The 122,325-nt window shown below is 39.9% G+C and overlaps 4 protein-coding genes and 1 long non-coding RNA gene across 6 annotated transcripts; 2 read left to right on the top strand and 3 right to left on the bottom strand.

Moving 5' to 3' along the window:
* Nucleotides 1-30,650: 30,650 nt before the first annotated feature.
* Nucleotides 30,651-42,343, bottom strand: chst6 (carbohydrate sulfotransferase 6). The gene is made up of 2 exons (XM_052123452.1): nt 42,285-42,343; nt 30,651-36,608 (listed from the first exon to the last, which is right to left on the bottom strand). Exon 2 carries the CDS (start codon nt 36,588-36,590, stop codon nt 35,397-35,399), a length of 1,194 nt encoding a protein of 397 aa, XP_051979412.1. The 5' UTR covers nt 36,591-36,608; nt 42,285-42,343; the 3' UTR covers nt 30,651-35,396.
* A 695-nt stretch (nt 42,344-43,038) lies between these two features.
* Nucleotides 43,039-56,136, bottom strand: tmem231 (transmembrane protein 231). Its single transcript, XM_052123174.1, has 7 exons — nt 55,594-56,136; nt 55,355-55,521; nt 55,118-55,246; nt 46,126-46,269; nt 45,645-45,726; nt 44,727-44,832; nt 43,039-43,982 (listed from the first exon to the last, which is right to left on the bottom strand). Exons 1-7 carry the CDS (start codon nt 55,760-55,762, stop codon nt 43,820-43,822), a joined length of 960 nt encoding a protein of 319 aa, XP_051979134.1. The 5' UTR covers nt 55,763-56,136; the 3' UTR covers nt 43,039-43,819.
* Nucleotides 56,137-56,173: 37 nt separating this feature from the next.
* Nucleotides 56,174-82,708, top strand: gabarapl2 (GABA(A) receptor-associated protein like 2). Its single transcript, XM_052122793.1, has 4 exons — nt 56,174-56,342; nt 57,350-57,405; nt 65,798-65,970; nt 82,253-82,708. Exons 1-4 carry the CDS (start codon nt 56,309-56,311, stop codon nt 82,341-82,343), a joined length of 354 nt encoding a protein of 117 aa, XP_051978753.1. The 5' UTR covers nt 56,174-56,308; the 3' UTR covers nt 82,344-82,708.
* A 182-nt stretch (nt 82,709-82,890) lies between these two features.
* adat1 (adenosine deaminase tRNA specific 1) lies at nt 82,891-102,441 on the bottom strand. Of its 2 annotated transcripts, none has more exons than XM_052122791.1 (10): nt 102,330-102,441; nt 102,065-102,212; nt 101,503-101,571; nt 101,298-101,352; nt 97,525-97,655; nt 96,313-96,835; nt 91,383-91,528; nt 91,031-91,130; nt 90,757-90,843; nt 82,891-84,344 (listed from the first exon to the last, which is right to left on the bottom strand). In XM_052122791.1, the coding sequence occupies exons 1-10, from the start codon at nt 102,351-102,353 to the stop codon at nt 84,212-84,214; spliced, it is 1,416 nt and encodes a 471-aa protein (XP_051978751.1). In that variant the 5' UTR covers nt 102,354-102,441; the 3' UTR covers nt 82,891-84,211. The 2 variants fall into 2 exon arrangements, with proteins under 2 accessions (XP_051978751.1, XP_051978752.1); XM_052122792.1 differs by having other exon boundaries at nt 102,065-102,209; nt 102,330-102,428.
* Nucleotides 102,442-107,629: 5,188 nt separating this feature from the next.
* Nucleotides 107,630-108,543, top strand: LOC127640748 (uncharacterized). The gene is made up of 3 exons (XR_007970125.1): nt 107,630-107,817; nt 107,906-107,969; nt 108,080-108,543. It is a non-coding gene; the product is annotated as an uncharacterized LOC127640748 (long non-coding RNA).
* The last annotated feature ends 13,782 nt before the right edge of the window (nt 108,544-122,325 follow it).

Genomic DNA, 122,325 nt, shown 5'->3' with positions numbered 1-122,325 from the left:
ATTATAATTGTTATATAATTATTATAATTCAACTTACTGAAAATGCTGAAAATGTAATTACTCCCTTCAACAGCTTGCTTTTTACGAAGAGTATAAAGTTCTAGGGGGGCCTGGGTTGCTCAGCAAGTAAAGACGCTGACTACCACACCTGCAGTTGCAAGTTCGAATCCAGGGCATGCTGAGTGACTCCAGTCCGGCTTCCTAAGCAACCAGTTGACCCAGTTGCTACGGTGGGCAGAGTCACGTTGGGTTAACCTGCTCGTGGTTGCTTTAATGTGGTTCGTTCGGCACGTGGCAAGTTGTGTGTGGATGCTGCAGAGATGGTGTGAGCCTCCACACATGCTACGTCTCCAGAGTAACGTGCTCAACAACCCCCCAGATAGCAAAAAATATCCGCACGGCTTCTTTTTGCCGCCGTCCCTAAGCTGTCGGCTATAGGTGCGTCCCACTGGCGGGGATGAAACGTTTGCCGCCGAATTCGTCACTCCCATTTCTTGCGAGATGCCGCCCGCGAAAAGCTGGCGGGCCACCCGCTTCATTTTCTCTGGCGGTTGCCTCGGGCTGATCGACCGCGGGCGGCTGGCGGCAAGCCGCTTTGAAATACAAGGATTTCTACTCTCAAGATCGACCAGCCATGTTGGCTATTATTATTTTTTGCTCCAAAGAGTCTTGACTCTTGATTCCATGATAAGGTAAGGTTTAGGAAATGACATTTAAATTACTTTGAAACTCTGAAGCGATTATACAGTAATATATGTAAAATATATTGAATTATTTTATGCACTTGAAAATTGTTTACATTTCTTTGATTGATGCACATTTGAGACATGCACCAATAAACCAAAAAGAATTCCTTTTGTAAAACTTACTTGGCAATAAATATCTTTATGATTCTGATTAGGTTTTAAAATAGATATTTAATTCATGGTATGAACAATTTAGCAGAATAAATTGATGAAGTTAGACTTTTCACGAATGCCTGACTATCAGTGAACAGTGAAAGACTTCTGCAACATGGCCAAAATCTCGGGTATACTATAATTTTTTGTATTAATTTGCAACCATGGTGATATCTATCATAAACATGAAAATCCCTGTTTTGACGTGAAGGATAAACTCAATGAAAAAGCGAAATTATCCTCTGGTTTCACAGTTGCGCAGAAATTTCGTTTATGTCTACATTTTTTCCAACCTCGATTTTTTTTTGTTATTTTACCTTTTACAGGTTTTGCAATTATGCCCTGTACAAATGTTTAAGAAAGTGTTAAAGTCCCTGTAAAGGCAATAAAAAAAAATCTAAACGCATTATAAATGTTAAAAATGTATTGCTAAAACACATTACAAAAACTGAACTGTGAAGTTCCGCTGTCGCCATATCTGTTTCCGGTTTACTTGCGCGTCGCCCAAAATGTCTGTTTTTACTCGATGTCTCCAGAATCTTCCGAAAATACGTGTCAGCGATGTTCATCGCATTGTTGATGCCTGGTCCCCTGCTCCGACAAGCAAGAGGGACAAGGGCTTTAAACTCTACATATCGAGTTATTTGCACAACTACAAGGGTAAGTATTTTAATCTAATGTGGTGTGCCGGCAGATAGCGGCTAAGCTAGTTCGCCACGTGTTAATTTTTTATGTAAGGTTAGTATAGAAGCTTATTTTTTCTTAGTTTTAAAGCAGACTGTTTGTTAATTTTTGTGATAATTGTGATATAAATTATATTAACTTGCTCTCCTCTCAGTTTCTAATAAAGATCAGGGCACAGGTGAAGTCACTGTCAGGGCATTGTGCTACAGGTCCACGAGGAAAGCAGATAAACCTCACAGTTTGAGTGTATGGTGAAGCTAGAATTGATAAGACCGCAGTTACAGGCTTGTTACTTTAATAGCCCGATGTTCCTGGGGACTCGGCTAAGGTTATTCATGTTTAATGTAACTCAAATCAAATGAAAACAGTTATTGTAGGCAGGTAAGTTTCCCTAGCTGGTCCCCTCTGTGTAAAATGCGTTCTTATTCAAGATTTCAATTCGTTTAAGATGCAATCTTGTGTTATAAGTATTAGGCTATCATGATTATACAGTGAGCAAGCTATATAAATAAGTATTTAATATAATAAAAGTGTAGAGCAACAACCGAGGGTGTAAGGTAAAGTCTGAATATTGTAGATTTATTACAATATGTTGCATGTTTGAATTAAAATACCTGTGGATATGCAACTTCCCACTCATGAAAGTGTTATTCAAAGGAGCATACTCGCTACAAAGGCCTGACTGGAGATTTGCCTGATCTATCCGTCCTTCAGGTGAATAGGGATATAACAATAGCAAAATTCACTGTACAGTATGATATATCAACCAAAATCTGTATACCAATATTTCATTATTTTCTTTTTCCTCCCTTTTACAAACAAATATTCTGCTTCAAAGAAAAAAATGAAATTGATGTTATCATAAGGGTTCTTCATTATGAACTTGTATGCCATGCATAACATACTGTGGATAGAAATTACAGGGAAAGTTACTGGTATGATAATTGTGGTTATATTATATTACTATTATATTTAGTGTATTGCTAATCAATATATTGTTACTTCCCAGGTGACAGCGGCTCACTTCAAGAGCAGGTGAAGCAAGTTGGGACAATGTTGAAGGCGTTTGCTCGCACTGGGCAATCAGGTACAACTTGCAAACAACACCTGTGGTTGTTGGTTTAATTCCCACTGGGGCCACCTGTACATGTAGTAGACCTAGATATAAATGTCATAGTTTAGTAGTTGAAGGACCAGGACTGACTACTTTATTCTTTTATTCTGGGAACCCCTGTAGGTGCAGATCAAACCCTAATGCTGCGACGTCTTGGAGTTTGGCGATGTTGTGCGTAGCATGGACAACAAAATGCTATGCTGCTACATTTCAGTGCCAATGTGTCTGTTGGAGAGTTATCCCTGCCAGGGGATCTGTTACTCCCCCCTAGACACCCAGGAAGATTTGGCATTGCTTGACAACAGTTTGAGGCAGGATAAAGAGCTCCAGCAACGATTTGTAAGTGTTCCGATTTCGTTTATAACGCCATAGGGTAATCTAAAAAGTAAAATTAAGATCGTACACTGCATATTCTACAGTCTGAATCCACAGCCTGTCACATTTTAAATTTATGAGAAGCTTCAGAGAAATGTAATTTGTAACATGTTTTTTTTGTATTTTCAGCTTCAGTTTTTGGCAATCAAATGTGGGAGGGACCTAAAGACAACCGTGTGGTGAATGCTTCAGAGTATCTTCTCTAATCACCTTTCCATCAATACAACCTGGACTGGTGTAGGGGATAAAGCATGTTTTAGAGACATGTTCCTGAAGACCATTGTTCAAAGTAAGTTGGATATTTTTTTTATATTTAAGTAGATGTGTATGACCTTATTCCATTCAAATGGAATGACAGATCTTTATTTTCTCGTCAGTCCTCTTGCTTCAGACTGAGCAGCCGGACGTTAGCTTGCTGAACTGCTGGATCCATAGTGGGTCGATTGTTCTGTTATGATTTAGGGAAGTCAGGAGAAGGTAGACGGGAGGTGCGGATCCAGACGCGGCTTTATTCACAAGCAAATAATAAAAATATAACTCAGGAACAAAATAAAAGGTCCACAATGGGAAAAGGAAACTAAAACACGGGAGAACATAGAGGGGCAAACACAGGTTGGGAAAACATCCACAAGAACAAGGAATCCTTGAACGAACATGATGTCAAACATGAACAAAACATCAACATTCAACAATCGACAATGACTGAACAAAGAACCAGGGTTTAAATACAGAGAGGAACAAACAAGGGAATGAGGGACACCTGGGGGATACAATCAAGGGAACACCAATCATAAAAAGAAACTACAAAGGACTACAAAAACCAAACAGGAAACAGGAACTAAACTAAACTTCAACATAAAAGCACAAAAACAAAAGACAACAGTAAACAGGAACTAAACTAAACTTCAACATAAAAAGCACAAAAACAAAAGACAACAGTGAACATGACAAGATCCAACAGCAAACGCTCTGCAGAGGTGAGAAAGTGATCTCAGCTGGCTGATCGCACAACTACTCAGCTCCGAAGAAAAAATCTGAATGGACAGATGCAAGATTCCCTCCTTTTATACCCGTATGTCTGGGGGAGGGTCATGCAAATTCTGTCTGCCAATTTCTCATTGGCCTTTTCTCAAGTTCAGAGGTAACTAAGGCCTTCAAGGAAGACCCCTAGTGTTGCTTCATTCTACACAATGTCGAGTGTGCGACAGATGGGGAACAGGATAACCATTTGTGAACTCTGTAACCACATTGTGAAATATTGCAAAAGGTTACTGTGTACATAGTTTGGCTATTGAGGCATCTTTTGCTTTTTCATTAAAAATGTTATGCATTCAGGACTTAAACATTTAAAAGCCCTCTATTTAAACCATCAGCTTTGTACACAGCCAGGGTAGACTGCACCTTATCTCTGTGTTTTAAAGAGTTTAAACGCCAGTGGGCAATGACCCAATTGTCCCTGTGGTTAATCCGTGTGAAATATTTTAATGAGACTTTTGTATCCTTTTTAAACTTTAAAGTGAGTCAGTGTCAACAGCCATTGTATTATGTATGTATTTGTGTTCCACAAGAAAGGCATGTGATTGGACTGATTTGAGGCTAAGTAAATTATGACAGATTTTTCATTTTTGGGTGAACTATTCCTTTCCATTTAAATTATTATTTTTACAGTTTTTCAGTTAATAAAACTACAGGTCACATAAACTACAACACATAGAGACTGTATCACCTAGATATCACATAGTGTCTGTTCCCCGAACTACCAAGCACAAAACTCACTAAATAATTTAGAAAACAATTGATTAAGTTAAAACTTGAAAAAAAAAAGAAAGATAAACATCATATGAATGTAGGGCTACTAAACATTAAATCTCTTTCTACCAAAGCATTAATTGTAAATTAAATTATTACAGATCATAGTTTGGATGGAATTAATCTACTCCCCCAGGTCATTGTTATAAAAACAAGCCTTGTCTGAAGGTTCGAGGAGGAGGTGTTGCTACCATTTAGAGTGAAGTTTTTGGTGTTACTCAGAGGATGGGATATAAGTTTGAAGTCTTTTGAACTAATAATGTTTAATATGAAACCATCAGATATAAATAAAAACAAATTAAGAAAAAAGCCCTGCACCATGGTACAATGATCACACTTATGCTCTCAAGAGAGCAGCTCAGAAAATGGAGTGAAATTGGAAGAATACAAAATGAGAGGTATTTCATGGTGCATGGAAGGATAGTGTATGTAGATACAGACAGGCACTAAAGGCTGCCAGGTCAGCATATTTTAGCAAACTCATAGAAAATAACCACAACAATCATGGTGTTTATTCAGTACTTGGCTAAATTGGTTAGGAATAAAGCCTCAACTGAACCAGATATTCCATCGCAGCACAATAGAAATGACTTTACTGATAAAATTGAAATAAATAGAAAGTAAATTGGAATTATGCAATCATCTGTCACACTACCTCAGAAAACAGTGTCTCATAATCTTCCTCACGTGGAACTTCAATCCTTAGCTGTCATAGATCATGAAGAGCTAACAAAACTGATCAAAACATCAAAAGCCACAACATGTATATTAGATCCGATACCAACCACTTCATATACATAAATATATATATATATGTATATATATATATGTTTCATATACTCCTTACTTATTGTATTGTATATTGTGTATTCTATATTGCGTGTATTGTATATAATTATCGTGTTGTGTAAGTATGTGTACATTTGATATGTAAATTGTTTTGTGTAAGTATGTTGTTTACTGTAATTGGTATATGTCTCGTCACTGTCATGACTGCTATGTTGCTCGGAACTGCACACAAGAATTTCACCTACTGTTGCACTTGTGTACATGGTAGTGTGACAATAAAGTGATTTGATTTGATTTGATTTGAACCATGCTCTTAAAAGAGGTATTCCCTGTAATCTCAGGCTCTCTTCTTAATATTATTAACTCCTTACTATCCTTAGGGCATGTCCCAAGAAACTTTAAAATGGCAGTTTTCAAACCGCTTAAGAAGCCATACCTTGATCCTGGAGAACTGTTTAATTATAGACCGATTTCAAATCTCCCGTTTATGTTGAAAATACTAGAAAAGGTAGTATCTTCCCAACTATGTTCATTTCTACAGAGAAATAGTATATATGAACTATTTCAGTCAGTATTTAGGCCCCATCATAGTACAGAGAATGCACTTATCAGAGTTACAAATGACTTTCTCTTATCATCTGATCGCTGCTGCATTTCACTTTTTGGTGCTTTTAGATCTTAGTGCTGCCTTTGACACGATAGATTGCGACATTCTCTTGAATAAGCTACAGAATTATGTTGGCATTTGTCGAGTTGCATTAGTATGGTTTAGGTTCTATTTAGCAGTTACCACTTTGTCTATGTAAATGAGGAAATGTCAGACCAAACAAAAGTAAAGTATGGAGTGCTACAGGGATCAGTTTTAGGGCCTTTGATTTTCTCCTTGTATATGCTTCCCCTGGGATATATTATCAGGAAAGGAACTTTATATTTCTTAAAAGCCTGACGAAATTTCACAGTTCTCCAAGTGTATCTATGTATTCAAAGACTGGATTGACAGAAATTTACTTCTACACAATTTCGACAAAAAAGAGGTACTAATTATTGGACCAAATACCTCTAAAAACCAGCCGCTGTCCAGGCAATTACAGAATAACATTCAAAGATTCTGTGTCTCTCATCCAGATAAACACTAACAGAATACTCCACATTCTGCGTCTCCATCCAAGAGAGACACTAGAAGATCAACCAAATACCAAGTCTCAACGGCAAGTTCGTAGTCCCCATAAAGGGGAGATAACCACAGAAAAACCAGCGACAAGATTAATCTCTTGCAAGCAAACCTTCTCTTCAAGTGTCCTTCAGCTGCATGTTCCAGATTGCAAGGACTCTCTTCTTGGTCCAGGAGATCAACATTCCTCAGAACTTCGTGTTCAAGAATGTTGAAATGGAATTAAGCTCCTTCTCCAATGTAACATGGACCCAAACCAACAGTGGAAGATGTCACCATCACGGAACTCATCAATCGAACAAGCAGATTGTAAATATCACTATCCAAACCTCTTTTCAGAGACCTTGGCATTAGTGTATACACTATACACTTAATGATTTTCTAATGCTCTTTAGATTGTATAATCTGTGTACTAAACATTTTACAAATAATCTTTTATTATTATTATTATTATTACTGAGCTATTTGTTTGATTAGAAATAGGATCTTCACATTAGTTAACAGAGAAACAGCAAACTATCTTTTCATAAGATAATAACTGCCATTGCTACATCCAATTCAACCACTTGCATCTTACCATCCTTTGCACTTTTCCATTCATAGTATCTTTAGTATCTATTAGTACCATTTATTAGTTGTTAGTTTTTCATGTTTAACATTTTATTTATAAAAAGAATGTATTAAAACTTAGGCCAGATCTCACAGATGCTTCAGATTATTCAGATAATCCACTCCCTCCACTTCCTTTATCCGAGATAAAGGAAGTGAGGAGCTATCTGACATTAATAAACACACATACATCTTATGTAATCAAAAATTACTACATACTTTGGTGTCTTGTCTGAGGCCCACTACATTGTAATTGTGTCTGTGTGAAGATCACTACACATAGAAAAGACAAAAGATCATATTTTTTTTAGTTATATTACATAACATATATTTACATATATCCCACAAGACAAAATAATAATTTACACAAATCATCCATTTATATTCAGTGCTGATTCAATAAGACCAAAGTTTAACTTAGTTAAAAGGAACCTCATTAAATCAGTGATGGTGACAAAGTAAAACACCATAATTTAACATTGAAACAGCAAGGATAACCCTGTAAACTACAACCCTTTTTAATGAGAAACAATGACTATTTACATTCCACATAAGTCACGATTCCTTGCCAGGGCCTTCATAATTAAATATGAGTGCAAGAGCATATTGCATAGGAAAATTGCTGCGCTGTAATGTCTGTTACACTTATATACATGTCATTTTCAAGGTTGGGTCAAAAAATTCAAGCATGCATAACTACATATTATAATTACACTTTAAGTGAATAAACATACATTTTAGTGTGAATAAACATACATTTTAGTGTCATCATGACCAAGTGTGACCAGATGTTGTTGGGCACAAATGTAATAACTGGTCTTACCAATAAAGACCCTAAATCAAATATTAAAAATCAAATCAAAGATCAAATCCCTTTATTGTTACTTCATATAGCAGTATGACAAATACAATAAATCTGATTTGCACATAACACAGTTTACACATCTTGTAACACAACACAATATACAATATACACCTAAAATAATATACAGTATACCCCCCAAATAATCAGTGGAAATAAATATTAAGTGTTGTGTTGAAATTCAGCTGTCAGTTGATAGTCAGTTGCCAGTGTGTTATTAAGTGAAATATAAAATGTGGGTCCAGTCTGAAGCTGATAAAGTGCAGTGTTGATATATGTATCGTGAGCAATCAAGAGTCCAAAAGTCTGATTGCTTGGGAGAAGAAGCGGTCATGAATTCAGCTGGTGCGGTTCCTGATGCTGCGATGCCGCCTGCCTAATGATAGCCATGAGAGCACACCATGGCTCAGGTGGCTGGAGTCTCTGATGATCCTCTGAGCTTTTTTCACACACAGCTTAGTATAGATGTCCTGGAATGAGGGAAGCTCACCTCCGATGATGTGTTCGGTACCAGGCAGTGATGCAGCCAGTCAGGATGCTCTGTACAGTGCTGGTGTAGAACTGTGTGAGGATGTGGTGGTTCATTACAAATTTCCTCAGCCGTCTCAGGAAAAAGAGGCACTGGTGAGCCTTCTTCACAATGGCCTCAGTGTGAGAATGGACCATGTGAGTTCCTCAGTGATGTGGACACTGAGGAACTTGAAGCTGCTGACTCGCTCCACCGATTCTCCATTGATAGTGATGGGGCTGTGTCCTCTGTCTTTTCTCCTGAAGTCCACCACAAGCTCGTCTGTCTTACTGATGTTGAGGGAGAGGTTGTGCTCCGGACACCAGCGTTTCAGAGTGTGCACCTCTTCTCTCCTCATCAATGTCTATTCTGCCCTCGCAGTTCGACGTCTGCTTTGTACGGCTAGACAGATAGTCAACAGCAATGAAGAAGAGAAACTCCAGAATTCTTGTTGAGGATTGATGTTTTATCTTTTATACTCTTTTCTTTCTCAGTTTTATTTCTTACGTTTTTCTCCATTTAAGTCTGTAAGACTGAAAGAATAAACAGAAAATAAACATTACAAAATTGTAACGTCTGTGGTCTTTACACAATAAAATATAAAGTTACCCAGTAACTCAGTAAGGTTACACAGTATTCTCTTGTTGTGTAAAAGCTACAGATGTTTTTAATGTAGAGAAATTAAACAAACATCTGCAGTATCACCAACTCACTGCTACACTGTTAAACTGTTATTATCCATATGAATTAACAAATGTAAACAAACCCACTAATTAACCTGAGCCGAAGCGCCGAGGCTCCTTGCTAGGCAGATAAACAGTGTGTCAGCAAAAACAAAAGGCTTCAAACCCGAGCGTAACTCGAGAAAACTGGAACAGAACGTAATAAAATACACTACTGAAAGTAAACATGTACATCACACAGTATTTCACAATGCTGACATGTAATTACTTACAGATAAAGATCTGACCAAGCTCTGTAATGAAGCAAACTCATGAATTATTTCCACGCTGATGCACGAACAGCTCCGTCCCTCAAATGGGTCCGACTAGGAAATATGACTCAACGCCACAGGGCGGAACACTCCTCGCCTGGTATACTATTTTACCACAATTAACATCTTAATTACTCAAAGATTAATCAACCAAACTATTCGAGCCAACAAATTTACAACCAATCACCAGTTAATATTTATGAACACTTATTACTTGTCAGAATGTCCATCACTTTATGAGTCCTTAGACATAAGAAAAACAAGCTCTGAGATGGGTCTGATGTAGGTTTTTGTTGTTCCTTGCCTCACAACTTTAACTTCAACCTTGCAAACTTTGTTGTCTTTGCTAGGCAATGTCTTTAACACAAGTCCAATTGGCCAATCGTTCCGTTTAGCCTGACTGTCTTTCATCAGAACTACTTCATCCACTTGTATGATTGTCTTGTCATCAGTCCACTTGTGACGTTTCTGGAGAGTCACCAGATACTCCTGTCTCCATCGTTTCCAGAAGCTCTCTGCCAGACACTGCACTTGTTTCCACTGATTTTTGTGAAGATCCTTATGATCAAAGTCACCTGGAGGCGCTGTCACTGGAGTCATCTTTTGAGTGAGAATCATTGCAGGTGTCAATATAGAAGGATTGTCAGGATCAGTTGACACTGGAATCAATGGCCTGGCATTTAGAATGGCCATGACTTCTGCCATCATTGTCGTCAACACTTCATGTGTGAGGCGTTTCGTGTCAGACTGCAGCAACATCCCTTCCAGAATCTGACGTGCTACTCCTATCAGTCTTTCCCAACAACCTCCCATATGGGATGAATGAGGCGTTTTGAAAGTCCAAGTGCATCCCTGCTTGTCAAGGTAACTTGTCAGTTCTGGATCACTGGTGTTGAATTTTAACTCTTTGCACGCTCCAATAAAGTTTGTGCCTCTATCAGAGCGAAGCTGTTTGGATGACCCACGGATTGCAAAGAATCGGCGTAAAGCATTTATAAAACTTGAAGTGGACATGGATTCTAACACTTCAATGTGTGTCGCTCTCGTGCTCATGCATGTGAATAACACTGCCCATCGCTTACTTTCAGCACTACCTCCACGAGTGCGGCGAGTGACAATGCTCCATGGTCCGAAGACGTCCAGTCCGACATGGGTAAAAGGGGGTTCTGAGGTGAGTCTGTCAGCTGGTAGTGGTGCCATTTTCTGTTCCATTAACCGCCCTCTCAGTTTTTTGCAGGTCACAAAGTTATAGAGGTCTGTGACGGCCCTATCAACCGCGTCATCTGCCAAAGGAAGAGCTGGAGTTTGAAACTGCCTTTTATGCTCCACCACAGGAAGTGGAAGGAACCAACTCCTGGCAGTGGGCAGGGGGACTCTGAACTACAAAATCCTTAACAACACAGCAGCATGTGGATAATTTGTTTGGGTTAGATTAATATTGGGTTTTGGTAGTTTTGTTTGTCTAGTAATTTCTCATGGTTAGTAGTTGGGTTTATTTTGGGTCTTGGTAATTGTAGTAAATCAAGTTTTCTCCCCTTTGTGTTTGGTGTAGGCTAGCCTTTGTGTATATATACCCCTCCTTCTGTGTCATTCGGGAGGTCAGGTTTGTTATGTTAAGATGTATATTGTAGTTATGTTGACCTCAGTTTTGTTAAAAGACCCACTTTAAGTACTTTTTGTTTAAACTTTAACATAGCTGGCTAAATAAAGCCTAAATTTCTTAACAACCACCGTGTGTCCTTGCCTTTACTGCTTGGTCCCTGACAATTGGTGGCAGCGGTGGGATCTTTCAGTAGAGGACACAAGAGGTTTTGTTTTTTGTTTTTTCTTCTCTACACCACCCCTTCTTGGTTAGAATGCCACGAGGAAGAGGAGGGAATAGAACTGGAGGTGAACGAGGGCCGCAACCAGAAACTGAAGACCAAGCAGGCGAGGCAGATGAAGGTGGAGGCACTGGCATGGAGGACAAAGATATAGCAGAATCAACCATCGCTGACCTGGTAAACCTCTTTCGGACTCACATGGGGCAGCAGCAAGCCCGTGAGACCCGATGGGATCAGGAGGCAACCAGGCAAGAGAAGAGGTTCAAGGCACTTCAACACCAGTTCAGTCTTCTTCAATTGGAGGTTCAGGCAAGGACCTCACCTGAATTGGGATCCTCCTCTCTCCAGCAAAATCTCCAGGGTGACGAAGCCCAGGTCAGTTCACCATTTCAGGTGGCTTATCCACCAAGAGCCCTCCAGCAGGGTGAATCTCAGTTAGAGCCCTGCATTTCAGCCCGAGCCCGACGGGCCCCGACTTATTCACGCCCCTAGGGCCGAGCTTCGGGCCAATTTTCACGTCATAGTTCACATGCGGGCCGGGCCTCGGGCCTTTTTGGGTTATCCTTCTTTTTATATTTTTAGACATTAATTAAAAAATGTATAAGTAGTTGACGTCGACGATAGAAAAACAAACATAAAAAGCCATTTCATAACCTCATAACTTTCATAATCTTATAATTACACTGACAAATGACTGACATGACAGTCTCACGCATGCACGCACGCACGCACGTCGCACACAATAGGTTTCCCGTCAGCGGCGCGACCCACGATTCACCTCATGTGCAAATAATGGAGAATATTAAGAGAAAAATCGCAGATGACCAACTTAAAACGGTAAAAAACACCAGAGGAAAGGCGAACTTCTGGGCTGTTTTTCAAATCGTGACAACCTTAAATGACGAGCCAACTGGCTATGCACAATGTACAATTTGCAAGGCTGTGCTAAGCTACGATAGTAAGAAGACGGGATCATCTCATTTACAAAGACATTTTGAGCATGGTGGATGTAACGGTAGCGAACCAACCAGCACCAGCAGCAGCAAACAAATGAGTGTGAGTGATTTCCTTACCAAACCAACTCCTTCTAGGGTGAAATCACTGATCACAGATAAATGCGTGAATTTCTGTTGTATGGACATTCGGTCATTTGAAACGGTAGCAGGGAACGGTTTCATCCAGTTAGCGCAAGAGCTAATAAATGTAGGCGCAGCCCATGGACGTCTGTCAGCAACAAATTTACTCCCTGACCCCACCACAATCTCCCGAAAGTGCAAAGAACTGGCAACTGCTAAGAGAGGGGACGTGGTTGAAGAAATCAAGGGGGTCATGTCGTTGATAAATGTGGGCATGACAACTGACATGTGGATGGATGATCACCGTAAAATAAGCTACATGTCAATCACATGTCACTATGTCACACCACAATATGACATGAAGAGCAGGGTACTCACCACAACAAGCTTCCCAAACGAGGCCAAAACAGCAGACAATATTCGAAAAGAGTTGCAGCAGCAATTAGTCTCAGTCCTTGGATTCGATGCTTCAGTGATGAATTCTGTTGTCTGGGTAACCGATCGAGGCGCTAATTATGTTGCCGCTCTTCGCCCATACCGGTGCCTGGACTGTCAAGACCACCTGTACAACACTGTCCTCCGGCATGCCTTGAACCCCGACGAGCTTTCAGAAACAGTCTCAGAAGTAGCAGAGACCCTGCAGGCCGCCAAGGCTTTAGTCCGATATTTAAAGCAGTCAGGTCTGACAAGCCGGTTGTCAAAAACTGTCAAACAGATGGCAGAAACCAGATTTAGCAGCGTATTTCTCACCCTGGAGTCAATTGAGTCAGTCTACGCAGAGTTACAGGAGATACTTCAGAGCCGTGGTGAGAGCCAGAGACTACACGATGTGCCCCCTGATGTGCTGTCTTTCCTGATTCAATTTCTGCGCCCGTTCTATGATGCACAAAGGGAGTTGGAAGGGGATAAATACCCAACACTGAACCTCGTCGTGCCCTGGCTTCACAAGCTAAAACACCATTGCCAGCCAGATGTGTCGGACACTCCTTCCCAAGCAATTATCCGCCAACGACACCTTGAGTGGATAATAAAGAAAGTCCACATCCAGCCACTTCACAAACTGGCCATATTCTTATGGCCAAAGTTCAGTCAGTTAAGGATGTTTACCAATGCCGAGAGGGATGACATCTTTCAGCTGGCCAAACGTCAGATATCCCGGTTTAGAGAGGAGGGGACGGCGGATCAAGCAGCCGGTGAGATTTTATTTTAAGTGTGTGTGTGTATTACTATTATTATTTTTATCAGGCCTATTATTATTCTTATTATTTCACTTTATTTTCACCTGCAACCATACCAAGTCACTTATTATAGTAGTAGCTATTATAGGCCTCTAAATTAATTTATTAATCATAGCCTACTTGTCTTGGCCAACTAATACTTATAAAATAATGATGATTCATGCAGTGGCGCCGGCAAGCATTTCTGTGTCTGCACCTGTTGCTGTGGGCCACGCAGCAAAGAAGAGAGCGCTGGCCGAGTTTGAGGAAGAGTGGGAAAACATTCTGGAGCAGGACGAGGATGACGACGAAGTACAGCAATAAATGCGCCTCAATCACAACATGGAAGGTTATGGACGAGATGTGCTGCTCTGGTGGAAACAGCACGAGACCCTGCTACCGCAACTATCAAGACCGGCTCGCTCTGTGTTTAGTGTCCCCGCCAGCAGCAGCAGCAGCGAACGTGTCTTCAGCGCCGCGGGAAGAGTGATAGAAGAGAGGAGGACTGGGTTAAAACCTTCCACTGTGGATTCTATTCTTTTTCTCCACAATGCTCTGTAAGAGACTGTTCTAACTTTTCATTTGATTGGACTTTATTTTCGTTTAACTGTTGGAAGGAACTGATGTTTTTCGTTTGATTGGACTTTATTTTCTTTTAACTGTTAAACTATTGGAAAAAAGAATGGCCATATTCTGTGGTGAATATTTGAGGTAAGATAACCTGCGAGTTTGTTTTTAATTTATTTAATTTAATTTGTTTAAATTGTTGTAGGCTATGCTCATTTAGTTTGCGCGATGTTGCGAGCAGCCTGAGCCTGCCTCAAAGGTGTTTTACTAACTGTGGTTTAATAAATAAACATTTATTAAACTAACTGTCTGTGTGATATGCTTGAAGTGTTTTATATCTATGGTTTTTATTGTAGCCAAGTAAAGTATTAGCGTTGATTTGAGAGGCTAAATTAATCATGTTTTACTCGCTGTCGGTGCGGCTGTTGCTTGGTCAGTCATTTAAAAAAAAAAAATGCTCCAAACATTTGTCTTAACTTAATAAAGAAATGAAAAGAAACATAACTAACAAAACTGACCTATTTTAATGGCTGCAAATAGGGCAGGCTGCCGCTGTGTAAAAAAAATACAAAAATAAATAAATAAATATACGGGCTCGGGTCGGACTCGGGCTGATAATTCTGATGAGCTGTCGGACACGGGTCGGGCTAGGGCCTGAGCGTTTCGGGCCAGGGCCGGGCTCGGGCCTAGATTTGAGGCCCGTGCAGGGCTCTAATCTCAGTATGGTCAGTCTCAGTCACGTTTTTTTAAAGAGCCTAAGCTTCAAAAATTAACCGATACAGACGATATTGAACATTTTCTTGTTACCTTTGAAAGGATAGCCGTGGCCTGTCAGTGGTCAAAAGAAGATTTGGGCTTTCGGCTTATTCCATTGTTGACTGGTAAGGCTCGAAGTGCCTATGTACACATGGATTTTGATGACTCTCTTGATTATGATAAAGTTAAGTGTGCTATTCTCAAGAAATATGATATTAACTCTGAATCATATCGGCAGAGATTTAGGTCTCTTAATGTGGAGCCTGAGGAGACCCCAAAAGAGCTGTATGTAAGGCTTAAGGAGCTTTATGGGAAATGGGTTCAACCAAGGTCAAGTCAAGTCAAGTCAAGTCAAGTGGTTTTTATTGTCGTTTCAACCATATACAGTTAGTACAGTACACAGCAAAACGAGACAACGTTCCTCCAGGACCATGGTGCTACATAAAAACAACAAAGGACCAACATAGGACCACATGAGACTACACAACGAAATAAAATACCTATATAAACTACCTATATATACCTATATAAAGTGCACGTGCAAACATGTGCAAAAAGTACAAGACAGTACAACAAATTACTGACAATGAACAGGACAATAGACAGTGCAGCTCGACCAGTACTCAGTAGTGCAAAAAGATGACAGTTTCTAAAAATGTAAACATAACATACTATGAGATAATGTTCTATGCACATAGCAGTTATTGAGGTAGCAGACAGTTATAAAGTGACAGTTATTAAAGTGCAACTCAGGACACGTGTGTGTGTCAAACCAGTCTCTGAGTATTGAGAAGTCTGATGGCTTGGGGAAGAAGCTGTTACACAGTCTGGCCGTGAGGGCCCGAATGCTTCGGTACCTCTTGCCAGACGGGAGGAGGGTAAAGAGTTTGTGTGAGGGGTGTGTGGGGTCGTCCACAATGCTGGTTGCTTTGTGGATACAGTGTTTTTTGAAAATGTCTTTGATGGAGGGAAGAGAGACCCCAATGATCTTCTCAGCTGTCCTCACTATCCTCTGCAGGGCTTTGTGGTCCGAAACGGTGCAAGTCCCAAACCAGGCAGTGATGCAGCTGCTCAGGATGCTCTCAATAGTCCCTCTATAGAATGTAGTGAGGATGGGGGTTGGGAGATGTGCTTTCCTCAGCCTTCGAAGAAAGTAGAGACGCTGCTGGGCTTTCTTGGTGATAGAGCTGGTGTTGAGGGACCAGGTGAGGTTCTCCGGCAGGTGAACACCAAGAAATTTGGTGCTCTTGACGATCTCCACAGAGGAGCCGTCGATGTTCAGCGGAGTGTGTTCACCTTGTGCTCTCCTAAAGTCAACAACCATCTCTTTTGTTTTGTCGACATTCAGGGACAGGTTGTTGGCTCTACACCAGTTCGTCAGCCGCTGCACCTCCTCTCTGTATGCTGACTCGTTGTTCTTGCTGATGAGACCCACCACGGTCGGTGTCATCGGCGAACTTGATGATGTGATTCGAGCTGTGCATTGCTGCACAGTCGTGAGTCAGCAGAGTGAACAGCAGTGGACTGAGCACACAGCCCTGGGGGCCCCAGTGCTCAGTGTGGTGGTGGTGGAGATGCTGTTCCCGATCCGGACTGACTGAGGTCTCCCAGTCAGGAAGTCCAGGATCCAGTTGCAGAGGGAGGTGTCCAGGCCCAGCAGGTTCAGCTTTCCAATCAGGTGCTGGGGAATGATTGTGTTGAATGCTGAGCTGAAATCTATGAACAGCATTCGAACGTATGAGTCCTTATTGTCTAGGTGGGTGAGGGCCAGATGGTTGTGGTGATGGCATCGTCCGTTGAACGGTTTGAACGATACGCAAACTGCAGTGGGTCTAGTGAGGGGGGCAGCTGGGTCTTAATCTGCCTCATGACGAGCCTCTCGAAGCACTTCATGATGATGGTTGTAAGTGCGACGGGACGGTAGTCGTTGAGGCAGGACACTGAAGACTTCTTTGGCATGGGGATGATGGTGGTGGCCTTGAAGCATGTTGGAACGACGGCGCTGCTCAGAGAGATGTTGAAGATGTCGGTAAGAACATCTGCTAGCTGGTCTGCACATCCTCTGAGCACTCTGCCAGGAATGTTGTCTGGTCCAGCAGCCTTCCGTGGGTTGACTCTACGTAGAGTTTTCCTCACATCTGCCGTGGTAAGACAGAGCACCTGGTCGTTGGGAGGAGGGGTGGACTTCCTCGCCACCATGTCGTTCTGCACTTCAAACCGAGCGTAGAAGTCGTTCAGCGCATCTGGAAGGGAGGCATCTTTGTCACAGGCAACTGATGTTGTCCTGTAGTTGGTGATGGCCTGGATGCCCTGCCACATGCGCCGCGTGTCACCGCTGTCCTGGAAGTGACTGTGGATTCTCTGGGTGTGTGCGCGCTTTGCCTCTCTGATTGCCCGTGACAGTTTGGACCTAGCTGTTCTTAGGGCTGCCTTATCGCCTGCTCTAAAGGCGGAGTCTCGGGACCTCAGCAGCGTGCGCACCTCCGCAGTCATCCACGGCTTCTGATTGGAGCGTGTGGTGATGGTCTTGGAGAAAGTGACATCATCAATGCACTTGCTGATGTAGCTGGTCACTGATGCTGTGTATTCCTCCAAGTTGGTAGAATCGCCATATGTTGCAGCCTCCCTGAACATGTGCCAGTCAGTACACTCAAAACAGTCCTGAAGAGCAGAGATGGCTCCTGCTGGCCAGGTTTTCACCTGCTTCTGAAGCGGTTTTGTGCGCCTGACGAGCGGTCTGTATGCTGGAATTAACATAACAGAGATGTGGTCTGAGTAGCCGAGGTGGGGCGGGGCTCCGCCCGGCACGCCTGGGATGTTTGTGTAAACAAGATCAAGCTGCTCGCCTCTCGCTGCAAAGTCCACATACTGATGGAATTTAGGGAGCACTGTCTTGATATTTGCATGGTTGAAATCTCCGGTGACAATAAACAGTCCGTCGGGGTGAGCGCTCTGCAGTTCGCTCATAGCCCCATACAGTTCACAGAGCGCTTCCTTAGCGTTAGCTTGGGGAATGTAAACCCGGTTATGCAAACAGTGGTGAATTCCCGTGGTAGATAAAAAGGTCTGCATCTAACAGTCACAAGCTCCAACAGCGATGAACAGTAACTAGAGACTAGCATAGAGTTCTTGCACCATTCCGTGTTGATGTAAACACACAAGCCACCACCGCGAGTCTTACCGCAGAGAGCTGTATTTCTGTCGGCACTAAACGAGGCGAGCCCGTCTAGCTGAATGGCGGCATCCGGAACTCTGTCGCTGAGCCACGCCTCCGTGAAAACAAAGACGCAGCAGTCTCTAAACTCACGCTGCTTAGCCTGCTGGAGTCGGATATAGTCCAGTTTATTGTCCAGGGAGCAAACATTTGAGAGCAGGATAGACGGGAGATCCGGCCGGCTAGGGTTTGTTTTAGCCTAGCATGGACCCCCGCCCTCTTTCCGCTTCCGCTTTCGCGACACCGCTTACGACGTCCTCTCCCCGCCACCGGCATCAGGCGACGCCTAAGGGCTGGAGGCCTGGTCTCCGCAGCAAGCCGAGTACGCGTAGCGCCTCCTGCAGGTCATCATGCAGCTTGGTTTTTGCATGAGTCTTATATTTGAGTAGTGTCTGGCGATGGTAGACACGAACACTGGTTGCTCCGATGTCCATGTGTTGCAAAAGTCGGGCTTTTTTAACAAAAATAGCACCATTGTGGATCCGGAGTGGCCGCTGCGTGCTACCGCGCCGCCATCTTGGATCATTTGAGCAATTAAGCAATTGCCTCACCTGCCGCCCAGGCTCATATGTCCTCCGGGGTGCATAGCACATCTGTGCCAGTTTAAAAGGGATAAAACTGTTGATGATATTGGTGAAATCATAATTTGTGAGCAATACTTGCGTATGCTGTCCCCTGAGCTGCAGGTTTGGATCAAAGAGCATAACTCACAGACTGCAGCAGAGGCTGCTTCATTGGCAGATGTGTTCGTTGCTGCACGCAGTAAAAACCCCTCCTGGGTTTACAGGTCCTGGAAGGCTTTAAAAGACGGACAGAAACCTGTCTTTACTCCGCATGGTCCGCGATCGACAATGAGTAAGCCACCTGTGAAGGAGAATCATCCACCTGCTCATGGTTACGGTAAACGTTTTAACAAAGTGGTTTGTTATTTATGTGGGCAAGAGGGACACACCAAACCAGCTTGTCCGCAGAATCCCGTAAAACTGGCACAGATGTGCTATGCACCCCGGAGGACATATGAGCCTGGGCGGCAGGTGAGGCAATTGCTTAAAGAGACATCAGTCGAAATAAATGGTCAGAACCTGAAGGCACTTATTGACACTGGAAGTAATCAAACACTGGTACACAGACATCACGCCCTCAGGCTGTCTGTACCACTGAGACGGTCCCTATTTTTTGTGTCCATGGGGATGAAAAACGTTATCCAACTGCTGATGTGTATGTTAAAGTGCAAGGACAGACTTACCTGTTAAATGTTGGTGTCCCTGATAATTTGCCTTTCCCAGCAGTGTTGGGCCATGATTTGCCAGTGCTTCTTGATCTGATACAGCAGCGTGCGACCTGCAATATGGCCCTGACCAGGGCACAGGCATCAACACAGCAGTCAGGTGAGACAGATTACACACTGTGGTCCCTGCCTTTTTATGAGGCCGAGGTTGAGGCAGAGCCAGGAAAGTCTCGTAAGTCTCGTAGGCAGAGACGGCAGGAAAAGTTCCATCATGCAGTGATAAATTCCCCTGCAATGTCAACTCCTGAGCTGCCAGTGGGTTTCCAATTACCTGTGAACATGATGCAACTGCAGCAAGAAGATTCTAGTTTAGCTGACTACATCCAAAGAGCAAAGGCAAATGAAGGGAGAGTTGATTTGGAGCATGGGTTTGAAGGCTTTACCTTACAGAATGGTCTCCTTTACTATCAACATGGGTCAAGAAAACAGCTGATGGTTCCTAAGGTAGCCAGAGAGTCCGTGCTAGCTTTAGGTCACTCCATTCCCTGGGCTGGCCACCTAGGGAAGCATAAAACATCAGCTCGGATACACCGTTATTTTCATTGGCCTGGTTTACGTAAGGATGTAGCCCAATTCTGTCGGAGTTGCCCTCAGTGCCAGCAAACATCAGCAAAACGTCCAACCAGAGCTCCCCTTCAGCCTCTACCAGTGATCACTACCCCTTTTGAACGTCTTGGCATGGACGTTGTTGGTCCAGTGGAGCGAAGTAAGTCAGGAAACCGATTTATGCTTGTTGTTACGGATTACGCTACAAAGTACCCAGAAGTGTTTCCCCTAAAGTCCGTTAAAGCAAAGGCGGTAGCATCTTGCCTTGTTCAGTTTTTTGCAAGGGTTGGGTTTCCCCAGGAGATACTCACAGACCAAGGCACCAACTTTATGTCTAAGCTGTTGAAGGATGTGTATCAGTTGCTGGGCATCCAAGGTTTGAGAACTACACCATACCATCCACAAACTTATGGACTAACTGAACGGTTTAATCAGATGCTCCGTAAGTTTGTTGATGACACTGGCTCTGATTGGGACCAGTGGCTTCCTTACTTACTGTTTGCTTACAGAGAAGTGCCACAAGCTTCCACTGGGTTTTCACCATTCGAGTTGCTATTTGGTCATGAGGTGAGGGGGCCTTTAACCCTTCTGAAAGAAATGTGGGAGGGACCCCCAAGTGGTAAAGAACCTTTGAATATTGTTTCTTACGTTCTTCAAATGAGAGAAAAACTGGATAAAATGACTGTGCTTTCACAGGAGCACATGACAGCTGCCCAGCTCAAGCAGAAGGCTTGGTATGACCAGTTGGAGAGGGAAAGGAGTTTTGAGCCTGGCCAGAAGGTGCTGGTGATGTTGCCTACAGAGGAGAGCAAGCTTCTGGCTAAATGGCAAGGACCCTATGAGGTAATTCGAAAGATCGGCACGACCACATATGCAATCTCCACTCCAGGTCGGAGGTGTCCTAGGATTTTGCACATCAACCTGCTGAAAGAGTGGATGCCTAGGCAAGAGGAAAATGTTGTGGAGAGACCTAATGTGCTGCTCATCCAGAGAGTAGGAGACGAGGAGGTGGAAGAGCAGTATTTGCCAGTGCCTGCCCCTTCATTGCCGACTCTGGATCACCTCACGGAGGCCCAGCAGTCCCAGGTGAGGTCTCTTTGTATACCAGAAGTCTTTAAGGAAAACCCTGGCCATACAACACTGGTAGAGCATGACATTGTTTTGAAGAGTGATGCCCCTGTTAGACGTAGGAGTTACAGGATTCCTGAACGCTTGCTGGGCCCACTGGAAAAGGAAATTGATCTGATGCTGTCTCTTGGAATCATTGAGCCCTCAAAAAGTGAGTGGTGCCACCCTGTAGTCTTGGTGCCTAAGAAGGATGGCAAACTCCGGTTTTGTATTGATTTCAGATATCTGAATTCTATTTCCAAATTTGTCTCCTATCCAACACCTCGCATTGATGACCTTATTGAACGCTTGGGCAAGGCAAAGTACCTTACTACTATTGATCTGTGTAAAGGCTACTGGCAGGTCCCTTTGGCACAGTCATGCCGTGAGTTAACCACCTTCAAAACCCCCTGGGGACTATATCACTTTAAAGTTATGGCTTTTGGGTTGCATGGGGCCCCTGCTACATTCCAGAGACTTGTTGATCGAGTTTTGGGTGGCCTGTCAGATTTTGCCATGGCTTACCTGGATGACATTGTTGTTTATAGTAACACATGGGAAGAACATCTGAAACACCTTAAAGTCGTATTTGAGTGTCTCCATGCTGCAGGACTTACGGTGAATGCTGCCAAGTGTACCTTTGCTAAAGCAGAAACTGAGTACCTTGGCCATGTCATTGGAGGAGGGGTCATCAAACCACAGGTGCAAAAGGTACAGGCTCTCCAGTCATGCCCACTCCCACAAACAAGAACCCAGCTCAAGTCTTTCCTTGGCATGTCAGGTTGGTACCACAAATTTATACCTAACTATTCTGCCAGAGCAGCTGTGCTTACAGATATAACCAGTCCCAAAAAGCCCAAGTATCTCTGTTGGACAGAAGAGGGCGAAACTGCCTATAAGGACATCCAGCAAGCACTGAGCAGCTATCCTGTGTTGTACTGCCCTGACTTCAAACAATCATTCATCCTGCAGACTGACGCTTCAGACCGCGGGCTTGGTGCTGTGCTCCTTCAAGGCCCAGAAGGGTCCCGTCAGCCAGTGGCGTATGTGAGTAGAAAACTGTACCTAAGGGAGGTGCGTTATTCTACAGTAGAGAAGGAATGTTTAGCGATCAAATGGGCTTTGGACTCCCTCAAATACTACCTCTTGGGGAGGGAATTTAATCTTGAGGTGGACCATAAGGCGTTGACATGGCTGGGCAAGATGAAGGACACAAATAGCAGAATAACCCGTTGGTACCTGGCCATGCAACCTTATAAGTTTGAAGTGCGTCATATCCCTGGCAGACTGAATGCTACAGCTGACTACCTTTCCCGCTGTTCCAGCGAGTCGCCAGAGGAGGGGGAGTGTGTGACGGCCCTATCAACCGCCACCATCTAAAGTGGTGGTAATGGGTTTTGTTTCTACAAATAACCACAAACACATTTTCTTTGTATGTTTATTCTTTTCATGAATGATGCTAAAATTTCCAATCTGAGTGCACGCATTTTGGTTAATAATAGTATTCATTTGATCAGAATTGTTTAGTGAGTTATACCAGTCTTTTGTTTCTCCACATGCTCCTGCTGCTGAGTCATCTGCCAAAGGAAGAGCTGGAGTTTGAAACTGCCTTTTATGCTCCACCACAGGAAGTGGAAGGAACCAACTCCTGGCAGTGGGCAGGGGGACTCTGAACTACAAAATCCTTAACAACACAGCAGCATGAGGATAATTTGTTTGGGTTAGATTAATATTGGGTTTTGGTAGTTTTGTTTGTCTAGTAATTTCTCATGGTTAGTAGTTGGGTTTATTTTGGGTCTTGGTAATTGTAGTAAGTCAAGTTTTCTCCCCTTTGTGTTTGGTGTAGGCTAGCCTTTGTGTATATATACCCCTCCTTCTGTGTCATTCAGGAGGTCAGGTTTGTTATGTTAAGATGTATATTGTAGTCTTGTTATGTTGACCTCAGTTTTGTTAAAAGACCCACTTTAAGTACTTTTTGTTTAAACTTTAATTAACATAGTTGGCTAAATAAAGCCTAAATTTCTTAACAACCGCCGTGTGTCCTTGCCTTTACTGTTTGGTCCCTGACAAGGACACTAGACACTAGCCCTTTACCTCCCACTATACACACTCCTGCCGACCAGACGGCACCTTCAGTAAAATGACGACCTTGATGGAAAACGTCCTCATGGTAATGTCTCACTATGAGAGTTGCGATGTGATGAGTTTTTGGCAGTATGACAGGATGTCTCTCGTCTCTGGGTAAGTCAGCGTTGGTAAGGCATCCTCCAATCCGAAGGAGTCCATCCTCGTCGATGAAAGGATTTAACTTTCTCAGTAGACTCTCTTTTTGAGAGCTGAATCCCATCTCTCAAATATTTTAACTCTTCTCCATAGAACTCTTGCTGGACACAACGAATGACGACCGTTTTAGCTTGCCAACGTGCATCAACAGCATCCACTTTGAGAGTCTTGGAGAATGTTCTTGTTATTTGAATACGTTTTGCGATGGCTTGCAGTAGTCTCTTCTAGCTAGAAAATCGTTCAAAGCGTGCTGAGCTGAACTGACCTTCTGTAGCTTTGGTGTAGTTGACAGCAACTTGGGCCCGAACTTCAACATCACGTTCCGGGTCAATAAGATTAAAGCTGTTGCTTTGTGGAGGCTCACTGCTGCTTTTCAAGAATACAGGGCCTGAGAACAAGTTAGAGGTCCTGAGGATGTCTACAGACGTGGTTCTGGTGGCGTGATCCGCCAGATTCTGTTCGGTGGCTACATACTGCCACTGTTGTGGATGACTTGATTTCCTGATGCGATTGACTCAGTTGGCAACATACACATGAATTCTTCTGGAGGTGTTATGGATGTACCCGAGAACAATCCTGCTATCAGTGAAAAATCTCACGTCATACATCTCAATGTCTATCTCACTGCAGATTGTGTCCGCCATCTCAGCTGCCAGGACAGCGGCACACAACTCCAAACGTGGAACTGTATGGGCTGGATGCAGCGGCAACTTCGCTTTGCCCATAATGTATCCTACGTGACACTGATTTTCTTCACTGGTGACATGCAGGTAGGCTACAACAGCGATAGCCTGAGTGGAGGCGTCGGAGAATAAACAGAGTTCTCAACTTTGAGATGAGGCAAGAGGAATAGGCACATACCTTATTTTGATGTGTAGCTTCTCTAGTTCCAGGAGAGACTCTTTTCACGACTTCCAGGACACTTGCTTGTCTGATGGGAGAGGATCATCCCAGTCATATTCTTTGGACGACAGTTCTCTGATGAGAGCTTTTCCTTGAACTGTGATGGGAGCCACAAAGCCCAGTGGATCATAGAGACTCTGAACTGTTGATAAGCTTGTATGAAGAGTGACATTGTAATGCATATTTATCTGAAGTTTTTTGTAACAGAAACAGTTAAATTAATCAGTAATTTACATTTACATTTATTCATTTGGCAGATGCTTTTATCCAAAGCGACTTACAAAAGAGGAAAAACATCAGTGAATCATCTTAGGGAGACAGTGGTACAAAAAGTGCCATATTACAAAGTTTCACTATCATCAGAATAGTATACAAAACAGATTTAAGTGCAACAAGAAATGTAAATAATTTAATTTTTAATTTTTTTAGTGACCGGTTAAGTGCTTTTGGAAAAGATGTGTTTTTAACCGTTTTTTGAAGATAGAGAGTGAGTTAGCTTCCCGGATTGAGTTGGGAAGGTCATTCCACCACCGTGGTATGATGAAACTGAAAGTCCGGGAAAGTGTTTTGGTGCCTCTTTGTTTTGGTACGACAAGGCGACGTTCCTTAGCCGACCGCAGGCTTCTGGTGGGAACGTAGCTCTGCATAAATATTTTTAGGTATGCTGGAGCAGACCCAGTGACTGTTTTGTATGCCAGCATCAGGGCCTTGAATTTAATACGTGCATGAACCGGCAGCCAGTGGAGAGAGACAAAAAGTGGTGTAACATGTGCTCTCTTAGGTTCATTAAAGACCAGACATGCTGCTGCATTCTGGATCATTTGGAGAGGTCTAATAGCACATGCAGGAAGGCCTGCAATGAGAGCGTTACAGTAGTCCAGTCTAGTTATGACAAGGGACTGAACGAGCAGTTGTGTGGCATGTACAGAGAGGAAGGGTCTTATCTTCCTGATATTGTAGTGTAAATCTACATGATCTTGCAGTTTTTGAAATGTGGTCTGTGAAATTTAGCTCATCATCAATGGTTACCCCTAGATTTCTGACCGTTTTGGAAGGCGAAACTGTAGTTGGACCCAGCTGCACGGTAATGTTGTGTTCAACAGCAGGGTTGGCTGGAAAGACAAGGAGTTCGGTCTTGGCTGGGTTGAGTTGAAGGTGGTGTTCCTTCATCCAGGCTGAGATGTCTGCCAGACAGGCAGCGATTCGAGCGGTCACTGTGGTGTCGTTGGGCTGGAAAGACAAGTAGAGTTGCGTGTCATCAGCGTAGCAGTGGTAAGAGAAACCATGTGACTGGATGATGGGTCCCAGTGATGTTGTGTATATGGAGAAGAGAAGTGGCCCAAGCACTGATCCCTGAGGTACCCCAGTAACTAACTGGTGTGGCTTGGATACTTCCCCTCTCCAGGCTACCTCAAAGGACCTTTCTTAGAGATAAGAGTTGAACCAGTCAAGCACATTTCCAGTGATGCCCAGTTTAGAGAGGGTGAAGAGTAGGATCTGATGGTTGACTGTGTCAAAGGCAGCAGAAAGGTCCAGCAGAATCAGAACGGATGATCTGGATTCAGCTTTCGCCTGTCTCAGCGACTCGATGACAGACAGCAGGGCAGTCTCAGTGGAGTGTTCACTTTTGAAGCCTGACTGATTGTCATCCAGCAGCTTGTTCTGTGAGAGATAGGCGGAGATCTGATTGAAAACTGCCCTTTCAAGTGTTTTTGCCATGAATGGGATGAGAGAGACTGGTCTGGCTCCGTTTCGCCGGGTGAACCCTCTCGAAACCCCCCGCCTCCCGGCACGCTTGCTTGTTTCCGTCCGAGCTCGGGATGAGCATTCTCTCCAATGGGTTATGTTTTCAGAGTGAGAACCATGCCCTGTCTGCTCGCAGAGGGCGTCCTCCTGCGGCTTTCAAGAAAGAAAGAATATGGTGCTCCGCCTCAACTAACGAAGAGAGTGGGCCCAGCTCTCAGCCCCAGCGTCGAGCTCCCCGCAGAAGTTGGACGCCCATCGTCTCACGGACCCCCTCGAGGACCCGGAAGGCTCCCAGACGCTCCTGAGATGACCGACCCAGAGACTGAGATGGTAGCTCCGGAGCTGGTAAGACCGCTCCGTTCCCCGGTGGAGGGCCGGGAGGAGAATCTTTTGTTAAATTCATTACATTCTATAGAGCTATTTCCTTTTTGTCTCTGGGTCACCTGGCCCGCAAATGCCGTTCTCACGGCACTCTGCTTTCAGGCCTCAACAGACCCGGTTTCCTGGACGCGGTGTCCCCGCCTTCAGCCCCACGACTGTTCCCCGGCCGGCCGGTTCGGACGAGCCCAGAGGACGCCAACACCAGACCTCCTCTTCAGTCACGAACCCGCCCACTGCCGGGTGCGCAGAGCAAGGTAAGTGCTTTGAGTCTATTCTCAGCACCAGATCCTCGGGCCGCTTCACTGCCTCCCGATGCCGCATTACCTGTTCCGCACCACTGCGAAGCCCCGCCGGGTACATCCAAAATACTCGTCCCCTTGGTGCCCCTAGCACGGAGTTTAGAGGCATGGCTTTCACTGCCCAGCCCGTCACGCTGGCTGCACCGGACCATTCGACTCGGTTACGCAATTCAGTTTGCCAGGCCTCCGCCCCCCTTCGTGGGCATTCATTCTTGCCTCCCAAGAAACCTCCCACTGCCCGCTCTGGTATGCCCGGAGAGGCTCCCCTTGGGACAGATGCTTTGGCACACAGCTGGCCCGCGGGGCTGCGCAAGTACGCATTTTCCCCAGTAAGCCTTCTTGCACAGGTGCTATGCAAGGTCAAGGAGGACGAAGAGCAAGTCATTCTGGTGGCCCCCTACTGGCCCACCCGGACTTGGTTCTCGGACCTCACACTCCTCACGACAGCCCCTCCCTGGCGAATTCCCTTGAGGAAGGACCTTCTTTCTCAGGGACGGGGCACCCTCTGGCACCCGCACCCAGACCTCTGGAACCTCCACGTCTGGCCCCTGGACGGGATGCGGAAGATCTAGCTGGCCTACCACCGACCGTCATAGATACTATCAACCAAGTCTGAGCCCCCTCTACCAGGCATCTTTACGCCCTAAAGTGGCATCTGTTCGCAAACTGGTGTTCTTCCCGGGCTGAAGACCCACAGAAGTGTGCAGTTAGGTCAGTGCTCGTGTTTCTACAGGAGAGGCTGGAGAGGAGGCTGTCTCCCTCCACCCTCAAGGTGTATGTCGCCGCCATCGCGGCTCACCATGACACGATAGACGGCAAGTCTCTTCATAAGCACAACTTAATTGTCAGGTTCCTAAAAGGTGCCCGGAGGCTAACTCCCTCCCGGCCTAACCTGTTCTCGTCCTGGGATCTCTCGATCGTCCTCACGGGCCTCCAGAGACCCCTCTTCGAGCCGCTAGATTCAGCTGGACTCAGGGCCCTCTCTCTCAAGACTGCCCTGCTGATCGCGCTCGACCTCCATCAAGAGGGTCGGGGAACTGCAAGCGTTCTCTGTTAGCGACACTTGCCTGGAGTTCGGTCCAGCAGTCACATACGTGATCCTAAGACCGCGACCGGGCTATGTGCCCAAGGTTCCTACCACACCCTTCAGAGATCAGGTAGTGAACCTGCAAGCGCTGCCCCGGGAGGAGGCAGACCCAGCCCTTTCATTGCTGTGTCCGGTACGTGCTTTGCGTATCTATCTGGAACGCACGCAGAGCACTAGACGCTCTGAGCAGCTCTTTGTCTGCTTCGGGGGACAGCGGAAAGGGAACCCTGTCTTCAAACAGAGGCTTGCCCACTGGGTTGTCGACGCCATTTCATTGGCTTATCACACACAGGCCGTGCCCCCCCCTTGCGGGTCTGAGCTCACTCCACCAGGGGTGTTGCGGCACTGGCCAGTGGCACCTCCCTAGCAGACATCTGCAGAGCAGCAGGGTGGGCAACACCTAACACTTTTTCGAGATTTTACAATCTCCGAGTTGAGTCAGTATCGTCCCGTGTTTTCTCAGGTCCGAGTCCATAGAACTCGGTAACACGCTGACAATCTGGCCGGGTGAATTGCTTGCGCCTGGCGCCCTTTCCCTCAGCCGAGGTAAAATAGTGCGCCTCCGTTCCCAGGAGATCCCATCTTCGGGTCCCTGGTTGACTCCTCCCTAGCCCTTTTTGGGTCAGCAGTTCAGCGGAAGAACTCGCCAACCCAAGCCACTATGGGTACCCAATCTACCCTGTACTGGAATAGGTGCTCCACAGGTAAGGCCTCCTGTTCGGACTCCCCCTGTGTGTAATTCCGCGGTACTGTCCCCTCACAAGCGGACCCCCGTGTCTCCCTTAGGCAGTTACAGCTGCCTTGGTCGCCGTGCTGTAAGCTTCTCCCCTCTACGAGGCTGGATCTACCACCGCACCAACTTTCCCACATAGGTCCTAAACAGGCCATGTGATGTATTTGCCACGCTTTGCCTCCCCTGCAAGGTAGGTGTGGCCTCCGCAGGGTCTTCTCCCCCTGAAAGAAGGGCTAAGACCCCCTTCCCTCAATGCATGTAAGGGCCCTGGCCGTAGTTGCTCTATACGAGAAACATAGAGAGAAAAGAGGCCCAGCCAGGCTGGCCCGTTCCCAGGTTGGAGGCCATCACCTTGTTCCCCCCTCCAGGGTAACCAGAAGGACTCTGATGGCTTGAATGTGGCATTGGGGAAGGGTACGTGCAGTCTGATACAACTGGTCGCCGTTGCACGTAAGAATACCTGCCCGCTCCTGTATCAGCAGTTCACGTACACGGCTCAGCGCATGGCACGTTTAAAAGTGGACCCCTAGTGTCGCTTCTCTGACACAACGTGGAGAGAGCGACAGAAGGGGAACGTCTAGGTTACGTATGTAACCTCCGTTCCCCGATGGAGGGAACGAGACGTTGTGTCTTCCCCGCCACGTCGCTGAGCCGAGCCACTGTTGTGGCCGGACCATTTCTGGCTCCTCAGAAAAATCCTGAATTAACTTCCGTATTTGCCCCGCTTAAATACCCGTATATCCGGGGCGGGATTCTTCTCTTTGGCCTTTTTTCATAGATCAGAGGTGTATATCGGCGCTCAAGAGAGACCCCTAGTGTCGCTTCTCCGACACAACGTCTCGTTCCCTCCATCGGGGAATGTAGGTTACATACGTAACCTAGACGTTAACCTTGGGCATGTGTAGTGTTCTCACAAGCAGGATCAAAGATTTAGTCACTGAGTTCACTGAGTTTTTTTTAAATTAATTGCACGTTATTAATGTGTTAAATTGACAGCCCTAAATAAAACATATGCATCCCTGAGAGAGGAGACCTTGCTACTAAATTGGTTGTGACATGTAATATAAAGTATGTATATATTAGGCCTAATATATTAATTAAGAGTGTGGATATAAACATAAAACATTGGGAATTTCCTGCACTGTAAACATGGAATGTGTGGAGATCAATATAATGTTGTGCAAGATATGCAGTCCTAAATTTTGTTGGTTTTATACAATTCAGTTACCTAATTCTATACACAAAGTGTTTGTGTTAAGATTGCATAGTAATTTTAAGTTAAGAAAACTAATTCCGAACACGTGGAACTGTTGTCCAAGATTGAATCAGGTTCAAGAGTTACTTTTTTGAGACAGACAATTTTCAGCATCAGAATTGCCAAGTTTTTTGGAGGAGTTGAAATAGTTGAAACGTGTCTCGAGACCCCTGCATTGTGCTTTGTCCAGGTGTCAAGAGTGTGTTCTCTGTGACTGGTTCTCATTCATTGTTGAGGGGCGCTGACTGGCCCCTGCTGACACTGCTCGTAAAAACACACGCACATCAAGCTTAAATGTATCTTATGGTAGGAAATTTTTTTTTTTTTTCAGAATTTACATAAGGGTCTGTTTTTTTTATTTAATAATAACAAAATAATAAAAAAAAATAATGTCATTAATTGCACTAAAGTACCACATTAAATGGCAGCCCTGATTATTATATATCATTTAATGTACATTTAATGTTTAATATGAATCAGTCTCATTATATTGGTCAGATCAGGTATATATACACTACGTGCACAATTATTAGAAAAATTTATATTAGGCAAGAATTAATTTATTGTTGAACAAACAAAATGCTCTCGGCCAATTCAAAATGTCATTGAACCTCAAACGTGAATTATATTGATTCATATTCCATTTGGATATGTAGTTTCTGTGGTCAACTACATGATCCAACAATAATAAGGACACCATAAACATCACAGCTTTTTTGTGTGTATGTACCTATTACAGCAGAAATAGTTTTAATGATCAATATTTAAAGACTAGGGCACTTAAAGTGGGAAGATACATTCAAGATCGTATTTAATTTAAACTCTACATTGATCAAAGAAGCAGATTCTGGCATATTAATTCCTAATAAGTCATATTTTATCCTGAATATGTGCAAACAACCAAAAGAATGTGTAATTAGAATCACCATCATAAAATATAAAGAGACAACACACTGCATCAGAGCATAAATACTGACACTCTAAATGTGTACCGTGGATACGATTTTCTATGGGTTCAGACACTACTCAAAATCATATCGCAGTCCATTCTGCCCTTCATATACATTTAACATTCATTTACATTCTTACATTTTATATTATATATATCTATATATATATATCTCTATCTAACATTTCATAACAGAATGAATTGTCTGTTCTGAACACACATTACCCATATGTTTTCATGAGTTAAACACGTCTACATACACTCACCTAAAGGATTATTAGGAACACCTGTTCAATTTCTCATTAATGCAATTATCTAATCAACCAATCACATGGCAGTTGCTTCAATGCATTTAGGGGTGTGGTCCTGGTCAAGACAATCTCCTGAACTCCAAACTGAATGTCAGAATGGGAAAGAAAGGTGATTTAAGCAATTTTGAGCGTGGCATGGTTGTTGGTGCCAGACGGGCCGGTCTGAGTATTTCACAATCTGCTCAGTTACTGGGATTTTCACGCACAACCATTTCTAGGGTTTACAAAGAATGGTGTGAAAAGGGAAAAACATCCAGTATGCAGCAGTCCTGTGGGCGAAAATGCCTTGTTGATGCTAGAGGTCAGAGGAGAATGGGCCGACTGATTCAAGCTGATAGAAGAGCAACTTTACCTGAAATAACCACTCGTTACAACCGAGGTATAAAGCAAAGCATTTGTGAAGCCACAACACGCACAACCTTGAGGCAGATGGGCTACAACAGCAGAAGACCCCACCGGGTACCACTCATCTCCACTACAAATAGGAAAAAGAGGCTACAATTTGCAAGAGCTCACCAAAATTGGACAGTTGAAGACTGGAAAAATGTTGCCTGGTCTGATGAGTCTCAATTTCTGTTGAGACATTCAGATGGTAGAGTCAGAATTTGGCGTAAACAGAATGAGAACATGGATCCATCATGCCTTGTTACCACTGTGCAGGCTGGTGGTGGTGGTGTAATGGTGTGGGGGATGTTTTCTTGGCACACTTTAGGCCCCTTAGTGCCAATTGGGCATCGTTAAAATGCCACGGCCTACCTGAGCATTGTTTTTGACCATGTCCATCCCTTTATGGCCACCATGTACCCATCCTCTGATGGCTACTTCCAGCAGGATAATGCACCATGTCACAAAGCTTGAATCATTTCAAATTGGTTTCTTGAACATGACAATGAGTTCACTGTACTAAAATGGCCCCCACAGCCACCAGATCTCAACCCAATAGAGCATCATTGGGATGTGGTGGAACGGGAGCTTCGTGCCCTGGATGTGCATCCCACAAATCTCCATCAACTGCAAGATGCTATCCTATCAATATGGGCCAACATTTCTAAAGAATGCTTTCAGCACCTTGTTGAATCAATGCCACGTAGAATAAAGGCAGTTCTGAAGGCGAAAGGGGGTCAAACACAGTATTAGTATGGTGTTCCTAATAATCCTTTAGGTGAGTGTATTCCTAACATGCATTGAGTGTTTTAATGCACACTTGAACTCATCTATGACACTGTGTAGTGTTTTAAATAAAATAAAATCAATGTGATTCAAAATGTAATGAAATTCAATACCTGCTACCATTCAAGATTCAAATAAAACATAACCTCATAAAATAGAAATACCTCAGCAATCCTAAAAAATAAACACAAAACATACATACAAAACCGGCTTCTGCATACCCCCATCCCCGCACACATTACATAAACCTAAACTACATTTGATTTTATCATATTACAATGTGTCTCATGAAGTCAGTGGCTAAATGATCAATTATGCCCCTGTTAGCCATCACAATCATACATTGTTACTGTATTTTCTCTAACACTTTAGGGCATTCCTGTTGAAGTCGACTTTCGGTTAGTTTAATTAAATTATGGATAAAGAAAATGTGGCATTTGCACATTTTTGTGAAAATATTGATTGGCTGAAAGGAAAAAAAAAAAAACAAACAAAACAAATCTACAGTGAAAGAATCTTACACTCTGAATTCAAGTTCTCATCTATCTATTCAATAATGGAATATTACAGCCAGAAAGAAAACCTTATGCCTTATATTTCCTCTTATGATATATTTTTGTATTTATAGATATATAATGAGAAGACTAAACCATTAGAACTTTTCTATGTAACTAAAAGTTAACATATCACTGACTAGAGGACACTCTTGTTCATGCAGTTTGGGACCGAGTGTAAATTTATATTTTGCACTGTACAACCCTATTGGAAAAAGTCTCAATAAACATGTTTTTTCATCTCATAAATGTATCTGTCATCCAAAAAAAAAAAAAAAAGGGTTAGGTAGGCAAAACACCAAGCAATTTAACTGTTGCAAAAGGGCTGTAACGCAATGCCTCACACTGCATGTTCTAAAACAGAACCAACAATTGGTGGTGTAGTGGTCTAAAGCACATGACTGGTAATCTGGTAATCAGAAGGATGCTGGTTCGAGCCCCACAGCCAACACCATTGTGTCCTTGAGCAAGGCACTTAACTCCAGGTTGCTCCAGGGGGATTGTCCCTGTAATTAGGGCTCTGTAAATCGCTTTGCATAAAAGCGTCTGCAAAATACATAAATGTAAAACAATAAAAAAAATCTGCAATAAAAAATATAGTTCACTAGTCTCGATGTTTTGTTAACAGTTGCCAAATATAATGCTTTGTTACAACTTGGCACATTAATATAATGGTGTATTTATCGGCTATTCTATGGCTTTGAATGTGGCTTTTCCAATCAAATATTTGGGGGTGTTCAGGTCATGTCAGAATTACTGTAATTACAAGATTCTGACTTGTAAAAAGCATTCACATCTCCTTAAAGCTAGTTAAATATATTTTTTCTGTTTGACTTTATTATGCAATTATTACCTGGAGCACTTTCTTTGTTCTTAAACATTTAGCAAGAACATATAAAGGTGAAATAATGCAGTGATAAAATATGCTACAATCACAATAAAGCTGTTTATGGCAAATTAAATCTGCTGTTTGTCATTTTGTGTTTCCTTCATTGGTTTTAATAACAAGGCGCTCCCTTGTTTGACTAATCTCTGTTGTCTTCAGTGAGACTGACAAATCAGAAGCTACGGTTTATGGTTAGGGTTAAAGGACTAGTCTGGGTTTCTATTCAAGTTAAGCTCAATCAACAGCATTTGTGGCATAATGTTGATCACCACAAAATTCTACTTTCACTTGCCCCTGCATTTTAACTAACCTTATCTGTGCAAAGTTATATCCAATTTTGCAAAATTATGTTGAAAACATTATGGAGGATGCAATACTGTAATCCCCAAAACAACTTTACCTCTCAAATAATACACAAGTTTTAACAGAAGAATTAATATAAGCGCTTTTATAAAATTATAAGCTTCACATTTTTCAATAAGTTGTATAGTAGGTTGACCTTTCTAGAGCTAAACTTAGTGCTTACAGATATTCTAAGGACTTCCCCCAGTGGCTGAAGCAGGAAGTGTTTTTAAACGCATGGGCATGTGAGATCTCCGATTTCCAGAAACCCTCCAAAAAACAATTCCAAATTCACACTTCCATTTTAAAGCGCCAGACTGTAATCTTGATTTTTGCTTCTTTTTAAAAAATAAAAGGATGGATGAGTCATGATAATCAACATTAGGCCACACATGCTGTCGATTGAGCTAAACTTGTATTGAACCCGGAATATTCCTAATCAATATGTCAACCCTAGCTCACGGGTTTGCCTCATCTCATTAGTGTCCAGTGACAAATCTCAGCACCTATTTAAAAAGAAAATATCCTTCAAAAAAAATAACACTTAACAATTTCAACATACTTTCAAATAAACTGCTTTATATGTAAGGATAGCGACATTTATCATTATGCGGTCACAAGTTGTTGAGTTGCATGTATGTCCTGCAGTGGTAAATGCAATTCAAACATGTCTATCGTGAAACAAAAGAGAGAAACAAGCAGTCCCATAGCTCCCTTTACCAACACGTCACTTTTGAAATGCATTTTTCCTTGTTGTAAACAATAAAAAACTAAAACACCATAATAGTTTAATTGTCTATAAATACACGTTGAAGTTGATTATTGGACCATCATTTCTTCAAAAACAGCATCCAGTAGTTAAAGTTCTCCTTGTGAGAGAAACATCTCTTAACTCCTCATTCCTCTGGCATCCCATTGAACACAACAACAGCTGTTTCCTGTGCACTATAAATGTTGGATTGTCCATAAATATTTGATCGTTCCTCATTTCGTTTTTACACTAGCTTAAGCTGAAGGGGAACAAAACTGATGGACGCCACCGCACCTCCACTCTTTGGGTGGTCTCAGTTTTTGATCACTTAGGCGACTCTATAGTTTAGCAGAAGTGCTTTTCTGCGGTAGCCAACTGAATTGGTAGCGTTCCCGTGGAGTCAACAGTTGCAAATCCAACAGTTTCTGCTCTCTCTCACTATCCACAGTCTTATAGCCGAGCAGAGACATGGCTCCTTTGCACACATCTTGAATGCGCTGGACTTTCTCATATGGTAAGGTGGTTCGCCAAGCTAAGGAGACATCCTCTGCATTTCGCGATGTGATTTTGAAGGCGTCGTTCTTCGTACCCTTGCCCTTACCATGGGTGATCCGATAGATCCATTCCTGCAAGTTTTCAGTAATATCGAGACCCACAAACTGGTACATAGATTCGATCTCAGTCAACGCATTGCGCACTAGATCCTCATAACGGACCATTTTGTAGCGACCACGCAAGAAATCCGGCGGCTTAAGTATGGCGGTCTCATAAATACGTACATGACTGCGGCAAACCTCTTGCAAGATGTTGTACTGCCTGTCTTTCTCCGGGATGTCAGCTTGTTCCAGAACTATCGCCGCATCTCTGGCCAGGGCTTTGGCCGACTGCTCGCGGGAACGAAACACCGCTCGCGGGTCGCGAACTAGATGAATAATGCGCAGATCCAGACTCGGGTCTCTCAGCAGCGGGTACAAAGAGTCCAACTCAAAGAATCGCACCTCTTTCAACACCACGTGGCTGTGAGTCTGACAAGCTGCTTCTGCGAGCTTCAAACCACGCGTGTCACAGTACAACTTGCACTCTGGTTCTTTGCTAATCTCGCCATGGGGCGTTAGCATACACGCGGGTGGAGAGCAGAGCGCACGACTGTGGCTCCACATGAAGAGATGGGAGACGTTTCGTTGTTGGGGGATGTACGAATCCATCACAGACAAGTCGCACTGGAAGACGCTGCGTATCGTATCGCGCACTGCCATTCGTAAGCTGCGTGCACCGGCTTGTTTTATGGAGGTCCACACATGCCAGCCTGGCTCCATTAAATAAAACACATCCGGATGTTGATTAAACACCTGACCCAGGAAGGAGGACCCAGACCTCCAGGATGAGAGAAGCAGCACGTGAACTTTACCCTCAGATGAAGATGTGTTTTGAGAGGCTGGGCGGCTGTACCAGCTGAACAGAAGCACCACTGTGACAGCCTGAATCAGGATAAGGCTCAATATCGCCGGCTTTGGGACTCTGCAGCGAAGCATACTGGAAACTTTATTCACCTAATAAAAACAAAGAGAGGACATTAATGAGATTTCTGCTCAGTGCCCATTAAATATTTACAACTGCCCATGCAAGCTATGGACAATGGTTATTATTCAGAAATATCTATTTAAAGAATTAAATAATTTCATACAGCCGTGTAATGAAAGATGTTACTGGCCAGTAGTAGAAACTGTAACAAAGTGAATGCTTGAAGTTACAATACAAGAACGATAAACTGGTGCTCACTTACCAAATTAAATTAAAAAAAATTTTTTAAAAACGAGCCTACAAACGGTCCTCTAAAGTAAAATTCAGTCACTTGTTGGCAGCTGTCTGACATGTCTAAGAGCATTACCTCAGTGGAAAATTGACTAGAAGACATTTAGCTAAAATGCCAAAAGCTTTTTTTCCCCTCCAGAACTGGCAACACATCCTCAAGCCAACAAACCAAAACATGAACAAAATCATGTTGGGTCATCAAGTTTATTTTTCATAAGGGTGCACTTTTACCAATACACAATCCGACTCCTCTCGTGTATGTTTGTCACACATACGGTAAACAGGGGAACAACAGCTACATCATTTCTTTGTTAGAGGGACAAAACCTTTTAAAATGTACCTACTATTGGCAGGTGTTATTTCTGGAGTCTGGGTGAAAACTAATTTGTGAAAACTGTGCCTTGCCTCATGTAGTCCAATCCTGATAAATCCACACGATTATTCAAGCAGTTCTCAACTGATTCTGATGGTGTGGCTAATAGCACGTAAAAAAAAAAGCTACATGCAAATAATACAGAACTAAATCTTAAAATCATGCATAGTAAGGATGGCAAAGTAAATACATTAAACACATTCTACATCTGGTAATTGAAGCAAACTCATCTGTCACTTGGTCAAATCCAGTCAAATAAGGCAAGTTCCAGGTTGCGTGACATGCCCTCATCTTCAAATAAACATGAACAAAACTATGCAAGGTGTAAGAAAATTTGAAAAGAAATATTGTTCTTAAGTGTGGCTCTAGCACACATACTTTTGCTTCCACTGCATAGACACACTGCATACACATGTCTATTTCAAAGACACTTCATTAATCTGACAGTTTATTCAATATGGATTTACACATTGCTCCCAACATCTACTCAATTTATACATGACTTGTATTACAAATAACTAACTGATACTGGCATTATGTTTATGCTATAAAGTCAGACATTTTCAATCGTGTCATTCATTTAAACCCACACCGAAGACTTTAAGACATCACAGTATACTGTAAAGCTGCTTTGAAATGAGGCGTGTTGTGAAAAGTGTTAAAGAACTAAAAATTTCCCGACTTGAAACTTATAATATTGATGTAAGGAACGAGTTTTCAGGATATGCTGTGGCTCAAAAACATGACCAAAATACACCACAAAAGCACCATAAAACAACCATAAGTAATCCATTTTACAGTCTTCAGAAGTCTTAAGATAGCTCTGTGTGAGGAACAGATTCAATGATCTGGTGCGTCCATCCACCATAGTGGCCGAGACCAACAAAAGCCTGCATTTATTTTAACATTCAAACTTCTTTCAAGGCCTTCACAGAGTGGATCAGTAGACGATTTTCAGTGATAATCAAATTAAATTTCACTCTGTTGTTTGGAATACTTTAACCATTTTTCTGAATAAATTATTATGATTTAATTTACCTTCTGATTACAATTAGGGTTAGCTTCCCAAAAATCTCTATATAATGGTGTATGTTTAATTAATTTATTGGCCTGTTTTTTATATTGTTGAAAAGAGTCTAGAAGTAGGGTTAAGGAATCAAAGGTTCTATAACGAATTCATCAATAAAAGATTATATTGTAAAATGCATTTATACATTTACAAAGAATTTGTCATGGGGTCTTTCCATTGACTTCTTTACACTCCTTTATAATTTTTTCCAGACAGTCGGATTTCTATGATTTCATTAAAGCACACGAGATGCTCTATGGCACATGTTCATCAGGTTGTGTTCATGTGAGCACCAGTGCATGATGCCATTAAAGCAAAAGGGCAACATGCCAATTACTAAGAAATCCTCAAATTCATGGTATTTTTTCAATTAATCTTTTCACTGACAATATTATTAGTTTGTAAAGACAAAAAGTGGACTTTTGAAACCCTCTGTACATTATTAAATGTTGGATTATTAGGACATTTTTCAAACAATCAGTATTTCAGTATTGTGAAATCTGTGTCTTGAGGCAAAATGAATTGAGAACAACTCTTATTTACTAATTGTTACCAGCAGATGGCAGTGATTTTACCAAAGAGTGAACTTCGCTGAGCTACAAGCGCTTCATCATGAAGACATCTAAACAATCCTTCAACTACAACTCTGTGGGAGTTTTCATTTTCTATAGATTATAAAGCCACAAAATTACATTTACTGTCTGATAAAGCATTTTTTTTTTTTTTTTTTTCAAAACAAATATTTTAAACCTGCAATTAAGAGATATTAGGGTGATTAGGGGGGAAGAAAAGAAAAAGGAACTATGACAAATTTTAAAGAAATATTAAAGATTCTGTGTTCCGTTTAAATTGACTATTGATAGTTTTATAATTAAACAAAAATATAAAGATAGACAAAGTATTTAAAAGGAATATTCACCCAAAAATGTAAATGCTGTCATATTTACTCACCCTCGGGTCATTTCATACCCGTAAGAATTTCCTGTTAAGAATTTCTTCCAACACGAAAGGAAATGTATTTATGAAGATTGTAGTCTGTCTTTTCATTTCACTGACAGTTGACAGGCATACATTTATGGGTGAACTATTCTTTAAAAAAAAAAAAACACAACACGCACGCAGAGAATAAACAAACTCATCCGTGCTGAGCTACATTGACTGTCTCAACTGGTTCAAGCTTGTGCCCGCATGAAAATACTACAAAATATAGATCCATCTTCACATCAATACAGTTCTGTACACTTCCTGCATACTTCAATAATTATAGTGAAAAACACACCGTTTTTGTCTTAAAATACACACAAATACACTCCCTTATTAAACACACACCAGTCTGAAACATCAGAACAAACACCCTATTATTCTGTACTTATCTTAAAAGATATGTATCAAGTCCAGGATGCCAAAGGCTTGTATATTACATGAAATGCAAATGAAAAGCAAAGCAGCTTTTGGAAAGGCATTGTGCACTGTCGCAACAAAAATCCCTTTCAAAACAAGCGTGTCATCAACAAAACTAGTTCATATAACATGCCACGTCCATGAATACGCTCACAACATGCTGTTTTAAAGGAACATTTCAGCCAAAACTAAAATTCACTTGGCTCCAAACCCTCTTGACTTTCTTCCATGGAACACAAAACTATTTTAGCATGTTCAAGCTGCCACACAATGAAAGTGAATAGGGACCAGATCAAGATCCAAAAAGACTGAGCTTTGTTTGAGGAACAGGTCAAAATGAAAGACCAAAACATGGCGCCTCAAGACACTGTCCCAGGATTCTCATCAACAATGTCCATTTGAATGGGGAAAGTCCACCATCTCAAACACTTTTTGTCAACATTACAATTTATTTTAAATCAGCAATAAAATTCCAGACTGGTGCAGCCATCCCTCCCATAAATTTTTTTATATCTATAATTTTAGTTTGTCACACATCTCATGATTGATTGTGATGCAATATACACTGCCGCTTCCTATATGCATATACGCATATTACAGTCTGCGTAGAGCACAAACTCCCTAGGGGGGCACCAGAAACTCCACCCTTACTCATAAACGTAATACGTTATTCAAGGACCCTGTAGCAGTCGTGAAACACAGACGATCACGTTCCCACTTTCGCATGCGCCTCACACGCCTTCCGACAATCGTCGGGCATCAATTTGGCCAGTGGTGGTCCTGGCAATATGCATTTGAATGATTCAAGTTGAATGCGAGTGAAATGCTTTAGAGCTACGGTGAGGGTAATTTTTTTATTTTGTAAAACAAAAAGTTTTTGTTGATTTTGGAGTTTGCCATGTGTAAGTCACCATCCACTTTCATTTTAATAGAGCAGCTTGGACATTCCACTAAATGTCTCCTTTGTGTCCCACAGAAGTAAGGACACATCTTGACTAAAAGGGTATTTTTCATTTTAAACCCAATGGTTTTGCGACCCTTTGTCTCTTGTCCACACTAAAGACCTTTGAAAACGCTGAGTTTTCAGCGGTCTAAATCATAGTTGATGACAGAATTTTCATTTTGGCTGAACTATTCCTCTGAGTGTTGTACACCTGACAGAGGGAGACAGATGGGGAATGTGCTGCGATACACTAGTAACATGATCATTAGATTCCTCTGGTAGGAGGAAATCTATTGTTATTGACAGTTTTATTATTATTCTACTTGAGCCCCAATATCTCAAAAAGTCACTGGTCAAACATTTTCTAAATTGCCACATTGATACTTCATGCCAACGGGTACCCCCACACCAAGAATGGCCCACATCCGCCCATAGTTGGCGCTACAGGCCACACCCAAAGTTATGTCATTTCCACCCCATTTGTCCAATTCTTCTGAAACTTGGTGTACATGCCTAATTTTTCATGGGGAACAAAAAGCCTCAAGGACCCATAGTTTCCACCATGATAGATTTTCCTGTACAGTGAAAATTTGGAACCCCCCGCCCCCCCCCCAAAAAATCCTAAACCGTAGCTCCAATTGACTTGAAATTTGGTACCCATGTGTATAACTGATGTCTTTCATTTTGTTACTTAGCAAAAATGAATAAAACACAAAATGGCTGAAAGGGGCTCATTTATGTAAACGTCCACATTGCCTCAATATATATGCGTCACTAAATAAAATGTAATTTTGACATTTCCATCCCATTTATTAAATTCTTCTGAAACTTAATTTACATACCTCATTGGGAACAAAAAAGCCTCAAGGATCCATAAGGTCCGGCATGATGGATTTTCCTGTAGGCCTACACTGAACATTTTTCGTTTAGGATTCAAACAGAAAGACATGTTTTTTGGATTCCTCCATTGGGAGGGTTTAACCCCAACCCTCTACTGATCAATTTTAAACGATTTTCCATTTTGAGGAGGAATATATTTCCGTTTGTTCTCGATGTGCAACATTACATTCACCAGGAAAAATACGGTAAATATGTGGTAACGGTTGGTAACCGTGACTTTTTCCTTGCAACACAGTGTCTCAAACCTGTGTGAGCTGCATTATAGACAGACAGCATTTTTGGAACATCGGTTGATTCCCAAAAACAACGCTGACGCGAAAGCGCCTGTAATGCCTCAAAAATGATAAATAACGCGTTATTAGAAGTTCAATACTTTTTAAACATGACAAACAAAGATTCAAACAAAACTTTTCGAATGACTCACTTCTTGACCATCAAATATTTCTTAAATTATTTATATAAAATATTTTGCCGTCTAAATGCGGTTAATATCGTGGCAGAATATAAAGTGATTTAGACTCGTTTGTACTGAACAAGACGAAACTCCTGCTGTTCCTCCATGTTCACTGGAATTCATCATGAAGACCAACAAAACAACACTAAGCCGTTACAAACTGATCATTTTAAGAGTTATCCTGCAAATACACTTGGTAATAAAGATATACATAGCCTGATAATACATACATACAAGTATAGCCTAATACATATATTCCTAATCCGTGTCTTACCTCCTGTTCAGTGTCTGTTAATGGTTTGAGGTTTTCTGTTGAAAACTCTCTCTGTTCACCGGTTGCTTGGAAAGAAAACCTTGGACGTGGCCATTAGCGGTGATTGACAGAGGAGTGGGCGGAGCTATCTGCCTCTATAATGAGTAAACTTCTGCAGAGACAACCAAGATTACACGAATTTCTCGGAATAATACAGTGCTCTTTTAAATAAGTCTACTGAATCTTTGAACAATAAATAGATAAAAGCCACATATGTACTGATGCAAATTATACTGTTACATATATTTGACAAGAAAGTATTATGTAACTGAGGTTGCTGTACATATCTGATTATTTTTCCTATATTATTAATATTAAAACACTTAAGTTCTGTGTAAGTTTGCTTATACGTTTAACTGTTTGAGACACCAATTTATTTATGCAAACTATACTATTATACTGTATATATTATAGATGATGAGGTAATATACAACTAACTCTGCTGTACACATGTGTGAGGTGGTTATACATTTAACTATTATAAATATAGTGTTCAGATTCAAGCTGAGTTGCATTGTGTCACAAAAAGGATGAATGTAGTTGGAAAACATTGTCTCTGTTTCCTGTCCATTGCCAAACTTCCTATGCTTGATCTCATTGGCGGATATGGAGAGGAAAGCAGAAGATGGGAAAGGGAATATTTGAAATATAGTTTACTTATAAATATAGCTTTCTGATATACCATCAATAATGATTTTACAGATGCTGTTTATCACATAATTTAGCATAGCACACAATGTACAGTATGGGGAAATTACTGCTGACAGTAACATTAAATATGGGGCAATGCAACATTCAATCTCAAAGTAAACAATAAACTCAGCTAACATGGCGTGCCACTCTTCTGAAACTTCCTTTACCTCATGACTTAAAGAACTAAGAATCAGTACAACACAATCAAATCTAATAATCTACTTCCGTGTTCATTATTACACATACTTTTGACATGAGATATGGATGTGACATCACTTGTTAGCTCAGAGTGGAATCAATTATTATTAAAAAAAATTATAATGTATACTTATAAGAACACTTTCTAGACCCTTTATTACAAAATCAAACAGAAACCACATGCACACATTTGAGGTCATCTCAAGCAACTTAATGAAGCATCAGCTTTATTCAGTAGTCTGGCATTCTTCTTTGTGTAATGTTTCTGCTTGAAATACTTCTATTATTCTGTGACATTGCAACCACACGCAATCAATAGCTCAAGACATTTGTGGTGAACTACTCAAAACCAGAAGAACCAGAAGAACCAGAAATTTCACCAGCATCCTGGGGGGAAGTTCACAAAAATGTACTTGACGTGAACAAAAGAAAACTATGTACATAGAAAAACTGATTAACAAACAATGGCAAATTAAATGGCAAAATATAATCCGCAACAACCTATTCAACAAAGTTATTATAATTGTACAATTAAATGATAGAAATAATAAAATAAGAGGTAAAAAAAGAAACATCAAACTAAACAGGAAAACAAAACACTGGTCTCAGGAGCTGTGCGGTTTAAATGGGGGTACTGGTATGGTTGGCAAGATTTGGTTCTGAAAGATGAAGGTTTGAATGTGCTGGAAAAGCCACAGAAATATGAACAGCACACTGACATACTGGATCCAGGCAAACTTGATAGTTTCCCAAAAGCCCGGCTGATAGGTAAAGAAACCAGTCAAGGAAATTAGTGGTGGAGGAATGCACAGAATTAAGGAAGTGACATCTGCAAATCAGTAAATAAATTCAATAATTTCCAGTGTTCTGCATCAAATTATAAAAGAGTTTAGCAGGACGTATTTTGGGGTTTTGATGTAAGTAACTAAAAGAGAAACAATCAACATGTACAATGAAACAAATTTTTAAAGATTTCAAAACTGGTGGGTCAATTTTTTAATGTGCATCTATATCCATTTATAATTTCTATAGGAATGTATTCATTCCATGTGTTTCCATCATAATTTATATGCATGTCTTATGGAATAAAAAAAAAATGTATCCATCTCATGTGAGCGAATATGGTTTTTATGCACATTTTAGAAACTTTATTCACATCTTGGTGTTTCCATTCAAAATTTGTTTTATGCACCATCCCAAAATTCGAATAAAAATACATGGATGAAAACCCAGCTAGTTTTCCTGCAGCACTATTTAGCAGCAACGCTAACCCTCTACTAAAATCTACAATGTAAAACATAAAGTGTGACAGTGTAGACTGATTCCTGAACGAATGATAAGAATGATGAAATATAACTGTGAAATATTTTTACAGAACTGTATGACAGGATCGGGACTGTTTAAATATAAACATTGTCATTTTTTTATCCTGATCAGGTTTCCCTACACAAAATAAGCACACATCTGTTAATAGAGATAAACATCCATTAAGATATAGTGTGTAAAGGATATTTAATAGTGTCTTCTGGATAGTTTATCAGCGCACTGATCTGGAACGGTGTATTTGCAGCCCTACCAACAGTCCACACAGGTATGACAGCGGAGAGGTGAGTTGTCACTGTGTGACAGAGAAAAAAAAAAGACTGCTGTGAAATCCAAGAGATGTTTCAGCTAAAACAACAGCAGTTTGAGTCATATATGCCATTCCATTCCATCAGTGAAGAAAATACAAACCTGAATATAAAACTACAAACCTGTCCAGAAGTACCCGTTTGCCCAGAGTAACGAGAAACACAATGGGTTTATAATTGAAACAGAAAGAGTTGAAACATAGAATTCCTATCAGAAAATGCACATGAGATAGAAAAAGAATGGCAAAATGAGCAGAGAGCTCAGAATGGTTCAACATAACTGGGCGATTGGTCAGTTAGAGGCACTTTTGAATACCTGAAAATGGCAAAGATAAAAAAAAAAAAAAGGTTTTCAAAGATTTCAAATATGAATACATTTTCAGTTATGTTAGAACATTTGTCATTGTCCTGTCACAAAGACCACATCACACTGAGTGTGTTTTATATAAGAGCATATTTTGTTGACATCAAGAGCATGCAGAAAAAATGTGAGAATATGACAACGTGGCCCCCCAACAGTACATTGCATCTCCAATGTCATTTCTGGCAAATAATCTTGTTTACGGTTATTTTTTAATTAGTTTTATTAGTATTTTTATTTGGTTTTTTTTCTAAGAAATAAATTAAATCTATTCAAATTTCAATAAACACATTTTTAAAACTTTCAGACTATTAATTGGTTATTAGCTTTTTCCACCACCTTAGTAATCATATCGGCAAAATCCATTATCAGTCGACCTCTAATGCCAATATTGTCTCAATGCCAGTCATTGAAAAATGTACACATCCATTATCTTACAGTTTCTCTGCTGATAACTTCCAATGATGTTCATCAGGTCATATGAACTCGCAAATGGACTGGATCCATCAATCACTGATACCTACCAACGGAACACATTTCAATTAAAACAATACTTGACAAACGCAAATTCAGCTTCATAATCTATACTACAGAGACACACAAATGCCTACCTAAAAAAGCCTACATTTGAATCTAAACTGCTGTCTATTATGGGATTACAGGTGTGTTGATCCCCCCCTAGAATACACGCACCTGCATGCAAGCAAGTTATGAATAATCTCATTTAACGCATATTTGCAACTGTGCATAATTCTCCAAAGCCTAACCAGTATAGCTAGTTTAAAGCTGCATTTCCTGCATTGGAAATTATCTATATTTGACAACATACACTGAAATTCAGGAACTTTGTTTTATTATTTAGGAATAAGCAAAAAAAATTATGACCTTTAGTGCAGCTTGTACTAGAAGTAACACTCACATTATAGACATCATGTAAACCTCGGTGAGAAAGAGGAGTTCGCTGGTGAAGTCTCAGATCTCCACTGATGAAAAGCTGAGAACCAGGAACAGATGACGAATGCTGCACAAATGCAAGCGTCTGCATCACTACAGTAGACAACCTCTAGATAGATAGATAGACAGACAAATATATACTTTTACTATTCCCATTTTCTTCAATAATGTATCTCATTACCACAACACAGTAATTACAGTAAAAAGATGCTGATGTACAAAGAGTTTTGAAATTAAAACAAGCAGAAATAAAAGGCAATACATTACAATAAAAAAAAAAAACATACACTGGTGGCCAAAAACTTTGAATAATGTACAGTTTTTGTACATCATGGAAAGAAATGTGTGCTTTTATTCACCAAAGTGATATTCAGCTGACCACAATGTATAGTCCAGTGAAAAAATACTATTACAGTTTGAAAAAAAAACCATTTACTATTTGATTAAAAATTGTAATTGACTATAATCACAATTCCAGTAGGTCAGAAGAATACACACAAAGTTAACTGTGCCTTTAAGCAACTAGGAAAATTCCAGAAAATTAGGTGGTTTACTTGTGGATATGTTTTAAGGCCAACCTTCAAACTCAGTACCTCTTTGCTTGACATCATGGGAAAATCAAAAGAAATCAACCAGGAAGTTGAAGCTCAGTCACAAATGGGTCTTTTAAATGGACAATGACACCAAGCATACCTCCAAAGTTGTGGCAAAATGGCTTAAGGACAACAAAGTCAAGGTATTGGAGTACCCATCACAAAGCCCTGACATCAATCTGATAGAAAATTTGTGGGCAGAACTGAAAAAGTGTGAGGAGCAAGGAGGCCTACAAACCTGACTCAGTTACACCAGCTCTGTCTGGAGGAATGAGACAAAATTCCTGTAACTTATTGTGAGAAGCTTGTGGAAGGCTACCCAAAACATTTGACCCAAGTTAAACAATTTAAAAGGCAATGCTACTGTAAAGCAGTACAATGGAAAGGAGAAGGCGAGAACTGGCTTGACGATATAAATAATAGTTTTAATAAATAACTTAAAATAAAGACAACCACACACACATGCCGGACATGTCTGTAAACTATCTCTCTCCCGCACCATCCTCCGCAGTCGGCCTTTATCCCTCTCGGAGGCTTGATTAGCCTGATAAGGGACCGGGTGTGTAGAATCACGACCAGGCCCTGCCCTCCGCCCTGCCACAGCTACCAAATACTAACAAAGTGTATGTAAACTTCTGACCCACTGGGGATGTGATGAAAGTAATATTCTCTCTACTATTATTCTGACATTTCACATTCTTAAATTAAAGTAGTGAACTGATCTAAAACAGGGAATGTTTTCTACGATTAAATGGCAGCAATTTTGAAAAACTGAGTTTAAATATATAAATATAATATACTAAGGTGTATGTAAACTTCTGACTTCAACTGTACTTATCCTCTTGTTTAGTTGTACATCTCTTTCTGTCCTTACTAAGAGTCAGATGTGCTTTGTCTTTGAAGACTGTAGTATACACCTTTGTATGAAATCTTCAGTTTTTTGGCAATTTCAAGCATTGTATAGCCTTCATTCCTCAAAACAATGATTGAATGATGAGTTTCTAAAGGGGCGGGTTTACGATTTCTAAGGTCCCAAGCAACTGACCAATTTTGAAAATTTTGCTTAAAAGAATTACATAAAATAGATTTTTAAATCATAATTTTGAATCCATCCTAACAGCCGTTGTAGCCAATTACATTCAAAATGTTTAATGAAATAAAATTCTAGTTAAAAAAATGTATGATTTCAATCCAGTGATCAAAAGCAATATATACCTACATATATTTTTACAAAACACATCTTTTTTTATGAACAGGGTGTGCAAAACCTACTACTTCACACAAAAATGTTGTCATTCAGTTGTTATTTATTATTATAACCCAACAATTATTATGAATTGAAACAGAATGCAGATGTCTCGGCACACATTTTTGAGACCTGAATTTATTTGTAATGGTGTCTAAAAATGTGCCGGTCCTGTGTGAGAAACTGAAGAAACACTGAGCAATCAAGGACATTCATCCAGCAAAGTAGACGCACGCAAAAACATGTTCTGTGTGAACAGCCCCCAACTCATGGATGAAACAAGTTCGGATGTCCTGTAAATTGTTTTATAAATTACGAACCCGAACACAAAGTCCTACTTGAAAAACTGAGACCAACCCAGAGTACCTCATGAACCGCTTTAAGAGCACTGACAACAGTGTATTCACGCGTGTACATCCATGTCACCCCTCAAGCGGTTTGTGCAGAGCTTTCCTACCCCCCCAACTTCCGGGGCACCATGCAATTGCGTGGTGGTTAAAACCGTTACTTAGTTTCTAGATACATTTTTTTTTTAACGAACCAAATAACTTTCAGCAGTGTTTGATTATAATGGCAAGTGATTTTCTAGTAGCAAATTAGCAATAAAGCATGGTTACTCAAGGATAAGGTGTTGGAGTGATGGCTGCAGTGATGGCTGCTGGAAATGGGGTTTGTCTAGATTTGATCAATAATGACTTTTTTCAAATAGTTATGGTGCTGTTTCTTACATCAATAATGTCCCGACTATACTTTGTAATCAGTTGAATGCCACTTTGGTGAATTAAAGCGCCAATTTCCTTTCAAAACAAATTATTCCAAACTTTTGGCAGTTTTATATCTTTTACATTGCTTTCAAAATCTTTATGCCCTAAAACAGGCTTAATTTTCTGTCCGCAATTTGTTTTTTATATATGCAGGCACACAAAAATATACGTATATGGAAATGTGGCCTCTCAGCACATACATTGCATCTTCTCCAACTTCATTTCTTGTGGATAATCTTGTTAGGGCCCAAGCACAAAGTGCGTAGGACCCTATTGTTTTCGTTAGGATTATTATTAGGGCCCAAGCACAAAGTGCGTAGGACCCTATTGTTTTCGTTAGGATTATTAGGGCCCAAGCCTTGAAAAGGCAAGGCCCTATTGTTTTCGTTAGAATTATTAGGGCCCAAGCCTTGAAAAGGCAAGGCCCTATTGTTTTCGTTAGGATGACTATGATTATTATTTTTTTTACGACTATTGGGGCACTTTTGGGGCTCTTAACGTGCTCGAAAACTCTTGAAACTTTGCACACGGGTCAGAACCCGTGGCCATTAGGGCCGGGCTGAAGCTGGTACCGGGGCGTGGCAGGGGGGCTCGACGGCGCCCCCTGGAACGGGGTCCGAAAACTTGGTCCATAAATCAAACACGCTTGCATGTAATAATATGAAACTTCGGTACACATATAGATCTCATCGTTTCATATATCCTTCATACTTTTACTTTTTACCTCAGCCCAACAGGAAATTGTCTATTTAGGGTTTTTGGAAACGCATGCAATGGAATTTGAAATACTCCTCCTGGAGAATTCCACCAATCGCCACGAAATTCGGTCAGCATGAAGTCAAGACATTGAGGATGAAAAATTGCCGGCGGAATTTTGATATGTCGAACGGTTTGGCCGTGGCGAGGAAACGAAATGATGGCGTGAAAAGAGAAACAGGAAGTGTGTTATAACTTCTGCATACATTAATTGATCTCGATGAAACTTCAGCAGTGTGTTCAGCTGTAACAGGCCGATCGCATGGATGTGACTATTGTGAGTCAAAGTTATAGCGCCACCAACTGGCAGAAGGACGTGTGTCACTTTCAAAATGCTTTGAAATCACCCTCTTATTTTTACCCGATTTACTTAAAACTTTTGGTGTGTAATGTAAACACACGGCAGATGTAGACATGGGAAAGGATTATTGATATCTTGGATACTGTTGCCGCGGCAATGCTTCAAACTTCGAATATTCTTTTTTGATGCTTTTGAGACTCTTAGCATACTTGAAATTGCATGAAACTCGACAGACACATCACATTTATTAGCCAGTAGACATGTGCAAAGTTTCAGAAACGGGTGTGGTGCAGGGGCTCAGTAGCGCCACCTTTTGACAAAAGTGAGGGGGTTGGTTTTATACTTTGACCCACAGTCACAAAACTCAGTAATTATATTGATCTCATCGAGCCGGACAACTTTCTAATTTACAGTCATTAGCTCAGACCAACAGAAAGTCAGATATTTTGGTTTGAATGTGGAACACATTGCAAAGGAAACTTTGAACCTCCAAAAACCCCATAAAGGTAGCATATGAAGGGAGCAAATAGCAAGGAAGTGTGTTATAACTTCTGCATACATTAACTGATCTCGATGAAACTTCAGCAGTGTGTCACATGGATGTGACTATTGTGAGTCAAAGTTATAGCGCCACCAACTGGCAGAAGGAAGTGTGTCACTTTCAAAATGCTTTGAAATCACCCCCTTATGTCTCAATTGAACAAACAGTTGATAAAGAAATCGGGTATCAATATATTGAATTATGAATTATTGCAGTGATCAATGTCCGGTTAAGATGAAAATAAACTATCGCTCTAAGCGATTATCTTTCTGAAACACGTCACAAAAACTTACAGAAACGGATAACACAAACATGATGTTGGAAATATACACTTATCAGAATAGTTATATTAAACTTTAGTCTATTTCAGTTAAAGCCATTTCAGTTATAAAGCTGTCTCCTGTAATTTCTCCTTTAATTCTATAATATAACCACTAGGTGGAGTTCTAAGCCTATTTTCTGTATTCTCGTTGTTTTAACGTATGAAGAACACTTGTACATGTTGTTGAGAACGCAGTGAAGTGTGACGCATATTTCGTTCTGTGAGTTTTATGAGTACTCCGAGTCTTTATTAAAACCAACACATGAAACATATGTGTAAAGAAAGTAGGGATGGGCTGATCGATCCGAACGTATCAAAACGTCCGAGAATGATGATCAAATTTCAAAATGCTTTGAAATCACACTCTTATTTTTATTGTAAACCTGTGATAAAACATCGATGCTTGTGTTTTACATTTTTAAGAAAACAAAAAAAAATGGCAGCAAACAACCACTTTTATAATTATTGTTTTGCGATCGATTTTCTGATAAATCTACCATTTGTTGTTGAAATGACATAGTTCCAACGGGAGCGCGAAGTGGAGGGCGGGTCCACCTTCTTCATGTAGCCAATCAGATGAGCTAATCGCTAACTCTCGATTTACTCTTATCTGATTGGTTTAAAAACACGCCAGTCACCAGAACACGTCTTTAACATAATTTGGCTCAGACCCGTTCTCGTTGCTGCAATGGTACTTTTAATAATGCACACATGCATGTTAAATAATAAATAAATAAAAGAACAAATGAATAAATAAATGAATAAATAAACCATGATTACTTAAGGTTACAAATACACACACACACACACACACACACACACACACTCCATCATTGCAATCTTGACATCGCAGCCTGTTCATTATATCCGCAATAAAATATAATAATAAAATAGTAAACCTAACATATAAAAATTACTCTGTTTAAATTAGGGCTGGGCGATAAAACGATCTCGATATGGCATCGCGATAATATTTATTTAGACTACGATGATAAACTTTTGACATGTTTACTCGATATGGATAGACCTAACAGCCTATTACAAAGCAGAAATAAACGGACAACAGCCAGTCAGAACGCAGATTTTGGCTTGTGCGTCTAAGTACACGCCCATTTGCTAGCAGAGCACTGTTTGAGCTACCGGCAGTGAAGAAAGTGAGTGTAAAGAAAAATGAGTGGAAACGACGAACTCGAACTATCTTCCAAAGCTGAGGAAATTGTTGACAAAAAAGGTAACAAGACGTCAATTATATGGAAGTGGTTTGGATATCTGAAAAGCGACGACGCGCAAATAAAGACGGTCTCGCGAAATATGCCGTCGGTCGGTGATAACCAAGACGGAAACACAACAAATAAAACCTTTTCGGTCACCTGAAAAGGTACCATCCCAGCGACCACACCGAGAGTATGAAAATGCGGGCCCATGTTAATGTTACTCCGTCCAAAAGTTTTGCAGACTAGTCTTTCTGGCAAAAAACCTATAATAGGGTAATTAGGGTTACATATGACGAGCACTACCTAAAAGGTGTAGCATAGTGACTGGTTTACAATGTTTACATTTTGCACTTTTTACTCAGATTGCTACCTCTAAAACATTTGAGATATTTAAAACCAGTACACAATTAATATTTTATTTATCTGACAGTTAAGTACTTAAATCTGCCAGGGACTTTGTGGTTCACTTGTTTACATTTGTTGTCTTGGTTGTACCTCTGCAAACATTTTGAAATGTTTGCTGCCCTGCCAAAGAAATTTGATGTGATAGTACTGTAGTCACAGCTTTTAGTTTGATATTTTATAATCAGTTACAAGGCAAGCTAACTTGCATTGTTTTGTCAAAGCAGATAAAGCATGTTTGCTAAAAGTAAAATGTTAACATTTAGATTTAAAGTTTATCAATATTCTTTTATAACAAAATATATTCTCAACCAATCCATGTTTGCACAGTTAAATGTTTGCATTGTTATTTATTTATGTTAATAAACTATATAGTTCAACTATTGAACCTTCTGGTTTCTTCAGGCATCATTATCAGTATACTTTTCAAACGGGCAGCATTATTAAATTATATATCGTAACAAATATCGATATCGATCAATATGGAAAAAATATCGTGATAATATATTTTGCCATATCGCCCAGCCCTAGTTTAAATAGTCAGTAGTACAATTCGTATCATTCACAGTAAGCACCGCTCCACTGTGATGTTTCCAAGCATATTTTTAGCATGTAAAGCGGATGATTTTCTACGTCGGTATTGGAGCGTGAGTAAAGTACAAAGCCTATAATAAAGAATAGTTTAGCATCCAAATACATCGCAAATGTAAAAACATTTTGATTGTAAAGAGAGCGTTTTTTTATTCGTGTTCTGTTCTGAATATCATTCAATTTCAAGGATTTGTTGTGGAATGTTTTGAGAGTATCATCAAATAAGAATAATTCTCTCGTTTTAGTGATTCCCTAGTTATTTTTTTATAATTCTAATCAGGTAAGGCAAGTAATATTCTCTGTGTCTTTATATAAATAAACCAAAACAAAAAAGTTTGAGCACCGCTGCTTTATGGCACGTTTTGGATTGTGGTCAGCACAGAAAACAGCGCTACGATTCTTAAATGGTTTGAAAGTTATATTGAAATGCTTACAAAGGAATGGATAAGAGGAATCGACATTTTTATTTAAAAACAAGTCATCTGAAACCTGACATCAAGTAAGGTGAGGAACAACGAATTTCACACACTTGGAAAATGCTTTTTATTTGAATGAGTGAATGTGGCTCTTAAAAGAGCCATTGTTGCTGCCCTTAAAAGGACATTTGTTGCTTCATCTTCTGAGTTCCACCTGCAGAGCTTCTCGGAGGTTGCTCGGCAGAAGCTGGTTTCCCTCTGGTCTCAGGTGGACTCCGTCTCTGCACAGATGGAACAAGCCGATGTTTCTGTGGTGAATGCAGCGCATCTGCCTCTCTGCCAAGAAGCCAGACATGGCGCCGTTGATCCACCGCCGGCTTCGTTCAATGCCATAGCCAGTCCTGCCAGTCTGTCCTCTCCAATTTAGGCGGGGTAAAATGCCAGAAAACACCAGCCTGGTTCTGGGAAACATTTGTAAGACTTCGGTCAGGTCACTCTTTATTTCCGAAGAAAATCGAGGCGGTTCGCGGCCCACCCGACACAAACTGTTCCCTCCCAGGTGAATAATGAGAATATCTGGAGCTGTAGCTTTGGCCCTGAGAGAGCGCAGAGCTGGAAACAGCTGCTCCCAGAGTCTGCCTCCTCTGCCGTCCCAGGTGATCTCACACTGAAGACCGAGGTTTCCGTCCAGGCGCTGCTCACAGAAGCGAGTATGCAGTGTCGCGGATGATGGAACTGCCGGCGATCCAAACACGTGAAGCCATCTCAAAGACGAGTGAGGGAATGTGATTTACAACCGGTATTTATGAGTGTTGCACGTTTGGTTCCTAAAGGTGTTACAGGCCCCACCCATTTCCAGATTCAATAATCGGCTCGTTCTTACATAGTAGAGCACGTTACGCACATGCGCAGTCTTCAAAAGCGGTGCTTTATTTATTTATGTACCGTACAAAAGCGGTACATAAATAACATTTGTATGTGTTCTAAACAAAAGACACAGGTTGTACTGAATGTCAGCTTGTTTATTTGGCTCAAGATAAGGATTTATTAAGTCCACATGTCATGCAAACAAGAAATGCTTTAACTAGGTCGAGAGCTGTCGTTGCGAATGTTCGTTGGAGCTCTACAGCACACATCTTCTTCCCGACAGTCAAAGCGAGGTTACGTTATTGCCCATCGTGCACAGCAACCCTAAAGGCACGGGGGTGGCGGTGCCACCGGCTTGGGCCCGTCATCGCTGCTCGCAGCTTTAATTTACAATTATGTCTTTTGACTCCAGGAAAGAATTTCAATAAATTAATAATTCAATAAATCAATTTTAAAAACTCAGGCAATTAATAGAAATAATCCAACGTATTTAGAATACATTACTGACCTTGAGTAATCTAACAGAATATGTTACAATTTACATTTTACAGCATGTAGTCTGTAATCTGTAGTGGAATACATTTCAAAAGTAACCCTCCAAACCCTGTATACAAATAATTTCTTTGTTTTAACTAGGACCAGCACATTTTCTTGACAGGTTTTTTAGAGAATCACCTATATGTGGAACTTTCCATAAATATTTATTATTTTACTTGAAGATTATTTCCAAAACATAATATGCCTTTAATTGTTGGATACTGTTGAGGAGATCAGACATGTGATGGGTTTAAAACTTTTAAACACTGCTTTTTCATTGTAGGTTAATTTGATATTAGATCATAGTTTATCAAACATATCTAATCATTCTCACAACATAACTCAAATGTGTGATTTGTGCCTCTAATGTATTTGTAAAAAGTGTAATATAAATGTACTGAACATACAAACAGCTGGTATGAGAAGGTGAGGAGCAGCTGAATACTGAACATCTGCTCATATGGTTTGAGAGGGATGTTGATTTGGAGATTGAGCAGGTCTGACTTCCCATCCTTGTTCCTGTCCTCCTCCTGCACCTGAGAAATGAGTAACATAGCTTTACTAGCTTTAGCATACTTCCATATCATTGCATCTCTTTTAAACTAAAGGCAGTTTCTGACCTAATCTAACAGTTTAATACTCACAGAGACTGATGGGATGCGTAAATTATCTCCAATCAGTCGATTAAAGTTAGGAAATGTGCTCCACGCCACATAATTCCCTGCTGTGTCTGTAGCGCCTATCAGGATCATATCGTACTGGAACTGTATGATGGGTTGCTCCTCATATGAGCTCCTCTTCAGCCAGAAACCTGCTCATACATAGACACTTTATTATATTATACCTTTGGAAATGGCAAATCGTTTATTCGAAAGAAACTTACCTTGACTTCTATAGGCCACTAACAGAGGTGAAATATACGTCAGGCATAAAACCACGAGCACAAGCAGCGTGGCTCTCGTGCAAACGCATGTTCTGTATCTTATTAAAGCGGGGTGAGAGTAAACCTCATAGAAAACCATTATTATTAGAATACACCGCCACAACACCATTAAACACGGTTATCCCGTCAGGAGCGAAGATATCAATACTAAAACAACCAAACAAAAACTGCGTGAGTATTAATACCTTAATGAAAGCGCCACTTTTACGAGTTTATCAGTCCAGCCAGCGAACACAAACACGCACAGTGATTGTTCCGGTAACGAAGAGTCACCTGTTCACCATAGCAACAGCGTGAAAGTCAGCCATGTTCTTTGCGCGCGTTTATTATTAATTAATTAATTTTAATTATAACAACGAAAAGCCGGTGTGAAAAGAGCTTGATATTTGTGAGCTCTTTGCAAAGATAGCACAGACAAATAAGGAAATACGGGCGCGACATCTCTTTGAATCGAGCGAATGGTACGGCCGCGTTCTGACGTCAACGGAGCCGATGATACGTTCTGGCAGATGACGTCATCACGTCTGGTCTGGAGACGAGTGTTGTCTGCTGCCGCCTCTACGTTGTTGACGCTTTGAGTTTCAATATCTAATTCAGTTTATATCATCTTATTATTACATTAACGACTCGCAACTCGCGTAACACAACTGCAAAGATGAAATGGATGTTTAAAGAAGATCATTCTCTGGGTAATTCAGCTAAAATATCGTGTTGATATTACAAAAGGCCTGTCAGATATGTGTCAATATTGTTCTGTTTGTCAAACTGCTGTTTGTTTTCACGTTAACCTGCTACGTGAAAAACCTTAAAAGAACCATTTTCACCATTCGAGGAGATCATTTGTATTTGTATGCTTCTGTCAGGCCTTCTGTTCGCGTTCATACCGATAATACAGAAACAAAACTATTGTTTGCTTACTTTCATATGTCAGCATTTAATTACACTTTCATTTTAGCCTGCCACTTGTTTACAAATATACAGATCATATAGGCAAACAGATGCATTCATCTCTGATGTGACTTTCAAATATTCGCTTGTGTAATGTATAAATTCTCATAAAGATGCTATACTTTAGTAATTAAATCTTCTATTTTTTTAGGTGTGTTGAACTTGTTATATTAAACTCAAGTGTCCAACTGCAAAACGAATCATTGCCTTAAATTACATTGAAATTTAGGTTAATAGATATATTAATACAAATATTGGCTTATACATTTTTTTTTTTTTACAAATTATTGGTCGATAACTGTGCCAGGTTTGCTGATGAATAAAAGTGGCTTCTGCTTAATGTCAGTCCCAAAATCCACCATCAAATGTTTCTGTTTTATAAAAAAAAAAAATATATATATATATATATACACACACACACACACACACACACACACAGAAAGTACTGCTTTTCCTGGTTCTATTTGCAAAGGGAATATTGAAATCTAAAATTGATATTTTCTGTTGAAACATTAAAAGCAGAATATATAAAATGACTTTTTTTTTTTAACAAATGCTTTTTTGCTGTATAATACTGAAAGCATGTAGGTTCATGTATGATGTCAGTGTTGAAAAACTTAACAGTGCTTACTAATCACAGTGTTGTTTACAAAACTTTTCTAATCAATATTAATGATAAGAAGAGCAATGTGTGTCACTTGCATATCAACTGCTGAACAACATGTTTTGTTGTGTGTCATATCTTCAGAGCACAGGTGTGTGGAGTCGGCCAAAATCCGCAACAAGTATCCAGACAGAGTTCCTGTGAGTATGTTTGAGCTTAATGCAGGAACATGGTTTGGCTTTGGATGAATCAAAGTTGTCTTCTAGGCAACTTACCAGAGACAGTGACTATGCAGGTCACTGATTTGCACAAGCCAGTATCTTTTGCATGTTGTCAGGGTTTTTAACTAGGTTCATCAGAACTGGGGTGCTTTCACACTAGCACTTTTGATGTACACCCGAGGTCGAATGACGTCAAAGTTCGGTTTGTTTGGATAATTTCAATTTAATTTCAATTAGTGTTGTCACGGTACCAAAATTTCAGTAGTCGGTACCAATACCAGTGAAATTTCACGGTACTCGTTACCATTTTCAGTACCAAAGCAAAACACAAAAACAGGTTACTGAACAACACTCTTTTAATAACAAAGTCTACAAAACATTAGCAGCAGAATTAAGAACAAAAATATGCCATTGAGCAACACTTTAATTTAAATATATTATTTTTTAATTATAACAAAACTGTACAATGTATGCTTTAAGTATTTTTGAACACTTTAAATTGATTTGCTTCAACTTTTGCAACTTTTAATTAAAATTTTTACCAAGTACTAAAAAACAAAACCTAAATAAACAAGCATACAATAGAATGAATAAAAAACTATTTCCAAACTAATGTGCAAAGTGCTCTCGTATTAATAAACTGCATATTGCCATTTTTCTTCACAATAAGAAATGCATATGGACATATATATAGATATTATGATTAAATAAGTTCTAATCTAGTTGCATTAAGCATGTGCGCTCGAGGGATGAGTGTCCCCGTGGCAGAGTCTCTCTCAGCCGGGTGCAGTTTTAATCTCTCCCCCTTAGATTGGGACATTCGCGCAACTTATAGACGAGGCACCGACCACACAGAGAAATGACAGTTTCTGAGTTTATAGTTATTAACATGATCTGCTTCTGTATTATTTGAACTGTAATAAAGCTATAACGCATTAAATATAACTGCATTTAAGATGTAACGCCGGGATGTTTCCTTTAAAGAGCTCCGCCTCCGCTTATTCCACAACAGTACATGCTTCTGAATGTACTTTTTTTAAACATTCCCTAATACTTTGGGATGTACATAAAATAAACTGAAAATGTAGAGTGCATCTGGACTGATCTGTGTAATTCTTCTTCCATCAGGCATGAACTGCTGCTCTCACATCGTTACAGTTTATTGTGATTTCATGTTACGTTAAATGAGATCAAACGACTATTCAACAACGAACATTTTTCTCGTAAATTTCGTATTTGACGATGTCGATAATGTCGACTAAACTTTTCAGCCCTAATGCAAATGATAATATGCTTTTAAACTCACCTGCTTTAATAAATAAATTAAATAAATCCGGGTGTCTGTCTTTCATGTGCTTTATTAAGTTTGATGTGTTTCCTCCTGCGAAAGCAGCGTTTACAAATAGGTTTTTGCTGATCTATGATGTTTCCCTAACCTATGAATTTCCAAACCTGGCTTTTTCCACTTTTCTTTTCGACACGATTCAGTTGAGACTCCGCAGCAGCAGCAGCTTTGCTTGTCGTCATCTTTTTAGGGCCCAAGCCTTGAAAAGGCAAGGCCCTATTGTTTTCGTTAGGATGACTATGATTATTATTTTTTTTACGACTATTGGGGCACTTTTGGGGCTCTTAACGTGCTCGAAAACTCTTGAAACTTTGCACACGGGTCAGAACCCGAGGCCATTAGGGCGGGCTGAAGCTGGTACCGAGCGTGGCAGGGGGCTCGACGGCGCCCCTGGAGCGAGGTCCGAAAACTTGGTCCATAAATCAAACACGCTTGCATGTAATAATATGAAACTTCGGTACACATATACATCTCATCGTTTCATATATCCTTCATACTTTTACTTATTACCTCAGCCCAACAGGAAATTGTCTATTTAGGGTTTTTGGAAACGCATGCAATGGAATTTGAAATACTCCTCCTGGAGAATTCCACCAATCGCCACGAAACTTCGGTCAGCATGAAGTCAAGACATTGAGGATGAAAAATTGCCGGCGGAATTTTGATATGTCGAGCGGTTTGGCCGTGGCGAGGAAGCGAAATGATGGCGTGAAAAGAGAAACAGGAAGTGTGTTATAACTTCTGCATACATTAATTGATCTCGATGAAACTTCAGCAGTGTGTTCGCTGTAACAGGCCGATCGCATGGATGTGACTATTGTGAGTCAAAGTTATAGCGCCACCAACTGGCAGAAGGAAGTGTGTCACTTTCAAAATGCTTTGAAATCACCCTCTTATTTTTACCCGATTTACTTAAAACTTTTGGTGTGTAATGTAAACACACGGCAGATGTAGACATGGGAAAGGATTATTGATATCTTGGATACTGTTGCGCTGACAATGCTTCAAACTTCGAATATTCTTTTTTGATGCTTTTGAGACTCTTAGCATACTTGAAATTTCATGAAACTCGACAGACACATCACATTTATTAGCCAGTAGACATGTGCAAAGTTTCAGAAACGGGCGTGGTGCAGGGGCTCAGTAGCGCCACCTTTTGACAAAAGTGAGGGGTTGGTTTTATACTTTGACCCACAGTCACAAAACTCAGTAATTATATTGATCTCATCGAGCCGGACAACTTTCTAATTTACAGTCATTAGCTCAGACCAACAGAAAGTCAGATATTTTGGTTTGAATGTGGATTTTTGGAGAATTTTCTCTGCCTCTCTCACTGACCCTACGTCTCTGTGTCTGGGGGAGGGGCTGATTTTGCTGATGAGTGAAATGCTTTTATTTTTGTTTTCAAGGTTTTGGGGGCCCTTAACGTGCTCGAAAACTCTTGAAACTTTGCACACGAGTCGGAACCCATGGCCATCAGGGCTGGGCGAAGATGGTACCCGAGCGTGGTAGGGGGCTCGACAGCCCCCTGGAATGGGATTCGAACACTTGTCCAGTATATCAAACACGCTTGCATGTAATAATATGAAACTCTGTACACTTGTAGATCTCATCGGGCCGAACAACTTTCGTGCTCTAAGTTTTACGCCAGCCCAACAGGAAGTCGGCTATTATGGGTTGTTTGGAAACACATGCTCTGGAATTATATATATTTCTCCTAGAGAATGAATCCAATTGCCACCAAACTCGGTCGGCATGAAGTCAAGACATTGAGGATGCTACATTCGGACGGATTTTTGATATCTCGAACGGTTTGGCCGTGGCGAGGAAATTGATTTAGGACTAAAAAGGACACATGAAGTGTGTTATAACTTAGTTAGTTCTATCTACAGTTACAAAACTCGGCGTGTATATTGTTCTCGTCAAGCTGAACAACTTTCTAATTTACAGTCATTAGCTCCGACCAACAGAAAGTCAGATATTGTGGTTTGAATGTGGATTTCTCTGAATTTTCTCTCTCTGACAGACAGACCTGCGATTCTGTGTGTGTGTGTGTGTGTGTGTGTGTGTGTGTGTGTGTGGGGAGGGAGGGAGGGAGGGGAGGGAGAGGGATTTCTCTGTTGGGTAAGATTTGCATTAAGATATTGTTTTTCAAGGTTTCTGGGACTTTTGGGGCCCTTAACGTACTCAAAAACTCTTGAAACTTTGCACACAGGTCAGAACCCATGACCATCGGGGCCGGGCTGAAGCTGGTACCGGGCGTGGCAGGGGGCTCGACAGCGCCCCTTGAATGGGGTCTGAAAACTTGGTCCATATATCAAACATTCTTGCATGTAATAATATGAAACTTCGGTACACTTCTATATCTCATCGGGCCGAACAACTTTACGTGCTCTAAGTTTTACGCCAGCCCAACAGGAAGTTGGATATTATGGGTTGTTTGGAAACACATGCTCTGGAATTATATATATTCCTCCTAGAGAATTAATCCAATACGCCACCAAACTCGGTCAGCATGAAGTCAAGACATTGAGGATGCTACATTGCCGACGGATTTTTGATATCTCTAACGTTTTGGCCGTGGCGAGAAATTAATTTATGACTAAAAAGGACACATGAAGTGTGTTATAACTTAGTTCTATCTACAGTTACAAAACTCGGCGTGTATATTGTTCTCGTCAAGCCGAACAACTTTCTAATTTACAGTCATTAGCTCCGACCAACAGACAGTCAGATATTTTGGTTTGAATGTGGAACACATTGCAAATTAATCTTTGAAGCTCCAGAAAGCACATAAAGGCAGCATAAAAGCAATCCATACTCCATTGGTATAATTCATAATTCCCGCAGTGTACTTGCTTGTTATATTAGCTACTACAAAATATATAAATACATTTACTATCTTAACTTTAATGATGTACTTAACATAATGATAAATAATCTTAAAATATTATATTGTATGCTATGTATTGTGAATACACCCATGTTAAACATAAAAATGTACTTCCATTGCATATCATAGGAACACATAAGCGTAAATTATAATTACATTAATAAACCTGTACAAAGACCTCCAGATAAATACTGGCCTTCTGGATTAACACATTTAAGTGCTGCAAAAGATATTGACCTATGACATAAAAAATTATTCTACATTTGAATTACCTCATAGATGTGACTATTGTGGTTCACGGTCATAGGCCCTGTCCCAAATAGGGATGGGCCAAAAAAATTTATCACGATAATTTCAGGGATTTATTGCGATAACGATACAAATGACGATAAATTATTTTCTTCTGTAAAATATCAGATTATGTTATGTTTAAATTGTGTTCCAGTGACTGTGCTGAAAAACATCACACAACAACAATTACACAATAATAATAATTCAAATCAATTACAAGTTTAAAATGTAAACACAGATTCTTCATTTATTTATACTCTCATGGTGGAAAAATAGTGCAAAGCAAACAGCAAAAGTAACAATCACCAACCATGTCTTCAGTTGTGTTTCAAAATTACAACAGAGTAAAACTGCAAATAAATCCTGATAAAGTAAAGAAGTTCAGAGTGAAACACACTCTTACCCGGATTTCCACCAACTGCGGATCGGCTCCGCTGCGTGTCGGATCCGTGCTCTGCCGTCCTTCAATACCAGATACGGATTTGTTGCGGAGCGGCTGCGTTCCGCCATGCTTGTTTTCACTCCGCACAGAGAATGTCCGCGACGTGAACAGTGAATCGCACGCTGAACAAAATTACGTCATCAACTAGACTTATCATTATTATCATGAGGAGACACATTTTTATCGTGAGGAGAATTTTCAACGATATATCGCAAACGATAAGATATCGCCCATCCCTAGTCCCAAATGGCACACTTCATATGAATTTTCAGTCTTGTGTACATATTTCATGTGTCCATTAACTCCATGAGAACGTAGGGTGTGTCATTTTTCATTTTAGATATCAGAAGGGTGCTCGCGCATACTTTGTGGTTGATATGTGCCCTCGATGCGCATTTTTGAAGAGCCCACACTGATGCAAGCTCTACAGCACACATCTTCTCGACGGTCAAAGCGAGGTTACGTTTTTGCCCATCGTGCACAGCAACCCTAAAGGCACGGGGGTGGCGGTGCCACCGGCTTGGGCCCGCCATCGCTGCTTGCAGCTATATTTTCTTGTTGTGAGTGTTCGAAACTTCCCGACTCTGCATGGGCACCGGGGTAGACTCGGTACACATCTGGAGTACCTCCAGAAATTCTGGTATCGTAAATAATTTTTTGTTTGAGTACCGGAGTACCGGTATTTTTGACAACACTAATTTCAATGTTGTTTTCCGAACTCAGGTGCGCACCCAGATCTGCTTGAAAAGGTGGTCTGGGAACTAATTTCTCCTACCTGCTTGTGTCCAAATACACCACCTTCAGAGAGCAGCTCACATTCTTCACATCTCTTGCAACGCATCCGCAGGCTCACAGCAAACAAACGCTAATATTCATCACATCATTGCACATTCAATGCATCTGCGGGAGACAAACACATGTGTTGTTCTGTGCATGGCAAGTTTTCATGGTAATTTTAAAGAGACAAACTTTAATAATTCACTGAACACAGTGACGTCTTCTCGAGTTGTTACCAAGATACAGTGGTAAACTTCGGCCGCTTGTACTCACATTGATCGGACCGCGGTTCGGACCCAAAAAATATGATGTGAACAGAGACCAGCGGGAGCAGGGGTTGGGGGAAGGAAACAAATTCTGGTTCGGTCCAAGCAATCGAGCCAAGTGTGAAAGCACCCTAAAGTGCCAGTGGTGCAGATCTGAGGTGTCACAACCACCACAAATCATTTTCCATTTAGAAGGAACATAAACTTACGGCAATTAAAATAACCTATATTTTTGCATTGTGACATTATTTTCATGACACCTAAGCAGATTTGCCATTACAGAAACATTCTTATTTCTGTTAATGCATCCTGACATTTTGACTTAAGTTTTTTTAATTAATTTTTTTGTTCCCAATATACTGTATTCTCAATGGCGAATCTCATTGGATTCTAATTACGTAAATAAAATATTTTTTTATTTTATTATATTAATGATTGTAATGCAAGTTATTTTACCCATATAAAAACAGTACATGATGTAAAAATGATTAAATAAAAAATAAGTTCAAATATAAAAATATTTTTTGATATTGCTTATATTAAGTTAAACAACTAAAGTTTTTATTTGTATAAATTACTTCACAATGTAGGGAAATTCCGAATGAGCCATTAGTTATTAGACATGAGTTCTGAAACTTAAAGTTTGTACAATGACCTCTTAAATGTAAAAAGATCAAGGGAATTTTATTCTCATGTATTTTATTCACCCATGTTTTTTATCCACATTGCATGACATTATACTGATTACAGGGACAGTCCTCATGGAGCAATCTGAGGTTAGATGCCTTGTTAACAGCAAGGGCACATAGTCATATCTCCTGGACCACTTCTTGTGTGTGTTAGTGTATTTGAACCTACAACTTATCTTTTTTTAAGTACACCTCACCAAGTTTATTTTTTTCAAATTGTAATGGTAATTTTTCACCAAAGTGCCATTCAATTGATTACAATGTATAGTCAAGACATTAATAACGTGAAAAATTACCATTTACCAATTACCACTTGAAATATAGTCAATTAAATGTGAAACAATCTTTCTGTAAAAAATTGTTGGAAAAATGACAGTGTCAAGTAGATATCCTAAACGACTTGCCAAAACTATAGTTTGCTAATATGAAATCAGTGGAGTGGTTAAATTTTTTTTTTAATGACTTCAACCTAAGTGTATGTAAACTTCTGACTTCAACTGTATATATATATATATATATACTGGCGGCCAATAGTTTGGAATAACGTACAGATTTTTCAAGTCAAGTCAAGTGGTTTTTATTGTAGATTTTGCTCGTTATTCCAAACTATTGGCCGCCAGTATATATATATATATATATATATATATATATATATATATATACAGTTGAAGTCAGAAGTTTACATACACTTAGGTTGAAGTCATTAAAAAAAAAATTGAACCACTCCACTGATTTCATATTAGCAAACTATAGTTTTGGCAAGTCGTTTAGGATATCTACTTGACACTGTCATTTTTCCAACAATTTTTTTACAGAAAGATTGTTTCACATTTAATTGACTATATTTCAAGTGGGTCAATTGTTTACATAACACTAAGTTAACTATGCCTTTAAGCAGCTTGGAAAATTCCAGAAAATTAAGCCAAGCCAATTATGCCTTAGACAATTAGCTTCTGATATGTTAATTGTAGTCGATTGGAGTACCTGTGTATGTTTTTTAAGGCCTACCTTCAAACTCAGTGCCTCTTTGCTTGATATCATGGAAAAATCAAAGATAATAAGCCAAGAACTCAGAAAAACAATTGTGGATCCCCACAAGTCTGGTTCATCCTTGGGAGCTATTTCCAAAAACCTTAATGTACGACGTTCGTCTGTACAAACAATAGTAGGCAAGTATAAACACCATGGGACCACGCAGCCAACATACTGCTCAAGAAGGCCTTCTGCTCAATGCATTCCGTCTCCTAGTAGTTTGGTGCAAAAAGTGCAAATCACTCCCAGAACAACAGCAAAGGACCTTGTGAAGATGCTGGAGGAAACAGGTAGACAGGTATCTATATCCACAGTAAAACTAGTCCTATATTGACATAACCTGAAAGGCTGCTCAGCCTGGAAGAAGTCAATGCTCCAAAACTGCCGTAAAAAAGCCAGACTACAGTTTGCAAGTGCACATGGGTACAAAGATCTTACTTTGCTTCAGGAGAGACAGGTGCACCATAATGGCACAATGTAAAATGTCTTTTTAGTCCTAAATATCGGTTTTCATGCACTTTAGCATAATAAAAATTTTCTTCTGTATAAAAAAAAAGTTATTTCTGTTGATTTTGCAACATGTTTTGACAGGTTGTTTAACATTGCTGTATTTTGTTCATCTCTCATATTTATCAGGTTATAGTAGAGAAAGTATCTGGTTCACAGATTGTGGATATTGACAAGCGGAAGTATTTGGTGCCATCTGACATCACAGTGGCTCAGTTTATGTGGATCATCAGAAAGCGAATCCAGCTTCCTTCTGAAAAAGCCATATTCCTGTTCGTCGATAAAACTGTCCCTCAGTCCAGGTAAAATCATGCTTTATTTATTTATAGGATTATAATGATTATTTTTTTGGCATTTATGTTTGAATCGTAAAGAAGAGTTACTTTTACACCACAATACCAGGAAACCTCCCCACACACTCATAAATACATTCCAGGAAATAAAGAAGACACATTCACACATGAAACCTGTTAAATTGCAGTAAAATATGTGTATTGCCTTTACTGGTAAATGTACCACATCAGCACCAAAATTACATTAAACTGTAAGATGTAGTTATTTTATCAGTCAACAAATTTCTTGATTCCTCTACAGTCAGCTCTCAAGCATCCAACATGTTTGATATCTTCTGACCAGATGGAATCATTTATCTGTCCAATTTGATGACACGATTAGATGCACATTGCAATTGAAATAGTTTGTTAAAGAGGGTTGAAAGTTTTCTTTCTTGATGAGCAAATCAACAAAAAACTAGTCATCACTGTTGCAGCTTGTAAAGAGGTTTAATTTTTCGATCTGCTCACTAGAGAAATCTGTTTCACTTTCAAACTGTTACTTCATGGTTGTTAACTACAGTAAAGTGTCTAACTGTATGTTCACACCAGAAGCGAGCGTCAAAATTCGCTCTGGCTGCCCTGCCTTCGACGCTCAAGGACGCTCGTGGACGCTCTGACGTAGTTGAAATAGGCGGCAACGTTTGTTCAGAATGCTTTGTTTTGTGAACTATATTTAAAGGGGCATAATTTAAACATCCAGACATGTCGACCATTTACTTTTTGCCGACCTATCACAAGTAGCGTATATCCTCATGAACTCTTTAAAATGTGAAAATAAGAAATCGATCGATGGCAGAAAGTAATTAAAATTATAGTTGTTTGTTATCAAAATAAAATACATTTGTAATAATAACTGTGGTCTTGGTCACGGCAATAATTCGTTTCTCCTCCATTTTATCTTCGGAACGAATGTTTGGTGGGAACCAAAGTTTACACGGTTATGTTCTCTAGACTTCGCTAGAGCGGAGCACTTCTATATTCCAATAGATTGCCGCCGAACCGTGTCACAGCTCATTACCATAATGTTGACTGCACTTGAACTTCCATCTGACGCCCACGCCGCCCAAGACACGCCGCGCCGCTTCTCGCCGCCGAGAGACGCTGGCTGTCATTGAAAATGAATGACTTCCGGTCGATTTGACGCTCTCGCCGCCTCTGTTGTGAACGTACGTTAATAGTTCTTCTAATTCGAGGTATGCGAGGAGCCGATCAGCTGAAACTGTACTGACCATACTAGGGTAAAATTGCTTGTTGATGCATGCAACCTAATTTAAAGGCATGAATGTGCTAATGCCAATCATTCGCCTTGCTTTTGATGTGAAGGGGCCATTTGTCTGTGATTCGTTTCACATTATTGCGTCCCAAAGGCCTAAACAATTGATCGCTTTATTTACATACAAAAATTGTTTTTGAATGTTATTGGACGATAAATTGTATATAAGGCAGTTAATTGATATTTTTGCTCTGATCATTGACATTACAAGACAAAACTTGTAATGTAAAGATTTATTATTATTTTTCAATTACAATATGTGGTTAATTGCAAGACACACCAGAACTGAGTCAAGTCAAGTCAAGTCAAGTGGTTTTTATTGTCGTTTCAACCATATACAGTTAGTACAGTACACAGCAAAACGAGACAACGTTCCTCCAGGACCATGGTGCTACATAAAAACAACAAAGGACCAACATAGGACCACATGAGACTACACAACGAAATAAAATACCTATATAAACTACCTATATATACCTATATAAAGTGCACATGCAAACATGTGCAAAAAGTACAGGACAGTACAACAAATTACTGACAATGAACAGGACAATAGACAGTGCAGCGCCGACCAGTACTCAGTAGTGCAAAAAGATGACAGTTTCTAAAAATGTAAACATAACATACTACGAGATAATGTTCTATGCACATAGCAGTTATTGAGGTAGCAGACAGTTATAAAGTGACAGTTATTAAAGTGCAACTCAGGACACGTGTGTGTCAAACCAGTCTCTGAGTATTGAGAAGTCTGATGGCTTGGGGAAGAAGCTGTTACACAGTCTGGCCGTGAGGGCCCGAATGCTTCGGTACCTCTTGCCAGGCGGGAGGAGGGTAAAGAGTTTGTGTGAGGGGTGTGTGGGGTCAGTCCACAATGCTGGTTGCTTTCTTGGATACAGTGTTTTTTGTAGATGTCTTTGATGGAGGGAAGAGAGACCCCAATGATCTTCTCAGCTGTCCTCACTATCCTCTGCAGGGCTTTGCGGTCCGAAGCGGTGCAAGTCCCAAACCAGGCAGTGATGCAGCTGCTCAGGATGCTCTCAATAGTCCCTCTATAGAATGTAGTGAGGATGGGGGTTGGGAGATGTGCTTTCCTCAGCCTTCGAAGAAAGTAGAGACGCTGCTGGGCTTTCTTGGTGATAGAGCTGGTGTTGAGGGACCAGGTGAGGTTCTCCGCCAGGTGAACACCAAGGAATTTGGTGCTCTTGGCGATCTCCACAGAGGAGCCGTCGATGTTCAATGGAGTGTGTTCACCTTGTGCTCTCCTAAAGTCAACAACCATCTCTTTTGTTTTGTCGACATTCAGGGACAGGTTGTTGGCTCTACACCAGTTCGATCAGCCGCTGCACCTCCTCTCTGTATGCTGACTCGTTGTTCTTGCTGATGAGACCCACCACGGTTGCGTGTCATCGGCGAACTTGATGATGTGATTCGAGCTGTGCATTGCTGCACAGTCGTGAGTCAGCAGAGTGAACAGCAGTGGACTGAGCACACAGCCCTGGGGGCCCCAGTGCTCAGTGTGGTGGTGGTGGAGATGCTGTTCCCGATCCGGACTGACTGAGGTCTCCCAGTCAGGAAGTCCAGGATCCAGTTGCAGAGGGAGGTGTCCAGGCCCAGCAGGTTCAGCTTTCCAATCAGGTGCTGGGGAATGATTGTGTTGAATGCTGAGCTGAAATCTATGAACAGCATTCGAGCGTATGAGTCCTTATTGTCTAGGTGGGTGAGGGCCAGATGGAGGGTTGTGGTGATGGCATCGATCCGTTGAGCGGTTTGAGCGATCACGCAAACTGCAGTGGGTCTAGTGAGGGGGGCAGCTGGGTCTTAATCTGCCTCATGACGAGCCTCTCGAAGCACTTCATGATGATGGGTGTAAGTCGCGACGGGACGGTAGTCGTTGAGGCAGGACACTGAAGACTTCTTTGGCATGGGGATGATGGTGGTGGCCTTGAAGCACGTTGGAACAACGGCGCTGCTCAGAGAGATGTTGAAGATGTTGGTAAGAACATCTGCTAGCTGGTCTGCACATCCTCTGAGCACTCTGCCAGGAATGTTGTCTGGTCCAGCAGCCTTCCGTGGGTTGACTCTACGTAGAGTTTTCCTCACATCTGCCGTGGTAAGACAGAGCACCTGGTCGTTGGGAGGAGGGGTGGACTTCCTCGCCATCACGTCGTTCTGCACTTCAAACCGGCGTAGAAGTCATTCAGCGCATCTGGAAGGGAGGCATCTTTGTCACAGGCAACTGATGTTGTCCTGTAGTTGGTGATGGCCTGGATGCCCTGCCACATGCGCCGCGTGTCACCGCTGTCCTGGAAGTGACTGTGGATTCTCTGGGCGTGTCGCGCTTTGCCTCTCTGATTGCCCGTGACAGTTTGGCCCTAGCTGTTCTTAGGGCTGCCTTATCGCCTGCTCTGAAGGCGGAGTCTCGGGACCTCAGCAGCGTGCGCACCTCCGCGAGTCATCCACGGCTTCTGGTTGGAGCGTGTGGTGATGGTCTTGGAGAAAGTGACATCATCAATGCACTTGCTGATGTAGCTGGTCACTGATGCTGTGTATTCCTCCAAGTTGGTAGAATCGCCATATGTTGCAGCCTCCCTGAACATGTGCCAGTCAGTACACTCAAAACAGTCCTGAAGAGCAGAGATGGCTCCTGCTGGCCAGGTTTTCACCTGCTTCTGAAGCGGTTTTGTGCGTCTGACTAGCCGGTCTGTATGCTGGAATTAACATAAGAGATGTGGTCTGAGTAGCGAGGTGGGGGCGGGGCTCCGCCCGGTACGCGCCTGGGATGTTTGTGTAAACAAGACCAAGCGCGTTCGCCCCTCTCGTTGCAAAGTCCACATGAGTGATTCTGTCAGAATTTATTTAATTTCCTATTTTAATTCTAAAAATTCCAAACTTACTGTTACAAGCATTGTTGAGTAAGTTACTCAAAAAAGTACTCTGCTACAAATTACTACAGTTACTAGGAATCAAGTACTTAACTGATTACTTTTAAGTTATCTTCTAAAATAGTATTCACAGAAGGTTTTTAGCTAAACTAATTCAATGTAATGTCTATATTTCCTCTTTGTTCATTGCCACACATAAGTCAAACAACCCTAATTAAAAATTAAGACAAAATTAAAAAGTAGTGATCTGTAAACTCTTGTCACCCTTTGCTATATTGAAAGCACTACAACAACACATTATGTGATGTTTTACCTTGTGAATTTATTATAATTTTTATTTTTTAAATATACACTAATTTCAAATCAGATGATTACAACACTCTCCAAAAAGTTGGGACAGTCAAGTGTTTACTATGTGAAACATCACCATTTCTTCTAATAACACTTGTTAAACATTTGGTTACTGAAGACACAAGTGTGCTAAGCTTAGCAAGCAAAATATTCCCCGATTCATCCATTATTAAGGTCTTCAGCTGCACAATTGAAACTTCATAATGTGCCACTTGATTGGCAGGCAAATCTAGACCCCACACTATCTGCTTACACAGCCATGCACTTGTAATCCAGGCAGTATGTGGATTGGCATTTTCCTGTTGATAAATGCAGGGATGCCCTGTAAAAGACGGTGTCCGGATGGCAGCATATGTTGCTCCAAACAAATCTTTCTGCATGAATGGTGCCCTTACAGGTGTGCAAGTAACCCATCCCATGTCCATTGACACACCCCCATACCATGACAGACACTGGCTTTTGGACCTGACACTGATAACAGCTTGGATGGTCCTTTTCCTCTTTAGCCTTGAACACGACGGCTGTTGTTCATAAAACAATTTGAAATGTGGACTACCACAGTTCCACTGTTCTGCTTGCCATCTCAGATAAGACCGTGCACAGAGAACTTGGCAGCACTTCTGCACAGTGTTGATGTAGTGCTTCTGCTTTGCATAGTAAATTCTTAACTTGCATCCGTGGATGCAGCGGCGAGTGGTGTTGACTAACAAATGTTTACAGAAGTATTCCCGAGCTCATGTTATAATATCCATTACATTCAAATGTTTTTAAGACAGTGATGCCTGAGGGATCAGAGATCACACACATTCAGAAGTGCTTTTCATCTTGCCCTTTACAGAGCAAGATTTGACCAGATTCCTTGAATCTTTTAACTATATCGTGCACTGTAGAGGGTGAAATGGCCTAAATTCGTCCAATTTGTCTTTGGGGAACATTGTTCTCAAAGTGCTGGATTATTTGCTGAAGTATCTGTTGGCAAATTGACAAGTCTCGAATGATGCCCTTGAAGGACTAGGCTGTTTTTGGAGGCTCCTTATATACTATGACAGGATTGCCTCATCTGTTTAACATCCATACAATGTTTCACATTGCCTTGCTATTTAAACTCATCAGATTGTTATTGGTCTTAAATTGGCCCTTTCTCAATTGTTGCAAGCATCAATTTTAGAAGAAAAAAAAATACATTTACTTCATTATACAAAAATTCTATTTTGGGCAAAGCTCATCACTCAAAATCGAAACGGACTGGTTTTCATTTAGACAGCATAGAAATTAAAATACCCAAGCCATTAGAATGGCTTAAGCAGTGTACATAAAGAAGCAATTGTCTTATGGTTTATCTAATTTGAGAACATTCTGGAACACTGTTAGGGAGTTGGAAAAGAATCCTCTTTGTCGCAGACAACCTCAACACTTTAACATGAGGATGTAGTCATTACAGATAAAGAAATGTTTGTAGATCTTTTTAATTGGCATAAGTCATTTATCACTTTGTGGATCTAAAGGCATAATGTAGTACTGTTGGCAAAAAGTTCTTAGTTTGATTTCTTCTGCTTTCAATTTCTCTTTGCAACCCATCACAGAGTTTCAGGTGCAAAATTTGTTGATTAACCCTCTGGGGTCTGAGGGTATTTTGGGCCCTGGAGAAATTTTGTCATGCCTTGACATTTGTGCTTTTTTTCAGTTGCTTAAAAACATATTAATGGCTAAAGTCTAATTATACTGTATTCAGCACAAACTGGGCAACAATAATATGTGAGTAACATGCATGTACATGTTTGTATTTTTGAGAAAATAATGTTTTGCATAATGCATGGTTTTTGAAAAAACAAAAATGTTAAGTCTCTGAAATAAGGTCATATAACACATACTAAACATTTGTCCACAAGACTTTTGAGAACTGGATCTTGTAGCCTAGAGTTTTTGTTACAAAATGTTGTGAAAACCATCCTGATCACTCATTCATACAAAACAATATAGTAATTGAACTTTTGTAAGACACTTTTAGTGTTGATAGGTAATATGCGAGGAGGCATGAACTATCATGAATAGGGATGTATTTCACTCCCAAGGACACAAAGACCCTCCCCTGGGCCTATTAATCAGGGATGGAGAATGAATGTGAGGAGACTTAATGATCAAAATCAAGTTTTAAGTTAAAAGTAATCTGACTATATATTTTCTTTACATAAAGACTTTACTCATATTTATATCATACAGCATACAATTTACATGTACATGTATATATAAAATAGCATGTCAACTAATGAAAACAAATTGACTTACTTGTCTGAAATTGTATCCTCAGCTGGATCAAATCTCTCTTCAAAATACAAACGTTCATCGGAGTCCCGCTCTTCTTCTGAGGAAAATGTTAAATCTTCCATAATATCCTGGAGCTTTCTCGTCTGTGTATTGTTGCAAACGCGCAGAAAAATGAATGAAATGTGTTTAAATCAAACCTCACAGTTGCCTGTGTATCATTGCAAACACGCAGAAAAATGAATTAAATGTGTTTACAACCTCACAGTCGGGGGCGTGTACATTTGCATTGATCGTCTCAATACATTAGCGTATGAATGGCTCGCTCTGCTGGTGGATGGGATCACATTACAGATAATGAGATAGACCAGTAAAAACTGTACATCGCTTTGTTTCAAACAGATTGCACTGCAGGAGAATATTTGTTTTAAATTGGAATAGTTTTATTTAAAAGTAGACATTTTAAGCTTTCTTTAGACATATGTTTCATGTTTGTGTGATAAGTATTCCCGGAGTTTCAGTTCATTTTTGTGACGTGTTTCTGAAATATGCTCGTGGAGACAGAGACTGCTGAAAGCTCACCCTTTTTATTTTCTTTATTTTACAAAAGCACAAGATTTTGTTGTTATTGTGAGTGTACACAAATATAAGTAGACCCTTTATAGTCTCTAATGATGTCTTACACTTATCTGTATACCCAAAAATGACGGAGTATTTTAAGTTGTTTCTGCTGTAATGCCGAAAATATCCAGCAGGACGCGCTGGCGCGTCCGTCGACCCCAGAGGGTTAAACTTTACCCTAAAATCCAGCAGATCAGTCAGATGCCTTTGATCCTTTCTTTTTCAAAGGTGGTGCATCCATTAATGCAGCTCTCTTTATCTGCATTTTTAACCTATCTTTCCTCACAGCAGAAATACCTAAAACCAGGAAAATGGCTATTGTATCATATCTTTTATGTAAAAGTGGCAACAAAACAAATCCAAATTTTATCAGCCAATACTGGTTCTACAATGTGTTGTAAAAGTGATGGAGACACTACTTAATAAGTAATCTGCAATCTGGTTTTCATCCCACATTTAGTTGTATCACTGCTGTTGTAAATGTTCTTAATGACATTTATGAAGCCTTCAAAGTAAAACATTTTGATGTCTAGATTACGATGTATTGGCTATCAGCAGGGGTGTTCCTCAGTTCTCTATTTTCAGCCACTACTCTTCGTATAATTTCTATTAATAAAATGTATCCTGTTACTGGTAATATGAATACTAATATTCATTCCAATGCAGATGGTACGATCTTACATTCTGCAGGATCTTCATTTGATTCTGATTTGAATCTTGTTTTGAACAGCTCGAAAACAAAAGTAAAGTGGTTTGGAAGGAACAAATCATGTCCAAGCATTATTACTACCACCATTTGTATAAAAGACTGTTGCTTCCTTTAAGTATATTGGGATTTGGCTCGACAGCACTCTGTCCTTTATTACACACCTTACAAATTTACAAAGGTGAAGGAAGTCAAAGCCAGCTGATGTCTAGACTTTAACACTTCTGCTAAGAAATAACTTTTTCAGACAACTATTCCCCCCTTTTTTGATAATGGAGATGTGGTGTTCAGATGTGCACACAAAAGCGCTCTTGAACGTTTAGATGTTTTATATCATGCTGCCATTAAATTTGGCATCAATGTTCCCTGTAGAATGCATCATTGTCTTCTATATTCTGTTAGAAACTGGTCTTCCTTACACAGTAGGTGAGAACTCCACTGGTAGATGTAAGGGATAATGTAAAGTCAGTCAGTTGTTGTCGCGCAATAAACACGACAGGGTGATCAGGAGGCAGAGGACACTTGTATCACCCTGAAGGGGTTTATTTTGCGATAACAACCGTCTGACTGTACATTATCTCGCTTATTACATGGCTACTAACCTCATTCAGCCTATTGCAAGAGTACTTGCCAAATAAATATATAAATGCACATGAAACATTGATTTGAGATAAACTTATTTTATTAGATTACTTGTAGAGATCACACAGTGATCTGAGATGCAGGACAGATGGAATGACTGGTCTGATAAGTGGACGTGCGGTTGTTACAGAGCAATATCTGACCACTGGATGGTGCCATTTACCAATCAGAATCAAGTATTCCAGAGACCCATCTGATACGTTTATTTATAGAACCTGGCTAGGTTTGACGCCAGCTTATCTTCAAACTATGTTACAACGTGTCACAATAAATTCAACCGGATCATCCAACTATATCCTTCTGAATGTTTTGCTTTTAATTTTGCTGCTCCGAGGGACTGGAATAATTTGCAGAAATGAGTGAAAATGTATTCTTCTCAGCTTTTAAACAATTATTAACAAGCATTTTAGATTTGTTTTGGATGGTCTTGCCTATAAGTACATTTTATGTCAGCAATTGTGTGTTTTGGATATTTGAATGATCCTTTTTTGTGTCTTAGTGTTTTTTCATGTATTGTACGTAGTTGGTGTTTAGTAGGTTGTTGTCCTCCTGCCAGGCTGTTATTGTAAAAAAGGAATTTTGTTCTTAAAGGGATAGTTGACCCAAAAATGAAAATTCTCTCATAATTTACTCACCCTCATGCCATCCCAGATGTGTTTGACTTACTTCTGCTGAAAACAAATGAAGACAGTCATAGTAAAAGTAATCCATTCGACACCAGGGGTTAAATTAAGTGCTACAATCGCTTTGGTTGAGAAACAGGTCAACTTCCGGTCCCTCTTCAGTGCTTTCATGCTGGCAGTACATGCAGCCTCTTGCGTGATGTTGGCATGTTCACGCGAGAACTTATGCGATACAACAGGAAGTGTAGCATGATTTGTTTACAAGGGAGCTTCAAAGGGCTGATCACCATCCACTTGCATTGTATAGACCTACAGAGCTGAAATCTTCTTCTAAAAATCTTCATTTGTGTTCAGCAGAAAAAAGAAAGTCATACACATCTGGGATGGCATGAGGGTGAGTAAATGATGAGATCATTTTTATGTTTGGGTGAATTATTCCTTTAAGTGACTTGTCTGGTTAAATAAAGGTAAAATAAAATGTTAAAACATTATTATCATAATATTGTATTGTTTGAATACAAGTCAAAGTACATTTAAAAATCAGTCCTTTTTATTTTGTATTGCCATTTTGCATACTGTGTTTGTAAGAACACATGCAAACCAAAAACAAACTTTGTAAGGTGCAGAGTAAAAATAACTTCATTTAACTTAAAGAAAACAGTCATTTTAATCCAAAACCATGTTTTTAACATTTCAACTTGTATAACAAGTCTTCCTTCAGAACAATACAAGAAACTTTGTGATGTCAATTTAAAGCCAAACATCTCATGGTTCCCGCAGGTGCTAGCTATTGGTGTTAATGACTCCACCCATTCAGATCTCCCAGGGTAGATGTAGACAACACAGATACTTGTATAAACATGGTTCAAATAGACATCTAAATCAAATTAATACATCATAGTCCTCACCAAAAGATCATGTATTCTGTGCATATACATCGATTCAAGTCATTTTTATTTGTATAGTGCTTTTCATAACACAAAGCAGCTTCACAGAAAATCATGCATTAACAGAAAATGAAATTCTAATATAATTTTTACATCCATAAATCTAAATATATATAAACACACACACACACACACACACACACACACATATATATATATATATATATATATATATATATATATATATACACACACACATCCACACATATACAAACATACATATACCTAAGTCTCCATATTATATACACATATACTGTACATCTCCTCAACACATGCACATATATCCACAGTGCTCCAATATAGATATCCTAATCCACTCTTCAAAGATACACCATAATAAAACATTTTTTTTACACAGATTCATCAAAACCACAAATCTAAACAAAGTATATTATGTTAAAATCGCCATTTAGACCATTTGGAAGTGTCCGTAAAAAATCTATGCAAAAAGTTTCTCTACGGAGAAATAGGTTTTCTATTTCACCACCTCACCTAGACTCTCTCTATACACCAGTATCTAAGAAACTGTGAGTTTCAACCTCTGAAAGTGCATCGCCGCAGGGCTGTTAACATTACAAGTGTGTATATTACTACGATGTTCTCCTATTCTAATCTTCATAGATCTCCTTGTTTACCTACATATCCCAAACTGCATGGATATTTAAAAAAAGAAATGACATTACTTGTATTACAACTAATCACACCCTTGATGTAATTTTTTTATACTTGTATTAGGATGATTAAAAAAAAAATACATTTACAGTCAGGTCCATAAATATTGGGACATTGACACAATTCTAATCTTTTTGGCTCTATACACCACCACAATGGATTTGAAATGAAACGAACAAGATGTGCTTTAACTGCAGACTTTCAGCTTTAATTTGAGGGTATTTACATCCAATTCAGGTGAACGGTGTAGGAATTACAACAGTTTGTATATGTGCCTCCCACTTTTTAAGGGACCAATAGTAATGGGACAGATTAACAATCATAAATCAAACTTTCACTTTTTAATACTTGTTTGCAAATCCTTTGCAGTCAATTACAGTCTGAAGTCTGGAATGCATAGACATCACCAGACGCTGGGTTTCATCCCTGGTGATGCTCTGCCAGGCCTCTACTGCAACTGTCTTCAGTTCCTGCTTGTTCTTGGGGCATTTTCCCTTCAGTTTTGTCTTCAGCAAGTGAAATGCATGCTCAATCGGATTCAGGTCAGGTGATTGACTTGGCCATTGCATAACATTCCACTTCTTTCCCTTAAAAAACTCTTTGGTTGCTTTCGCAGTATGCTTCGGGTCATTGTCACAAGGCCCCGACTTATAATTACCTCCAGTTTATTAACTTAAGAACGTACCAATGTTCCGAAAATATTCTTAAGATATGGGTCAGTGTCAATAACATGTCAGTGTTTTCTAATTCTATCCTTGAAAACGCAACCTAATGGAGAATACAAGACACCGTGGAAGAAAGTCTTTTAATCCCAGTTAACCCATCATCAATTCGTATATTTTCCTCCCTTCCCATATTTCACTTGTTTTATCCAATCCTCACTAAATGTCCTCTCTCTGAACCTTTGAAATAAAGTATCAGCCTGCTGATCATATTTATCTTTTGTTTTACATATCATACTGATTCTATGAAACTGACTAACAGGCAAGCTTTTCTTTTGAGGTGTAGGCTGGAAACTAATTAACATCACAAAGTTTCTTGTGTTGATCTGAAGAACACTAATTATTCGATTATACGAATAAATACGAAGACTCGTTATACGAATCATTTTTTGATTATAATTATTGTTGGAACAGTGAGTAAGTGTGCAAGTTCTACTTTTTGACTTTAAGTAATTAGATTACAATTAGAGGGTTGAAATAATGAAGCACTTCAGGGATAAATGACTATTTGTACTTTGCAAGGCACAAATAGCCCTGTCTGAATAACATGACATTTATTTATTTATAAGGGACCATGTACAATATTAAACATAAATGTTTCCATTTGATGCATTGTACCAGATTTAGCCTAAGGCTACATTTCATCTGCAGTCCCCTGGCATCCGCACAGTAACAGAACAACACTAAGGAAACTGGACAAATAAGACAAAACAAATAATACAAATTACACACAATATATCACACATACATACACCTTGTCAGCTCCATAGGTATAGACAGATTAAACACAAGAACATTTGAATACCAAGCAAAACAGATATAAGACAAAGTCAAGTAAAACGTATATAATCAGTGGTTACAAAGTTGAGTGTTTTTAGCAGATTTTTCAGTTTGATTTTAAAACTACTAATAGAACTAGAAGTCTTTATGTCATCTAGGGCGTTCCAATGAGTTGTGGCTTTCACAGAGAAAGCTGACTGTCTAGAGGCAGAGCGGACAAAGGGTATAGTACAGTCTCTTACAGAAGAGATTCTTGTGGATTTTACTGAGTTTTCTGAATGAAAGTAAATAGTCATGTAAATGTAGGAGGGGTCAAACCATTTACAAGACAGATTTGAGAAAAGTCTAAAATTCTCAAAGACAATGTTTTCCAGTATCCTACAGTGATGCTATTGAATTTGATTTTTATTCAGAATTTTAAAGGTTTGTTTGTACAAGGATTCTAGTTGTTTAATCACTGTTTCTCCAGCCTGCCAAAACATGTAATACAATAAGACATATGGAAAAGTATTGTAGCATGCATAAATGTCTTTGTGTGGCTACTTCCACACAAAGACAGTTTCTAATTTGTCTAAAATTTGCTAAGTTGTATTTAATGGATTTGATCGTTTTCTTGGCATGATTCTTAAAAATAAGATTTGGATCCATTATTAAACCAATATTTTTAATTTCAGTAACTATATAAATCTTATCACCCTTACTGAAATGTTAGCATTAGGAGGCTGCTCATTTGTTTTTGGAAAATAACATACCTGCTAATGTTCAATCTAAGACTTGATTGATCAAGCGACTGTGTGATATTTTCAATTCCATGACACTGTTGTGGAAGGTCATTAATATACAGACTAAATAATAGGGAGCCTAAGACCAATCCTTGAGGTACACCCATTGTGCACTTCATGTTGCTGGACCGTGCATCTTTAACACATTGAGTCCTATTAGATAAATATGAAGACATCCACGCCAGTGCTCTAGATGAAAAATTAAACTTTGAAAGTTTAGAAATGAGAACATCATGATTAACTGTATCAAATGCTTTACGCAGGTCTAAAATTACAGTACCAACTACTCCTTTGTCAAGCCTAGGTTTTATTTGCTCTGTCAGGTTTAAGGTAGCTGTTACAGTGTAAGGATTTGTTTTAAAGCCAAACTGCATATGATGTGAACCAAAATTGTATTAAGATAAGTTGTCAGTTGTTTAATGACAACTTTCATAGCAACCTTTGTAAGTACTGGCAGTATGCTAATGAGTCTATAGTTACTGGCCTCGTGGCGGTCTCCATATTAAAAAATGGCTTTTTTCTAGTCACTAGGAAAAGTACTGTATTTTTGACAGATTAATTAGATGAGTAATAGTGGGAGTGAAAATATCTTTGTTTTTTAACAAGCATGGTATCAAATTGAAAAGCATCTCTGCATTTAGAGTTTCTTAAGGAGTTGATGACTTTGCTCAGTTCATGTGTATCTCGTTGGTCATAACCTGATCTTAACCTTGCCATTGCTGCAATTTTTAAAGTTTTTTTTTTTTTTTTTTATCAAACTAGCTGTAAATCTCCTAAAAGATAATTACCTTATTCATTACATGAAGATAAAAATGAGATTTAGCAACTCTAAGTTCTTGAATAACTTTATTCCTCAAGCCTTTATAAGTCAACAATTCTGTGTCCCTTCCAGACTTAATACCTTTCCTTAATGCTGAATCTGTATTCTGCATCAATTTCCACAAGTTTTCGTTAAACCAGGGTAAATTACTTTAGTTCTTGAATTTTTTCTGAACCCTTACCAGATGGTAATCATTCCCTACCAGATGTAATTCTACAAATAAATGTGTTAAAGCCAGATCATAGCTCCCAGAAGATATTATATCATCCCATATCAAACTAGACATTTCGTTGTCAAATGCAACTTGCTTACCTTTAGATATACAATGAAATACATTTACTTAAGTTACTTAAGTATTTTTGAATCTGTTTTTTGTTGATTTCATTTGCAACCAAGGTTAAATTATGTTTTGATAAACCAGTAATCAAGTTATAACTTTTAGTTATTCTTTCTGGTTTATTAGTGAATATAAGATCTAATTGTGTACTTAAGAGTTTTGCAATCCTTGTTGGAACTTTTATTAACTGATCTAAGTGATATTTGTCTGTAATTATTTGTAAATCTTCCCTTTAACTTATCTACCCAATTCAAGTTCCCCATAAGAATTATTGTGAATGCACTCTTTCAGGATTTATTTCAGTTGATCATAAAATGTTTCATTTGCCGAAGGGGGTCTGTATACACCTATGATATTAAATGGCATTTGCTAGGACGAGATTATTTTTAACCCAACATGTTCTAGTGTTAACGTTTTTAATGCAATTCATGTGATTGTCCTGTAACTAAAGCTATGCAGCGTCAGGTTTCTGTATATGAGTGAAGGAGGCTCCTGCCGGCACACCTGCTGTGTCGACCAGTGATGTGACAGTCACACCCAATATCCTTTATTTAAATCCTCCGAAATCCCCCTTTACCCCAACACCTGTGTTGTCAAATACACTTGGCTCAAACATGTTCTTTACAGTGGATTACAGGAAAACACACAAACCATTGCACAACCCAGCAGGATAAGTGACAATCTCAGATCATAAATGTACAGTATTTATTCAGGTTACAGAACAATATTTTTTAGCCTTTTACGGATATTCAATCGCTAAAAAAAAATGGATCTTGCTCTAAGTGAAAAGGAAAATAATAAAAACAATTTAAGGCTTTCAGAGGAACCATAATTTCAACCAAACAGCCACGTTGCCAAATTATTATTTACAATAATTAATACATTTATAATTGTTTACAGTTATTTACTGTACCTGCATACAGTTGCTCCCATACGGAGGCCAAATTACTCAAAATATTTATTAAGTTATTTAATTTAAAGAAATCATAGTACATAATTACATAAGGTTTTTTTTTAAATATAAATAATAAAAATATCCCTTGCATTTCATACATACTACATTCTAGCACTAGTTTGCACCCATTTCATTTTAGGTGTATCTTTGGGTTAACTTTTCATGTTAGCTCAAACTTCGTGTCTTTTCATTTTCAGGCTTACGGTTATCAGCACGTCATATTTAATTATTTAAGCCTTTTTTTTATTTTGAGCACTTTGGCCCTCCATACCCCCAAAAGTATTGAACGCAATCACATTTACATTTATGCATTTGGCAGATGCTTTTATCCAAAGCGACTTACAGTGCAATTATTACAGGGACAATCCCCCCAGAGCAACCTGGAGTTAAGTGTCTTGCTCAAGGACACAATGGTGGTGGCAGTGGGGCTCGAACCAGCGACCTTCTGATTACCAGATTGCCAGTTATGTGCTTAGACCACTACACCACCACCACACAGATATTCATGTCTGTTTACTTTCTGTGACGGCTGTAGGATGTGTGCTCTCTAACATGTCATTGTGGGAGAAACCACACATCACCACTACACATGTAGTGCAGAGTGGATGACTTAGGAGGAATTTGTTGCATGTATTTACCAAAAAAAAAATAAAAAAAGGGCTTTTCTATGAGGCGTTTTAAAAAATAACTTCAAAGTAATGAGTTTTGTGATTACTTTTCTCATGAGGAAATCAGCAGTGTAATCTTATAAAAAAAATTATACAAAGTAATTTTAATAATTACTTTAAGAAGTTAACTTTAAAGAAGTGCAAGTTACTCAAAGATAAATCTTTATTTATTTAACAAGTGTTTATGTTCATTGTTATTGTTTCAGTCTGACGATGGGACAACTGTACGAGAAAGAAAAAGATGAAGACGGCTTTTTGTATGTGGCATACAGCGGAGAGAATACGTTTGGAAATTAAGATCTTTGCATCTTCCCGCCCATCCCACACATCACGCAATGCTTCAGTTTCTTTTGGACTTGCTCGATTGATCTGAGGTTGGAAACGGGATGAAAGATTCATTTGTGACATAATCACATACCTTTAGTGTCACGCATTATATTGTGCTCTGAAATATTAGAATGACTCTGTTAGTTAATATTCTCTTTTTTGTGAATGGTGTTGCAGTATTACTACAGATGCTTAAAGAAAATGACAACATATACTTACTTTAATTGTTTTAATTTATATGTATTTTTCCCCTGTAAATTATATATTTAAGATAATTGAAAGGTAAGGTAGCTGGATGACCTCACCAATAAAAACAAAACCAAACAAATTTGTTCATCAAGATGATTTATTATGACTTACCCTGTATCCATTTCTGAATATTAAAATAAAAAGCAAACAACTTGAAATAGCTTTCAAACTCCAAAAAGAACAACAAAAAAGCACCATTAAAAGTTGTCCAATACAAATGGTGCATTATATTCAAAGTCTTGTGAAATTAATTCACTGAAAATCTTACCCTCAGCCATAGAATGATAACAGAACTTATTTTTGGCTTAACTGTTCCTTCAACAGTCCTGTTTGATCATACAGCACTTGGTAAAACAAAGACAGTCAACATACTTATCACATCTTTACCAATAGCAACAGTGATGTGATATTTATGGCCTTGGTAAACATTGATGGCCTAGAATATCACATTGACATAAGTATTCACACACTTGAAATTGACTTCAGGTGCATCCCATTTCCCGTTTCTACACTATCACTGGAGTCCACCTGTGGCAAATTCAATTGATTGGACATGATTTAGAAAGGCACAAACCTGTCTATATAAATGTCTCACAGCTGAAAATGCATATCTGAGCAAAAGCCAAGCCATGAGGTCAAAGGAACTGCCTGCAAAGCTCAGAGACAGGATTGGGTTGAGGAGCTGAAAATTTTTTTTTTCAATTTGCATTGAAGGTTCCCAAGAGCACAGTGGCCTCTATAAATCTTAAATGGAAGATTGGAACAACCAGGACTCTTCCTAGAGCTGGCCACCCAGCCAAACTGAGCAATCGGAGGAGATGGACCTTGGTAAGAGAGATTGGTTGAGCTCCAGAGATCATGTGTGGAGATGGAAGAAACTTGCTGAAGGACAACCATCACTGCAACACTCCACCAATCTGGGCTTTATGCCAGTGTGGCTAGATGGAAGTGTCTCCTCAGTGCAAGTCACAAAAAGCACCTAAAGGACCCTCAGACTGTGAGAACAAGATTCTCTGGTCTGATGAAACAAAGATTGAACTGTTTGACCTCAATTCCAAGCATCATGTCTGGAGGAAACCACAACCGGTGAAGCATGGTGGTGGTAGCGAAATGCTGTAAGGGTGTTTTTTAGCGCCTGGGACTGGTCAAGGTTGAAGAAAATCTTGACGCAGCAAAATACAAAAATATCCTTAATTAAAACCTAGTACAGCGCACTCAGGACCTCAGACTGGGCCGAAGGTTCACATTCCAACAGTACGATGACCCCAAGCACACAGCCAAGACAATGCAAGGGTGGCTTAGGGACAACTCTGTGAATGTCCCCGAGTGGCTCAGCCAGAGCCCAGACTTTAACCCAATCGAAGGTGTGAATACTGTCAATGTGATATTTCATTTTTTTCTTTTGAATAAATTTGCAAAGTTATCAAAAATCTGTTTTTTGCTTTGTCATTATGGGATATGGAGGGTAGATTAATGTGATTTTTTTTTTTTTTTTTTTACAGCATTTTAGCATAAGACTGCAACATAACAAAATGTGGGAAAAAAATGAAGGGGTCTGAATACATTCTGAATGCACTGTATCTGTGGTATTAATGAAACAGCAGCAGTTCTCGCGGGCTGCGGCTCCACTGCGAGAAAGCCTGCAGTCGCAGCTGCGTCCAGGCCTGCTGATACGACGCTGCGGCCTGCTTGAAGTCCCAGTACGTCCTCAACTCTCCTCCACTTCCAGAAAGAGCAAAGAAACAAAGACATAATCAGTCACAACACATACACAAACAACATCTGCACACTGAGGGGGGCGAGAGAGAGCGGTCAGAGGTCAATGTGACTTTAAGGACAAGCGTGTGGCCTCATATTTCTTTTTCAACATAGTCTTACACTGCAAGTAATCAGCTTCAGGCCACAAATACTGCACAGGAAACTGGAAAGCACTTTCTGAATTTGGCAAGCTCTAATCTGATTGGCCAGCTTTACACAACTTCCAAGAGTAAGCCCATACAGGTTTTTTCTTTAATCAGTCCGACTGGAAACAAAGTTGGGTTGACAAAATACCGGACTGATAAAACACAAGTCACTGGATTTGCCAGGTTCATTATATCAAATATACCAAAAATATTCAGGTTTCATTTGAAGCAAGTAGCAGAAAACAAAATAGATTTCCACAAACAGAACTGTACATTCTGCTTTGTTTCTGAGCTTTATCCGCTGATCCTATTTCTGAGGTTTTGTATGTGAAATCATCTGTACTTGTTACTTTTGAACAGTCAGAACATTTTAAGCAAAACATTTCACAAAAAGACATGACAATGATAAAACAACAGATATACATTCATTAAGACACATATTGTCCACAGATTATGGCAATACCTTTTGACATTTAATCTCATGAAGGATATACATTATAGATACCTGCAGTTCAGATTTCCTAGTGAAGATGCTTATTTTTAATATCAGTAATTATGCTTGCACTAGTAAGTGTTGTAGAGAATGAAGGAGAATCATGGACTCATCGATTCTGAATACAATGAACACACTGTTAAACCTTATCTAAATCACTGAAATAGCGCCAGCTAGTCTGGGGAGTATAATGCGCTATTGACAGAGAATCCTCGTGCCTTCTAAAACCCCCTACCCATGTGACTCGCCCCACACCCTAGTGCCTTACCATGTGGAAAAGGAAGGGGAGACTTTGAACGTAAAAATGTGTGTCTTTCATTTAAAACCCAGAAGGGCTTATTTTGAAGGAAATATGTTTATCCCAGTATGCCTGTGTATTTCTGATTGAGATCAAACTAGTTAAAATTGTAAGTTGTGTTAGTTAAACTCTGGGGGCTTAAATAAAAAGCCTAAGGGTGTATATCCACTTTTAAGAGTACCAAATACACGTTTCTTGGTATCAAATTAAACCTTACGACTTGTCCTAGCTGAATATAAATATAAGGGTACATTAAAAGGTATTCTGCTATGTTTTACTGTCTTTTGAGTGATTCAACCCAAAAGCCTTTACGGTCGTAAATTATGCAAATGAAGAGCCTTGACAGGACAAAGAAACCATCTCGCGCCCAAAACAAAGGAGCCTCATTGGGTCATTTCTCCCAAAGGAGGTGTGACCTCCCTGCCTTAAAAGTTAGGCTCCGGCATTGAATCGTTCTCTTCTGCTGCTCCCTCCTCCGCCTCTTCTGCTGCTCCCACCTCCTCTTTTTTTTTTGCTGCTCCCACTTCAACTCTTTCCTTTCTTACCCCGATTCTGGACCTCTTCGGACCCTCTCTCTCCCTCACCCCGGCTCCCTTCTCCTCCCTCGGACTCTCCTGAACATTTCAACTCTCCGGAACTCTGCAACTCTCCAACAGTTACTCTTAAGGTGCTTTGAACTTTCCGCGAGCAATCCACGCTCTGGAAACACCGACAGAAAGCCCATCTCAAGGACGCCACGAGGACACAACATACACGCAGTCTTGCTCAGCTGACACAAAGGTCCATTGTGCAAGTATTATTTCATTGAAATTCAAATGCGTTACAGTGTGTAACTTCCGTGCTGGCTCTGAAAGGTTAACTGTGGAAATAAGTTAGCTATACCTATAACAATCTCTTTATTTTCCCTTACTGTGTTTACTTTGTTTATTTTATGTTATATGTTAAATGTTTGTTTGTTAAGTGTAGTGATATATCCTAGTTCCTTGTATTAAACCCAATTATATGCTTGATTGTCTGTGTTTGTTGGTCATAAAACAAAGCCTCTGTAATGTGCGATCTAAAGCTACGAGCTGATATTATCAAAGTAAGTTAACGTGCTTTGATTAAGTAAGCTTATACTAAGAATAAACCTTCTGGAGAATTGATCAAGAATATCGAGCAAAGTGGTTCGGCGGACGAACTGGTTGGTCGCGATACGGTTCAATTCCCTTAAGGTGTTCCGAAAATTAATATAGCCTGTCTGCATATGATGTATATTCCTAATTAATTATAATTCGTTGTGTTTAATTATCTATATATATTTGAAGCAGACTCTTGGACTATATAAACCCTTTTTGGGGCAATTTGGTATGTATTGTTATCTGGTTCAAACCGTATGATTAATCATTGATTACGATCATTAAAATTAATTGTACATTCCCCAAACCTGAACCTAGATACCCTACAGTGTTCATTTTTGTAGTTGAAATAACATTTTTGAAATTAAGGATTAAAGGGGTCATATAATGCCATTTTTGTACAAGTTAATATGAATCTTTAGGGTCTAAATGAAAACTTTGTAATATACTTTTATTAAAAATTCTCATTAGTATTTTAAGAAAACACTAATTTTACCTGCTCAAAAACAGCTGTTTTCAGCACGCCGTTTCAGAGCATATGACTTCAAATGATAATGAGCTTTGGTCACCCCGCCCCTCCGTTCTGGAGTTATTCTCCGTATAACTGTTTTTTTGACATTACTTCTTAATCAGTAACATACAAGTAAACCAGGTGTAACTTAGTGTTACCATGTTAACTGTAACACCTGCGTACACAGTTTTTAATAACACAATAACCATAACTCGTTGTTCATTATAAACGTGGGATTATGAATTATATTGAGAACATCGTAACGTTATGGAAAACATGCCGTAATGTACCCTGAGTGTAAACATTAGCCACATTCATTGTGAAGCGTGCAAGCGATTTGCAAAGATTAATATAAAGGTTAACAAAACGTTACACTTACTTTTTCTGGAGGTGCAGAGGGAATATAAATAGTTGGTACAGAATCTTTTTTCAGCAGCAGCTTCTTAGCAAAACGACTCGGTTACTAACGTAACCTCGGTTCCCTGAGAGGAGGGAACGAGTATTGCGTAAGTAGCTTACGCTATGGGAAAACTCAGTTTCTCGAGAAATATTGAAGTCTTTATGTAAAACGCATTGCAGCTGCACAGCAGACAGCAATGAGCGAGGCAGCTCGGTCATTGGCTGTGCTGCGGCAACTTGCTCGAACCAATGGCGGGGCGACTCTGAACGCACGACCAATGGGCGTGCGCTTCGCGCTCGCACGCTCAAAGCCCGCCAAGATGGGCGTGGCTAGGGCTATATATTAGGCGCCCCGTCATGAGAGTTCTTTAGGTTCAATCTGCTGGAGACGATAGCGCTGCCAGAGATATAACCTGTACTCTGAAGGGTGTGGAGAGCACTTTAGGAATATACCCGTGCTTTGGCCTAAGGACAACTCTGCAGTCGTTAGGTCCAAATTCCAGGTAAGCAGCGCTTGATGACAGCGCGTGCAGGTCACCCACTCTCTTGACTGAGGCGAGCGCCAGCAAAAGCGCAGTTTTGAGCGAGAGCTGTTTAAGGTGCACGGTTCGGAGAGGTTCGAATGGGGCACTCTTGAGTGCGTCCAGGACCGTGGCCAGGTCCCAGATCGGCACCGAGGGGGGGCGAGGAGGGTTCATCCTCCTAGCGCCTCTTAGGAAACGAATGATTAGGTCGTTTTTCCCTAATGAGCGTCCCTTGTCAGGATTGTGTGACGCCGCTATGGCAGCCACATAGACTTTGAGCGTGGAGGGTGTGCCTCCAGCAGCTCTTGCAAGAAGGCGAGTACACTTGGTATCTCACACGATTTGGGGTTCAAGCTCTTGGTATCACACCAGTCACTGAACACTTTCCACTTTTGGGCATATAAGCGCCTCGTAGAGGGTGCTCGCGCCTCAGTGATGGTTCTCAACACTCCACTGGGGAGGTTCTCGGGAACCCGTTGAGGGGCCATGCATGAAGGGACCACAGATCGGGGCGGGAATCATCCCGTTGGCCTGCCTGAGGAGGTCCAGCCTCAACAGAATCGGCCATGGGGCAGATTGAATCATCTGCATCAGTTCTGGAATCCACATCTGGTTCTTCCAGAGTGGGGCTACCAGGAGCACTGCACATTTCACTTCTCTGATCCGACTGATGACCTGAGGTAGCATCGCGATCGGGGGAAAAGCATACAAGGGGCTGTTCGGCCAGACTTGGGGGAGCGCGTCCGTACTTTTTGAGAAGAAAAGAGGGCAGTGCGCATTTTCCCTGGAGGCGAAGAGGTCGACCTCTGCCTCGCCAAAGGTTTGCCATAACCACTGAGCCGTCAGGGGGTGGAGAGACCATTCCCCTGGGAGAACTTTGTCTCTGGACAGCATGTCCGCTCCCTGGTTCAGGACGCCTGGCACATGCGCTGCTCTCAGCAAGTGCAGGTTGTGCTGTGACCATAAGATGAGCTCCCCGGCCATAGAGTGCAGGGAGCTGGACCTGAGTCCACCCTGGCGATTTATATACGATACTACCGTCATGTTGTCCGTTCGGACCAGGACGTGTTCGTTTTTCAGGTACGGAAGCAGGGCTCTGAGAGCCAAGGCGACCACTTTCATTTCCAGACAGTTTATATGTAGGCACTTTTCCGGGTTTGACCAAAAGCCGGAGACAGGCCTGCCCTTGTAAAGGGCCCCCCATCCTATTTTGGAGGCATCTGTCGTGATAATTTTTCTCCGTGTGTTCACGTCCAGACTCACGCCGGTTTGATACCAGTCGACGGCTTTCCAGGGCGTCAGGGCTTTTATACAGCCGTGATTCGCTCTGATTAAAAAGTGGCCCGAGCGCCACGCGTGAGTGGGGACACGGCTCTTGAGCCAGCGTTAGAGAGGACGCATGTGCAACAATCCTAGCTGGAGTACAGCTGATGCCGAGGCCATGAGACCGAGCATCCTTTGAAATCGTTTGACCGGGGCGTGCGCGTCCGCTCTGAATGATGTTGCAAGGCAACGAATAGCGAGCGCGCGCTCTGATGAGAGGCGCGCCGTCATTTGCACTGAGTCTAGCACTATTCCCAGAAAAGAGATATTTTGGCTGGGGGATAGCACAAAATATTTTGGCTGGGGGATAGCACTAACACTGAGCTTATAGCTCTCAGAAGCGCGGGCGCGCGCTGAGCAGCTTTGTTGAGTGCCGAGTGCAGGGGTGCGTGTGAGATTACAGGCATGCGTGCTATCTCCATAATGCTCGCAGCATGAGCTGGAGAAATGTTTGAAACTGTATCGACAGTGTTTACGGGTGGGGGTGCATACATTGTAATAGGCACGCGCGCCACTTTCATAAAGCTTCCCGCTCTTAGCGGGGAGTTTCTTGGCTCGCACGTCGCATCTGTGATGCTCGCGGCATGAGCCAGAGAACTGTTTGAAACTGTATGGGCAGCGCTTATGGGTGGGGGTTATCACATTAAAGATATCTGAAATTACCATTGCCTCACAGATATAAAAAAATTAGCATTTTTGATATTAGGAATGGACATTTGTACTAGTAACAATTTAATAATTGATAAATAGATTTTAAGATTTATGCATTTAAATTTTATAACAAAATTCTACAAGATTGAATTGAGTAATCTGTAATCAGATAATATTAAATAACTTAAATATTTTAAGATTTATTATACACCGTTTGTTTGCAGATGACACGACATTAAGAGACTTATCACACTTAAAATCTCTGAAAGTGTCATAATTCAGGTAAATGCAGCATGTTACAAACAGCAACGTTTTAAATGTCAGACATCTCTTCCCGTGTGGTGGGTGCTACTTGGCCAGAATAAACTGCAACGAGGACCAGACTGGAAGTGTTTGACTACACAGCTCCTGAAATGAAACAAGTGTGTCCAGGGCTCAAAGTTTTCTGCTGTTCTCAGAGTCTCTCAGTGCCGTAACAGGAGCTTCACGCTGGACAGGAGCAGTTCAAAGAGTCAAGCCCTTCGAACAGAACATCACTGTTCCCCTTACCACAAACTAACAATGACCCGCTGTTCAATAATCACACACACACCTCATTACATACTACAACACAAATGTACAAACACTCCATCACATTCCCTCATGATTCAGTCTAAACCAAACAGAGATTTCTGTGAATATTGATACAAGTTTGGACATTCTCTCTCATGATTTAAAACATGTTTTTATCTTAAGTTTCATGCTTACATTTTTTTAAATGAGTTTAGTAGATAAATGTAACTTGTCTACATGTGAATTTCTTCAGTTTCTGCTATTTCACAGTTTTTATGACTTTACTGTCATTTTCAAATGTGGAAAATAGTAAAAGAATGAATAGATGTGTCCAAATCTTTGACAAGTTAGTAACACTCACCGAAGAGATTCAGGAAATTCACTTTCTTCCGTTACTGCAACCAGTCTCAGAAATGTATGAAAAAGCTCCACTTTACTGATTAAAGACCTGCACATGGACAAATATAAATAATGAAACAAATGACAAATAAGAAGTATGACCATAAAACTGGTTATTGTGTGTAAATGTTTTGGAGAGACACGGTTAGCTTGTTAAGAAACAGTAAGATTTGACGTGAATGTACAACACTTTTGCCACATTTAAATGGAAAAGATGATTCTTGTCATGTGATCACCTAGCTTGCACGCTGCTCAATTTTTTTTTTGTCACTCCCTGTTTGTAACCGTTGGCAGAGACGTCTAGAGGCTGCTGGGATACGGCACACCAGCTGATAGCTATGAAAACATAAATATGAATATTTCTGTTCATTTTAGAAAATGAAAGAGAACATCAGATTGTCAACAAAAACATATAAAAGGTGTTTCTTCAACCATCCCAAGGGTTTTTTTTTTTATTAAAAACTATAAGATTTAAATATGTGTGTTTGTGTATGTGTGTGTGCACACGCACGCTCACCTGTCACGCAGGGTGATATTCTGCCCTGTATGTATGTTTGTTTGTTTGTTTGTGTGTGTACACGTGCTCACCTGCCCCGCAGGGTGATATTCTGCCCTGCGTGTGTATGTGTTTGGTCTCAGTTTGTGTGTGATTATGGGTAAACTCTAAACCAGACAGCAGGAGTTCTGGACTCTGTACGGAGAAACCAGACGGCAGATCAGACACATGAGCACACCTGTGAAAAAACAGCGCACACACACACACACACACCAGATTGATGTTTTAATTCTCATAATGCAGCAGTAATGTGGGGGACTATTTATACGGCTGCTTTTTTCTTCTAGTAGGTCATTTTTCATTTTGCGGCTCTGTGTTTGAACACCTTCTTCCTGTTCACACACAATACGCTCATGTCAAACAATATCAGCATGTTTGCGCATAGTAAAGAATGAGGTTTAGCAAACGGCGATAGATCCATGTTTGCATGTATCATCTCATGTGTGCAGTAATGGTTACACTGACAGCATAATAATGCATAATGACAGGGGTTAGTGAATAAATAGAATGAATAAACACAAAAAGAACCACCGCATGAAGATTACACAGAAAGAGTAGTTAGTTCTTTTTATTCTGTTAAAGAGGAGTAAGACTGAACCAAAACTCACTTTAGCTGTTGTCTGTTTTGGTTTTTAGGCAGAGATATGACAAAATAATAACCAGACTCATTATAATCACATAAAATGCTAAGCTTTAAAACAATATTTAAAGATGAATTACCATTTTTATGAATTATTATTAATAATAATATTAATATTCTGAAAAATAAATAATATTAAATAACAATAAAAAAATTAACAATATTGATAAGCTACATTAAGTCATATATTCTTACTATTTTTAATAATAAAATTAATTATATTTCATATTTGTTCTTTTTTTAGCAATTTATGTTTGCTACATCGCTCAAGGGTTTACCTCTTTAACGGCAGCTCAACAACGACATGTTTTATGGACTCATATTTGTTGTCTTAAGGGGAAACATGAAACTAAATACATGTATTTTTAGTCATGATTTCTAATAAAAGTAAAAACAACAGTGGATGTTTATAGAGTGATGTGCAGTATCACAGATAGTAATCCTCGTAATAAATGAACAATCACCACGTGAGCAGAATTCTATATTGTTCAATGTTTTACAGAAGTCCAGGTAAAAGTGCGACAGGAACAACTGAAATTACATGCATTCTCAAAATGTAGCGATTCTTTGTGTTCTCCACAATTGTGTACAGTGGCATCAAAAATCTATTTCTAACAAAACCTCATTCCAGTCAGAAAGACATTTTGGATCTGTGGTGAAATGTGTTAGTTAGACTCTACAGCAGGGGTCGGAACCATTTTTCACAAATTTTGCATTTTTGAGCCATACCACAAACAAATAATTTACTATTTTACTACGTTTTTCAATAAAATACAATGTTTATAATGCCCATGGACTACTCAAAAACAAACAAATATGCAAATATTAATAGGTAACATTTTGCTATATGGAATTGAGTACACGTGTTTGTGCGGGTCTCCATAAAATTACTTCATGAAAAATGTTACTTCCCTTTTGGGCTGGGCAATATGCAAAAAACATTTTAATGATAATCGCATTTAAAATATCAATATCCGATTATATGGTCAACCCCCAAGGTCTGTGAATATTTTTGCTTTATTGATTTTGTTTTAAAAATGAAATTAATTTATTGAAAGATTACTTGAACAAAAGACATTTCTAAATTCAAATTGCACTTCAAACGAAAAAGCAATTAAAATAATTAAGTGATAAAAGAATCTTCTATATACAGTGAGGGAAAAAAGTATTTGATCCCCTGCTGATATTGTACGTTTGCCCACTGACAAACAAATGATCAGACTATAATTTTAATGGTAGGTTAATTTGAACAGACAGAATAACAACAAAAAAATCCAGAAAAATGCATGTCAAAAATTTTATAAATTGAATTACATTTTAATGAGGGAAATAAGTATTCGACCCCTCTGCAAAACATGACTTGGTACTTGGTGGCAAAACCCTTGTTGGCAATCACAGAGGACTTGTATTTGGCCACCGGGTTTGCACACATCTCAGGAGGGATTTTGTCCCACTCCTCTTTGCATATCTTCTCCAAATCATTAAGGTTTCGAGGCTGACGTTTGGCAACTCGAACTTTCAGCTCCCTCCACAGATTTTCTATGGGATTAAGGTCTGGAGACTGGCTAGGCCACTCCAGGACCTTAATGTGCTTCTTCTTGAGCCATGGGTTGCTTTGGCCGTGTGTTTTCTCATTACATTATTCTTGCAAACAGATTTCAGTTGAATGAAACAGAGAAAAAGGAGTGATAACTCTTTACATGCACTTACTCCACGAGACAGGGTTCCGTTGCACGCCTCTGAACAAACAGCGAATCAGACACAAGCATTGATGTCTTTTCTTTTGTCTGTTCTTAAAAATATAATAAAAAGTGTGTCTCTTCAAACAAGTCAGCATTTCTTGTCATGTGGCAAAATTACTCGTGCATGAAATGCATTTGGAGAGGAGCTCGCGAACTGGATTGAGTCACGTCGCATTTTGCGGGTGCAATATCACACATATAAAATAACGAACATTCATAAAATTGCTCGTAGAAAATGCTCTTAACAGCTAAGCTTGACAACATTCCAAAAAACACAAAGACACATGCTGGAATGTGTATTCCTGAAGCAAACACACTCACGACTGTCCACCTGTGTGATCTGTCCAATCAACACACAGAAACATTTACAACAGAATCCTGAATATAGAATTCTAGCTCATGAAAATTTGTTTTAAAAAAAAAAAAAAAAAATCTGAATATAAGAAATGTAAATCTGAAAATAATTTAATTTAAAGAAAACAAATTAAAATGGATATTTAGTATATATTTCACATATATACTCATAATTTTTTTTTTTAAATAATTTAATGTTAACTTTTTTCAATGTTTAATATTTTATTTTTACTAAATTTCATTTTAATCATTATTTTTTCTCAGAATAATCAGAAAATGAAACTGGTGGAATGTATTCTGCATTTCAAGGATTAAATATGTATGGTTAGCAAAAAGTAATAATTGAATTGTTATTTTTGTTGTCACAAAATAACTTTAATTATGGCCAATTTAAATATAATTCAAACTTTTTAATAGAATACATTACAATACGATGTTCAATATTGAATTTGATCCATTTCAATATATTCAATTCAATAGTCAATACCACACCTTACCACAGTTCATATATTTGACAGTTTTGTGAATAATTTGTAATAATAACTAGCTTGGAAAAGTTTGATAACATAAGCTTAAAAAGGCTGGCCTGACAATTGTTTTAAATGCTGGAAGTTTGAAGGTTTTACTGGCCTCAGACAGACAGACAGACAGACAGATGAAAAGAATGTTAGACTGACAATGATAATGACCTTTGTGTAAAGTAAACTGTGCTAGTAGAAAAGACATCAACATTTTTTCAGGCTTTGTCATGGGTTCACTGTACATGAGGGTAACATCACAAAGCTGCATGACATCATCTTATAACTTGCTGTATATACTGTATATGATTGACTTATACACTCACCTAAAGGATTATTAGGAACACCATACTAATACTGTGTTTGACCCCCTTTCGCCTTCAGAACTGCCTTAATTCTACGTGGCATTGATTCAACAAGGTGCTGAAAGCATTCTTTAGAAATGTTGGCCCATATTGATAGGATAGCATCTTGCAGTTGATGGAGATTTGTGGGATGCACATCCAGGGCAAGAAGCTCCCGTTCCACCACAACCCAAAGATGCTCTATTGGGTTGAGATCTGGTGACTGTGGGGGTCATTTTAGTACAGTGAACTCATTGTCATGTTCAAGAAACCAATTTGAAATGATTCAAGCTTTGTGACATGGTGCATTATCCTGCTGGAAGAAGCCATCAGAGGATGGGTACATGGTGGCCATAAAGGGATGGACATGGTCAGAAACAATGCTCAGGTAGGCCGTGGCATTTAAACGATGCCCAATTGGCACTAAGGGGCCTAAAGTGTGCCAAGAAAACATCCCCCACACCATTACAACACCACCTCCAGCCTGCACAGTGGTAACAAGGCATGATGGATCCATGTTCTCATTCTGTTTACGCCAAATTCTGACTCTACCATCTGAATGTCTCAACAGAAATCGAGACTCATCAGACCAGGCAACATTTTTCCAGTCTTCAACTGTCCAATTTTGGTGAGCTCTTGCAAATTGTAGCCTCTTTTTCCTATTTGTAGTGGAGATGAGTGGTACCCGGTGGGGTCTTCTGCTGTTGTAGCCCATCCGCCTCAAGGTTGTGCATGTTGTGGCTTCACAAATGCTTTGCTGCATACCTCGGTTGTAACGAGTGGTTATTTCAGGCAAAATTGCTCTTCTATCAGCTTGAATCAGTTGGCCCATTCTCCTCTGACCTCTAGCATCAACAAGGCATTTTTGCCCACAGGACTGCCGCATACTGGATGTTTTTCCCTTTTCACACCATTCTTTGTAAACCCTAGAAATGATTGTGCGGTAAAATCCCAGTAACTGAGCAGATTGTGAAATACTCAGACCGGCCTGTCTGGCACCAACAACCATGCCACGCTCAAAATTGCTTAAATCACCTTTCTTTCCCATTCTGACATTCAGTTTGGAGTTCAGGAGATTGTCTTGACCAGGACCACACCCCTAAATGCATTGAAGCAACTGCCATGTGATTGGTTGATTAGATAATTGCATTAATGAGAAATTGAACAGGTGTTCCTAATAATCCTTTAGGTGAGTGTATAGTAAGCAAAACAGTATGCATGATGCATTTATAAATGTTTTTGTTGTCACATGACCACATAATGTTATTGGATTTTAATTACTGAACTATTTTAAGAATAATATAATGACTAATTATGAGCCAAAACAGATGTATAGTATATTGCATGTGTAAAGAAAGTCTCACCGTGTGTGTAAGGCTCTGTGCATGGCCTGCTGACTGTACGGACACTTCCCCAACACCACAGCACTGAAGTACATCGCCCCCTGCAGGTAATGAGACAGCAGGGCACCCTGAAAGCCCACAACGCCCCAACGAGCAAGTTTATCACTGCAGGAGAGAGAGAGCGTGCGCTCACCACGCCCTGGCTTCACCCGCAGCACCCCAACACTGTGGTAGAGTAACCCGGGCTGCAGCGGGTCACTCGGCCCATCAGGGACACACTTCGCCCCGGTGCGGTGGAGGTCGGGCGAGTTGGTGCTTTCTTTAGCGTCTGTCGTAACTTTACATTCATCAGTGTCCGCTGTTTCTCTAGAGGTGGAAAAGGCATCTCTTGTGTTTATTCTGTGACACTTGTGGGTGTCTTCCAGGTCCCTCTCAGCCGGGCGTTTAAGGCCGTGTCTCTCGGGTTGTGTGTGCAGGGACTCTTTTACCGGTTCACAGGGCTGCACTTGACTGCCAGTCATTGGAAAGATGGAGGCGTCGCCACCTGAGGATACAATCAATCAAATATTCACTCATAGGTTCAGTCAATTTTGGCAAAAAAAAAAAAAAAAAGAAAAAGAAGCCTATTTCTAGGACCAATGAGATTTTTTGCATTGTGACATTATATTTCATGACAATAAGGCACATTTCCCAAAAATTTTCATTACAAATATCACATTCTAATAACTATAATGCAAAAAAAGAAGAAATCATTCGTATTTATACAATACTATAAATAAAAAAATTTGCGTGCTCTCTTCTGAACTCATATCTGCAACAGCTGAGCTAGCGCACATTCTGATCACACTCAAACAGGCTTGTGCAAAGAAAAGTGATGGCATAAGATAGCACTGTGTGAAAAACACAGAGAAAAGTGTTTATGAACTGATAATCTGTCGTTTTATTTGTGATGTGTGTGAAATTGAATAAAAGTCGTCATTGTTTTAGAGCCTTTAGTGTTCATTTCACCAGGAAACTGATACTTGGCTGCAGAATCGGAATTTGATGAGACCAGGTCGACTCTATCTAGCTCATGAATTTGCTTAAATAACATTTAAATGAAAATTGATGTCCCTATAATTTTTATTATGATGCAACCAAAAAAGCAGAATAACATATTCACGGTACAGCACAGCCTTTTGCTTAAATAAAACTTAAACACTGAAATTTGAGACCCAAAGCAGTTTGACTCACAGGGTGTTTGACTGGTGAAGAAAATGAAAGAAACATCAGGTTTAACCATCCATTTCCCCTTCTCATTTCCTGGACAGAACACGGCAGAATCCTGACCACTCAAAGCCCTGTACAACTGCTCCATCAGATACCTGAACAGAATTACATTCAATTCTTATATTCCAAACCCATGTCTACTGAGATCATACCGTTTGTCTGTTTTTATTCACTTAAACTTTGTGCCTGGAAAATCTTGCTTGACAGCTGTGGTGGTCACAATTCACTTTTATTGTATGGAAAAGTGCAATTTCTGCTAAATTTCTCCTTTGTATTCCACTGATGAAAGAAAATCATACATTTGAACAGCATGAAGGACTTTACACAGAACATAAATGACAGAATGCAGGACATGACATCCGCTTGACGTCAATCAAATCCATCTACAAATATTGATGGCAAACACTTTAGCCCCTTAAATACATCTATTTGTTTACAGTGTGTGCAAACTGTGTAACAGGATCTAGTAAGGTACAGTATGTGAGTTTTGTTCAGGGGTGTAATGCCCGAGCCCTCCCTCAGTGTATTTGAATATGCAAGCCAAAATGTACTGATCCAGTGTATTCAATTAAATAAGATACTTCAAATTTAGAGCTCTACCATATTGTCCTACACTGATGAAAAGCAGTAGAAACCACACACTTCAACATCACTTGATCGTGCAGCCAAATGTGGATAATCCCATTTTTTACACTGTTTTCACCAGGCCTTCTTCATTTATATTTGGTACTTTTCAAATGTCTTTATCTATAGACTTCACTGCTGTAGCCTTATCCCCGACCTAGACTTTCAATATTAAACTATGAATGTTTAACACTTGTGCGACCTTCAGGACATTTCTGTCATTTTTTTTCGATCATTTTGACCGTGTTAATGTCAACAGCATACATTTTGCCAAAGGTGTATATTTTCCCCTTTGAAACCCATTAAAACTGAAATATTTGATCCCAGTGCCATTAAAGCATAAAATCATGAATTCTATGTTATTATGCTTTCATTCCGGAGCACTGACTTCAAAATTTCAATGTTTAATATTTTCCACCAGATTTTTCTCATGTTTAGCCTATGGAGCAAATACATGCTTTTTTTCTTATTTTCTGTATTATAGAGCACTGCAGGCCAATTGCATACATGATGCAGCTAAAACGGTGTGTGTGTTGGTATGAAAGTCAGAGTGTGTTTTGTATGTGTGTATCGCGAAGAGTGTGTGTGTGTGTGTGTGTGTGTGTGTGTGTGTGTGTGTGTGTGTGTATAAAAACAACAGTGGCATTATGTTAACAAACTGGCATTTAAAGGGTTAAAATCCTGAAAATGAATGAATATTTGGTAGTTATGATCAGCAGTTATGTTAAAAAACGTTTACTTAAAATTGTTACTGAAAATAAAATATATATATAATATTATCTGAGTAACTTTTTTAAATTGATGCACAATGGTTAAATATATGATAGTCTAAACAAAAAGTGAAATAAACAGACCACTTCAATATTTATTGTGTGAAATTATTTCTATATATAATTTTTTTTATTAATCGACTGTCCCACAGTATCAACAGCCTAGTTTCCATCCACGTTATGTGCCATTTTTTTTATCGACAAAGTGAAAATGCATAAAAAAAGTTTCCATTCAAAAATAGTGTGAATGAAGATGTCATGCCTAAAAAGCTTTGGTTTATAGCAAAAACAATCTGCTCTTAAGCCGTTTCCATACAGCAATGTGTGTTTATCGCTAATGGTTTACCTTTCGCCTCCCAGATGTCCCTATATTTTTTTCCCTCCTATGTTTAGGTAAAATGGGGAGAGTATTGTAAGGCGGGTGCCAGCAATTCTGGACTACCCCTTGAGAAAACAAAAGGCTCTCATGAGAATTAACATTTGAACTCTCTCTTGCATATGTAACAGCAACATCCGAGACGCAGCACACAGTGCAGCTCACACCTCACTTCTACGGTCTCATCATCTCCCCCTTCTCCTCCTCACTTAAAGCTCACTAAAAACCTATGCAATGTTAAGTGTGTACAAAAAGTAAATATACATGTTTGATATCATTTAAAGTGTATCAGTGCGCCTGGTAAACTGGTCTCATTCTCCCAGCCATAACGAAAAGCTAAAAGAAGTTATAAAATATGAGAAATGTGGTGTGCCCCTTAAAAGGTGTGCCCTCCCCCAGATCCTCCATACAAACTACCTCCTGTATGTAAATCTACAGGAATCAAGAACCCATTCAGTTACAAATTCTGATCCCACAGTTGTGAACCCCTCAATAGGGGACCAAAATCTAATTATAATGACAGACACCACCATTTGGTAAGCATATTGAATTATCTGGGTTTATAAGGAAAATGGGCAAAAGGTTCGAGGAGTCTGTAGGTAGACTTCCCACACGATCGCTGTGTGTAGTTTTCGCTGCCAGGTAAATATTTCTATAAATTCCTCGATTTCCAAATTGTTGTTATTATTTGTCTGATCGACGATTTTACTCTATGAATTTGAAATTTGAATTTTTTTTTTGCAAAAAATCCTTGGATGGAAACGTAGTTAGTGTCAGTGAGAATGGGTATCAGAATGCACAACATGTGGAACATTGAGGCGGATGGGCTACAACAACAGAAGACCACGTCAGGTTCCACTTCTGTCAGCCAAGAATAGAAAGCTGAGGCTGCAGTGGGCCTACTAACTCAGCAGAAATCCAGATTCATCAGACCAGGCGATGTTTTTCCAGTCTTTAACTGCCCACTGCAGCCTCTTCTGTTCTATTCTGTTATGGCTGATAGAAGTGGAACCCAAAATGGTCTTCTGCTGTTGTATCCCATCTGCCTCCTTACCGTAGCCTTTCTGTCAGCTCGAACCAGTCTGGCCATTCCCCGTTGACCTCTGTCATCAACAAGCCATTTCTGTCCATAGAACTGCCGCTAACTGGATGTTTTTGGCACCATTCTAAGTAAATTCTAGAGACTGTTGTGTGTGAAAATCCCAGGAGATCAATATTACAGAAATACTCAAACCAGCCCATCTGGCACCAACAATCATGCCATGGTCCAAATCATTGAGATCACATTTTTCCCCATTCTGATGGTTAATGTGAACATTAAATTGAGCTCCAGAACCATATCTGCATGATTTTATGTACTTGCAACGCTGCCACACGATTGGCTGACAATTGCATGAATAACTAGGTGTACCTAATAACGTGCTCAGTGAGTGTGAATATATATACTGCATGTATACGATTTAAATTTGTTATTTCTTCATAATGCTCGTATATTGATTTATTTGTATGCTGACATGAAAGTGGTTACATATTCGTAATTTGTATGATTTTGTGAGACAATAAAACATAAAAAAAAGCCCCTAACACTTTTCGCTTTCACTGCAACATAATTTCTCCCCTAAACAGTAAAGAGCTGCTAAGTGGCGCTGCACAGCAACATGGCAAGAGATGTCCAACATTTAATGAAAGTAAACAACATCAACAACAAGCATGAAGCAATAGTCAAACAGTGAGCTTTACAATTGTGATTAAGGAAGTGACTGTAACTGTAAATTCTCATAGATGCCCTGAGATAACATATAGTATACTGAGGAAACCAAAAATTACAGAGTTATATTTTTCACGTGTTTTAAGTTCACTCTTGTAAGCTGTTTGTGGGTGGGGGTGTTTTTGCACTGGGGCCCATAAGAATTTAGAAGCACTACTGTTTATTTGTGATTCACAAATGCGGTGAAATGTAAAGTTACCTGACACACCCCCTCCTCGCAATAACCTCTGCATGACTGTCATTCAGAATATCACCTGCAGCAACACAAAATGATGTGGGTTAAAAATTATCACAAAGTCATGTTTACATTTGATCAGTTAAATGTTTGTTATATATTTACCCTTTACACTCATGGCAGAAGTCATGTTTACATTTGATCAGTTAAATGTTTGTTATATATTTACCCTTCACACTCATGGCAGACCGGCCGATGCATTTGGTGCCCGTTCCCAAAGACACAACCTGTTTATGAACTTTGAAAAATTGTTCAGTATATATATATATATATATAAAATATATATTTCTTTCTTTGTTTTTTTAAATCAAGCATTCAAAGTATATTTGGATGATTCCTGATATACATTAAATCTTCATATCCCCATCATATAAGTCTTAATATATATTAGATTCTTTATTAAAAAAAAGCTAACCACAATAACATACTTATCAGTTATAGAAGATGCTCATAATCAGTTTGTAATATATATTGTATTTACTCTAGGAAAGTTATATATTCATATACGTGCCATTAATAAATAAATAAATACATACATACATACATACATACATATATATATATATATATATATATATATATATTCCAAAAAGACTTCGAGGATCTTATACATCCCTTAAACATGCCAGATGATTTGTTAATTTAGTCCTACCAAATATATTTATTTATTTTTTTCTCCTCTTTTGACGTTGTGTCTGTACGTGTTTTGGGAATTTGTTAGAAATGCTCACATGTCTCGCGTTGTGGACTGACAGTCAGTTGAACTACTGCTGCCAGTAGCGTCCACTCTCTGCCAGCTTCTGGTTTTCCTCTCTTGGGCAGTTTATTAAAGTGATCATAACACAGACTGGCGATTTCATCAGCACTCCACATGATCTGCTGTTATAAATTACTATTAGAGATCTGAATGACCTCAGCTTGCTAGTTATGTTTTTCTATTACAGCGTCCCATAACGGAATTAACATTCAGCGATATTTCAACAATGACATACTCACATTTAGAAGCGTGTTTGCACACATGTGAATGTACAGAAGGAAATTTGACAGCAGCGAGACATAATCACTCGTGTTTTTTGGAAGAAGTCTTTTAATATAGATTTGAGCACACAACGGAAGTAGAATTTGATTCTTCAAAATAACAGTCTTACACACGCTTGATAGGGCGCTTCACTAGAAAATGATACGTGACGAAAGGGACTTTGCTTATGACTCTGTATCTTGAAAATTTAGAGTTGAAAAAAAAAAACCATTAAACACCAACACTATTAGCATACATTTTTCATTCATTATCTTCTAAAATAATATTTTTATTTAGAATGTTTTCTAGTTTCATTTTTTTTTTTGTTTTTATTTAAGTTGTATTGTATCAAGGGTCTGTTGAATGCTTGATTTTAATTTATGTAAACATGACAGACGTTCTATGGTGTGCAATTATTTTTCAAGTAAACGCACAGCTATGAAGTTCCAGGTCTTGACCGCACAGTATGGAAGCAATTCTGTCTAACCAGATTTTGAAATAAAAAAGCCATTGAATTTCTAGCACTAAAATTTTCAGCATTGAAACGATGTATGTGAATTTTTTGCCTTTGAATTGAACTCTTCAAAATTTAATTAACTAATTTTCACTTTAATTGTTCAATGTTCACAAATTCAGAATCAAACATTCAAGTTTAAAACTCCAAATCATTTATATTCGAAAGTTAAAATTTTCAGATTAAACATCCGGGACACCGAGGATAAGCAATCGATTCTGTATGAAATCGAACCATGTGACAGGAGGACGCCGTTGCTTGAAATTACAGGAATGCCGTCAGCAATGACAACGGGTTTTTGGGTGTAATAGAGGATGTAGATGAGTTGAATAAAAATATTTGTAAAGCAATACGGAGAGCTGCAGTAGAAGCAATAGGAAAAAAGAAATCAGGGAATAGAAAAAAGGTGGTTCCTTGGTGGAATGAGGAATGTAGTGAGGCAGTTTTAAGAAATAAAGCTCTTAGGAAAGTAAGAAGTATTAATTTTAATGATTTAATAAACTATAAAAAGGCACAAGCAAAAGTGAGGCGTGTAATAAGAATAGCAAAGAGGAAATATTGGAGGGAATTTTGTGAAAGTATTGGTGAAGATGTTAAAATTAACGAAATATGGGGGATGATTAGAAAGATGAGTGGAATTCAGAGATATAGTAGCATACCAGTTTTAACTGATTAAGAAAAATCAGCAGTTTCAGATAAAGAAAAATTAAAAGTATTAGCAGAAACATTTATGAAGGTGCATAGTAATGATAATATTACTGAGGAAATTAGAAAATATAGGAGACAACGCATTAGAGAAAATCCTAAAATTTTAGAAAAAAGAGGGCATTCGGGTGATCTCTTAGAGATCACCCGAATGCCCTCGAATAGAGGCTGAGTTTACAATGCTGAGTTTACAATGTATGAAATGAAGAGATCACTCTCAGGGGTAAGAAAAACTTCTCCAGGAAAGGATGAAATTTGTGTAGAGTTGATAAAAAATTTATCAGAAACATCATTAAAGATAATTCTAGGATTGTTTAATAAAGTATGGGAAACAGGGAAACTTCCTTCTGAGTGGAAACATGGGGTCATAGTGCCAATTGCTAAGCCAGGGAAAGACAAAGCTCCACCAAGCAGCTATAGGCCAATAGCATTGACATCAAACTTATGTTGCTTATGGAGAGAATGGTAATGTCAAGGTTAGTATATTTTATTGAGATAAAGGGGTTATTTTCACAATACCAGAGTGGTTTTAGGAAGGGGTGCTGTACTATGGATTCTGTAGTAAGTCTGGAAGCAGCAATAAAGAAGGCTCAAGTAAATAAAGAGAAAATTGATAAAATGGGAATTACAGGAAAGATGTATGATTGGATCAAGGATTTCTTATTGAATAGAACAATACAAGTTAGAATTGGGACAACATATTCACAAATATATTCTATTGAAAATGGAACTCCCCAAGGTAGGGTATGTAGTCCAATACTTTTTTAACATTATGATTAATGATATTTATACACAAATTGACAGGAATAGGGAGGTCACTGTATGCAGATGATGGTGCAATATGGAAAAGGGGAAGAAATGAAATATTTGTAGTTAAAAGTCTGCAGGGGGCAGTAAATAAGGTAGAAAACTGGGCAAATGAGTGGGATTTTCGGTTCTCAATTGCAAAAACGCAGGTAATTTGTTTCACAAAAAGGAGAAAAAAACATTAAAGTAAGTACAAAAATGTATGGTCAGGAATTGGAACAAGTTAAAATGTTAAGATTTTTAGGTATGTGGATGGATTTTAAATTAACATTTGGTATTCACATTCAAAAGCTTGTAGACAAATGTAAAAAAGGAATAAATGTAATGAGGTGCTTGGCTGGGGTTGAGTGGGGAGCAAGTAGACAGTCTTTAAGTAGAATATATAGCTCATTAATAAGACCGGCAATAGATTATGGTACTATGATATAGTGTTCTGCATCAGAAACATGGCTCAAAAAGATCTAGGTAATTCAGACTCAAGCTCTAAGGATCAGCTGTGGAGCATTTTGAACATCTCCAGTACCATCAATTCAAGAAGAGATGGGAGAAATGCCACTAGAAGTTTGTAGGAGAAAGTTAAGAATGAGAAACTGGATTAATATAAAAGGACATGATGAAAGACATCCAGTTAAAAAGGTACTGGGAAACTGTCGGGAGTATGAGAATGGAAGAATAAATAGTTTTGGCTGGGTAGCAAACAAGGAGGCACAGGAAATGGGTATAACCCACTGATCTATAACTGGATTGCTCATAGAATTCTAAACTGCCAGCAGTAGGTGAAGCTACCGGAAGTGCTCTGGCGGCCATCTTACTATTCCATACCGACAGAGGGCATCGCGCATGTGCAGCGTTTAACCGCGAAACAACACTCACTTAAGGATGCGGCTAAAGTGCCCACAGGTTGTAATTTATGACTATGTACATATTAAGCACACATTAGTCGTTATCCCCATGTAGAGTGGGCATAACGATCATAATCTTTAATAATCAACAGTAAAAATACAACACCAAAGTGTATTAATACCCCTTTTTAAAGCAAAGTTATCCATCTGCAGATTGTTACAGGATACAATGTTTCTCTGCCTTCATAGTTTAAATCTGTTGATGCTCATTGTTCATAATGTTGACAAATTATACAACTGCATAATTTGCCAACATTATTAACTCATTTTGACTAGATTATATAGTAAATGTGAACTAATTTAGGGGGCATGCACATCAACAAATTTTAAAGTTGTTAATAAAAACGACTAGCTTTGTGTTTATATTGTAACTAGACACTACCTCTTCAGAATAAATCCAGAAGAATCAAATATAAAAACGTAATATACACACAAGTTCATATACAGTATGTGTATGTATATATATATATATATATATATATATATATATATATATATATATATATATATATATATATATAGATATATATATATATAGATATATATATATATATATATATATATATATATATATATAGATATATATATATATATATATATATACACACACACATAAATTAATTTACCTTTACTTAATGGAATTATCCATTTGCATTCATTTCTGGAATATGTACATACCAGCTTGTCAGAGTTTAATTATTTCAACAATCCCCTGATCTTTTAAATCATAATTACAAATAAGTTTATTGACATATGCACACAAGGAAATCATACATATTTATTTGTTCAATAACAAAAGCTTCCAAGTACACACAAAAATTGACTTAAACTGAACAATACAATAAAAATTGCCAAGGGAACAAATATGTGGGAACAAAATCTGCTAATGGATTTAACAACAATAACACATTATTCAGCTTTCAAAAGAACGGTAGCAAGTAGGGCTGGGATAAACGATTTTTTTTTTTTACCGATTAATCTAGCGATTAATTTTTCGATGCATCGATTAATCTAACCATTCATTTTTCCAGTCCGATTCGATTATCTCCCCATTAATTGACTAATAGCAATTTATACATGTTGATTTACATATCTGCATGAAAAAATCATGAATTCCTTAACATTGCAATATATATTTATTGCTCTTAAAATTCCAAAATAAAAGACTATACAAGTGCAAAGTAATGTATTCTTAGTCAGAGGTAGCATTCAATAAAACCTTGATGCCGTGAAAACACATAGGCATAGCTTACTGAAAAAAAGTGCATCTTGTAATTCTTCTTTCAGATTAAAATAATAACAACTTGATGTCTAGTTGTCATTCAATAAAAAAGTCACCCAAAATACTTGTTTAGAGCAATTGAAAGAATACAGTAACCAATGTAAACTTGAGGGCTTTAAGCTAATACAGAGAGTGCTTTTCCAACAAAAAATAAATAAAAATTAACAGCGACAGTGGGAGCCAGCAGCCTGGCATGGCGTCCTTCCTGAACCAACAGAATTGAACATTTATGTTGAAAACACACAGTCCTAGCTTACTGAAAAAAAGTGCATCTTTTAATTCTTCATTCACATAAAAATAACAACAATATAGTAACACACTCGAGACATATCCAGCTGCAGACCCGCAGCACCACCAGTTTCAGAACCCCAGTTTCAGAACACCAGCGCCAGAACCTGAAGTGAGGGGCGGAGTTATTGACAATGAGACAAGCATGGCGGAGAGCATGGTGAGTTGTGTAACGTTGTCTAAAGTTTTTGACATCATGTGGTGAAAAATTCAATGTGTGTGTTCAAGTTTTGCCGTTCAAGAGTATAATAAACTTGCTTAATGGTTACTTGCATGATGTTCTGATTTTGCATGCTGTGACAGTTTTTACAAGAAAGACCCAAATACTGTTGACTGAGTTTTTGCATGGATTCAGAGCTTCAAACTGTGTGCTGCACAATGTAACTTCATATTAACAAATCTGTTTTATTATTTTTGTATTTTTGTTGCAGTAAGATGACAGCCAAAATTGCACCTGGCACATGGGTGCTACTGAAAAACAAGGTTGGTTATAAAGAAGTCTGCTAAAGTTGGGAGTGCTGAAGTGTCAAACCCTTAATAAACTCATGCTTTTTTTTTTTTTTAGGATATCCCCCAACAGATTGGTGGTGTAGACTGTGGAGTCTTAATGTTGATGGTGAGACATTGTTTTGATATAATTAAACCAATGATTGGTGTGGTGGTGTTTTTATTTTAATTTTTTTAAGTTGTTAAATACGGAACAAAGAAGATTTTTTTTTAATTTTACGTTTACAGAGATAATGTTCCTTAATTTTTGCTGTTTTCCAGTATGCTCTACATCTTGTCTTGGGAGCACCCTTTGATTTTACATCTGTAAGTAATTACCAGTTCAAGTAATTGACCTTTATGATGTTGTAGCAGTTGAAATATCAAGATTTCTCTATTTTTGTCTTCCAGTGCGACTTTCCAAACATACGGAGATGGTGGGCTCTTATTCTTCTGGAGAACTTTGGTGTTTTCTCTGAAAGGTAGATACTGGACATTTACTCCAGCCCACCGTTACATTTGCACCCTCTTCTGATTAATTTTAAATTAACCAAGATATATACATTCCAGTGCAGAAACCCTACAAGAGTCCCTTCCATGTGAAGAACAAGCTACGCTTAGCAGCAGTGAGGCGGTGTGTGTGTGTGTGTGTATATATATATGTATATATAATCTCTTAACATATAATAAATTTATGTGTCACATTTATAAAGTCACATTTTCCTTTAATATTCTGTAATGAAGGAGCTCCCAATAATCCGGCACATGAAAGAAGCTGTGAAATGGCTCCATTCCAACAGCCATCTGCTCAGGGGTCCAGTGGAAGAGCCTCTTTTCATTTGAATGAATGAAGACCACAAGGAAAAGGCCCGCAACAATCTCCTGGAACAGTCAGAAGCTTCCAGAGAGCCCTTTCTATTTCATTTTGTGTTCAGGGATGACATGGAGTTATTTTTACAAGAATGTAAGGACAAAATGGGCCTGAGAGTGAATGCCTCATTTGATACATTTTAAGTTTAATTTATACAGGATTGTCATGATAAAATGGGCCTATGGGTGAATTGGTCATTTGTTGTATATATTTTTATTGTTTCTTTTAAAATGATGCTTAATTTTCTCTCTTTTTTAGTTTTTTGACATGTTTTATTTTACATAAAGAAAAATGCATGCTGCACATGTTCTTGTGAAATAAAGTATATTTTATATAAAATGCCCATAAGTTTCAAGCATTTTTTTTTCACCATCATGATCAGGAAGTAACTCTCATAATACAATGAAACAGATAACTATATACAATTATATTACACAAGATCAATGTTTTAAAATGCTTATTGTACTGTACCTTAAAGAATCATCATAACATACGTATAAAGTATGATGTTTCATTTGTAATAAAAGCAAAGTACTCTCCAAAACGTTAGGTGGCGCTACTCGGTTTCGGACGTAAGCTCCGCCCCTCACTTCAGGTTCTGGCGCTGGGGTTCTGAAACTGGTGGTGTAGCCTACTCTCCAAAACGTTAGGTGGCGCTACTCGGTTTAGAACGCAAGCTCCGCCCCTCACTTCAGGTTCTGGCGCTGGGGTTCTGAAACTGGTGTTGCTGCGGGTCTGCAGCTGGATACTATTGACACACTCTGCCACTCACCTTTTTCATAAACTCAAAATTCAAAAATTAAATTCAAGTAAAAGTGTACAAGAGCAAAATAATGCATTCTGATGTCTAGCATTCAATAAAAAAAATAAAAAGGTCACCCAGCCACCCTTTCTTAGAGCTATTGAAAGAATACAGTAACTATTGTAAACTTGGGGGCTTTAAGCTAATAAAGAGTTATTTTCCAACAAAAAATAAATAATAAAAATAAACATTCAGAATTAAACATTTATGTTGAACATAGGCCTAGCTTACTGAAAAAAGCATCTTCATTCACATGCAAATAACAACTTACACTCTGACACCTTCCTGACACCTTAAGAATACTGCGTGTGCGCGTGTGTGCCGGGTGGCGCCTCTTCAGGTGCTGGTGCATTGCCGTGGTGCTAGAATGGAAGGCCATCTCCATTTTGCAAAGATGACATATCACGGAATTGTTTCCTTTTAAATTAAAGAATTCCCATACTTTAGAGGAACGAGTGCGTGCCGCCTTGCACTTCTGATAGTCTTGAGGAGCCACTCGTGTTGCTACTACTCTCCAGCGCCGCCATCTTTGTTTTGGGTCTGACGAATCGACGCGCATATTTTGCGTCGACGTATTTTTTGCGTTGACGTCATCGTCATCGACGTGTTGTCCCAGCCCTAGTAGCAAGACATGCCATCAGAGCTAGTGGCAACAGTTCTCCACCGGATAGCACAGTGACACTGGAGGCAGCATCTTCTGATATGCTGGCATTTCAGTCAGTGACGTTCAGCCTGAAACAGAAGACACAGAGAAAAACATCACTGTATGTCTTCCCAGCTTGTCCATGTTCAAAGAGGCTGTGGTAGGGCACATAGCAGGCTTTGCAGTTAAAACAACTATGAAGATGATTCTGTGCACTACCTGTTTATCAGCACTCAGTGTCGAGAGCTCTTCCCAAGATGAACACACTGATCGACATGAAGACCTGAGGTGGATTTATAAGACCGTCAGACAGCGTCTTGAAAGTCTGCAAGACAGCTGAGAGATTTCTTCAACAGCACACACTCACAAGGCCCATCTCTGTCCCCACAAATGTTCTGGATCTCCATGGTGGTTCTGCATTCAAGGAACTTGAGGCAAACATGTTCAACCTAGAACCATACAACAATCACATCTTCATACTCAGTGCATTGCAGAAAGCTGCACAAACATCAGCCTCCACTTCATTGCCAAGGAAACATGTGCTGCATCACACTCCAAACGGCTTAAGAAAACTCTGGGCAAGCTTGTACTGCAAAATAGTAGAAAAAAGAAAAGTTTGATATAAAGATCAGGAGCCGGTTGCACCAGCTATACAAAATTTGAAACTTAGCCTAGTTGTGGCGTAAATGGGCACGAAGTCACAATTTACGCACTAATAAATATTTGAGCATTGCACCATTAAACTTCAGTACGACGTAACCGTAAGTATAAACTAAATATTTACAGAAGACTCAGAGCAGGTGTAACTGATGGAATAAAAAAGAAGACTGATATTTTATGACATCAATAAGCTCATGTTTTGCATGTTTGGCATCAATCAAATAATTGTGATTATGACAATTAATTGCCTGTTTTAGGTGTTTCATTAATATGATGAATAATTACCATACAAACTAACTAATTCATTTATACAAATTTTTACAAGCTTGAGTCATATAATAAAATAAGGGTATGATTTCCTTTTCAGGCTTCAAAATCATATGAATGACAGTCAAATATTCCATCCATCCATCCATCCATCTTCAACCGCTTATCCGAAGTCGGGTCGCGGGGGCAGCTGCTCCAGCAGGGGGCCCCAAACTTCCCTATCCCGAGCCACATTAACCAACTCTGACTGGGGGACCCCGAGGCGTTCCCAGGCCAGTGTGGAGATGTAATCTCTCCACCTAGTCCTGGGTCTTCCCGAGGCCTCCTCCCAGCTGGGCGTGCCTGAAACACCTCCCTAGGGAGGCGGCCAGGGGCATCCTTACCAGATGCCCAAACCACCTCAACTGACTCCTTTCAACGCAAAGGAGCAGCGGCTCTACTCCGAGCTCCTCACGGATGACTGAGCTCCTCACCCTATCTCTAAGGGAGAAGCCCGCCACCCTTCTGAGGAAGCCCATTTCGGCCGCTTGTACTCTCGACCTAGTTCTTTCGGTCATGACCCAACCTTCATGACCATAGGTGAGGGTAGGAACAAAAAATTGACCAGTAGATCGAGAGCTTTGCCTTTCGGCTCAGCTCTCTTTTCGTGATAACGGTGCGATAGAGCGAGTGCAATACCGCCCCCGCTGCCCCAATTCTCCGGCCAACCTCCCGCTCCATTGTCCCCTCACTCGTGAACTAGACCCCGAGGTACTTGAACTCCTTCACTTGGGGCAAAACCTCATTCCCTACCTGGAGTACGCACTCCATCGGTTTCCTGCTGAGAACCATGGCCTCAGATTTAGAGGTGCTAATCCTCATCCCAGCTGCTTCACACTCGACTGCCAAGCGATCCAGTGAGAGCTGAAGGTCACGGACCGATGATGACATGAAGACAACATCATCTGCAAAAAGCAGCGATGAGATCCCCAGCCCACCGAACCGCACACCTTCCCACCTCGACTACGCCTCGATATCCTGTCCATGAATATCACAAACAGGATTGGTGACAAAGCGCAGCCTTGGCGGAGACCAACCCCACATGGAATGAACTTCGACTTCGTGCGAGGACCCGGACACAGCTCTCGCTTTGGGCGTACAGGGATTGGATACGCCCTAAGAAGGATCCCCCACCCCGTACTCCGCAGCACCTCCCACAGTATCTCCCGGGGACCCGGTCATACGCCTTCTCCAGATCCACAAAACACATGTAGACCGGATGGGCATACTCCCAGGCCCCCTCCAGGATCCTTGCGAGAGTAAAGATCTGGTCCGCCGTTCCACAGCCAGGACGAAAACCGCATTGTTCCTCTTCAATCCGAGGTTCGACAATCGGCCGAACCCTCCTCTCCAGCACCTTGGAGTAAACTTTACCAGGGAGGCTGAGAAGTGTGATACCCCTGTAGTTGGCACACACTCTCTGATCCCCCTTTTGAAGAGGGAACCACCACCCCGTTCTGCCACTCCTTAGGCACTGTCCCAGACTTCCACGCCAATGTTGAAGAGGCGTGTCATCCATGACACCCCCTCCACATCCAAAGCTTTCAGCATTTCTGGTCGGATCTCATCAATCCCGGGGCTTTGCCACTCGCGGAGTTGTTTGACTACCTCAGTGACCTCCCCAGGGAAATAGAATCTGATCCCCCATCATCCTCCGGCTCTGCCTCTACCATAGAGGGCGTGTTGGGATTTAGGAGTTCTTCAAAGTGTTCTTCCACCGCCCAATAACCTCCTCAGTTGAGGTCAACAGCGTCCCATCTTTGCTGTATACAGCTTGAATGGTTCCCCGTTTCCCCTCCTAAGGTGGCGGACGGTTTCCAGAAGCACTTTGGTGCGGACCGAAAGTCCTTCTCCATGGCTTCTCCGAACTTTTCCCACACCCACTGCTTTGCCTCCCTCACGGCCGAGGCCGCAGCCCTTCGGGCCTGTCGGTACCTTGCAACTGCCTCCGGAGACCTCCGGGACAACAAATCCCGGAAGGCCTCTTTCTTCAGTCGGACGGCTTCCCTGACCACCAGTGTCCACCACGGTGTTCGAGGGTTACCACTCCTTGCGGCACCTAAAACCTTGAGGCCGCAGCTTTCCACCGTGGCTTCGGCAATGGAAGCTTTGAACATTCCGGTTCAATGTCCCCAACCTCCGCAGGGATGCCTGAAAAGCTCCGCCGGAGGTGTGAGTTGAAGATCTCGCGGACAGGGACCTCCTCCAAACGTTCCCAGTTCACCCGCACTACTCGCTTGGGCTTCCCAGGTCTGTCCAGAGTCTTTCCCCACCCCCTGACCCAACTCACCACCAGATGGTGATCGGTTGACAGCTCTGCCCCTCTCTTTACCCGAGTGTCCAAAACATATGGCCTCAGATCCGACGACACGATTACAAAATCGATCATCGACCTTCGGCCTAGGGTGCTCTGGTACCACGTACACTTATGAGCATCCTTATGTTCGAACATGGTGTTTGTTATAGATAATCCATGACTAGCACAGAAGTCTAATAACAAACATCCACTTGAGTTCAGATCAGGGAGGCCGTTCCTCCCAATCACACCTTTCCAGGTGTCCCTGTCATTTCCACGTGTGCGTTGAAGTCACCCAGCATCACTATGGAGTCCCCTACTGGGGCCCTATTCAGGACTCCATTCAGGGTCTCCAAGAAGGCCGAATACTCTGAACTGCTGTTCGGTGCATATGCACAGACAACGGTCAGAGATTTCCCCCACAACCCGTGAGGCGTAGGGAGGCTGACCCTCTAGTCCACCGGGGTAAACTCCAGCGTAGTGGCGCTCAGCCGGGGACTCGTGAGTATCCCCACACCCGCCCGTCGCCTCACACCCTGGGAAACTCCAGAGAAGAATAGAGTCCATCCCCTATCCAGGAGTACGGATCCAGAGCCAAAACTGTGCGTCGATGTAAGCCCCACCAGATCCAACTGGTAGCGCTCCACCTCCCTCACTAGTTCCGGCTCCTTCCCCCAGTGAGGTGACATTCCACGTCCCCAGAGCAAGCCTTTGCTGCCCGGGTCTGGTCCGTCGTGGCCCACGGCCTTCACTGCCGCCCATATGACAGCGCACCCGACTCCTGCGGTTCCTCCAATGGGTGGTGGGCCCAAGGGATGTAGAGGGGGGTTCCACGTCGCTTCTTCGGGCTGTGCCCGGCCGGGCTCCGTGACAAGCCCGGCCACCAGGCGCTCGCCGACGAGCCCTCCATCTGGGCCTGGCTCCAGACGGGGGCCCCGGGCTTCCTCCGGGCAGGGTAACGCCTCCTCTTGCCATTTTATCCATGAGTCATTTGTGAACCATTCTTAGTCTGGCCCCTCACCTGAGACCACTTTGCCTTGGGAGACCCTACCAGGAGCACATGGCTCCAGACAACACAACCCTCAGGATCATAAGGGCACACAAACCTCTCCACCACGATAAGGTGCTGGTTCCCGAAGAGGTCAAATATAAAAGTATAAAATGTTAAATAATTAAAATAATATCTTAATTATCAAAATATGTTTCTCAAGAGAGCTGCTCTTGTGACGTCCGCAGTGACGGTTACGTAAGCAAACAAGGTTTGTACATCAACCGTAACAAAATCAAATTGAAGTTCATGGATTTTTAATACTTCTGTGTACAAATATGAACGCTGCTTAATAGATCAATGCAGGTAAACGTCATAGTATGCGACTACGCATCATTTTACGGAGAGTTTACGACTTACTAGTTAAGACTTTAAGAACAGGTGGAGTAACCAAATTAAGCACCGACTTAGTTGCAAACTAACTAGTAGGGCTTTGACTCCAAACTTCGTTATTCGAATATAATTCGAATATATATATAAAAAAAGATATTCGAACGAATAATAGGCAGCCTTTAATATTCGAATATGTTATGTGCATTTATTTATTTTTGTAAATGGGTTTGCTTGAAACATTGTTTTCAATTAAAATTCCGAGGCTTTTTCACACCTGGTGAAGTTGTGAATCGCAAGTTCATTAACAAGGCTATTATTGGTCATCTGGGCCGTTAGCATAGCGTCGTCATAGGTGACGTTAGCGTCATGATTACTAAGCGCGCCTATTCTGTAAACAAAAACAATGGCAGCGCCAGCGCCTACAAACACGCCTGAGGAGTTCGAAATATACACTCCTGAAAATCTAAAAAGCAACGTGTGGTGCTACTTTGGGTTCCAAAAAAAGGGAAACATCACGAGCAAAGACAAAGTGGTGTGTAAAGTGTGTAGGACCAAACTAACCTACCACGCAACGACCAGCAATATGAGAGCCCACCTGTTAACACTACATCCCGGGAAGCTGGAAAAGGAGTCGGGATCGGGGGCGAGGCAGGTCAGAATCGACTCCATGCTATCTCCTTCACGAGGCCTCCCATATGCCCGTCAAAATAGAGCGACAGATTTGAATTTGTGGATACAGACTGCAAAAACTGAAGGCACGGTTTCCAAATCTGAGAGCTGGATTAGAAACTCGTGAGTACGGTTTAGATTCTGTGGGCACGATTTGTTAAACCGAGGAACAGTTTGAGAATTCGTGAGTACAGTTTATATACGGGCGGACGGATAGCAAAACCGTTGCCACGGATTGTTTTTTTGTTTCTCCCACGGCCAGCCAGAAAGCCCATAATGGCGAGTTCTTATTTAGCCTAGGCTAAATGTTTGATTGTTGGGGATAGCGCTGCATCTCGAAGTGTTCTAATCTACATGATTGATCGAGATTGGGGAGGAGAATGCATCCCGAGTGTTCGATTTACATCTCAAAGTGCCTTGTTCTATTGGTAATTGCTGTCAGATCGCTAAACAACGTGTCAGTAATGGCTGGCTGATAGAACATGTAAACGGTGTTGATCTGCAATTAGATATTCAACTTGACCAAAAAAAGCTAACTTGGTGAGTTATACTGTTATTCATTGTGGTTAAGTTAATGTTAGCTGCATAGCTAATATTCATTTATCCTAAGAAAATAACCACAATGCACGTTCAACGCAAACAAAAGCTACAAAACATAATTATGTATTCAGAATAAAAACTTTAAACTGCTAAAAATATGTTTGAAAATGTCTACTGATATCTTACCTCAGTTTCTTAAACTTGTTTCTATTGAGGTAACACGTGCGCCGCTGAACGTAATGCTGCTGCAATAAAGAGTAACATAACACGCTCACATTTAGAATAAGCAGGGGGGAAAAATGAAAGTCAAAATAAATAATGAATTACATATTTAGGAAGATTGCATTGTGATGCAGTGTATGCAGACATAAAACATTTTTTTTATTTGACTGGATAGGTAAAAATTACTCACCAAAACAGACGATTTCCCATTGAGACCCATAGGAATACAGAACGTTAGGGAATACCAAGATGGCGGCGCAGTAGCTTCAATGTTGTGACGTCATGAGCTATCCAGTTATATATAGAGATCAGTGGTATAACCGAGATAGAAGTAGCTCCTTCTGTTATCATTTCATCTATACCCCTTTGATTATATCCAATGCCAGAAATAGACATATTCATCATACACAAGGAGATACACAAGAATGAACATAATTTGCCATTAAAAGTAATTGTGCAACAATACATAAATCAAACTTACAACAAACAACATGACTCAAATATTCACAGATGGATCAAAAGATCCACAAACAGGTAGATCAGCTGCTGCAGTATATATTCCTCAGTACAACATTAAAATATCAAAAAGAGTAACAGAGCATATATTTGTTTTTACAACAGAACTGATAGCCATATCATTAGCCTTACAATGGATAGAAGAAACGCAGCCTAATAGTAGTGTGATATGTACAGACTCACAATCAGCTTTGCAAAGTATAGAAAGTGGAACATCTTTAGCAAGACAAGATATTTTAAATGAAATATTACAGAAATTATATAGCATAAAGCACTTAGGCGTAAGGGTGAGTTTTTTGTGGGTGAGAGCCCATGTCGCAGTAAAGGGGAATGAGGAAGTTGATAAACTGGCAAAGAAGTCATTGAAAGATCCTAAGATCAACATTAGAGTAAAGATGAGTAAAGTGGAAATTAAGGGGCTAATTGGGATTGAAGTAAAAAAAAAAGGTGGCAGAGGATATGAGACAATGATACAAGAGGAAGACATCTGTATAGTATACAAAGAAATGTGGGGGGTGGAAAGAACAACTGTTAATAATAGGAAAAAGGATATGATAATGACAAGATTACGTATTGGACACACAACGTTAAATCCAAGTTTACATAAAATAGGTAAACATGAAAGTGGTAATTGCGATAAATGTGGATATCCAGAAACAGTAAATCATATATTACTAGAATGTATAGCATACAATAGAGAAATACTTGAATTAATCCAGTCACTAAAGGATAGGGGTGTAAGCAATTAATCACTTAAGGAAATATTAGGAGGAGGAACAAATTATATAATACATGAGAAAGTATAAAAAAAAAAATTAAATGATACAGAACTGGTAAAAAAGATATAATTTTTTTTTTTTTTTTTTAACCAAGTGTGTTCAACCAAGTAGTGCTCCATATTTCAATCCAGTAGGTGGCAGACAATGCACCTTTAAGTTGGTTTGCCAACCGCCATTTAAACAACAGAAGAAGAAGCAATGACAACAAACCTAAATGATGGTGCTTCAGTGAGTATATTAACTGTTTTTTTGTTGTTGTTTTTTTTGCCTTTTGTAAGATTCAGTAACAGGTAATACCTGACACGTTGCATATTAACTGAATTTATTGGACAATATCTACGCAATGTTTAATGAGGTGGCGTTCCTTAAAGATTTGTTAGCGTAACTAACATTTTGCAAGCATGTTTTACTGTCGCCAACGTTACTTGCATTTCTGAGGCAGTGTTTATGATCTGACTGACAGTACGTTTATCGGCTGGGTATTTAAGTAACTAGTTTGATTTAGCTGCATATGCTCACCTGTGAGAAACAGAAAAGTAACAGTGTGAGGAGTCAGGCGACTGAACAAACTGAATGCATTGGTCTACGAAACATTAACACTTTTTTTCGTGGTTTTTTTTAATTTTTTTATGTGTTTTCGGTTCTGGTTGATCTTTTAGTTTGTTTTATTGTGAAATTTTTACAAAGATTTGTTCAAACTAATTTACAGTTGGAGTGGAAGTGGCTTCCTTCATAATTGACATTCTTTTCACCCTATGGTATAACAGGAGTTATTGTGCAGTGATGCTAATAAGTGCAGTTAATTTTGAGCAGTTCAGTGATTTTGCATTCATAGAGAATAGAAGTAACTGATGTAGTAATTATTACATCAGATTACAGACATTCCAAACATCTGTTCTTACAGTCATGATTTTGTTTTTCTATTGGTAGTTTAAATTGCATACAAACTTTCTCCTAGGATCTACTGCTTAATCATCTTTTCGAAAGACTTTGCAGTCGCTTGGAACATATTCTGGGTGCATGCCTCTGGATCTGGACTTCTTAGAGTTCACTTGCACACAAGAACTTGTGTTTTTAAATGCAGTATCCAGTCAAGTAGCTGTTTGTCCAGCTATACTGGATGCACTGACACAGCTACACAGTCAAATCAACTTGGAAAAAGACAAAAGGAAGCAACACATTGCAGTTGTGCAGTTTGAGCAAGGACCAGCTGGGCGACAACGAATGGTCATATCCCTGGACTACCTTTGCAACCTTCTGGAACTTAATCTGTCTGTCCCATGTTTAGCTAACCTCTTGGGAATGTCCAGAAGCACGGTGTATCGACGCATGGCTGAGTGTGATCTCTCAGTTAAGGCACTATACAGCACCATGACAGACGAAGAGTTAGATCAGTGTGTGAGCGAGAATAAATCCAAGCAGCCTAACTCTGGATATCGAATGATGAAGGCACTTCTGCAAGCCAGAGGACCGCGAGTGCAGTATAACATGCACCGCGTTGACACCGCTGGTGTCATATTCCGTATGGTCCATTTAGGGTGTATTGCTCAACGGACATACTCGGTTCCAGGCCCCCAGTCTTTGATCCACATAGATACAAACCATAAACTAATCCGGAAATGTTTTGAGTCATCTTTTTGAGTGCAAATTAATTCAGAGTATGTATGTAAAGTGTGTAGTAGCAAACAATATGCAGAATGTTTTTATAGTGCTTCTTTCATGTTACTGTATATGCACCATCATAGCTAACCTCTTAAAAAGACTCACACCCTGTCCATTACATTCAGTAACTGTGTGTTAAAAAAAACATTTTCTTACTTGTATGTTATATACAATTCAGCCTTTTTACTTTCAGCTACAACATTGTTATATTTGGCGGCATTGATGGTTTTTCCCGTAAGTTAAGCACAGTTGCCAGGACTAAATGTACATATTTTATAATCATTAAATACTTGAGTGTCTCATGGTTTTCATTGCATTTTCGCTGCAGATAATGTATATTGGTGCTGCCTCCAACAACCTTTATTAACCACCCTGGAAAGTTTGGTTTTCCTCTCAGGTGAACGTATATTTTGTTAAACTATAAATTTGTACAGTGCAACACTGTGCCCAACTTCTGTTTTCATAATTGTACTCCGATGCTTCAACCACTCTCGTTGTGCTGTTTTCATAAACAACCAATATTTGCGTGTTATGACATACGTATGTATGTAAATTCAAAGGCAAATTTTTAACCATTAAATCAGATGGATACATTTTAAAAAATAAATCTATTTTTGTGCATTTGTTGATGTTGCCTGTTAATTGGTTATTTGGGGATGTGAGTGGAAGTTAATCTTTTATATTAAGTTTAAATGTTTTTTGTCAATTTTATAATTTTCCAGGATTGAGCGGCTGTGGAGAGACCTGTGGGTAGCTGTAACAAGCATCTACTATGATGTTCTCCACTACCTTGAAGAAGAGGGCTTCCTCAGCATTATCAATTTTGCACACCTCTTTTGTTGCCACTATGTGTTCCTTCCACACCTGCAGGGTGACCTAGATACATTTCGCAGTGGTTGGGACAATCATCCGATAAGAACAGAAAGCCACATGACCCCTAACCAGCTGTGGGTGCTCGGTCGTACACATCACCCAATTCCTGGACCAGATAACACACAGGTACATGTGATTTTAATGAATAGTGTAGTTAGAAGCCAAGATCGCATAGTATTTGAAAGTGTGCCTACTGTTTATCTAACCAAATAATTAATATTGCATACAATTCAAAGAGTTTTCTCTTTGCAGGGTATGGACATTCCTGGTATTGAGTGGGTTCCTCATGATGACAACTCTGGAATCATTTTCACAGACACAGAATGCCCACTTACTAATGGACAAATAACCGCTTTAAGAGATTCAGTTAACCCAACAGCTGCATCCCAGTCCTATGGCTGCGACATTTACATTGGTGCTGTTCAATTTTGTGAGCATTTTCTGTGAAATAACTGATCTGAGAATCAGAATGACTTAACTTTTAAACTCAACAGTGACTAAGACAATTGCTGATGAGAGAAAAAAACATCAGCAATAAAAAGTCAATGGATACCTTTCCCCACATGAAGAAGAGTCTATCTACCTCAATGAAGCCGGAGGGAAACAGGACATTGCTGCTTAACTGCTGTTGAGAATTGTAACAACAAGCAAGAACAACAGTGTTATTTTCAAACAAGTGTGGATATGTGTTGTTAAGACAATCTGATTGATAACTTCAAAATCGCAAATATGCCACATATTTAGATTGTTCAATAAATAAACCTGGGTCAATGGAAAAAAAAATAAGTAACACTTCTTTCCTTAAAGGGTTTTAAATGTTTGCCTTAAGACATTGCAGGGATGTCACACCATTCAAAAGTTGTTGTAATTGCCACATTTGTCCAGAATTTTTCTGTTATTCTGATTAGTTTTACATCACCTAAAGTAAAAAAACCTTAATGTACACCAGATTTTTGTGAAAGCTGAGGTTGACAGATATTTTGTAGTACTACAAAGGGACCTTCATCCCCTTCAGCTGTAACAGTCTGATAAAATAATACCAGTACCGTCAAGTTCATTTTTAACTCCTGTTTGAATGATTTACTTGTGTAGAGATTGTTTACAAGGAACATTTTAATATTCAGAATGTATGCCCAAAACATGCAATGTCACTAAACTAATCAGGTGTGTTCATTTGGTAGAGTAAGGAGGGCTGGGAATCTGTGTGAAGTACTCTCTCTCAAGTGACAGTTCTGTTCAGGTTTACAAGTATAACAATTCAGCCAACAACTCTTAATCATTTACATTTTTAACATAACAGCTAACAAGCTTAAAATTTACAGCAACATCTTTAGTGCAAGTGCAAATACAGGGCAAGATGTCACTTTCACACAAGACCAAATCCTGACTGGGAAGTGCAAATACAGGCCAGGATATCAAATTTAAAAGATGTGTAGTCTTTGTAATGCTCAGGGATGTGCAAGGTCTCATAGCAGGTGGAGTCTGTGGGGTATCTGCCCTTGACTACCTCTACAGAGAGACTTGTTGGTAGAATCTCCCATCCAACCCAGAATTTGACCAAATCGGTCAGTTCAGTTGGTGTTGCTATGTAGATTAAAATGGATTCATAAAATGGCAACAACAAATGAATATCAACCAAAAAATCTAAATGTAACTTTACTAGTCATCACGATAAATTACCAACTATGTCACTAACAGCTTACTCTCAATAGAAGACTAGTCTAACCCTTGAGATACATTGTTTAAAGAAAAGTAATTTTTTAGAATGAGACCAGTTAGACTGTGATTAATGAGCTGAAAACAGCACGATGACAAATTTGCTTAATAATCCACCCACATGTGGATTTTATACACTAAGGAACTTATACAGTAACTAACAACAATAAAATATTTAAATAGCAATTCCAAGTGTACTCTGTAAACCTACCGTTAGAAATGAACTGTTGAAGATAGCCTGACATACGACATTTGGTGTCAACTGAACAATCGTCATCATCTTCATCATCCTCACGCGGCCAAGTGATATGCTGAAGAAGTACCTGCATTGAAAAAATAGCATGAGATGATAGTATGTAGGAAAACAGAAATAGCAACAACATACTAAGAAAAATATATTACAAGATCAGAATAATTAAAATATACCTCATGGCTGAAATTCCCTGCTCCCTCTTTTGGAAAAAGCAAGGCCACTGTGTTAGGTCGTTGGGTCAGCATGGTCCACATTGGGGTTTCTTTAAGACCTCGTCTCAGCTGCTTGATTTATCTTGTGACACCTCCGATTACCTGTTAATAGTAAACAGAGAGAAGGTAGAAACAAGCTTGGAGAGTAAGATATTAGAAAAAGAAGAATATTTTCAAGAATATATTTCCATTTAAATAAATTTGTTATGTTTCTATTCACAGGTGAATGAGGTAATAATGATACTCCTCACATTTTTTTCCCCTTGGGAATAAATTAACTAGAAAAAGTGTAATTATGTCTTCAGACAAAGTTTTGATAAATTTAGCAATGTGCTAATGTGTTATAACCAATACATCACTCACATGGTAATAACTAAAAATATAGCTACAAGCAGCGATGGCGGGCCCAAGCCGGTGGCACCGCCACCCCCGTGCCTTTAGGGTTGCTGGTGGCACCGCCACCCCCGTGCATTTAGGGTCGCTGTGCACGATGGGCAATAACGTAACCTCGCTTTGACCATCGAGAAGACGTGTGCTGTAGAGCTCGCATCAGCGCGGGCTCTGCAAAAGTGCGCATCGAGGGCACATA

The sequence above is a fragment of the Xyrauchen texanus genome, chromosome 49 (genome assembly GCF_025860055.1).
Source record: "Xyrauchen texanus isolate HMW12.3.18 chromosome 49, RBS_HiC_50CHRs, whole genome shotgun sequence".
Taxonomy (NCBI): domain Eukaryota; kingdom Metazoa; phylum Chordata; class Actinopteri; order Cypriniformes; family Catostomidae; genus Xyrauchen; species Xyrauchen texanus.
The sequence above is the reverse complement of the archived record's forward strand: the minus strand, read 5'-3'. Positions and strand labels throughout refer to the sequence as shown.

What these genes read in the sequence shown, in the direction of transcription:
- chst6 (XM_052123452.1), bottom strand. Translation starts at nt 36,590, where the DNA reads ATGCTTCGCTGCAGAGTCCCAAAGCCGGCGATATTGAGCCTTATCCTG.
- tmem231 (XM_052123174.1), bottom strand. Translation starts at nt 55,762, where the DNA reads ATGGTGTTGTGGCGGTGTATTCTAATAATAATGGTTTTCTATGAGGTT. An exon ending in CCTTCTCATACCAGCTGTTT is followed by an intron (nt 46,270 to 55,117) that starts GTATGTTCAGTA and finishes CTATCTATCTAG; the next exon opens with AGGTTGTCTACTGTAGTGAT. An exon ending in GTTTACATGATGTCTATAAT is followed by an intron (nt 45,727 to 46,125) that starts GTGAGTGTTACT and finishes TTCCGTTGGTAG; the next exon opens with GTATCAGTGATTGATGGATC.
- gabarapl2 (XM_052122793.1), top strand. Translation starts at nt 56,309, where the DNA reads ATGAAATGGATGTTTAAAGAAGATCATTCTCTGG. An exon ending in TAAAGAAGATCATTCTCTGG is followed by an intron (nt 56,343 to 57,349) that starts GTAATTCAGCTA and finishes TCATATCTTCAG; the next exon opens with AGCACAGGTGTGTGGAGTCG. An exon ending in AAAACTGTCCCTCAGTCCAG is followed by an intron (nt 65,971 to 82,252) that starts GTAAAATCATGC and finishes TTATTGTTTCAG; the next exon opens with TCTGACGATGGGACAACTGT.
- adat1 (XM_052122791.1), bottom strand. Translation starts at nt 102,353, where the DNA reads ATGTGTGCAAACACGCTTCTAAAT. An exon ending in GTGCAAACACGCTTCTAAAT is followed by an intron (nt 102,213 to 102,329) that starts GTGAGTATGTCA and finishes AATTTATAACAG; the next exon opens with CAGATCATGTGGAGTGCTGA. An exon ending in GCGAGGAGGGGGTGTGTCAG is followed by an intron (nt 97,656 to 101,297) that starts GTAACTTTACAT and finishes AATTCTGTTCAG; the next exon opens with GTATCTGATGGAGCAGTTGT.